Source organism: Netta rufina (assembly GCF_964035555.1).
Source record: "Netta rufina genome assembly, chromosome: 1".
Taxonomy (NCBI): domain Eukaryota; kingdom Metazoa; phylum Chordata; class Aves; order Anseriformes; family Anatidae; genus Netta; species Netta rufina.
Genome location: NC_140123.1, coordinates 199206719 through 199348183, shown reverse-complemented (window position 1 = coordinate 199348183; position 141465 = coordinate 199206719). Strand labels below are relative to the sequence as shown.

Below are 141465 nucleotides of genomic sequence, written 5' to 3'. Positions count from 1 at the left end.
CAAATCCCAGCCAGGAACCATGCTGCCCTTTCACACAAACGCCTGGAGATTAGTAGCTGCCCTCAAAATGTCCACATCCTCCTCCGAGAACTGCCATAATTACTCCTGCTAAGGAGAAAGGACTTTCTGGCTCATCCTGACCAAAACCCCTGAAGACAACACGTGTTCTGCATGTCCTCTGCAAGGCTTCTCTCCTTGGTGGGGCAGGAAGATGCCACTGCAATGGGGATTCTTATTTACAGCATGGACCCTCACAACACTGACATCCAAATAATTCAGAATAGCCTGAGAGTTATTATGCAAACTTGAATTTTCCTCAGAAGAACCACGAAAGAAGTGCCAAAAGCCAAGCTGAGCTCCCTAACCCAGGACCCAGGAGGTGGGGCACAGCACCAACCACAGCAGCTGAATAGTTCTCTGCAAAGAATGAGAGATTCAAAGATGGAGAGATGGACAGGGAGCCAACCTAACCAGATCTGGCTCCTTTCTGGATTTTCTGCATCACTCAGAGTCTGGAGAATACTGTAGTGAAAGCTCAGTGGTGTATCTGGAGCTGGGTTTCATGGCAGCAACAGGAGTGCTGGAACCACCAGATCACCGAAATGCCCCACTGGAGTTCACTGCTGGTTGGTATCACCATAGCTGGGCTTCATGCTTTTCAGGCCAGCACCAAAAAGGGCTTAACCTGCTAATTGAATAGGAAATGACCATAAATCTTTGGGAATGTGCTGCTCAGGGTGCTGCGGATTAATAAAAAGTGTGGGAACAGTCAGACGGTGCCCAACAGAGCTGTGCATTTGGTTGACCAGACACTGGCCTTTGTAGGCTTGAGGGCGGCTAAATCAGATGTTCAGTTTGTTTTGAGGACGGGTTATTAACACAATTATTCTGCATAATATCATACCCACATGGCATGCCCATATCAGAGCTGAATTTTCAGCGGTATGTTATGGGCACCAGTGCACAATAACCACTGTCCGCAGCCTGATGAGCAGTACAGTTGGATTTACTGATCTAGTTATAACTGAGTTTATTTCTACATATTTAAAACTTGATATAAACTGGAAAAAAAAAAAAATCACATCTCTTTCCCTTAATATAAAAGTCTTGATTTTTATTTATTTATTTTTTTTAGGTAATGCTCTCCATTTTGGTCTCTTATCAGGAAAACTAATGAGCCTTGACTAGTGAGTTTGACAAAAACCTAAGATGTGTAGAAACGAGGGAGACAAAAGTAAGTTAAGAAGAGGAGAGACATCATGACTGTCACTTTGCCTGTTAGCTTTATAAGAGGTTAACAGCATCTGTACACCTATACCTTAGGCACCTTTGCAGGGTTTTGCACCCCTATACAGAAATGGGAGACCAGGCTGAAGACTATCCAAAAAGCAACTTGCTATAATTAATAAAGGTCTTTTACCCCAACTTGTCATGATAGCCGTCAGAAGAATGAGCAGTGGTCCACACCATCACCCACCTCCTCCTCTTGGAGGTCTCGGATCCGTTGCGAAGTGGCAGAAGGACCAAAGCATTGTCTGACCTCACCTTTGCTGCAGCAGCAGTTGGTGCCAGCGTGGTCACCTCCTTACACCTCTGGTTTTACAGGATGCTCTTCCCCTTCATCTGGAGCCCACGTGGCCATCTGGATCCTTGCGCTCAGCCTTTGTACGCTGCCAACCCTGCAGTCTCATGGGACAAAGTGTTCTGAAGGAGTAATGGATGTGGTCTGCCACCAGTGTTGTCTCCCATCTGCTGTCCTGTCCAAAGTCCCATCCTCACCTCAAGATCAGAAAGCAGTTCCTGGGCCACACAGCCATCCATCTCTCACCCGGGTCAGCGGTCCTTGAGAAGCAGAGATTCCCCTCATGTTTAATTTAGGGTGCGGGTCTAAGGCAGACACATTTTTCTTCAAACAATGCAAGTCACACAGCCCAAAGCATGTGGAAGCCAGAGGTTGTTCTTGGCTTGGGGTTTTCAGCTCCAGAAGAAGCTTCCAGATGTGTTATGGGTTGTATATACGCTGCCCATTGAGATGGGATCTGAGCTCTTTCTGCATAAAATTGATTGCAAGTCACTGGGGAATTTCCTGGCTTCTTGGTTGCTTCTCTTTCTTTTTAATATACATATGCACATATATAAACATCCAATGTGTCTCAAAATTATACGTGGAGGAAGCTTTTTAATTCTGAGAGGGTTCACTCTTCACCTCGTTTATTTTTTGGCTGGCAGAGTTACGAGGTCAGTGGGAATGCCAGCATTGTAATGTGTCATCTTTACGATAGAAAGGTTTTTTATAAAGGGGGAAGGCATTTTCAGGGGGGTTAGGGCTGGTCAGACTGGGTTTGCCTGATCCCTTCCTGCAGTTTGCTCCCTCGCTGGTTTTCCTCAAGCAAGAATGCTTTGTCACTAGCTCTCCCCAGCCTTGCCCTGGGCTTTGTGATCAAATGCTCAAGCCCGTATAAACAGCTTTTGTACTCTCTGCCTGGAAAACCTCTTTGTCTCCTTACAGACACATTTTCTCACATTTTCTTTGGGCAGAAACCACTTTCCAGTTGAAATAAAAGCCTCACTTTGGCTGCCTCTAAGCCTCTTGATTGTATTAAAATGCACTGAATGCATCAACAAATTTTAATTCCACCTCAAGATAAAAAAGGCTTCTCAAACACTTAGCACTAATGTCTCAGCTTGGGATCATATTCCAGTCTCCATCCTTTGTGTCAGACCAGACATTGAAAGAGCAAATCCTGGGTTTCCACCCTTCGGGTCTCAAAGGTGGCCTTGGGAGTAGGCAGAGTCTGCAATTTGGGGGTATTTCTATATTGAGAAGGGGTTTGTATAAACTGAATGATAGGGAAAGATGTCTGGTTTTATAATGAATGGAGGAAAAATAGATATATATCTGGAAGCAGAACCTCTGTGGACTGGACTTGGTAGTCCTCATACAAGCAGAGAAGTGGTGGGAGGATGGAGACGTGCAGCTGAGCTGCTTTTGGGGAGAAGTCAGAAGAGTTACACCACTTTTGTACCTAAAAAAGCTGTGATGCCACCTCCTGGGAAATGCTCGTAAGGAGGCATTTGTTAAAGCTGAAGGGTTAGAGCAGGGTACCTTGAGGAGGATTTGGCCGATTCACAGGACATTGCTCCAGCTGGAGCTGCCATGGGTGGGAACGGGGAGTCTGGGTTTTGCAGCGTGTCCTGGGGCAGCCTCCAAACCCTTTCACCAAACCTTTGGGGACAACCACAGCAGCCCTGGCCCTCAGCTTCAACCCTTTTCAGCTCCTGGGCACCCCATGGAGCCGGCTGGGGCTTGGCTGGCAGCTCTGCCCCATGGGCAGGGGATCCACAACCACCTCAATGGGGTCCAAGGCGACCACAGAGTGGTGGCTGGATCCACCATTTCGTGTCAGAAGCACTTTTATTTCTTCCCCTAAAGCCAAACTTTCCTGGAGACCTGGAATATTACGGGCTTCTTTCAAAATATTCATGGAAAATTTTGAAAGCTCTTCCTTTTGGACCAGTTTGGAGCAAATTCTCATTTATTTTCATTTTTCAATGAAAAAAAAGTACCCACTAGAAAGGCTGTGATTCTCAGACAGCTCACCTACAACCAACTCACTGCTATGACATGGCACATTCCCTGGTTCAACTCATTGATTTCAGGTTTTTTCTCTCCTAGTTTCTGCCTTTCCTGCAATACTTACTTCAGTGCTTGCAAAAGGACACACACAAACAACTGCCTGAGGGCTGATCCTGTTCCCCAAGGACAGAATTCACTGACAGCCGCCTGGAAGAGCCAAGTTGTTCACGATGATTGAGTGGCCAAAGCCGTGAAGTAGAAGGAGTTGGAGGGATTAAAGCTGTGTGTTGTTAGTTTGGGAAGTTAAGGGGAGAGGAGGCTACAGTAGAAAATCTTGCTTAATTTTTGTGCAAAAAAGAAATCTCTTTGCATCCCTTTTCTAAGCTGTTTACAGTACCACAATGAATTCTTCCCAGATAAGAAAGAGAGAAGAAAGCTCACAAATCTTCTTCCCACTTCCAAGCTCAGAAGTGTAACGCCATTTCAAGCTAGAAACATAAAGATAAATTAATCTTTTTAGGTAACACAGCAGGGGGCATTGGGAAGCATTTGAACATGAACGATCAATTCAAAACCATTATCTTTTCCTCTTCTGTGCTAAAGGAGCACCCCAGTGATGACCAAACCTCATCCTCCTGCTGAACCTTTGTTGGACCTGATAAGCCTCCACAGCCTACGCCAGGCACGAGCCAAAATTAGCAAAGAAAAGCTTTCACAGGACATAGACTGAGGGAAGTGCTCCTCAGCAAGAAATCTTAGAAGCAATAAAACTGTTCAGTGATAAGGTCCGATGTGGTTTAACCACTGTTTGGCCATGAGATAGCAAAGCTGGCCCAGCTGCTAGCCACATGGGTGTCGGTGCTGCTTTAGGAAGCAGACAGCAGAGGAAGGTCATGCTCTCTGCTTCCTAAAGGCCAAGGTGCTCCCTACCTGTGCTGGGATCTTTAATCTCTGAAGAATGATGAATGATCACTGTGGGCTGGCTCTCTGATAGCATTTCTTCGACTCTCAGAATGCAAAATCTAAAATATTACAGTGTTTGTTTTTTTTCTGTTGCATGTTATAAGTACATCTACCTTCCCTATACAACATTTGTGTTGCATTATTCTCTGTTTGTGTCCCAGGATTAAGATTCAGCAAATTTCTCTCCAAATCTTCCTGCTATGTTTGTTTTTTGGGGTATCGTCTCCTTCAACTTCTGTTGCATCCCGCATCACTTCTGGTGATCCCGCCAATGTGTGGCTTTATTTGAGAGATCTGACATTTAGCGTGCACATCCTCTGACATAATTTGCTCAAATAAACATTTTACTGCATCTTCTCACCCCCACTGTGTTTAATGCAGCCTTGGAGCTCGGGGAAGATGCTGCTGGACATGGCCCTGCTCAGCACAGCCATCCCTCCAGCTGAGACCACCCTCGGCTGCCTCCCCCTGTTTGTATCCCTCACATATTTGTAGCTGAGGTAATCTCCACTGGAAGGGCCAAGGCACAAGGAATTGCTCCCACACTGGTGTCCTGCTCATGCCAAGATTTATATCGCCCGTGGATCTGGATTTACTGCAGATACTTGGACACTGACCATGTCGGGAGAGCTCCAGGCAAGAAGCAGCTTCCAGAAATGCTTTAATTTGGTGCTTTAATTAGGCACCAGCAAAAAATGAAATCCAGCCTCGATCACAGCAGAAGATCCTGCTACAGGAGGACAGGTTGTGGCTGTATCAGCGTTAAAGGACACCGCGATTTCCCACAGCTGCCAAAGGCAGGCAAACCAGTTGGCTTAAAGTGAGCGACAGGGTTGAAAGCAAAAGGGGAAGAAGAAGAGGAGGGAAAGAAAGGAAACCCTCATCAAATCCTCTGCTATATATCTGCACTTCATGCAGCAGTGCTGCCAGATGACAGAGCTGCAAGGCCAAGTTGTGCAATCCTGCAAAGGGCTTTGCAATAAAGATTGAGAAAGCAGAAGTTTCTGGTTCCTAGAGCTAAACCCAACTGCCCAACACCCAGGAGTGGGAAGGTCCCACAGCAGGGCCATACCTGCCTAATTTCAGGCACCTTGGCACAGCTCTTCCAAATTTGCAGAGACCTATCCTCCTCTGGGGAGCTTCCCCCTGCCCTGCGGAGCTCTGGGGCCACCCCAGGCCCAGTCCCACCTCTGATTTCCCTACAAAGCCCCTTTTGCTGATTCCCTTTTGCAGGAGGCAGAGTGAAAGTCCTCAGATCCCATAGGAGCTGTGAAACAGAGATTCCAGCATTTTAGGCACATCAAAGAAGTGGAAGAACATGAAAGGTGGAGCAAGAAAGGGATATGGGTTCTGTGTCCAAGCATGACGCTCCCGTGGTTATTAATCAATGCAGGAAGGATGGGGGGTTTCTGGGGAAGAGGTGATGAGAAAGCTGCAGTTCTCTGTCTTATTTATTAATTAGAGTTTATTTTAAGAACAAACGAATGGCTCCCTTCTCCTTCCTGCCCTTCGTGTTGCTATGAAAGGGGAGGAAATGGGTGGAGGGGGAGCAACGTCTCACTTCTCCTTTTGGTGGAGGACTCGGAGCTTTCAGAGGTTTACAGGTGAGTGGAGGGGAACTGTTTCAAAAAATGCTTTTTCTTTAGATAAATCAAACCCGTTGCTTCCCCATACGCAGATTAAGATCTTACAGGACCTCCTGACTACAGCTCACCCATAGACAAGTGGCCACGTGAAGGTGTGGAGGTGGCTGACTTAGCCAAGGGCGTGCAGGTCCTGCGCTTTGGCTCTCCTTCCTAGAGAAACCCCACAGGTAATCAGCTTATAAAAGCAAAGCTTGAAGCCTGCAGCACTGCCCTTCCCCTAACTGCCTCCTGATGGCTTTATAAATGTGGGGGGATGGTTATCATTTCCCATTAAGCCCTTTTCCAGAAGGTTGGAGCTAAACCTGTTTGCAATTGTTATTGTGCTCCCGTGCATCGGGAGAACAGCTGAGAGATTTTCTTTGCATTTTTCCCTTTGTAACACTCAGCTGATCCCCATCAGGTGACAGCAGTGGAAAGAAATAACTCTGCTTGGGGATGGCAGAAGAGAATACGTGCATGTTTCCTGTGAGCTGAGCCACAGAGGGGCAGAGAGGCTTGGGGCATTTGCATCTCTGCACCAGCCCAGCCTCACCTGCCCCTTTGCCTGAGAATCCTCCGTGATAGGATAAGCCAAGAGAGGGGATTAATGTCCCGTTGGGTACACTGTCCCCTCCTGTCAGGCAAGAAGTCACTGCAGCTCCCAGGGAAACCAGAGAAGCCCAAAGGCTCATCCAAACCAGCCTTAATCACATTTGGATGTGAGTGTGGCAGGCACACATCACCTGTGCTGTGTTAGCATCCGTGTTATTGGCCATAAAACCCAAAACACTGTCATCTTTGCCTCCCTCTCGTCGTATCTTTTTTCAATGACCCCTCTCCAGAACAAACCATCCCCCAGCAGATACCTCCCCTTTGGTCAGGGGGACACGCTGGCTCTCTTCTGTGTGTTCCTCAACAGGTTTCTCTACCTACATCCCCTGCCATGGGGACATCTCCAGGTGCTTTGTGTTGGGTTGGATGCATTTGGACCTTCCCAAGGTCCAAAGATGAGCTGCAAGGGATCGCTGCATGTGCCTTCCCCACCAATACACCTCCAAGTTCTTGCAATGCTTGCCCTTGCCCACACTGCTTTGTTTTTGTGTTCGAGGTCTAGAGGCAAGGTATGCATCCAGTGGTGTGTTATTCTGAGAATAATTAAGAAAACAGAGCAAGAGCCGTAGCCACCAGAGTCAACCTTAAAAAGTCTCCGGTTACTTTTGCCTCAGACTCCAGGGATTCAGGTCCTTTCCATCTCACAAATCATCTGTGAGCTAAAAATACGTGACCTCCACTAGGGGAAATACATAAATCTGTCTGGCCTGCACAAGTCACCAAACTCCCAGGGTAAAGAGCGCTCTGCAGTCTCTGGTTATTTTTCAGCTTCACTTCTGCAATCATAAATGTCTAACAGTGCTGAAAAACTGGGGTTGAACCGCACCATGGAAAAAGTGCTGCCATAAACCGGGCTGGGATTAATGTCCAGTTTGGTCTGCTCGAAAGTGCAAATTAGTCATGCAACTTCAAGAGGTTCGGATAAGTGTCGGTGAAAGGCAAATATTTTTCTTCCATGAGTGGTACTTAGCTGTTAATAAATTAATTAGTGTAACAACTTCTTGGCTTTTAATTAGTCACCGAGGTAGAGGTCCCTGTGCTTTTGTCCCCCGGGTGACTTGCTTTAAATCCCTTATGGTCTTCTGCATAGGAGCTTCTCTGATCTGATCTTTTCTCCTTGTGAAAGTTGGGCCACTGTTGAATCAAAAACTCTTCAGTAAGTGTCCCCACGCTCTGCAAAAGTGCAGAAGATGAACTGAGGTCCATGGGTAGCAGAGCCTAAACACATGGGCCAGTGCTCCTGGGCAGAGAAAGCTCCTGGAGACTACCAGAAAAAATGGCAATGAGAAACCAGGGTTTGATGCACTTATTTTTGATTTTATGGTGTAACAAGGCTGCAATGAGGTTTTCTTTTCTTTCCATTTGCTAGGATGGTCTGATTCTGCAGAGCCTGACCCAGCCTCGGTCATGGAAAGGGCAGTGAGATGTCAGCCCTGCAGAAACTTCTTCCCCCAGGTTGGAAGGAGCAGGCCAGTGACCTTGTGCACTCGATCACAGGTGGGCTGAAGATGGACCAAGTCCCTGCACGTGGCAGTGTCCAGCTGGAAGGACCCTCCTGAGCCATGAAGGCATCACCCCAACCTCCTTCTGCGACTATATACCATGGGATGGGCCGGCCAGGAGCAAAATGGCAGCAGTCTTGGTGCTCCTGTGTCTGTGGGAGCTTGGCAGAGCTTCCAGGGGGAGGAGGGGTGAGATATTTATCAGCAGAGCAGTTTTAAGGCTTCGAACAGTAAATGCATTGTCTAGCAGACAAATCCTCTGGGGAGTTCACAGCAGAGCCTTCTGAACAGGATAGGGGAAAACTGACGAGGAGTTTGGGGTTGGGTTTGGACCAATACCAAGAGAGATGTGGGAGAAATCTCCACCTGCTTTCGAGGAACTTGGGCTGCTGCAATTTCACTGCGGAAAAGTGGAGTCTTCAAAGCAGCCCTCGACATAAAAGCTCCGAAACCAGCTGCGGCGCTGTGCCTGCTGCTCAGGCTGTGGCTCACCCCCATGAGCAACCAGAGCTGCGTGGGGAGTGTGGTCGGGCCTCTCAACAGGGCTGCTGTGGTGTGCCAAGAGCAGTGCCAGTGCTGGCCAGGCAGCCCAGCAGGAGGCACGGGCAACATCTGGGTCCTGCGTGACCCACACGTGGGGACTGGGAACCACAGGGCAGTGATCTCACAGCCTGGGGGGGAGTGGGAGGGCCTGGGAAGGCTCAGGGCGGATGCATGCACTCTTTTCCTCCCATACTAAAAGCCACAGGATGAGCTTCAGGGGAGCGAATCGGGTTGGAGTGAAGGATTTCTCTGCTGCTGTTGTTTGCAGCCTTGCAACCCTCTGACAGTGCCAGAAAAGAGTTCCCTGCTCCAGGTCATGGTATAAATGCAATGGTCTTTGTCCCAGCACAGACAATTTTGGGATATGAGGAGAAAACAGAGGGTGGAGAGGGCATGGACTGCCCCTCCTGGTGCTATTTACAAGAGTAAATTTGATCTTGACCTGATTGATGCTGGTGGGAGCCTTGAAGGATGGCTTCTTGGCCTCAAGCACTCTGCCTGCTCCCTTGCTTCGTTGTGGCTCTGTCCCTGCATCTCTGAATGGGGGCTCCCATACTTCCAGCTGGGATTTGCCAAGTGGAAAAGCCCCACTAATGGTTTGGGAACAACATGAGGGCATGTGCACAAGGGAAACATCCTTGAAAAACTCCTTCATCTTTAATCATCAGATGTGTTGGTAGAAATACCATCCAAAAAGATGCAAATGACACGCACAGCCTCACAGCATCTTAGTGCCGGGCTTTGTCATGTCCCCCGTTGGCAGGCAAGTTCCTTCTCAGCAATTTGTTCCCTTTTTTGCTCCTGCCCCCTCCTGTGCAGGTGGCACGCGGGGTGCTGAGCCGTAGGACGCCAGCCGCAGAGCTGGGGGCTGAGCACAGCACGCGTTACGGCACGGGGCGTGCAAAAATGCAGACCACAGAAATGATATCTGGAGAAAGGCATCCCCACACTCAGGGTGTGTGGGGAAAAAAAAAAAAAAAAAAGCCTGGGAGCCAGGAACAGCCCCTGTGGTGTGCGTGGTGGGGGAAGGCACAGCTGCAATGGGAACAGAGTCATTAGCATTGCACGACTCATTAAATGCGTGTTATGCTGGGTAGTAGTAATGGGGAGAGGGGTTGCCACCTCATTTATTTCCCCAGGAAACCCACCTTCGGTGTCTGCGTGCAGAAATAGAGGCAGTTTATGAGAGGAAAGGGGATGGGGCCTCCCTGTGTTCCTTCTTGCACATGCACCACTGGGAGGGAGACACCAACAGCTCTGCCAAGGGGATTTATGACTTTATGGCCACATCAATGAAAAGGGTCGGGGCTTTATCAAGCAGCTCCTGGCCACGACAAGCCTCGGCAGGGCAGAGCTGGTGATGTGATCCCACACTTGGGTGCTGGGTTTGGGTCCCGTCACGCTCAGCCCATGTTCCCCATGGTTGCAGTCAACACCGTCCCTCCTCATGACCTCCGTCAAGAGATGTTCTGGTCTGTTATAAACCCTCTGAGCAAAACAGGACCTCGCTGTCCCGAACCAGGACCAAAATTTGTATGTCCCCTCAGCTCCACCAGTTCACAGCCAGGTTAAGTCAACCGAAGGCCACGTTGTCACCAAAAGGTGTGCTCCTGCCTCCTCCTTGTCCTGGCCACCTCTTCCTGGCCGCTCCCTTGTGTCAACATAACGCTCCCTTGTGCCGTGCAGCTACGCAGCGAGTCGGATCAGCTCGGTGGGTCATTTTTCAGCCAGATTAATGGGCTGCCCTGCCTCACCAGGTGGTGTCGTGAGCGGGGTGGTGACAGGAATGCACAGCCAGGGGTGGGGTGGGGTGGGATGGGGCAGGGGAAGCAGGACTGCCCCTTTTGGCAGCCAGGCAGACTTGGGTTGGCTCGAGCTACTCGTGAAAACCTGCTTTGAATTTTGCCCTTTGGTAAAGATGAATAATTCGCTTTTAATGGGGAAGCTGTGAGGCCTCATTGTGTTTTGGAGGCTCTCTAACCACAGCATCTTTCTGCAGATCATAACCCAGTTAAGTGTGTTGAGCAAATAATATTTCAGCTGCTAACAGTTGAGTCAACAGCAGGGTGATCAAGATTTAATCTTTTATTTCACAGGGGGAGACCGCACTTCTATTTTACAAATCCTTTTTCATCACAATAGGATTCCCTGAATCAAAGGCTTACAGGTGCGATTTTTGGCTGGGAACAAGCGGCTGCATTCCTGTCAAACGTATTCTACTTTCCAAACACAAATAACCTTCAGCTCCTTGCAGTTCAGGAGAATTGTTTTCCAGAAAAGGTGTTACCTTCCCCTGAGTTCAAAGTCCCTTCAGGAATGTGTTGGTTAGGATGCTGCTAAAAATGTATCCGTCATTACCAAGGAACCAATTTCTGAGAGTTAACCAAGCAAAAAATGCCTACAGGAGGCTAAAAAAATGAAAAAATTGGACAAGGAAGAAAATTAAACTCAAGCAGTGAGAAGAAGGCTGCCTCTCCTTTCTTCTCTCTCTTTCTCTCTCTTTTTTTTTTTTTATCGGTACCAGAAGCAAATCCTTAGCTTTAAGCAATGCCCCTTTCAAAACCGATAGAACAAAATGGGCATCTCTTTCAAAACCAAGCTGAAATTATGCTGAATATTCCTGTTGATCTTTGTAGGGTTATCACTATGCAATTGTCAATGGCTTTGCTCTTTGAGAGATTGGATTAGATGAGCGTAAAGATTCCTCCTGCCCTTAAAGGCTGTTCACTTTGTCATATGGATTTCTTTTAGAGTGCCTCTATTTGTTACATCAAGATTCTGGAGAGAGGCAGTGATTTCTAATTCTGCAGAGGATTTCATGTGGCCACACCAGCAGAAATGAACAATTTTACCCCACAGGGATGTGGGATTGCCATACATCAGGGACTCCCGATGTGCGAGATGTAAAGGAAGGCAGTTCCTTCCCCAAGAACATGAAGTGGACAAACCTTTAACAGCCAACAGCGCTCTGATTTCAGGTATCCTATGAGAGATCAAAGGGACTCGCTACAGATTCATTACTTGGCGATTTATTATTGACAGACTTCCTGGCAGAGTTTGTGCAAGCTGTGGACTGAGGCCAACGGGATCATCCGAGTCTGGAGACCATCTGCAGGACCTGCGTATCCTGGATTAAGGCAGGAAGGCAGAAATAAAAGGATGGGCCAGTCCTCCCAGGTGGGTGGGATTCACCCGTATTGCACAAATACTATAAGGCTACTCAGTAGGGAAGCCATTTGCCCCTACGTTGCTTTAGGACATCTTACTGTCCTAGAACCTTATTGTTATAGAACCTGTAGAAACAGTACCGATGACCACAGTGACCCCAGTGTTTGCACAGGGTGGAGCAGAGCTCTGTTGCAACGCCAGCAGTAACTGGTTATGGATTACTGCAGTAAGACTGTGCCCTGCCTCACCAAAACCTGCCCCAGACCTCCTCGGTCCCATGTTGTGCCAGGAAATCTGGGGCATGGGGAGCAGAACAGACAAGAGGACAGAGCAGGACTTTAGAGGCGTGTAAGATTGAGCCATGTGTCCATCTGCAAGCCAAAGATGGGGGAGAAATTGGGCTTTGGAGAAGGGTGAGAAATCTGTCAGTCCCTCCATGAAGAGACACCTCCCCTCCACCTTTCTGTGCCAGCCTGAAAAGGATTATTGGCTAAATATCTCCCTTTGAAATCACAGCTAAACTTTCAGTGCTCCTAGGCCAGCCCTGGAAGCATATGAGGTTGTAGAGCCTCACGCACCCCAGCATCCTGCTTACCTCGGGCATTCCTTCCCAAATATCCCCTCCCTGTTTTCAAGCCAGCTGAAGGACAACGACAAATTAAAAAGGAAAGCAGAGTAGTTCATCTTTAATTTATTCCCGAAAAAAATGTAAATGCCATATTAAATTGCCCATATCCCCAGAAAGATCCAGAACATTAGTTGCACATGTATACCACGCTCTGCTTAGGTGAGAAAGTCTACCTGATGCCAAATTCCTGCACCAGTTCAGGAGCTCTGCAAAGCCTCTCCTCATTGTACCACTTGCAAACTCGATGTGAAAGACACCAGCTTTGGGTACGTGCCCTCCAGTCCCACCTGCACAGAGCAGGCTGGCACTACGAGTGAAGCACAGCAGCAGCAGATACATATCCATTATCTTATTACCCTTTGCCATCTCCAGAAATCCATAATGACTCAGGCCCAAAACACATTAAAAGCTTTTGAACCAATCATTTACAGAAAATCACCAGCATCATTGCAGTTGGGTATTTCTCGAGGTTAGCAGGTGCCACATTGCATTTTACGATACAACCAAGAAATGTAGGCAGGGAGATGAAATATTCATGCTGGTTTCAGGCACCAATACTTTTTGAAGCTGTATTATGAAATTAGAGGATCTGGATGTACTGCCATGGCGAATATTAATAATCTTATCAGAGCTGATCGAAGTTTTCCATCTTGGCTTTTTGTTTGGTTTTGTTTGCCAAAAAGAACAAGCAAACAAGAAATTCTTTATTAAAACCAGAAATCATTTCAGACATGATGTACGCTTGTGCATTGGGGAAATGAATAAAGAACTGAAACTGCAAAGTCCATATTCAGGTCTCCGTGCTGCTCCTGCCCAAACCACATTGTCTTTGGGAGGAGCAGGAGGGGAAGCAGGATCAGGACCAGTTTCAGTAACCTCCCAAACCTTGCCTCATTTCCAGGTTTCAGCACTAAGGGAGTTTCTCTCTCCCTCCCACTGACTTAAGAGGCTCACACCCCCCTGCATTCACCTCTCAGCCCTTCCCTTCCTACCTAAACCCTCCATCCTTGTGTTTGATCCAACTCCACTGGCTCTAAAGCTGTGAGCAAAAAACAGCTCCTGGAGCTCATCAGCCCCAAACCTACTTTGTTTTTTGGTCTCTTCTGGAGGGGATGAGCAGGGCTGGTGGCAGCCCAAGGAGCTGCACCCTGCAGAGCTGGAGGCTTCCAGCACACCAGGAGCCCCAGCCCTCCAGAGACCTTGGTCAGCATTTCTTGTTGGATATTGCACAGCTTTGCCAGGTTAGGGTTTATGACTCTTGTGAAACAAGTGTGCTTAAGGGAGAGATGTGAAGAAATAAATGATGAAAGGCAGGCTGAGAGGAGGGGAAGGCAAGGCGTGTGGGAAAGCACCAAGGGGCCAGATCCACCTACTGCAAGAGATAAGAGAGCAGAGGCAGGATTAAATTAATGACACTATAGATTAGAAAAGAAATTCATTATTTGAGGTTGTATAGACTTCTTTCTTTTAATCTGGTACATCCCAGAACCACAGTCACAGTATGACTGAGGCTGGCAGGGACTGCTGGAGGTCCTCTGCCCCAAGCCCCCTGCTCAAGCAGGGCAACCTTCAGCAGCCTGCCCAGGGAAATTGCCTCATTTCTTTAAATAATCTGCATTATTTCCATGGGTCCTGCAGGTTACGGAGCGTTCAGGACGAGCTAAAACAGCCTGGTCTGAAATATCTCCCTCTCAGCTGGAGCACAGCAAGGGCAGGTAAAGGCTGGGGCACGATCGGGAAATTTAGGGTTTAAGTTTAGGGTGAGGAAATGGAAATCAAACACAGGGATCCCGGCTGCTCCTGCTGCCCCAGCCTCTTGAGGCAGGGTGTCAAGGGGGAATGGGAGCCCAAGGCTACCCCCAAACCCCCCAAATTTCCCTCTGTAACACGGAGGAGCTCCAGCACAGCCCCTTTGGTTACATACCCCTATGGGCAGAGCAAGGCACGGCTTCATAACGTCAGCAGGAACTACATGGCTCTGTCTAGCACCCAGAGTAAGTCTCCTAGGATCAGCGTTAAAGCAAGCTGGGCTCCAGATGCTCCTTTCCATCTGAATTTGTGCATTTCTCCCTCTCGGGGTTTAAGACCTAACCAGGCGGATCTTACTGAGAAATTACGCCCGCGCTGCGTATGTGTGATTCTGCTGATTTTGTTGGAAAATGAAGCTCCTCCCTGCCGCTGGTAACTTTTGTTCTCAGGCTGGGAAATAATGGATGAAAAAAAAAACTGAAACAATGGGATTCAACCAGTGCTTGCATCCGGGGGGTTCTCTCCAATGCAGCTCCACGAGCAGAACTAGTGATGATGAAAAATGACGCAAGTGTTAATATTATCTCTGAGAAAACATTAAATTACGCCAGCCTGGGGAGCTGCAAGCATGGTTTAATTAAAATCTGCTTGTGTCAGCTTTCTTCCCTCACACGTACAAGCAAAGCCCACTGGGAGAATCCTCCTGTGGAGAAGACAAATCCCTCTGGAAACTGGAAAGCCCACCAAAAATTAAAGCTGTAAGAACAGGCTCTTGGTGAGCAGTTGCTGAAGGCCACGAGCTTCAGCTGGAGCCTGGAAAGCTGAGTCTGGCCCGTGCTGTCCCTGGAGAAGCATTAGGATCAGGGCAGCAGGCACCTTTACTCTCTGGGGGTTTTCTCTCCCTTTCCTGAGGGGCTGAGGATGGCAAAATGCAACCTGGGTTCTCTTCCCAGGAGGCCTCCAAACGCTGCTCTCCGCATGTGTGCACATGTGCTTGACTCCAGGGATGCTCAAATGAAAAGCCAGGCATGCTCAGAATAATATTTGCTTTCATACTAAAACAACCTTAATTTTATTTGCTTTCTGCGTCTCTGGGGTGCTCCTGCTTTTCTCAGCATCCACAAGGACTTGAAACATGCTCTTGTGAGCTGGAAGAGTCTGATTTGAGTGGAGAGACGAGAAAGGCCACAGCTGTTTTTGAAGAGTCTGAGAAACGTCCCAACACGTCGTGATGCTGGATGACTTCTGCTGTTGAGTTTGGGCCAGCCACAGCTTGGCAGGGTGAGAACCAAGGGCAGGAGAAGACTTCCAAGGTGAAACTGCTTGGTTTTGTGACACCATTTCTAAGGTAAAGAAAGATGCCCGGAAATACCCATCTCCAGCAAGGAAGAGTCATGTCAAGATGTATGTCAGCACTTATCATGGCTTTTAAGAGATTTTGTGGATACAGAAATGTTCTTCTCCTGCCCTCCTACCTTACCTATGCATCATGTATCACCTTGTGATCATTTTTGGACTTCAAACACTCCCTATTCTGAGTTAAGTGCAAAAAGACACAATCCTGCTTGTGAAACTACCATTAATCTTCTGCCAGTAGATGACGGCTCATTATAAATAATTTTCACTTACAGCTTGAGTTAATTGTTTGACCTTCCCAAGAGATGGGACTGCCACTGTTTCCTTTCTGAAGTTTACATGATTTCAGAGCAGAGGATTTCAAGATCTAGGACTTGATTTCATATGCCTCTCTGCTGAACAAACCAGATGACATGCTGCAGAATTCTTGTGCAAGGGAAGCAGCCTTGTCTTGAAAATTGTGAGACTGAGACACTCCACATGGAGGACATGATTATATTTGCCTGAAACAAGAAACATCTCTTCATTTTGTTTTTTTTCTTTTTGGTGTGTGTTGTTGTTATTGCTGGTTTTGTTGTTGTTTGGTTGGTTTATTGTGTTTTTAATTATTCATTTACAAATGCCACGATGAAGAGAAGCTGCAAAGGGTGGAGGCTGTATACAAGAGGAACTCTGTGGTAACAGTTTAATGAATATTAGAATCGTCTGTCAAAGAGGACATATGTCTGTGGATCATCTCTGATTGAATAATTGCAGACAAATTGGGAAAAAAAATCTTACATACTCCAGAGAGAGGAGTAAAAGGCAACATGAGGGACTGAAGTTCACTTAGGTTTTGCAGTTGTGTAAAGAGAAGCAGAACTGATTTTTTTTTATTATAATATTTTTTTCAGTACAGGACTTTTGATTGATTTTAACTTCTTCGAGGCCACATAACTTTGCAGAAGAGGCAGCTGGTACCAAGAAGTTTTGACATATTAAGAGAGGCGGGTGCACAGAGGAGGCTGGTAGCAGCCAGAAGAGCACACAGGGAGGTTTGTGGAAACAGAGGAAAAGTTGGGGTTGTCACTGGAACAGGAAGAAGAAAGAAAGAAAAAAATCAGCCAGAAAAGCTGAATACTTCCAACTGGGTTATGCAGGTGCACACGTGGCTGTGCTCACTGCTGATGGGGAAGAGGGCAAATTTGTGCTCACACAAGTAAATTCTGGCCTGAAAAATACCCCTCTGTGGTGGGAGATGGGCCTCATTCCATGTGGGTGCCAAAGCCTGTTTGAGTCTGTGCTTCAGCACTTGCTCTTCCCAGTGAAGACATCAGAAAGCAAGAAATTGTATTGGAGCTGCTTGAAATCTCATTGAGACGAAGCCTGGACAGCAGTCACACTGCATTTAACTATTTTTGATTATTCCTTAGAAGTATCTAGATCACTCTTATCAGCCATGATAAGAGACAGGAAGAAGTAAAGCTTGAACTCTGTATTTTATTTTATTTTTTTAGATTTTAGATAAATTAACAGCCAACAAGGTCCTTTACTATGACTAGTTTCAGATGCCCGATTTTGATTACCTGGGGTTGCTTCCTACAGATGTTGAGTGAAGGTCTAATGTTCCTCAACAGCAATAAATATCTGTCCAAGTTTCACTTTAGGTATCTAAAAATGAATTGAATATTTTGGCATCCAACTATGGTTCATAATAAGCCAAGGGACAGGCACAAATTCCATGATTAAACAGTTTAGAAGAAAGCAAGCCTTTTTACCCATTTCCACCATTATTATTTGAAACTGAAGAGCAAAGAATATATGTTTTATGATATGTGGGTATAAATATTATTCAACAACTTTTACCCTCTGAATTATTTGTAGAGTCTGTTACACACCTTTGCTTAGCTTCTCTTCTCAGAGCTGGAAAAACAGCAGGAGTGGAGGCAGCAGTGAACATGTAGAGGTGAAAAGACTGTCTTGTCCCCAGAGAAGGCATCATCTTGTTAGCCAGGGCACGTCTGCTTTGTGTCAGGGCAGCAAAGCTAAGGGTCCCTTCTGCTATTGCTGTGACATTGTCGTGCTTAATTAAAGAGTTACAAAAAAGCACTGGTTTGAACAGAGCAGCTGGAGAGCCGTGACCACCAGTGTATGGAAGAGAAGGTGACAGAGGAAGACTACATTCAAAATGTATGGTTGATCCCAAATTATAGGAACCTACCATTACTCCTGGAGGGGTTTTGGTCTCTCGGTACAATCCTTACCCAAAATAAAGCTCCCTGTGCACATTCTGAGGCTTTCTGAGGCCTGCAAAGTGCAAAGAAACAGCATTTTGTGTCTGCGGCTCAGGCACTGAAGTCAACAATGATGCCTCTTGCAAAGGACCCGCCACATCAAACACCTGGGTCTGTCTGTGCCCAGTTGTTTCATTAGGGGAACTAGTGGCTCAGATGATTTTTATTTTTATTTTTGCCACCATTGGCACACATATTTTCTGGTTTCAATGCTTCCATTAAAAGCAATCAAGAAATCTGAACTTTCTTCTTATGGTTTAAGATATGACTTTTCTAAACATCACTGTGTAGGCACGCTGGCTGGGAAGAGGCCGAATGCTCGCTTCACTGTGCAGCTGGGCTGCTGTCAAGCTACTGCAATCAAAACTGAGCCAGGATCTTGATTGTCTTCTTGCCTTTAGCTGCTCTAAGGACCTGGAGCAGGAGGCTGCTGCAGCTGATAGGGGAAAAAATAGCCTTGTGGTTGGAGCTAGACCCTCAAGCTCCTGTGCAAGCCAAGCACGTCACTAGGCTCCCTGGCTGGGTTTGTCTTACCTGAGGTCTCTGGCTGGGTGAGCAGTCAAGATGTGCACATTCCCAAGCTCTCTGAAGGTCCCTGGGAAGCAATGTGTGCCTTTAGGTATCCTGAGCTCAGCCCTTCTTCTTTACTAAGGAAAGATGCCCCCAAAGCATCAGCCCTTCTCTTTAGCTCTTGCTGCCAGGAAGGGGGTGGCCATGGCTGTATCGGTTGGGAAGGCTGCTCAGCAGCCACGCCTGAATCAGTAAAAAAGCAAAATATTGACAGAGTTTGCTTTATCAGTGACATGAACTGAGCCACAAAACTGCCGAGCAATGATGTGTCAAGTCATAAATAACTCATCGTGAGGAAAGGGTGAGCCACCTGGGCATGGAGCCACGGCACTCATCCTTAGATACGCATTCAGATCAGCTCCATTAGTATCATATTCTTCTGTAATTACTCTGTTGATTCAAACTGCATCTTATCTCCCCTCCGAGAGCCGCTAATACTCTTTCATTTACCAAGAGGCAGGAAGAAAGAGAATGCTGACATGACAGCCATGGTGTGTGCAGAGCAGGGCTATGGAGCACACAAAAGCGGGGAATGAAAGCCTATGAAGGCTAAAAAACACCAATTCTGCAGGTGCTAAACTCTGCAAAAGCAAAACAGATGCTAATGGGATGCCAGTATTTACTTCCACTGCAAAATCCCAAGACCCTCATGCTCACGCGAAGAGTAGGAGGTGTACGAACCCCTCAGTGACCCTGGGTTATCCTGTGCCAGTGATGAAACCCAAAACCTGCCAAGTTTCATGCGGTCTCCAATTTCCACATGGAGGTTTCAAAGAGCTCATGTTGCATTACCTTGTTTTCAGAAGTACTTTTCATGAAACTTTACAAATTCTCCTCCTTAATCCCCTTTAAATGAGGCTCTCATGACTTCCAAGAGCTCCCTGAAAGCTTTACTATTTCTATTATTATTGTTGGCACACGGGAGGCTCATTACTACCCAGAGCTGCTGGAATAGGTTTCAGGGTGAGAGGGGGCATGAAAGAAGCTCTCAGGCTGTCCCTCATCACTCGGGTGTGCAGGAGCTGTCACAGAGCAGCAGCTGAAAGCTGCCTGACCCCTCTGCGAAAATAACACAGCTGATGGGAGCTGAGAAATGAGGGGGTAGGAGCTAGGTGTAGAGAAAGGAAAATGAGAGAGAGAGGGAGAGAGATGGGGAGAGAGTTTCTTGACAAATAGAAGAAACGGCACCATTTTGGTCAGGGTCAGAGCTGGAGTAGTTATGGATCAACTAAAGCAATTTCATGCGAAAGATGAAAGGGGAGATGGCTGGATGGGGAGTCCTGTGGGCAGGAGAGGGGTGGCAGCGCAGAGATGTACCAGCCGAGTGGTAGCAGCCCTGCTGCACACCAGCCCAGGCTCCCTTTGATCAGAACTTGCTTCTTCTATCAGCAGGACGGGTTTTGTCTATGTGCAGGCCACTGAAGTAATCGAGTTGTGCATTGGTCAGGATGAAAGGCTCTGCGCCGTGCAGTGCCATTACCTCTGTATTTATGTGGGAGTGGAAAGCAAAGCAAAAATGTAATGAGGAGGTCTGGTTTCATTTAGGTGTTGTTTATATACAGAGTCAAGACCTCCCAGCCCACACGCACAGCTACAGAATAAAGATTAAGAGGAAGAGGTGCAGGGAAAATTTTACAGTAGCCTGTGCTACGAAGAGAAGTTTTGGTGGTAAAGCACAAAAAAAGCAGAGTCACAAAAACTGAATCCTATCCAAGGACTCTTTCAGGTTCAGTGGAAGCTCTGCCCAACTAACCAAGATCATAAACTCCCAGCTGAATTTGCCAAAGTGTTAAAATATAAACATCGTTTAAATAAATGGCAACATTTTTGAGGTGCTAAGCTACTGGAGAAGTCAAGGGTGTTAATGTTTCTCTGGCAAGCAGAGTGCATAGCCAAGAGCCCAGCCTGAGCACTTTAAAGGGATGGGATCCACCCTCGGCATTTAATTTGCTTAAATCAAAGCTAATTTGCACCAGAGTAAGTTTGGAGAAAATAAAGGTGGAGTTTTTGCTTGTTCCAATGGAGGAAAGGCTGTCCACATGCAACTCCCATGATAAAATTGTGGTAATGCTTCTCTGCTGGAGGGTGGAGGGAAGCCTTCACAGATGTAAGCAAAGGAAACAGCATCAACTAGATCACCAAGTACTGCTGCTCATTTCCTGCTGATCTTTGGCTGTTAACTAGTCATCAAAGCACTTAACCACTCACAAAATCTGGGAGAGTGTACTTGAAATGCACCCTTCAGCAGTTGGACTCAACTTTTGAATCCTCAATGTAGTGCATCACCTGATCCTCTTAGGCATAAACCAAAGCTACAAATTGCCCAGAGGAAGATCCACAGAACAAAACGGGGACGATAACAGAAATTTATCTTCTTCTAAACGGGAAGGTATATTCGTGAGATTTCTTTCCAATTTCCCAGACAGCTGCAATTGTATCTGTGAATTTGGGAGTCTGTCATCATTATCTTGCCTTTCAGATCAGTTCTGATCCAAAACCTGCTCAATGTGAGTCTATATTGCATCAACAACTTCTCTCTTCACTTCCAAGGACTTGAAAATGAGCCTCGTTGGGTTTGAGCCCCTCTCTAGATTCTCTAGCAAACAACTTACCTAGGCAACAAAAAGGGACAGGGGATAAAGAGACATAGCTACATAGTCAAGGCTTGAAATGAACCATAAACATCTCTAATTAAATCTACCTACCCTAGAGCTATGACTGACACTTTATAGGAAATCACAGGTGAGGGCATTTGACCTCAGTGAGGCTCCCCAGGTGCAATGGGAAGCACAGCTTGCTTCGCCAGATGTATTGTTCCCAGGATCTCTCATTTAAGGTCACAAATCCTGAGTTTCTTGGAGTCCCAGAGAGCTTAAGATAGCAGCAATGATGCATTAGAAATTGGGTTTCTTTTGTTTTGGAAGAAAAATAAGCTGAAGTCCAGAGGTCAACAAAGTTCAAGCCAGGTGAATGCCATCACTAGTTATAAAGCAATCACTAATATGCTTTCGTTGACATGAAACATTTATCGGAGTCATACCACAGTTGTTGGTTCAGAACAATGAAGCCTTTCTTCTAAGTTTCCACCCCCGAGTTTATCAGTGGCTAAAATTGGATTAGGAAATAAAAGATAGGAAAATTTTTGATGTTGTAGCAGGGGCTGAAAGACTAAGCAAGCAAGTTTCAGTGTGTAGTTCTGGCAGCTTTGATTTATGGCCTTGCAAAGGCTGATAAAGACCCTCCAGGCAGCACAGAAAACACAAAAGAATTAATTCTTTACATGCCAGAATCGGGACAAAGATGCTCAATGTGAAGAACTTCATTGACATTTAATCAGGCTTTATTACCGAGGCAATCTCTAAATATTAAAATGACGGTCAGGTATTTACAAGCACATTGCTGCCACAGTAATTTGTGATCAAAGGGTCTAACTCAATCTCTTTGGTAATTATATTCAAATCTAATTTTTGTCGGAATCATGTTTATATCGGATTTACGGTTGGCTCCATCTGGAGCAGATGCAGTCTCCTCATAAAAGGAATAATTGATCAAATTCTGGATTTGGTTACATGCGTGCGACTCCATTGCATTCCAAAACGTGTGACCACATGTCCCAGTGGGGAGGGTCAGCTGGAAGAACTCGTTAATTAGTGTATTATGTGCTCAAATTAGAATTTTATGCTGCTATTAGTTAAAACTGGACTGATCTTCTGTCTGAACGGGATTATGCTGACAGGTAGACAGCAGGTCTCTTGGAGGTTCTCACTATTTTTGTCCTTAGCCTTGCTGATGTCATTTTGAAAATGAGATAGAACAATACGTGCATTTTTCTTGATATAACTTCAACTTCTTTTCAAGGATTTCATGCAAGATCGTGAATTAAAAGTCTCCTGAACAGTACGGTGAGATTCCTGTAACGTTTGCTTTTCACCACTTAGCAGTTAGATGTTATTTTCATGCAATGGTTTCAGTCTGGCTGCGTAGGACAGAGAACAGATCTTGTCCCTTTCACAGCTGGAGAAACTGTGATACAAGGGGAAGGTCGGCAGTGCCAAGAGGGACAGAAATTTGTGTCTTCTCCACTGGGCTTCACTGGGTCCTTTAGCCATCCCTGGAGATTATTTATGTGTGTACCAGTCATGCTGAAAATTAAAAATGTGTTCAGTGGCAATATCAGTGCTGAAGCAGTAGGTATTTTCGGTCAGTAAATGCTTGGTGTGGTATTTCACTACACACACACTCCTCAGGCAGCAGGACCTCGGGGGCTGCCCCCACAGCCCATCAGCCACCGATGTGCTTGCTCAGGTTTCCTGGGGTGGGAGGGGAGGAGGTGGGCTGAGGGAACGAGTTTTAGGACAGGCATGAACTCTCCTGCAGGGATCTTCCATCCCCTATTCTCAGGCTGCCCCAGGATTTCTCTTTCCCCTTCCTCTCTGTCCTCCCACCAAGGCCACCCACGCCCTGCTCACGGAGGACCCTGTGCTCCTCTTTCCCACCCCATGGCCCATATTTTCCCTCAGTCCCACGTTCCAGTCCCTTCCCCTAGATGTATACCAGATGTCCTGTGTGCCTCCCACCACCTTTTCTCTACATCTTCTTCCTCCTTCCCATGCCAGCAGCTGTGGGTGGCCTCCGTCCCACCAGGCACCACGACCGTGACCTCTCTGTCCCTTCGTTACAGGGCTCATCCCCCTTCTGTGCTGCAGTGCCACTGCTGGCACCCTCTTCTGCCTCCTAAAATTTACCACTCTTCTTTCCCTTCAGTGGAAGAGTCCAAATCCCCCAGTACCTCCATTGTCCATGCTTTTATTCTCAGCCCATCAGAGGCTGTACACACTCTGCATGCCATCTTCCACCCACTGCACTCCTGCTTCCACCACAGAGCCCCCGTGAATATTTCTGTTTTCTTATTTTGCTTCACTTCTCTTGTCTTTTTGACTGGGAAGGTGATTACTTAAGGTACTAACATTTTAAAACTAGTTGTGTTGATGTGCAGAGATAAGAAATAGGATACTGTTGTGTAGAAAGGCACAGAGATACTGTTGTGCAGAGTTACTGCTGTGCAGAGAGCTGCCACTAAGCAAGTCTCCAACATTTAGACCCCTGCAGAAAAGCTGGAAGCAGGCACTCAGACACTGAGACCTTTGTGGGTCTTGTTTCTCTCCTGCATGCCACCACCACCCATTCCATAGACCCCACAGACCTTAGCAGGAAGATCTCAATTCTAAAGGGCAGCATAAAACCCAGTTCCTAGCTGTGTCAAGGAGTTTCTTCTCCCAAATACAGGAAAACATCAAGGCACATAGAAGAAGAGGTTCAGCAGGACAGCAGGACCTCAGGGCAGGACCACACGTCATCCTGACAGATGTTTTTGTAGCTTGTCCTTCAAAAAAATAAAAGTGATGGACACATCTTTGGTTCAGGACAGCCTCAGCCCTTCAGCACTGCCTGCTCCACCACCACTGACCCATGGAGGTTAGCGATGTCTGCTCCCAACACAGCATATCTCTTCTGCTATAGCAGACAAACATGGGATGAGACAAGTATTGGAGGTGGTACTGACAGCACAGAGAAGAGCAGCAGGTGAGCAAAAGCAATGTGAAGTGGTTGGAAGGGAGCAGGGGCAGAAGGGGAGAAATTATCACCAAAATGTTGTAAAATCCACAGAACCAGCTGTGTTGCTGTCTCAGTGACAGCAAAGAGATTTGTCAGTCTGATCCCGTTTCCTTGTGTGTATAAGCAGCATACAAGCATCAAAATCCATGCATCAGAATCACAGAAATGTTTGTTGGAAGGGGCCTCCTGAGACTTCTTGTTCAGCTTTCTGCTTGTTTCAGCTTTCTGCCCAAAGCAGAACTTCTGCCTACATCAGGTCAGCTCTGGCTCTGCCAGCCAAGCCTTGAAATCCTCCAAGCAGAGCACACCCATCACTTCTGGGTCACCTATTCCTATGCTGCGCTACCCTCTGGATGGGAAAGTCTTTCCTAACACCCAGCATGAATCCCCAAGCCAAAATTTATAACCACTGCCCCTATCGTTATTATTTGGTGCTGCTGAGAAGCGTTGGGGATGATCTGCTTTAGAAATGCCCTTCTACCAGTTTCAGGCTGCTGCTAGGTCACCTTCCACTGCTGAAGCAGTGGACTGAAGCAGCCCAACCACAGGACAGGACAAGTGAAGCTGCAGAAATGGGCTGCTGAAGGAGATCTTGACATCCTCTGGCTTGGCTGACAGCAGCACCGAATGCATTTAGTCCCTCCCCAAAAAACAGCCAGCTAGCTCTTTCCCAAAATCTCCTGTGAGAGAGGGGTCCCAGCACCTCCAAGGCTAGCCCTTCCTTTTACACTGAAGCAAATTATTGCTCTGTCAGACAGAGTTGTTCCTTATATTCTATGTAGGGGCTGCAGTTGATGGTAACAGGACTGAAAGAGTGGTCTACAGAGCCCCCAGTCCTTGTAACAACACCATAAACTACCTGAAAAGCCAGCAGGTCACCTGGTTCTGTTCATTTTCTTCATTCCAGCAGCTCTATTTCATATTAAAAGTATTCCTAAAACTTCTACAAGAAAGATAGGTATCTTTGCCAAGCATGATATTACTTGACAGGGAAGAGGAAACACGGAGAAGCAGTCTGTACATGTCATCTGGCAGGGAACTTGCCAGAGGAATGGGCTATTAAAATAAAAGCTGTGGTATAAAGAAATTGAGTCATGCATGTGGCTTCTATTCCTGTTATCAGGAGGGGAAAAAAAGTACCTGATCTCAAATTACCTAACCAAGAGAAAATGAGAACAGCGCTATTTGCCTATCACTATTCATTATTTCAGTAGTACCAATGGCAAAGTACCCTGCTTTGAGATCTATGTATTTAGTCAAGAACAAATTGAATTCACCAAGTGTCCTCAAAACCTTACTGTTGCCTCCATGCACATGCAAGCTTAAAATAAGATGGAAAAAGGGATTCTGCAACCACTGTTGCTGCAGCTTCAGGACACCTGGCTGAAGTGGCAAACATGCAGTGTTCACTCCAGTCAGTGGAAAAAATGCCTGTTCCTTTCAAGGGATTTGAGATCAGGTCCAAAACAAGTAAGGGTCACCAAAAGATAGGAAGAAGCCTGGGAAAGAAAAGTGCAGTAAAAGTGCCCAGTATTATTACAAACATCCCCCAAGGCTTCTCATAAGAGTGCAGGAAAGCAATAGCTGTCATATTGTATTATTTTGGTAAGAATAGCCATTAGTCCCATCTTGACTGCATTCCAATCAATACAAGATAAATGCTCCTATGGATTTTTTTTCTCCCTTTTTTTTTTACACCTTGTTAAAGTGAGCCAATTCTCTTACCTTGTTACACAGCGACTTCTAGAGCACTCACCTTTGGCACATGGATGATGGATGGTCTGGGGATGTGGGTACAGAGTACAATAGCATCTTGGCTCAGCTCGTTAGCAGCAAACACTGATGACTCTGTGATAGCAGACGCCGACTGAACAGCAGTATGGTTGCTAGAACTGCTGTTTGTGCGGCTGTGTTTTTCGGAGTGTCTAAAAGCCTTGAACATCTCCTCGCTGCCTTTCTCTCCTGCCTGCCTGAGGCTGCTGGCTGCCCTTGGAGCTGGCTGCAGGCACACTGCTGAGGTCGCCTCGGTCTTCTGCTCGTCCATGGCTAGAGGGCTCGTGTTGGGCTGGTCAAACGGGGTGTTTTCGTGTGCATTTCCGAAGCAGGTGAGCAGGGCTGAGCAAGGGAAAGGATGCATCTTGGATGACAGGTTATCGGATCCGCTTAGCCTGCTTTCCACATCAGCATAATCAACAGGCTGCATTCGCATCCAGAAGAGAGCCCCGAATTTACACCCAGGCACAATGTCATTCCAGCCTTCCCAGAGCAAGCACCCCCTTTTCGGCTGTCGGGTGCACCCAGAAGCGGGGTGCTGCGCATCCCCCTCTGCTGCAGTCAGCCTGCTACCTCCTCGCGGCCGTCCGCTCCTATTGTCTGCGAGCCAAAGAAGTGCCGACACAATGAAAATGTTTGCAACAGTTGCATGCTCTTCCTCTGAGCTGTCAGCAGCTAAACAAAGCCCTCACAATAGCCCCATAACCCCGGCGGGCTACGGTTACAGAAGCGGAGGCTACGGCATTAGGCAGTCTTCAGTCAATAGCGCTGCAGCCTCAAGTTACCTGGTGAAGGAGGCAAAAAGATAATGTAGCCCGAGCTCTCCAGCCATAATAGCATCATCATGTGTATCAGTGTCATCATAACAACAGTATAACTGGCTCCAGTTACACCACTCGGATATTTTTAGCCAGAAACACTAAAATTGTTCATCTATCAATGACTTAGCTCAAAAATGTACTTTTCAGGCTGTTGGAGGGGTCATTCGCTGTTGAGAAGGGAAGCTGAGAAGTGGCTCTACCTGGGGAGAAGAAAAGATGCGGGCATCCCATGCTCATGTCCAGCACACAGCCCCTCTCCTTTGGTTTGACAAATGGGAGCTCCTCCATCACCATGCAGCACCGCTGCTCCCAGCTCTTCTCCATCAACACCCACAGCTCTCCTGATCCTCCACTCCATGGGGAAAACCAGGGCAGCATCCTACTGAAACTCAGTGTCGGGTTGGTGTAAGAGGAGATGTTTCCTTTTGCAGCATGCAGTGGCTTGAGGCCGGCTGCTAAAACAAAAATACAAGGGAAGGAAGGAAGGAAGGAGGGAGGAATTGTTCATAGTTAGGGCATCTGCCTCCAGAAAATCCCTGGTCTTTTCCTTTGTGTGCTGCCAGAGGCTTCCTGTGTGATAGAGATGATGTTATTCAATCTCTATCTCCCTTTGTATAAAGGACGAGAGTAATCACTCCTCTTTTTTTCCACATGCTATACAGCTCCTGTCTCTTTGTAAAAGGTTATAAACTCTTGAGGGAAACAGCTCTTATTTGTTTTCAAGCTGCTGGTATACGAGGTCTCCAAATTCCAATGTGGCATCTACCTGCTAATAGCACCTAATGTGAAATCTGGAATTTTGGTTTTTCCCAAGAAAACTGTACTTTTCCATTTACTCCTGATGTGTTGTCAGTGGGTTGTTTGTTGTTTATTTTTGGTGGTGGTGGTGGTTTTTTTTGTTGTTTTTGTCAGAGCCTCCATGTAACTGGGCCTTTGATCGTACTGTAAGGCTTGACATTGAGCAAAAATATGATATATGAAGAGAAACTCATGTTTCCAGTAGATCATGAGGAACTGCACTACAGAAGGTTGAGGGTTAAAATCCCATTTTGTCAATTGTTAGTGCCTGAGGCTCCCAGAGCAACAGAACAATCTCAAGTCCCTCATCCAGCAGCTTGTCTTCACCCATCAGCGTGTCCTGATTTCCTCACTCCTTATCGCACACATTAATTCCAGCTGTCTTAATGAAAAAGATGAGTGCCACTAAAGAGATCTGTCAGACACTCTGATGCTTAACAGAACTCCTGAAAACCCACTGCAATGGAGCCCTACATATAACCGTCACGAGATATAGAGGCAGATGTGAGGCTTGGCATTACGTTTCCATTTGATAATTGTATTTGTATTACTCTCAGAATCACAGAATATCCTTAGTTGGAAGGGACCCATGAGGATCACCACGTCCAACTCCTAGCTCCACACAGGACCACCCAAAAATCAAGCCATGGGTCTGTTTTTTCAAGTACTTCTTGAACTCCAGTTGGCTCGGTGCCTTGACCACTGCCCTGGGGGGCCTGCCCCAGTACCCAACCACACACACAATGAAGAACCTTTCCCTAACCCCCAGCCTGGCCCTCCCCATCCCAGCTCCATGCCATTCCTTCGGGTCCTGTCGCTGTCCCCAGAGAGCAGAGCTCAGCGCCTGCCCCTCCGCTCCCCTCCTGAGGGAGCTGCAGGCCGCCATGAGGCCCCCCCTCGGCCTGCTCTGCTCGGGGCTGAACACACCAAGTGGACCTGAGTCACTCAGGCTTGTCCTCTAGACCCTGCCCCATCTTTGTAGCACTTTGGGCATTCTCTAACAGTTTTATGTCCTTTTTATACTGTGGCACCCAAACCCACACACAGTGCTCGAGGTGAGGCTGCCCCAGTGCAGAGCAGAGCAGGACAATCCCTCCCCTCGCCCAGCTGGCCATGCCATGCCTGAGGCACCCCAGGGTGCTGTTGGCTCTCCTGGCTGCCAGGGCACACTGCTGGCTGTGTTCAACTTGAAGTCAAACAGAACCCCCAGGTCCCATAACTCTTAGGTGGGACCATTCTCTTTACATCAGCTTGTCTAATTGTCCAGAGTTTGGTTTTAGAAAGGCCCAAAGTGCAATCTGAGTGCAATCTGGGGCTCTTGCTGATCTGTGTCACATGCCTTAATTTGTAAATACTGCTGCAAAACTGGAATTTCTTTAAGTGAAGTGTCACATACTGACAGTATTACACGGAATAAAATTACTTTGGCTCAGACCCATCTTGCTTCTCTCATCAGCAGGAGATGGCAGCAGCAGCAATCTCAGTATTCCCCTTCAGTGAGTGCCAGGAGATAAAAAACTGGTTGTGTGATATGAAGCATCTTCCCCTTGTTTTGCATCCCCCAGGAAGGACACGGATCCATCTGGGAGCAGAGCTATTGCAGATGGATCTGTTCAGCACCCATCTGGATGCCCTGTTCTGCATGGCACCATAGGTCCCTGCCTGAAAGTTTTGGGCTTTGCTTTGGGTTGCAGGTAGATGAAAGTTCAGCAGGTTTTTTTCTCCTAACCTTTATCCTTTTATTAGTTCTGGCTTTGGATGCTTCTGTCCCTCAGTTTCTAATTTACCAAAGGTAAATAAATACTGATCTATCTCAGAGGAGTAGGACATTAAGAATTGTGAGTTGTTCAAATATCGCAGAGCTGAAAGCCTGGCAGAATCAATCTCACGTATCAGGGAACTTCAGAAGCTGAGGAAGCACTCAGAAGCCTGGTTATTTATTTGAGTTTTACAGACTTGTTGAGGATGTGAGAGTGGCCCTATGTCTACAAACAAACTTTCTCATGGGATTTCTGGTGCCTCCACTCATTCCTGGGCCCCTGCAGGACAAAGGGCACAGGCAAAATGTTTTCAAGAAATTGCTCAAATATTCAGAACCTCAGAAGAAGTTCAGTTTGAGCTTAAACATAAACAAGTTTAGAGACTGTCTCATTTCTTGTAAAGCAAATACCCTATAAGGACATTTCCCTTTACTAATCCTTAGGCTTCATAAAAATGTCTGAGAGAAATTAGTAAAGTCCTCTAGGAGTTTTTTCTGTGTTATCTTCTAAGCTTAGCTCTACATTTATGAGTGTTTTTTCCTTGATTTTGCTAGATATGGTATTTCTACCAAAGATATGATATTTTCGACCAAAGGAACAGCTCCTTTTATGGGAACAGCATTTGATGTTTAGATATAAACTTTAATTTTGGTGATACTCAAGCAAGACTTCAGGCAATCTGACACATCTTTAATAACACAGTAAGGTGTCCCTGGATTTAAAATAATTATATCAGCAAGTCAGCCAACAACTTACAATTTAGTTCTTTCCAACCCTTTAATTGGCCCTACAAACACCTTTCTTCACCTTTTCTCAGATCCTTGTGAGTTTATAGGGACACTAGGCTCTGTGAAAGCTAGATACAAAAATGAGTCATGATCACCATGCTACATGTATATACACCTTTGTGAAGAGGGGTTGTTTTAAAAATAAGATGTCTGCTTGTATTATCTCTGAGGAGAGAGGATATCAATTGCTTTTTCAGTCATTAAAAAGGACAAAGTACTCCTTTCTCATAGGTGAATACAGAAGTGGTATGTGTAATTAACCTGTGAGTTTTGCCTTGAGTTTAAAGACAATATAAGAAATCACCACAAGTGGAGAGCTTCCAAAATGAAGTGGTAATAGCATCTAACAGAATCATATCATAGAACCATAGAATGGCTTGAGCTGGAAAGGACCTCAAAGATCACCTATTTCCAATCCCCCTGCCATGGGCAGGGATGCCACCCACTGCATCAGGTTGCTCAGGGCCTGGTCTTGAACACCTCAGGGATGGGGCATCCACAGCCTCTCTGGGCAACCTGTTCCAGTGCCTCACCACCCCCTGAGTGAAGAATTTCCTCCTAACCTCTAATCTAAATCTCTCTCTTTCAGTTTAAAATCATCACTCTTTTTCCTGTCATTGTCAGCCCAAGAAAAAAGTTGCTCTCCATCTCTTTTACAAGCTCTATTTAAGAATTGAAAAGATGCAATAGGGTCTCCCTGGAGCCTTCTATTCTCCAGGCTGAATAACCCCAGCTCTCTCACCCTGTCTTTATAGGAGAGGTGCTCCAGCCCTCTGTTCAACTTTGTGGCCCTTCTCTGGACCCACAGATCCACATTCTTCTTGTGCTGGGGGCCCCATACCTGGAAATAGGTGACAGCCATGAGCTCCAGCAGTCACCCCCCTCCCCCCCCACCCCAGTCTTCTCCCAATTTGAGGTTATTTGTTTTTGGCTTGAGCCCATCACTCTAGCTATCTCTGAAGACATGATTCAAGGTTCATTTCATTTGAACAGATCTCCCTGTACCAATCGAGCAGTGTGCTAACCACAGTTTTACGTGTGAGGAGATATTATTAGGGCAAGTGACAAGACTTGCTTTATTTCTCTTGAGTGTGCTCATAAATTACTGATGAGCTAAAATGTACTGGCTTAACGCCTCAGCAAGTTGGACATTTTGAGTAAATGGAGAAGGTGAATTTCAGCCAACTCTTGACCCTTCTTCAGTATCATTCCTTCAACAGAAAATTTTCCTTCCCGTGGTTGATATTATACTCTTAGCAGGAGACATTGGGCTAGATTTGGCTCAGGCATCTCATGCTTCCAGCAAGGATTAAGTTTGTTCAGTTACCTTGGAGGAGCCTGTTTTACAGCACGTCATCCTGTTTGCAGGTTCAAATGCTGTCCTTCTTTCCACACCATTGTGCCCTTACAGTAGCGCTGATTCTCCAGCCATCTCCCACAGCCATGTCTGTCTGCCGGGGGTTGTCCACAGCCTGGTGTTCCCCAGCTGCTCCTCTTCCTCATCCTGCTCTAAGCCCCAGCCTGTATCTTCTCTCACCGTGCTGCTTGGAGAAACAAAATGTTCATTGTGCCAAAGCATGTTTTAGGTTAAATCTGAGCTATTCATGACCAGTACAGATCCACTGTGTTCAAAGCATGGGGGTCAGAAACAATGTTCAGAGGAATTGAATCCAGCCTCCCACTGATCCACTTTTGTAGGCTACCCAAGCTTTAGATGAAAGTCGGTCGAGGTTCTGGCTTCCCCTCCTGAATATATATTTCCTATATATACATTATATTTATGTTTTATAGAAAAAGATGAGTAGGATGTGAAAAGAGTGTATCAAAACCATGAAATACAGCTAGGAACAATCTGGCACTACTTAGCTGGAGCTTAATGGAAGGGAGATCAGAGAAGAGCCATGTGGACGTCAGAGCATCCAGCTCCAAGGGAAGGTTTAAAGAGCTTCACTGGACACGCAACAAAAAAGCAATATGCATTATATTTATCTGAAAAGAGTGAGGATTGAGGTTTTTTAAGCTCATTATGGTAGCCAAAACACTCCCTAAGATCTTCAGAGTTTCTTTCAACTTCTTTTCAACAATAATGCCTGCTATTGGGGATCACTGGGGATAGGTGACTGGGTTAGAGGGACCGTTCATCTCATCCAGTTACAGCACTTCATGTGTTTCTAGACAGGTAAAAATGAGGCCAAGTAGGAAAAAAAAAGAAGAAAAAAAAATTAATAGTAACATAGTTTTTAAAAATTGCAGGAAGCTTTATTAGTTTTCTTGATTATTTTCTGAAATTTCTAATGCTCAAAGACTCCTAATTCTCTACAGGTCAAGGATTCAAGAAAAAATGGTCATTTTTCACCCCTAAAGTGAATACTGATCCATTGAATTCTGAAAGTCTTGAGCAGGTCTGTTTAGTGACCCCCAAAATCTTGCTCCTGGGAAGTTGTGAAAACCTCATATTCCTTGCTGCACTTATAAGTCTCTATAAGACTACATGAGCAGCTGGAGGTAGACACCAAATATACCTCCTCTCTGTCTTCCTGGGATGGGCCATCATGTTGAGGGGCTATGAAAATGCTCATCCTGTTAAAGGATTCATGCTGGACACTGTGTAGCTGGAAGAAAGAAGAAAAAAAAAAAAAAAAAAAAAGCTGCCAAAAGCAGCTGGTGGGATTCCAGCAGGCTGGCAATGAAGGGCTGAACTTAAATCCTTCTCAACAAATTGTGCCATCCTACATTACTGAACAAAAAGCAGGATGACAGCAAAAGTGTGATGGATGCATGCGTATACTTTTAATAACAATAGAGAATCCTTGTTCAGATTTCCAATTTCCAGCCACACAAATAATGTTCATACTCATCCAGATGGAAGTCCTGGGCCCAGAAGCCAGCAGCTCTTGTGACCCAGGTCCTGGCTCTGCTGCTGAAATGGGTCCGAGCGAGATGATAATGTTTCCTTAGCCATCTTCCAGCTGGGCAGCTTGCTCCCATCAGCGAGACCTGAGAAAATCTGAAGGGTGCTTAATATGTGAGTTCTTCTATACCAAGCTTTAGTAGTTTCTGAGGTGGGCTTAGAGCCTCATTCTTGAAGTTATCTGTGTAAATCCAGCTGGTTTAACAGCAAATGAAATAAAACTTCCATCTGAGCGCAGGCTGTCCTTGAGACAGGAGCAGAAACTCTTCTGTCTGTAGTTTAAAGGACTCAAGATTAAAAAACTTATTGTTTTTAAGTGGCCTTTCAGGCACTGTTGACACTTGAAGCTTCTGAGACAGAAGAACATTTTAATATAACTGATGCTTTGTAAAAGATCAGGTTCATTTATGTTCTGCCCTTTCCTCAGCGACACAGCCAGCTTTCACAACTTTATACATCTCTAGTAATTTTCCATGTTTTACTGTCGCCCACTAATGTTAACGTGCTGTGACCATGCAGCAAATCAGCGCATTATGTAAAACAAAAGAGCAATGGCAAAACACTTCCTTAGCTTCAATTGTTTTATATTAAAGCGAGATTCCTCGTGAATTTACAAACAAGCATGCCAGCCTCGGTGCAGCCCTTTTAAAATAACACAGGCCTGCCTGATGACTAATTTTTTATCAGTCTTTATCCAAAAGGCAGCCCACCCTCAAGGAGCAACAGAAAGGTGGTTGTCTTGTTTGCCACTTCCTCAGACTGGAGATGGATCTGGGATGCAGCAGGGGAATTCGGAGGCCCTCGTGGCTGATCCAGCACCCAAGCAGTCCACAAAGCACCTTGCTGTGACTCCTGGATCAGGATCTGTGGAGGCAAATAGTCCCCAGCTGGCTGCGGGGTGATGTGCTGCTTGCACGGCTTGGCATAAGGCTGCAGCAGGTTACCAGAAGCCCTTTTGGAAATACACACACCAATGTCTGCTTTCACAGCAGGGATTTTCCCAAATAGATCTGATTTTCACAGCTTTTGCACAAGTGGCACATGGAAGGGGGTCTCACCCTTCCCTTGGAGAGCATGCTCCTGCTCCCTGCAGCAACAAGCAGGCTCCGGTGTCAGCAGCAACACCCAGCAAGCTGAGTTTGGGGCTTCCTCCTCTGGCTGCCCCTTCCTGCACTGCTGGCTGAGCCAAACCCCTTCCAGCCTCACACCACAGATGGCTAATTAGGGTCATGGGGAGAGGAAAGCTGCTCGGGGCCTTCTGTGCCAGGAGTGGGCTTGTGGTTACGCAGCTGACATCCGTCGGCGGAACGCATTCTGCCCTCGCAGCATGCAAATACAGGCACGGGGGGACTGCAGCTCAGTCCTGTCCTTGAGTTCTGGTGAGCTGGATTTGGGCATGGAGGATGCAGAGAAATTTGGTGTGCAAAAGGAGGGAATGAGGTCCAGGAGCATCTGCCTTTGAGGGCATGGATGAAGGGTCCCGAGGAGGACACCAAGGCAATAGCTGCCCTTGCTGGATGCCCTTTCCATTTTTTTTCACCTTCCTCTCACTCCTCAATCCCCTCAGAGGATTTCCCCTGGCAGGAACATTTGGTTTCCAGCATCTTTTCATCCCCACTGACCTCTTCTTTGAATCCTACCCGTATCCACCTGAAAAATACCATTAGTGCCATCTCAAGGCATCGTCACTGTCTCTGACCCTTCCTTGCCTCTTGCTGCTTGACTATGCTAATTACACTGTGCCAATTAGCTCTTCATGTAAATTCACCCAATTAATTTGACATTGAGATCCCATCTTCAACCAAGTCTCCATGGCCAATAGGTCTGGGATTTAACCAATATGTCTGGGAGCCACCAGGAATCACAGGTGTGCCTCATACAGGGACGAAATCGCCCTCTGAAATTCCTGATGCAGGGAGAAGTGTTTGTATTCCCCTTTTTCCCTCATTTAGGCTTGAAAAGACACCCTCATGTAGGACATCAGCCATATGTTGATCCTTGCATCCTGTACGCTCACTGAACAAATCCTGACCTTCATCTCAACACAGTAACGATTTGTAAGTCATAAAAATAAAATCAAAAGGGCAACGTAATGAGATATTTTTAGAACGTATAATTGCCTTTTGGTTTGTATTTTCCTGTAAACCTTTGGGTGCCTTATAGAAACACTTCAAAAATGTTGATGTTTCATTTATCACAGAATCCCAGAATGGTTTGGGATCGAAGGGACCTTAAAGCCCATCCAGTTCCAACTCTCCTGCCATGGGCAGGGACACCTCCCACCAGCCCAGGCTGCCCAAAGCCCCATTCAACCTTTTCTTCAATATTTAAAGAAAAACACCTTCTCTATTTCCTCTGTATAAAGAAGTCATCTTTCTTGCTAAAAGCATTTTTATGGGGGGAAAAAAAATTAAAAAAAAAAAATGCCAATGGCTTTGACCAGAGCCAGGACTCCAAACAGGGTCCACAACCATTGTGCTTGTGATTTAATTTTGGCTGTACATTGCTTGGTTTTGTTCAGTTTACAACATCCATGATTGATGCTTGGACAACGGAGAGCTGAGCCATTGGCTGGATTCTCTGTTTCATCAAGGCACAGCATCCAGTGCCTGCCCAAAATTCATCTCAAGTAGAAGCAGGAGACTTAACAAACTTCATCCATCAAGTCCAGGACCCACCGCAATCAACCACTGGATGGATGGCCTCATCTTCCAGAGCAAAATTTGGGTCCTGATCACTGGGGCTGCCCTTTGAGGCTGTGCTGGCTGCCTGGGCAATGCAGGCAGTATTGGACCCACGATGTTAAAGACATATTTTTAGGCAATGCACTTGCTTAACATTTGCTAACCATGCTGGAACAAAATGCAGACGGTGGGTTTTGCTCATGCCTCGGCAGGCATTTTGCTGACTCGGTTCTTTTTTTAACCCTCACAGGCAACGATCCAAAGACATCATTGTAATATTCATAAAAAACTAATTATCCAGAACTTCAGGCAGTGGGCACGGTAACCCTTCTACACAAGTTTTAACAGAGGGTTGTTGGTTTTACAGATTTTTTTAGGAAATTTGCCTAAGCACAGATGGCTCCTCACCACGAGACAGAGCTGTTGCTGTTTCACCTCCATGCCACTTCCACCCTCCAGGTTTCATTTGTTTGATCGAGTTCCACTCTTAAAATCTCCTATTTTCTTACACACACAGCTTGCAGGTGCAGCTTTCCAACGCCTGACTTCCCGGGGTGGGTTTTGTTGCCTGCAGTGGGCTGCCCGACTGACCAGGCAGGAACTTCCATGTCAGTGCCCAAATCGCATCAAACAGCTGTCTTCATCTCACAGACTGCTCCGATTTCTATGAAAATGGCTTGAAATAGCTGTTTCCCCCTCACTTTCAACTTCACAGTGGTATAATCAGGTCATGATAAACCACAGCACGGGTGTGTTTTGCTCTACCTTCAGGAACAACTATTTGGCAAGAACAAAAGTCACTGACTGGCACACTCCAGGTGCTTCAGGCTTGGAAAATCTTGGAAAATCCATTTCCTTGCATGCCTCAAATAGGAAAATAACAACCAAAAAAGCAGTAACTCTGTTATTGCAGCAATGTGTTTTCCAAAGATGTGATGTGAGGGCCACCCGGAGTGATTTAGGTGTGGAAGAGCTGAGTCAAGCGGGTGTAGGGCTGTCATCCTGCTGCTGCTGTGCTATGGGGCTGTCCCATGCTGCAAAGAGATGTCACCTGTGCTTTGTGCCCCCCACAGCAGATGCAAAAGCCCCCTCCATCAATGTCCGGCTGGGTCTGTCTGCATTGAGTGAGGGTGACTGGGTGGGAGAGGAGCAGCTGAGCTTCCTGGGCTCCAGAGGGAATTAATGCACCACGTCTCCTACACCCAAACATCCTAAAAGCCACTGCTCTGACCCTCTGGAGCTGCTGGCATGCAGACAGAGAGGGCAGGCACAGACAGGGGCTGTTAAGAAGATGGATTCTAGGAAATAAAACAGATGCCAAACTCAGCTGGCCTGAAAGCTGCCCGGTCCTGCATCCACCCTCTGCTCCAAGCCCCCCCTCCCAGGATATTAGTTATTTTAGGATAGCTACCAATTTCATAGCTGAGGTCCACAATAATTGCCCAAATTGCAAAAACCCCTCAGAGAAACAACTGCAGGGAAGCACTATCAGTGTTTCCAACCCAGACCCAGACCTCTGCAGGGGCACTGACAACAGTTTCACATCCGAGGAGCTCTTGGCTCGGCCCAGCACGCCTCCATCGCTCCCACCAGGAGGCTGCTCCACCTCTGATTTCCACAGCCACGAGCACAGTGGGGAGGGCAGATCCCAGCCTGTGTCCTTTGGACAGAATCCTCCTTCACGGCTCACTTGCCAGCCGCATTAACCAGCACTTCCCAACTCCCCTCCCCGCCGCCAGCCCCTCTGCAGGTGGACAAAAGCCTTGCTCTCGCCACGGGATGCCGGGAGACAGAAGGCATCTCTTTTGCCAGACTCTCCGAAACGGTGGTCTCAGCAGCAGGGGAAAAAAAACATGCGTTTTCGGGCCGCTGAATTTGCTGGCATCAGCAAATGTCGGCTTACAGAGCACGGCTGCCCCGGGGCGCTGCAGGCTGATGGCAGCTCTTTCTGCATCACTTAATTGGGCACGGGAGTCCCACCTGGTACACAAAACATTTCCAGAGCAAACATTTGCTTTCCCCCCCTAATTTTAAAACTGCTATTTAAGCATGTACGTGATGAGTGCCTTTCCCACTGAATCATTTTACATCGGAGCCACGGGACAATGGAAATGTGGGGGCTCTGCTGAGCTCGTTTGACTCGTGGCAGCAGTGATTTTATCCTTGTGTGCACACCTGGCTCCACAATCAGTCCTCAGGCAAATCAAGTCACGGCTGAGCAGACAAGACATCTTGAACTGAGATCTAAATATTTACCCCCAAGTAAATACATGTTCTTGGCCACAAGGAAAACTGGTCCTTTGCAAACTTTAGACAAAGAGTTTCATTCATTGCTTGAAATGCTTTGGCAAGGAAATACACATTTGTGTGTTTTGTACCTAGCTTTACCTCACTGCAAAATGATATTGTCATTTTGGATAGGAAATGAAGAATATCTTACCCAGATGAACCTGGGAGGAGAATGGAGGTAGGCAGGAGGGTTTAAGGTGTGTTTGGCCAGGTCCCCAGAGTAGTATTAACGTAAGAGTATTAACTGCTCTTTTACAAAGTTCTAGGAAGCTTTAACAAGCTGGAAGGATGGGGAACGTGGGTTTAACTTCTGCAACAGAGCATGTCTGAGAGACGAGTAACACCAACAGTAAAGCGGGGCCTTGGCTCGTTACTGATGTGGTAGGAGCAATTCGTCACCAAAGTTATCTTTACCAGCATGAAGATTGCATTACACGGTCTGGCCAATACTGAGTTGCTACCCCGTCCCCTCCAAAACACGACTAATAGGAGTATTATCGTGGGGTTGTGCTGCCACCTCGATGCAGGAGTGCTCACATAGCAGCTGGCTGGCACCATCCCAGCGCCTCCTCTGCTTCAACACCTCAGAGCTGGCCTGGCCACCAGCACGTGGCCTGCTGAGAAACAGAGCCCTCGGCTCTGACACCCCAAAACCTAAGATTTCACACATCAGCCTGTAAATCCTACTCAGTTTCTTGGTATTGTGCTTACTGTGCAGCAGAACCCACCAAGCCCCCCCAAGCCATGTCCCAGACCAGGTGATGTGACTGCTCACCTGCTAAGGTGCAGGCAGATCTCATCAGGAAAGCAGCTTAATTGATAACTGATAATTAATGAGTGAAGAGAAGAAACCTGGTGCTTCTCAGTGCCTCGCTTTGCTTTTCTTCAGCCTACACAGAATGGAAAAATCCATGTTATATTAATGATGTTTCCTTGGTCTCTTTCTCAGAGAGGAGAAATTTGTATTTTTAACCTCTTTTCCAGTTCAGTGCAGTTGTCATCTTCTCTAGGTTACCTTGGGAAATCTGAAAGGAGAGGAGGACAGCAGAAGACCCCTAACTGGGTGAACCATCTTAAGCAGATTTGCAAATGTTGCTATAATTGATTTCAATGAAACCAATGGACAACTATGTTGATGCTGAAGACCACAGAATTATAACAGATCATCATTTCAGGGGGATGGATTTGCTGATGGCCCCTGATAATGTAACCCTTGACATCCACCACCTTCCTCTCCCAGCTGGGAGACCTGAGAGTTGTCCCTGTGAACACAACGCCTCGCTCCTTCGTGCAAGAACAGCACCAGTGGGCAGGTGGGTTTGGCCCTCCGGTTAGGTAAGGATGAGCCAAGTGGTCTGTAATAAAGATATAGGGCATTGTAACATCTACTGAGCATCTTTACCTGCTTCTTGGAGTACTTCAGACACGTTTGAAAGATTAATTTCCGTGCAGTTCTGCACCTCCTTGTTTAGAGCAGATATACCAAAATATCTTACAAATATATACGTATAATTTTCTATCCATCTCTATCAATTTCTCCATCTCTTCCAGACAGTGCAAGGCTGCCAAGGTGCAGATGTGAGATTGCAGGCGTTTCTTAATTTGTAACACATTAGAAGTTTGCTTGTTGTTCCTGGGAATAGAGCCAAGATGCTTTTCTTCCCTTCTGGTTATGCTACAGGGGTGCACCCTGATTCTCTTCTTATTCTTTCCCTGGCCTTTGAAAAATCTTAGTGACTTTGCTTTGGGGTACATGTAAGAAAAAAATAAATAAAAAATAGGAAAAGGATCCTGATGTTTGGCCCAGCCTCTGAGGAGAGCACAGGCATGAAGCCTGCTCGTGGGGCTGCTCCGAGGCCGCATCATTGCCCGATGGAAGTTACAGCAGCACAATGAGCTCTTTAACCCTGATGCACTGAGACAGAAAACATGCCCACAAAGATGGGCACGTTGGGGTAGAGCCCCAATAAAATAAGAGAGATGAGAGCTCAAAATATATTGAAATCCTCTGAAAATTTCAGTTTAGCAGAGTAAAATGAGGTCGCAAAATCCCTGGATATCTATGGATTTGGGGGAAATATAATGCACCAAGGTGGACAGAGATGGACTAAAAGAGTTCTGTGATGGATCAAAAGAGGTTAAATAGTTTCTGGTTTAATTTATGATGGTTTCTAAAGTGCATTAGACTGGGTATTTGTGGCAAGCTGCTGCAAAGACAACACGTAAAATAAAATGCAGGCTTGTTCAAGAAATATTCCCCAACTGGAAAAACCTACAGAGTATGGGATAATCCCCACGAGGTAAATCACAAATACAGATCAGGCAGGAACTGGCAGGAGCAATCCAGTAAATCAAACAGGTCCTCATCTTCAAACTGGTCTGTGCTTCTGCTGCACAGCTGCAGAGCGTATCACATTGTCACCCTGGCACTGGAAACCTTTGTTTTAATTAGAGTGATGCACGTATTTATGCCACATCGATCCTGCTGCCCGTTATAAGATTCCAGGGGCAAAGGGGAACACCTTAGTTCTGTGGTCAGACTTCACAAACACAGTCAGGCTGTTGGTTTCTTTTCCAGGATTCGGCCTCATTCAGTAATATATAATAAAAAAGGTCTCCTGCAGGGTCCCTCTCTCCTTCCTTCCCCACCAAGACGAAAGCCACGAGGCTTCCAGGAAAGCCAAGACAGATTTATGGTGCCACACACCCTGCATGAGATTCCAAGGTGATTTTTGCTCAACTTGCAGCGCACGAGGAAGCAGATACACCTCAGGAGAAGTCACAAACCAACAGCCACCAGCAGACTGGGAGCTCATCACTGTTAAAACCCCTCCAACTCCCAGCCTGGACCGCAGCCGAGCTTGGACGCGGCTCCTGCCCCGTGGCCGCAGTGATTTAAGCCCTGCTCACATCGATGTATCTCCTGCTTGTAAATTACAAACTCTGCCGGTGTCAGCCACGCTGCAAATCAATGGGGAACCTAATCTCCGCTCCGCTTGGGTATTGATCGAGCTCCATTGACTTAAATTCAGGTATGGTAAATCAATGGAGCTCCCCAGCACTGACACAGAAACCCAGGTTAGAGGTACTTTCATCGTGTACCTTGTCCGAAGAAAAATCATTTCAGCAGGATTAATTTTTTGCCCAGGTTTCCTCATAGGCAAGGTTGGACTAGCACAAGCAGGTGAGTTGGTTCCTTAAGATATTTAAGGGAAAACAGTGTTGCTGAAAGGAAGAAACCTCTCCAAAAGGCTGGTAGAGCAGGAGGTGGGACACACCGTCTGCTCCTCCAAAGGTCAGACGTCCCCAGGGGCCTGATCCCAGGGTTTACATCAGCCCATGGACCTGGGGAGGAACAGGTTCACTGACAGCTTCCAGCAGGGATTTCTTACTGGGTCCGAGGCAAAGAAGAAGAAGAAAATCAGGAGAGTATGTGCATGCAAGCAGTGATGAGGCACAGAGTGGGGCAGATGTCTCCTGGAAGCACAGGCTTTATGGGGGCAGTTTTGGGTAGACTTCTCTGGCTAATAGCCGCACCTCTCTGCTGCTCACTTGCCCAACATGCCAAAAAACAACAGAGGACATAGGCTGGGATCTGTCTGTGCTAAAGCAGATGTCTGGAAGAGAGATGTCTGTCTGCGAGGGACTCGGCAGCACTCCTAACACCGCTGGGCTGCCCGCAGTTCTCGAGGTGCTCGCTCCTGCCACGTGTGACGAGCTCAGGTCTGGACCTCGAGCTGCAGGGACTGCAGCTTTCACTTCCTTCTGCTTCCCCTCCCTCCTTCCCACCTCCATCCCACAGCACCGCGTGCTCCAGAAAAACCCCGTGGCTACATCTGCCCTCGGTGTCATCAGTGGGAGACCTTTGACTTTGGCAGTAATAGGGCAGAGCCCTCAAATTTTATTTATTTATGGATTTCTCCTGTGGCTTTATGATGGCAGGACGGCATCAGAAATTAAGGTAGGAAACCAGCCTGTGTGTGTGTGTCCAGGTCATGGCATATTGGGTCCTCTGCTCACCTACTGCAAGGTAAATAATTAATGGCTGCACGTCTGCTAGGGAGCTTTTTGGAAAGTGTTTGAGAAAATGTCATGCACTGCTGGAGTGTCACAAAGGCAATTTGGGATAAATCCCTGAACAATTCCTTTAGACAGGATCTGGGAGTGGTATGGGCTTGGTACGGGCGCCAGCTGAAGGTGTGACCTGGGGTTTCTGCGTGGACACATAGGGGCCGGCTCCCTAACGAGGCTCACGAGATCTGCTTCCTCCTCGCAGGCCCTGCTCCTTCCCAGCCTGCCAGCAACCTCAGCCTCGCTCAGCCTGGAGAGCTCCAAGGATTTCACGTCCAGTTTCCTTTTAGCGAGAGGAAAGAATGTGAGAGATGCCTTGGAGAGCACGTAACTCCTCGTGTTGTCCTTAGCTCCTCCGTGCTGCCAGAGAGGAAAAAGCCACCCCGTTCCTTGCAGCCCTCATCCCTCCAGCCTTCTGTGCTCCAAATATTCAAAGCCTAGACCCAGTGCTTCGTTGGCCCATGGTGTCCCCATGCTGGTGGCACCAATTCCTTTGTCTGCCTTCACTCCCCACGGTTTGGGTTCCCCGCAGCCTTCCTAGCCCCAGGAGGAAGGCTGGAGAGCAAACCCTATCAGCCAGCAGCTGGGAGAAGGGCTCACGCCTGCCCTTGTGCTTTGCTAGGACAAAAGCAGCAGAACCACAGGACACGAAGCCACATGAAATGGGTTTCACCAACTCCCTGCACTGGCTGGTTTTGTCCCACAGCCAGTTTGTCCCACCAAACTGTCCAGGGAAGAGGAAAGCAAGCCAGTTTTTGACACGCAAAGCAAGCAAGGCCTAATTAAATGAAGGGGAAGCAGAGATTGCATTTATCAAGATTATTTAAAACTCCTCAGCCTTTGTTAGCAGCTGCTCAGCTGGAACAGGCAGCCTCTCTTTCAAGGATTCAGCACGTCCCCGGCTTCACTGAAGAGCTGGGAAGGTGCCCGTCAGCACGTTGGGTCCGGACAGAGAGTGGTGAGAATTAAAACCCCAAACTCTGCTTCTCCCGGCGCAGTCTGAACAGAGAGGGAGGGAGAACAGGATTATTGATATAATGAACGTGCAATTAAATGAATTAATGTTTTAAATCGAGGGTGAGAGCCTTCTGCCTTTTCCCCTTTTAACCCGTCCCACTGGACCCGTGGAGAAGGAGCACTTCTCAGGGCAGGAGCTGGAGGCTGAGCCGCTGAGAGCTCTGCACATCCCCTGGCCAGGCTGATTCAGCGCTGCTCTGCTCCCCAGGGACCTTCTGCTGGTTTGGCTCTCTTCTTTGCTTCTCGCCTTTGTTATGGCTGCGAGTTCTTCAAGACCTTGTGTTTTTGCTCTAGCAGCAGAACAGAACTCTGAAGAATAACATCTGGGCAGGAGAACAACCCGGGAAAATCCCCCAATGGTATCTCGGGAAAATCCAGAGCTGAGAACCTCGCGTGTGCATTTCTTGAAAGCGGAGCTCCTTGGGAGGGATGCTGCAGGTGGCGTCTGCTGTGCTGGAAGAGACATCCAAAGACGGGAGGAGTCCCTGCAGAAAGACAGACTAACATCAGAGCACAGAGAGCCTTCACACCATAAACCCCGTGGCTGCACAAAGCTCCTGCAGTAGGACCAGCTGATATGGCCTGTCCCGACGGCACTGACCTCACCTCTGCCCCAAAATTGGAGTCCTAAAGCACGGGGAGCTTCCCACAGATATGACAGCTACTTCTTTATGTGCAGCCCTCTGGACCTGGGTGGGTAATACAAGGACATCACACCATAAAAAAATATCAGGTGCTTGAAATACTTCGGCCCTAAAGTGCTCCCCTCCTCTGCACCCCCTGGTTCAGCCTGGAAAGGCAAAAGGGGATTTTGGTGTATCTGCTCAGTCACCAGCCAGCAGCTATGCTGATTTTCCCCCGCTGCCATGAACCTTTTGGGGTCCCAGGCAACGACTGGGGAAGCTGCTGGAAAGCGTCCCACCGATTTCAGAGGCTGTCCAACACCACGGAGCCATGTACGCCGAAAATTAAACGCAGACCCCTCCAAATTCGTTCCACGCTGGGCCGCAGGACTGTCCTCTGGTACTAGCAATTATCGTTATTATTGTCACTACAGGATTTGAATGAATGCCCCTGAATGCAGATGGACGGAGATTTATATCTATCAGAAATGCTGGCACGCAGGGAGGACTTGCTCAGAACTTGAAACAAAAAAAAAAAAAAAAAAAGAATGGGTCCAGATGCTGCTCTGCTCCTTTGGCAGCCCCACAGCTGCTGACCAGCTACGGCGTCCACAGCAAAATCTGAATTTCTTTTAAGTGAAATGTAAAAATCTGTCCAAAAAATGAATTTACATACTGCACCAGGAAAATAAAAACCTTAAGTCGAACAGCAGAAACTGGAAAAGCTGCCAAAGGAATGTTAGCAAGTTAGCTAAAGACAGGGATCGTTAACACTTACAAACAAAACAAAGCAAATTGAAAATAAGACGGCTCTGTAGCTTAAAAAAAGAACTCTAATTTCATCTTTTACAGATAATGGTGGGTTTGTGGGAAAGGAATTTGTTCTGTGGGCTCTGTATGGATCCCATTAACACTTTTTTTTAATAAAAGGAGCTCAGAATCTATCAACACTTTGATCTCAGCTCAATAAAGCTAATCTCAGAGCCGGTTTTAACATGGACATTTAATTGTGTTTAATCACCGTCTGCAAAAATCAATTTAGGTGACATGATACTGACCAGGACTGGCCAGCAGAGATAAGCAAGAGTGATGTTCCAGCTACCCCATCCTATAACACTCACCTCTAAGCAGGCAACTAATTAACGTCGTTATCCTTAGGTGGAAGGGAAAATGCTACTTTGGGTTTCTTTTTCAGATGCAGGACTCAGGAAACAGTAAAATTAAATGACTTCCTCGAGGTCATGCAGTAAATCTCCGACAGCACACAGAACTAACTTCTTGTTTCCAGCTGGGATCCCCACCCCTAAATCGGTTTTTATGCCCCAAATTGAGGTATCTGTCCTGATACCGACCTGACGCTGAGCATGATCCTTTTTGGTGGTCAGTTCTTAAACTGCCTAATCTTAAGGATTAGACGCTGTTCGGTTTTGTAGGGAAGTGGTGCTACAGAGCACAAAACTCACCCCAGAGCTCAGAGAACACCAGGTTTTCCACCAGAGCACAAATGTGAATGTCATACCTTGGAACGTGCCTGCAGAGCTCTGGGATGGCACCACAGCACCCTTTGTAATTCTTGTTGTCACTTGGGTCTGCATTATTAACCATAACACATGGCACCCTCCAGCAAGGAGCTCAGCACACTTCTGATCTGTTATTAAAGACTTCCAACGTTCCTGTAAAGTGATTTTGGCATCGTTTAGGAGATGGAAAAACTGGGACATGGAGAGGAAAAGGGCCAAAATGTTAAAAGGAAGATGTTAAAAATGTTAAATGTTAAAAAATCTGGAGATTTTCTATTATTTTCCTTGGGGAATTAAAAAGAAAAAAAAAAAAAAAAAAGAATGTATGTTTAAAGTTCTCAGACTCAACGTAAGTGATAAAATCTTTTGGGCAACCATGACCATCATCAATGTGCCTAGAGATGACAGTGCCTAACACAATCTACAGCAATTCCCAAAACAGCAATGAGCATATTGCCCATTTCTGGTTTTATTAGCATAGACTACATGCAGTTATCTGTAGCACGGGCTTATTCTTGCTCTGAAGAAAATCATACGTGTTTGACTTTCATAATCATCAACAAAGCCTTTACAAAGGCGACTTGTGGGAGTTCTCAGTTCTAGCTAGGACGTATATTTGCCGTGTTTAATTAGCCATCGGTGCCTTCTTGTTCCTCGCAAGGATAATCTGCAATTGGATGAATGCTGGCAGAGAACTTGGAAGAGCATCTCTTCCATGAGGAGACACTCTATGTGTGTCAGGGTAACTTGGAAGAGGTTTGTAGAGGACAAGGTTGCTTTCAGACAGCCTGCTGGAGTCACTCACCAAATCCCTCAGGAACTGCAGCGTGTTTTGACCACTCACCGCTTGAACACCGCTCAATGACCCAGGGTTTGGGTGGTTCAGGTCGGAAGGCAACCACATTTTGCCCACTTTGCGATCGAGCTTGTGACGTGGAGTGCAATAAGGGATGGGTTATTTTGCAGGCACCCAAAGCTTTTTCAAGAAGAGGAAGAAAACTGACCTTCTTAACTTACAAGCAAAAACAAATAGTTGTGTAAGATGCTTTATGTCACCTACAATATAAAAATTTTCTCGGGATACTCTCTAACAAGAACTCTGCTGTAAGTAAAAAGAAAAAAAAAAAATCTGGCTTCAACTTTACTCCCAAACTGCCGAGCTGCCAAGCTGGCTCAGCGTTGCAGATGAGTTGTAGCATTGCAATTACATGCTGCGTTGATGCCACCTACAGGCATTAATACCAGCCTTTCAACAGATCGGCCTGCCAAGCTTTCAGTGTACTTTTTCTGCCAAATATGTTCTTTTTTTCTTTTTCTTTTTCTTTTTTTTTTTTTTTTTTTGGACTGCAGTGAATGACTCGAGAGCAGTCAGACCTTCAACCCATAAAAACATTTTGTTCAGCTTGTTAAATATTAAGACAAGTATTTAATTCATCTGATCCACTAACCAAAGTTGCTTTCTCACTTGGCTACTGGGATTATGAAGCAATGAGGACACTGGAATCAACTTTTTTGTGTGCCCTTTGTAGTGGGTGGCAAGTGTTAAAGAAAACCCTGAAGTCATCTGCATCCTCCAGCCCAAAACCCAGCAGTTTGGGGGTGGTAAGCAGTGCAAGGAATAACAATGGTGTAACCACTTCTGGGGATTTAGGCAAGGAGTCTGAGGAGCCCCTCGTTATGCATATATCTATATATAACCTGGATGCTTTCATGAAGGCAAGCGAAGGGGGCAGAAGTTTGCCATCAGCAGAACGTCAACACCTCCAGCGGGACTGCAAAATTTCACGTTTTCTTAGGGAAAAGTAAATTTTTGAAAATCAGGAGGGAAGTGCCACCTGGTGGACTGCTGTCCACGTCTCTCCACAGCCAGGCTCTCCCCAGAGCTTTCCTGGGCATCCACTGACCCCATCCGCGTCCTCAGGCTGGAGAAGATCACAGGTCCCGCAGCTGCCGTCTCCTTGGAGCTTAACTTCCTGATAATTAAGTCAGAACACGCACAAGATAATTAAAAGGAGCTCTCTCATCCTTCTTCCCTCCCCCCCAGGGACATTTTAGAGTATATACTATTAACCAGCCACAAAACAGCCTGTTGTTCGATAGAGACGCTCGGTTCCACTCTAAATACTTCACAGATGTTGCTGCTTTTTTGCCGTAATCTCCATGGTTTCCCTGCAGTCAGCCCGCTGCGGACAGAGTTATTTTTGCTCTCCAGCCTCTCGGGCTGCCTGCCTGGGAGCTCTCGGCACAGGAGTAACTTGGGCGAGCTCACGTCACACCGCTCTGACAGCTGCTCTCCCTGTGGCAGGTCTGGTTTTCAGAGGGCTGACAAATTCCACTCGCTCCCTGAGGCCAGGCTGTGCTGGTGTCAGTGCTCCCCTCCACAATCCCACTTTTAAGAGACAGCAAGCATGTTAAAGCTCTCATTTATTTACAGAACCGCCATAACAAGTGGGGCAGCCTTCATTTTCTTTAGGAGCGGGTTGTTAGCCCCATCTCTCAGCTCACTCAAGCTCAGAGCAACCTCACAGCTCCCCATTAACTACGGATGCCACCAGAAAACACACAAAGAGCAGGCAGAGGAGCTCTTTTCACTCCTCAACATCCACTGCTGGCTGCCACAAACCTCTGCCAAGGCATTTCCAGTTTCCACGCAGGTTCACTTACAACTGGAAGGAGCATTAACTGCTTCAGTAAAGATAAACAGAACTCGTGTGCGTCTGTCCTGTTGTGTCCATGGCATGACATCTGGTCTGGAAAGCAATCATGGATGTGCTTAGGCATGTAGGTGACGTTAGTAGTGCAGCCACAAGCAGTTTTGGACACACAGCTTATACATACATTTCAGGTTCTAATCCCATTACCAATCTGTTGGCATAAATGGTGCAACTGGCATTAGGATCTGAGGGAAGGCCAGGAAAAATCAGGTTTCTGTACTAGAAGCTTCTGTCTTTCGTTATCTTCCTATCTTTAATGTGTCTTCTCCGACTCCCTCCTCCATTACCTGTGCCAAAGATGCCTTTGCATTCATTGCTTTCTTCTGTAATGTCTTTCTCAAGTTCCCACAGGTCCCTCCTGCTCACCTCTACCCTTCTCTTTCCATTCCTCTGTTTACAAGAGGAAACAGAAAGGAGCTACAATTTGGACACACTCTAAAGGTATTATTTTCAGTCATACCAGTTTCCTTTATTGACACTGGGATCATCTCAGGAGCACAGACTGCTGCAAGCTGAGCTCCAGCCAGGGACTTCCAGCCCTTGGTCAGACTTCTCCAAGCTTGGTTATTGCAGAGGGGATAGTCCTGTGACTTAGGAAATCCAGCATTAGTCTGGGGACACAAAATCCCTTTGGAAGTTTTGATAACTCCTTTAACTTCTACATGATAACAGAACTGTAGGGGCTGGAAGGGACCTCCAGAGATCATCGGGTCCAACCCCCCTGCCAAAGCAGGTTCCCTACAGCAGGCTGCCCAGGTAGGCGTCCAGGCGTCCACCCTCCGCATGAAGAAGTTCTTTCGCGTGTTGGTGCTGAACTTCCTGGACTCCATTTTGTGGCCATCGCCCCTTGTCCTGTCCCCACAGAGCACTGAAAAGAGGTTGGCCAAATCCCTCTGTCTCCCACACCTCAGGTATTTGTACACATTGAGGAGGTCCCCTCTCAGTCTTATCTTCTCCAGGCTGAACAGACCCAGGTCTCTCAGCCTTTCCTCATGGGGGAGATGCTCCAGACCCGGTATCAACTTTGTGGCCCTCCGCTGGACTCTTCCCAGGAGATCCCTGTCTTTCTTGTGTCAGGGAGCCCAGAACTGGACCCAGCACTGGATAATCACCCAAACCGCCCACACACACCAGGTTGGGGAAGATACAGACACTCAATCTGCCCCCAGCACCCAGCACCAGGCACAGGGGCTGTGATCCTATAACCCCTTACACCCTTTTCTCCCTTTTCTCCCTATTCCACCTCATTCATCCTGCTCCCCTTCCCCTGCACACCCCCTCCCAGTCCAGAGCCTGAGCTGCTTTTGGCATGGTGGCAGGAGTTGGGCTCTGACCCATGTTCAAGTCCCCCAGCCCGCAAGCTGGGTTAAAAAGCACACTCATTAGACATCATTTTGTTGGTTTTTATTTTATTTTATTTCTTCTGCTTTAACACAGATGGGCTTCTCCATGGCAGCGCAACATCCCCACACGGTGTGATTTACGCTCAGATGTTGGTCACGGCTGGTTAGGTCACGCAGAGGCAGCCCTTCAGCCCTGCCGCCTCATTAACGATATTTGGGTAAAAAATGTATATATTTATACTGCCTCGTGTGCTTCACTGCCTGCAATTACACACTGAGAGAAGCCAACGGCATAAAATACACACACACACCGCCCGCCCCCGGCCTGTACACGCAGGGAATAGCTTCCTGCGCCTTTCTTTGCATTAATCTTTATTTTGGGGTTAAATAAACTCAAGCCCGGCACTGACGAGCTCCCCTCACCCCCACCTCACCCCCACCCCGCCCCCGCCCCCGCCCCCGCCCCCGCCCCTCACGCACAAAATCTGCCGCGTTGCCATGCGCGATGACGCGCACCCCCCCCCTCCGATTTTTCTGATTGGTCACTCCGACGCTGCGAGGACGCGGGGGAGAGGAGAGGGGGGAGCCGCGAGCCGTGTATGAGAGGCGGACGCTGATTGGTGAGCGCGGAGAGACGCGGGGCGGGATTGGCTGGCGGCGGGAGTGCGGGGCATTGTGGGGCGGCGGCGAGCAGGAAGGGGCTGATGGCGGCCATCGGCGTGCACCTGGGGGCGTCCTCGGCATGTGCCGCCGTGTACAAGGTGCGGGGCGGAGGGCGAGGAGAAGTAGTAGTAGTAGTAGTAGTAGTAGAAGGAGGAGGAGGTGGTGGTGGTGGTGGTAGTAGTAGTAGTAGTAGAGGAGGTGGTAGTAGTAGTACTACTAGTAGTAGTGGAGGAGGAGGAGGTGGTGGAGGAGGAGGAGGAGGTAATAGTGATAGAAGGAGGAGGTAGTAGTAAAGGAGGTGGAGGGAGGAGGTGGAGGAGGAAGTAGTAGTGGTAGTAGAAGGAGGAGGTGGGTGGAGGAGGAGGAGGTAGTGGTAGAGGAGGTGGGAAGAGGAGGTGGAGGAGGTAGTAGTGGGAGGAGGAGGTAATGGTAGAGGAGGTAGGAGGAGAAGGAGGTGCTGGGAGGAGGTGGAGGAGGAGGAGGAAGTGGAGATGGAGGAGGTGGGTGGAGGAGGAGGTAGGAATAGTAAAAGGAGGAGATGGTGGTAGTAGCAGAGAGGGTGGGGGAGTAAGAGGTAGTGGTAGGAGAAGGCGGTGGTGGTAGTAGCAGAGGAGGTGGGGGATGAGACTGATAGTAGAGGAGGTGGTAGAGGGGGTAGTAGTGGTAGTAGAAGGAGGAAGTAGTAGTAGTAGAGGTGTGAGGAGGTGAAGGAGGAGGTAATGGTGGTAGTAGTAGAGGAGGTGGTAGTAGTAGAGGAGGTGGTGGGAGGAAGAGGAGGTGGAAGTAGTATAGGATGTAGCATGTGGAGGAGGTGGTGGTAGTAAAAGGAGGAGATGATAGTAGTAGTAGAGGAGGTGGAGGAGGAGGAGGAAGTGGAGATTAAGGAGGAGGAGGTGGTGGGAGAACGAGGTAGTAGTGATAAAAAGAGGAGATGGTAGTAGTGGAGCAGATGGTGGAGGAGGGTGTAGTTGTGATAGAAGGAGATGGTAGTAGTGGTGGAGGAGGTAGTGGGATGAGGAGGAGGAAGTAGTAATAGAAGGAGGAGATAATAGTAGAGGAGGTGGTGGAGGAGGAGGCAGCAGTGGAGGAGGAGGAGGTGGTAGTAGTAGTAGGGGAGGTGGTAGGAGGAGGAGGAAGTGGTGCCGGGGTGACGCTGACAGACATCTGTCCCCACAGGATGGCCGCGCAGACGTGGTGGCCAACGACGCGGGGGACCGGGTGACTCCTGCCGTGGTGGCGTTCACGGAGAGCGAGGAGGTGAGGGGGGCCCGCGGGGTGGTGCCCCGGGGGAGCCGCTCTGCGTGGGGCTCACCGAGCGCCTCTTTGTTGTTCAGGTGGTCGGCTTGGCGGCGAAGCAGAGCAGGATAAGGAACGTGTCCAGCACTGTAGTGAAAGTAAAGCAGATTCTGGGGCGAAGGTAAGCACACAGGAGGGGAAGGGAAGCTGAGAAGCGCAGTTCTCCCCATGAAAGCTGCTCAGTGTCCAAGGCACTGATGTCCAAGGCACTGTACTGTCAAGCAGTAGCAGTAAAATGAATCTGGTGCTAAGAGCGTGGTTCCCCTGGTCTTAAACATCGATTGAATCATTGGAACTCCTTACCCAATATTTAATTTTAAAGTGGAGAGATGCAAAGAATTCTAGGCCTGAATTTATTTAGGTCTGGCACTGGAGATGCCACAAAACATTTTAGTGATAACGTGGCTGCGTGTTCCAGCTCTTCCACTGAAGCAAGTGGAAGAGAACGTGTCCACTCTGCATGTCTTAGTGCTTGGCAGATACTTCGTTTTTTGTCACAAATAGAGGACAGGCAGCTTATTGCTGTCACCTTATCTCAGTCAAGACAATAGAAATGCCACCAGAGTCTTTTATAACTGAATGTTGGGGGTGGTGGGTTACAAACAAATGTGATGGGTTCTTTTTTTTGTCACTTTCCACCAGCTAGCAAGTGTTTCTGCTATTGTTAGCGTGGGGAATGGTGCTTGACAGATAGCAGCAGAACCATTACGTTGTGATCTTTTCTTCCACGTAGATGTATCCGTAGAGTGAAAAGAGGAATCTTGCCTGGAGTGTAGCTTCTTCCTGTACTGTCAACATCACCAAGATGAATTTCTGCAGTTACCCCGGAGCATATGGTTTATCTTGCTGTTCTGTTTTTGTCTTCACAGCTCTGGTGACCCCCAAGCACAGAAATACATTGCAGAAAGCAAATGTTCGGTGAGTATGAGCTATTCTGTTTTGTTTTTATCAGAATAACTTTTCATTTTATACCGTGCTACTTTGCAGTTTGTGCCACGCTGGTTGTGTTCTGCAGCGATCGGCTCTCCCAATATGAAATTTGTTTGCTGTTGTGTGAATGTGTTCCTCTAGAACGTGTTTCTTTCTCTCTTTAGAAAGTAGAGAACTCCTTGTTTGGAGATCTGCTGCCATAATGTAGTCCAGCAGAAAAAAATACATGCATCTCTTGGCCATTCATAAAAGACAATTCTTTTAAAAATGTTGTAGAAGCAGCAAGTAGTTGAGCTGTTGTACTACAGAGAGCTTTTTAATAGCAGAAGGAAGTCGGGAGCTTCTAAGTCTCTACGAACATCACTGTCATGTTGGATAGTACAAGGTTTCCTTGTGCTCTTTGACAGCATTTTGGGAATGTTTTCTTGTCACAGAATCCAAACTATTCTAGATACAACAGAAAATATCTACAACCTTCTCCCTTTTTTTATTACTTTGAACAGAAACTAAATAGGTTATTACCAAACACTAATGTTCAAATTATGCTTCTAACAAGGGTGTGTTGTCTTTGCTTACAGGTAGTTGAGAAGAATGGGAAACTTCAGTATGAGATAGATAATAAGCTTATTAACCCGGAAGATGTGGCAAAGCTAATTTTCAGTAAAATGAAAGGTACTTAATGAGTAAAAGCATTTAATAATAATATTTCTAAGCTTATCCTCACATTTTCAAGATGTGGTCTGTTGGTACTTTGCTTTTAATCAACATGTTTTGCCTGTGTTTATGACAGAAACTGCTCAGTCTGCAATTGGTTCGGATGTAAATGACGTTGTTATCACTGTCCCGTTTGATTTTGGAGAGAATCAGAAAAATGCCCTTGGGTAAGAGGATTCAGATTTTTCTGTTACTTACCGTGCCTAAAGCAGACCTCCTGGCAGGTGAACAACAGGAGTTCTGCTGGACTTTGCTGTCATCGTGGCTGTAGTGTCATCTCAGATGTGGTATTTCTACTGCCTCGTCAGTGTCCCCTTTGAAATGCAAATGATTTTTCAGCCCTCCATAATTTCCCTCTGCATCTCACCAAACTAAATGGTGCTACCTGATTTTATCAAGGACTATTTATTAGAGAGCAGGTACTGAATACACACCACTGTTCTGCTTGGAAGTGCAGCTGAAGAACTTCAGTTCTGTGAAAGCATAAGTAGACTTTTGCCACGACAGAAGTCAAAGCTGTGCATAAATAGCAGCATTTCTCTCTACTTTCAGTATATAGAAGACGTTATGTTGAACTGTCATGAAGAACTTAAAATACACTCAAAGTTAGTCATGAAACGCTCGCTCTGGGTATCTGCGGTATGCGTAATGAAACTTTCTACTGCTTTGGCATCCGAGTTTCAAAATGACTTCAGGATGGAGGAAACTATTGGGGCAGTTTCAGGGCCACTGAGTGCCAAGAAAACATGTAAAGTTAAAAGTGAGCTGTGGTAACTTGATTTGGAATCAAATCAATTTGACATCTGGTGAAATAATGTACTGAGGACACTTAATGCCACAGATGAAGACGTGTACAAGCTTGGGTACAAGCTTGCTTGAGGGTGGCTTTTTAATCTTGATTTTCTTCTGCTGTTTTTATGGGGTATGCATGTCTGATGCATCAGTGTTTTCCTTGACATAAGCACACTACAGATCCAACTCCCTGAAGAAAGCAGTTGCAACTGAACTTCATTATGTTTTTTTTTTCCCAGTCACTTCCCTTTGTTAATAGCATGCTGTAACCAAGTGCTGAGTTGATGTCATATCAAGTTCTGACAAAGTCTTAATAACTACAGTGAAATCACTAAAGTAAAATTCAATGCTGTTATGCCTTATCACAGGGAAGCAGCTGCAGCTGCTGGATTTAATGTTATGAGATTAATCCACGAACCATCTGCAGCTCTCCTGGCCTACGGAATTGGCCAAGATTCACCCACTGGGAAAAGGTAAAATCCTAAGATCTTACTCCTTAAATTTAAGCTGCTGTAGTTTAAATCTGCGTGAGGTTTAGCACAGCACATTCTACACAGAGAAATCATAAACGAGGGAATGATGTGTTCCCCTAACAGCCGATACAAAACTAATGATTTGAAGCCTGCTTTTCTCTTTCTCTCAGAGCCAATGGAAATTCACAAGTTATAAATCTGTGACTTTTAATTAACTCCTTTATTCTATCTTGTAAGAAATTGTCTTAAAGATTTGTCCCCAGTTTGTGTCTTGCTTTTTAATGAGCTGATTGGCTCGAGGAAAAATGTAAACTTCTTAAGCAGACCTTGGTGTAGCTAGTTTCTAATTGTGGGAGATGGGGTTGTTTTGCATATGCTTGAGGAGCTAAAGGTCCTGCCTAGGAGGTGCAGTCAGTTTCCCTCATGAGTACTCAGATAAGTCACAAGGTTTTCAAAATAGCCGAGACTGCTGCTAGTGAGAACAGATGTCTTTTCTTCCTCTTGTTGGTATCTTTTTTTTCTTTTTTTTTTAACCCTTCTCATATAATTGGGGCCCAGAACTGAGAACTCAGCGTTACGTTTTAGGTTATGTTGTGGGATAAACGTGGGCTAACTCTGGCTGTATGACAGTGACTTTTCTTTTAGGCAACATGGTCACTAGTCAGTGATAACAAGACATGCTAAATCTAAACTGCTCAAATCAAATTCACTGGACCAAACTGATAAAACCCTGCAATATATTATTTGGTGATGGTCATCTTAGAAAGCGTGTCAAAGGAAGCATAATTTTAGACGACTTGTTAATACTGCTTTCTTTTTTTTTCCTGTGGCAGCAATGTGTTGGTTTATAAACTTGGTGGCACGTCGCTTTCTATCACGGTGATAGAAGTAAACAGTGGAATATACCGCGTGCTGGCTACTAACACAGACGATAGCATTGGTGGAGTGTGCTTCACAGAAGCTCTAGCACAACACTTAGCATCTGAGTTCCAGAGGTAGGTTCTGAATTCCAAGCATGTTGTTGGGACAAGAACATCACATGTGATGCTTGCTTGTAGAAAAGAATTCACAGAATCACAGAATCGTCTAGGTTGGAAGAGACCTCCAGGATCACCGAGTCCAACCTCTGACCTAACGCTAACCGGTCCTCCACTAAACCATCTCACTCAGCTCTACGTCTCAATGTCTTTAAATTGATGCTAGTTTGGCGGAGCTGGTGGGCTGTCTGAGCAAAACAACTCAGATAAAGATACAAAAGGAACAGTCAGCTGCTGGGGGAGTTGGGGAAATGGTTGGGTTGGGGTGAGCTGTGAGGGCTCAGCTATGAACTGTTTGAAGTGATGTAGGCATGATTATATTGTTTCAGTCACAGATGTGGTTGTGTTTGGAGGGAGGGGAATTCACTTCTGTGGGTTTTGTTTTTTCTTGTTGACATGAAGGACCGTGGACTGGCCAGCTTTATCAGGCTGGAGCCTGTGTGTCCTGTCCTACAACAAACAAAACTGCACTCAAATGTACTAGCGTTAGATCTAGTGCTTTTTTTCCCTGTCATGGTCAGCTGCATGCTAACACAGAAGGAGACTTCGGATGAAATAGACTCTTTCAACATGTCTAGTATTCAGTGTTCTATTTCTTACAGTAATATGATTGAAATTGTTTAACTTGTAGGCCTGTTCTTACTGTTTCTTCCAGTTACTTCCAGGATCCATTCAGCCAAAAACCAGTTCAGAAAGACTTAAATCTTTATAATAAGCATTAATACTTGAGTTCACAGCAGTGCCTCTACTCAGTGTTCTTTAGTTGAAATTGAAACACGTGCTCTTATTCTCTGTCAACTTTCCATAGTGTCATTGTAGGTAACATTAAAATGTCTACAAAAAAATGTTAATATCTTAAACGCTTTCTTAAAGAAAAAAATGAGTTTATGCTCAAATGCCTGCCTTTCTAAATAGACTTTTTTTTTTTAATGTAGGTCTTGTAAGCATGATATTAGAGGAAATCCCAGGGCTATGATGAAGCTAATGAACAGCGCTGACGTTGCAAAGCACTCGTTATCAACCTTGGGAAGTGCAAACTGTTTTGTAGATTCACTGTATGACGGATTGGATTTTGATTGTAATGTGTCCAGGTAAAACAAATCTTGAGGCTACTCATGTTACATAGAAGTAAGCTTTAAGTATTTTTAGTTTGTGTTTAGGATTTTAATAAGCTTTGATTTTTGGTGATGCCGGAAGGCCAACTTGCTTTTTTGAGCTTTCTTTCATGTTATTTCCGTTAATGCATGATCTGTAGGTAGTTGAGAGGAACACTAAAGGTGTTCTTGTAAATGGTTAAGAGAGACACTCTGAAAAGGTCCACAGAGACCCCATCTTTAGAGTCTAGTTGATGAAAGGGAAATAAGCCCTGTAATTAATCAAGGTGCTTTCTCCTGTGCCTCCCATTATTGTTTTTGTTGCTGCATTTTTTCTTACAAAAGAGGGTTTGGGGCTCTTTCATCCAAATGAGCTCCAAAATGATAGTCAGGGATATCTTAGTATCTGTCTTTGACAGGTGGAGTGGAAAAATGTTTTTTTGTCTTTTTGTTTATAGTGCTGTGTCCTACTCTTAAGTCTCTTTTCTCTCTCAGGATTAACTCTTTTTGAAGTGTTTAATTAAACTTCATTTGTTCTTCCTGTCACCAGTAGAATTTAGCAAAATAAAATTGTTTTGTGCTGTTGCTGCAGTTGGATCTGGTGAAGTAAGGCACAGTATGCCTGGAAGCGTGAGAAGCTCTACTGTGGAGGTTGTTTGGTTCAGCTGAGATGAGGAATTTGACTTACTGCAGTTGTGCAGAGTAACTTTTGTCTTCAGGCTTGAAAGAACCTGAAGCAAGCACGTTTTCTTTTGATTTGGTTAAGTAACTATTCCTCCGTGTAAATCAGGAAGCAGCTTGACTTGCCTCTGAAACTTCAAGAGGTGCATTTTGATGTGTCTGTTTTAAAGATGAGGGACTTTTTGCTTCTTTATTGTTTTGACTCAGATGTGAAAACTTTGTGTTTTTCCCAAGAATGCACTAAGAAAAATTGCGTTCCATGGTAGTGATGCAATCAATAGCAGAGATACTTGCACAACATAAATCACTTACTTGAGATTAATGGTTGGGAAATAAATTTTCTTGACTGCTTAAAAAAAATCTCAATATGAGGTATAGTTAGAGAAACAAAGTATGTTCTAAAAATGATTGTTCTTCTGTTCTGGATTTGTTTAGTGGATGACTTTTTTTTTTCCCCCCTTTAGGGCCAGGTTTGAACTTATCTGTTCCTCACTTTTTACTAAGTGTGTAGAAGCAATTAAAAAGCTCTTGCAGCAAGTTGGATTTACAGCTGATGATATTAATAAGGTAATAATAGAAATCACTTGTCTGTGCAATGCTTTATAGCTCTACAAGAACATTTGGGGGGTTGTTTTCCTTGGACTGCGATTATTTCTGAATGCATTTGAGCCAAAAATGCTTAAACACAACAGCGTATGTAGAATCAAGGTCTTCGGAGGTTATTTGGACTAAGGTAAAATTAGTCAATGATGGCGTTTACTGATGTATATTGAGGAAATGGTAGAGGATTTGTCCCATTTGGTGTGTTAGTGTAACTTTTGGTAGAGCTGAGGAGTACTTTCTTTAATATTCAGAAGTTTGTTTGCCCTCACTGAGTTTTGGATTGGGTTGGCTGACACTTGAAGAATTCCTGAGTTTCAGCTCGGTCTTACAAGCTGAACAAGATACTTATTGTCTGCTTGGTGTCTGTGTTCCTCCTCCCTTCATTCCTCCTTGTTAGCTTAAATTTAGGAACACATTAGATGCCAAACTTTAAAGCCAAAAATGGTGATTAAAGTAGTAAATATAACTGGTTGCTTCAAATGTCTCTTTCTGTTTGGTACAAAAGTGACTTCATCTAAATTCCTGTGCACCGGTCTGTGGTAAATACTGCTGTACGTACTGCTTGTGGAATTGGTGCATGAATTCTGCAGCGAAGGTTAACTGGCACTTGTAATGATACTGGATGCATTTCAGACTCCTCATTAGTGTTACCACCAAAGCTGTGTCACATCCGAATTACAGTTGTAGGATAATAAGGCATTCTAAGCCACTGTTCAATGAGTGTCTTCTGTTTTCTGGTGGAAATATTTTTAAAGTTGTTGTCTGCTCAGGCCTTAATGGTGTGGGTTTTGTTTTACATTTTAAATATATTAAAAAGAACCTAATTCTACAACTCTTAAGCTATGCTTTAAGCTAAGAAAAGTGTGAATTAGCTTAGTTTTAAGATCTAGTTTTAACATTTGGAACAAGGAGAAGAATTTTTAGTGTGAGGGTTATCAAACACTGAAAAAAGGGCTGGCAGAGGTTTTGGAAGTTGTATTTTTAGAGCTGCCTGTTGTAACTGCATGTGTTCTGAGCAGGAGGTTGGACTAGGTGACTTACACCTACAGGTGCTAAAATATCCCAGAGGGGTTTACACTTCCATTTTGCAAGTTGTAGCCTTTTCTTATCTTCTGAAGCGAGGTTTGAAATCATTGTCTTGTTTTCCAGGTGGTTCTGTGTGGTGGGTCTGCTAGAATCCCAAAGCTACAGCAACTGATCAAAGACATTTTCCCAAATGTGGAACTCCTGAGTTCAATTCCTCCCGATGAAGTTATTCCTATTGGTGCAGCAATAGAGGCAGGGATTCTGCTAGGGAAAGAGAATCCATCATTAGAAGAAGATGCATTCCTTATTGAGTGTTCTGCCAAAGATATTCTTTATAAGGTAAGGCTAAAAATCTGTTTAGGCTTTGAAAATGCTATAATGAATATGTAGAACCACTTAGGCTTTGATATTAAAGAAATAGTATTGTTTTAATACGCTAATTAGCTTTAAGTGGCCATTTAGATTTATCCAAATCGTTGGAGAAACTCCTATTGACTCAAAGGGGGGATGGATTGCATCTTTGTTATTTCCTTAATTGCCATTTCCTCGTCACTGCTGGATTTTTTTCACTTAGGGAAACTTCAGGGATTTTTCTTGAGTTGCTATTATGGTAAATACAGCAGAAGGAGTGAATCTTGGATTTCTTTGCTCATGGAGCACTGTTACAAAGCATCTAGCTCACTGAAGTACTTAGAAAGGCGTGAATTTGTTCTTTCTTTTTAAAGGGAGTAGACGAGTCAGGGGCTGACAAATTCACAGTGCTATTTCCATCAGGGACACCGCTACCAGCTCGAAGGCAGCATACCCTGCATGCTCCTGGAAACACGTCTTCTGTGTGCCTTGAGCTGTACGAGTCATTAGGAAAAGGTCCTATGAATGAAGAAAACAAATTTGCACAGGTGAGTGTCTGCACGTGCAAGATTTAATGTGAACTACTTGGAAATTAAGTGAATCTGGGAAAAAAAAAAAAAAAAAAAAAGAACCAACCACACTTACCAGAACCTTATGTTAAAAAAAAAAAATCAGAACTGAATGCATCTGTCTAAAAATTGTCCTTAAATGTTATTCTACAAATGTGTTATGAATTACTGAAGCATCTTTAAAGAAATTTCCCTCCTGAGTTTCTAAATACTTGTTTGACTTTGATGTATTGGCACTACTGTGGTGCAGCTCATCTGGGACAAGAGCCCATAACCAGGTGTTCCAGTAGTACATAGATCACCAGCACTTTAGAAATAAAATTGCTCGAGGTAACAGTGTTGCTAGTGCATGTACTAATTATTATGCATATCACTTTTTTCATTAGACTGCTGTGTAAGGATTTAAAAAAAAAAAGATTGTAAAATTTTTCTCTGTTAAACAGATTGTACTCCAGGATTTAGATAAAAAGGAGGATGGCCTACATGACATATTAACTGTTCTCACTATGAAAAGGTACTTACCATATTTCTTGTTCTGACATTTAACTTGCTGCTTCACACTTGTTAGAGAAAGTTTAGTTTTGTGTTAAGAAATTTCAGCATTTCCTTGCTTACTGGGCTCTGCCCTAGCTGGGGCAAATTCTGTAAGAATGTGAGGAATGTGTGGGGTTTTTTTGTTTGTTTTTTTAAGGCAGCACTTTCCGTGCTTGCGTTCTTTGATTGCTATGGAAATAAAACCTAACATGGTTGTATAGATGGCTTCTAGCAACTTGAGAGCTGCTGATCAGTTTAACCATGCTTGAGAGCAGCAGGTAGTCCTGCAGAATGCACACACTTGTGAATAACTAAAGTTAAATCATCCTTTTATTAGTTGCTGATGAATACTAATGAGTCCCTGAAGGACTTATAATGCTGCATTTATGAAAAAGACCTGTGGCCTTTTCATTTTAGAGTCAGGGTTGTTAAGCATGAAAAACAATGCCATAGGAAATCAGGTTTTATAAATCTACTTTTTACAGAACTACCTGTTTTTTACAGGGAAAATACAAAGTGTCATATGGTTGTGGTAGGAGAGGTGGGATGGAACTGACTTAGAAGTGATTTCTCAGACTTCCCTTGGTCTTAATGGTTGACTACTTTGGTTTATGTGAAATAGTCGAAGTAGTTTACAAAGATAACGGTAGAGTTCCAAGTAGTCAAAAGATGTTTGTCTTCTGAGGACTGTACTGGAATTCTTACTGCTTTTCAAACTAATGAGAAAGTTGTCTAGATGTTGCTGAGAAACTAAATCCCTACATGCTATTTGAATACAAAATACTTTTATTTTCTTAAGTTAACTATCAGGTTTATTAATTCTGTATTAATGAACTGAACTTTAAATACCTCCTTAGCCATGCAGAAATTTGCTCTTAGCATTAGTGAGAAAAATCTTTTCGGCTATTTACATGCAACTGTGAGGTACAGAAAGCTTCATTATTTTAAGGGTTTTGGTAATGCACAGAGCAGTGAAAGTTCACTAAAATGCTTCCTATTTCTGTCTGAATCTGAAGTGTGACTTGAATGCATAGGTGAACTAGGATTCAGTGTTATCTTTCTTTAAAGTGAAGGGTTTTCTCTTTAAGAAGATCCTTGGTATTTAAAAAGCAGTACTCTATAAGAGTTCTTGTGATTTGAGAAGATGCACTTATCTCTTGGTTACCATTAGGCTGAGTTCTTAATGTAATTATTTTGAATATTACTACATATTGTATTTCTGATACTGCATTAAATTAACTTAGTTACACTAATAACATAAACATGTTCCTGAGTCTGTTCCATCATATGTGGAGAAGATGCATGCTTTAATGAAGAACAAGAAGTATCTAAGTACTGAACACAGTAATTTCATAAATATGTTATTCTATGGATATTTTGATGCTTATTTGGCTTCCACTGTTCTGCATGAAGACTACTATTTGTTCTCTATAGAACATGTAATAACATACTAAATGAGATGGTCCTAAATATACTTTTTTTTCTTTTTTTTTTTCTTTTTTTTTTTTTTTTTTCTCCCTAGGGATGGATCCTTACATGTTACCTGCACAGATCAAGATACTGGAAAGTGTGAAGTCATCACTGTTGAAGTGGCTTCATAGCCTCATTTGAAAGGCAACGTTACCCTGAGTTGATTTTGTCTCTCCTTGGCTTGTCCACCAAAGTGGTGACTCTGAGGTGTCTTTAATGATTCATAGAGAATTGTAATAAACTGAAGTAAAACATTAATTTTCCACCAAGTCTGTTTGGAGTGGAAGATGTGGTGCAAAATGTTAATCTAAATAGGAAGAAAACAGAGCATTGAATTTATCAGCACCTTTTAATAAAAATTTCAAAGAGCATATCTCAGGTTTTTGGTTTAGCAGCAACATATTATGTAGTCTGAGGACTAATCAGGTCCTGTACCCATTCAAACAGTATACCTGTGGCTTCAACCAGCATAGCACTGAACCAGCCAGAGCTAGATACGTGAAAATCCACTCCCAAATAACTGTACAAATTATACTTAACCTGCGTGGTTTCAATATTGCCCAAAACCAAGGAGGTGATGTCCTTTTGAGCTGGCATCTTGGGCAGGATATTTTTTTTTGTGGCGTTACTGTAAGATGGTTTTGTGATGTTACCTGAAAAACACATGTGAGGGTTATATGTGCTTATTTATGTGTTTATTAATAAATAAAAAAATTTATACAGATGCTGGTATTCTCCATACTGTGGCACTGTTTGAATCTGTATATCGGTATATATCGGTATATATTTGTTTGGCTATAATCTGACATTCTGTTTTTTTTGTTTGTTTGTTTTTGTTTCTAGATCTAGGTAGGGAGGAAAGTAATAGAAAGTGGAACAGGCAGCTGTAGTTACAGGATTTGAGGGTCTTGGTCTTGCATACAGTTGAGACAAGCACCAGTTCAGCCCTTAGGTAGGGCCAGATATAATTTTGTCAGATATTCAGAGTAACCCAGTGGTACCTCAAAGGCATAAACCAAAACTAGAGAGAGGGATGCCAATCTGGATTCGAAGAGACTTGGATTCAACTACTGCTTTCCTACAGCTTTCCCAAGTGTCTTGAGCTCCTCAGTTACCTGTTGCAGGACATGCATTTTCATATTCTTTCTACCTTATAAAATCCTATGTAGATATAAATCTTACTGCATTTCAAACATAATTCTGGCTTACCAGACTAAGCATTTGATTTGAACTTGTAACACTCAGAAAATTTTACCTCACCTAGCACTAGCTCCTTGGTGTCCTGAAGGTAAGTGAATAAATAGTTCATCAGTTCCTGTCTGGAAGCTTTTAAAAGGGGTCTTGGAAAACCCAAAGCCTTACTTGGTGTGGGCAGTGGAGTCCCTTAGCCCCATACTGTTGCACATTAACATCAGATTGGAGTAAGTCCTTGAGAAGAGACTGGAGAGCTAGCTAGTGGCTGGGCATCTCTGGGGTGTGTATTTTGTGCTCAATAGTACAAACTGCTGAGGTTTGGGGCTGACTTGAACAGCAGACCTTGTTTTTAGGAAGTGTATTGTGGTGAGAGGGTATATTTTTGGTTCCAAGTGCCTGAAATATTCCCCTTTGACTCCGGAGGTCAGTATCCAGCAGAGAACCAGCTCGGGGCCTCAGGGCAGCCTTCCTGGGGCCTCCAGTTCCCCCTGCCCCACGAGTGGATGCTGAAAGTGAACAAAGAGGAGCCTGGGCCTTCCTCCACCTGGCATACGATAAGAAAGATGGGGTCTGTAAAAGCCGCTTTTACATACGGTTTAGCTTTAAAACTATGTAAGATCCGTTAAAGCTGCTTTAATATACGGTTCAGGTTTAAAACTTGATGTAAGAGTTTTAGTATTAATGGGGGGGGAGCTGAAGTCTTGCTATACTTATTTGATGGGGGTTAATTTTCCTTATAGCTGTTAATTTTGTAGGTTTGTTTCTGTGGAGGAGTCAGTGTGTGGGGGAGAGAAGTGTTGGGGGGGGGAGGAAAGTGTACGTTAAAGTAAGGTGAAAAACGCTTTATTTTTATTTTTTTAATGTAGTTAGAGAACCTCGCCGCCTTGCCCGCACCCCCGCCCCCTAACCCTCTCCTTTCTCCGTTTACACCCCCAAAAAAAACCCTCCCTAACCGTGACGGGGGTGGAGGGGGAAGAACGGGGCCGCCTCTGAGGCGCCGCCATGGCCCCGCCCCGTGCTGCACGGAGGCGGAGGGGGGGGGGAAGGCGGAGCATGGCGGGCCCCGACCCGCGCCTGGCGCCTGCGGCCCCCTCCAAGATGGAGGGCTGGCCAGGAGGTGAGGCCGCCGGGCACCGAGCCCCTCGCTTCCCCTCCGCCTCGCCGAGAGCTGAGGAGGAGGAGGAGGAGGAAGGCTTAGGGGGTTGAGGGAACCGCCGCCGAGCCCTCCCACCCCCTTTCCTCTTCCTGTAGCTGGAGCCTGGCAACCCGGGCTCGGCGGTGTGGTGCGGTGGGGGGTGGGTTGGGGTTGGGGTTGGGTTTTTTTAGAGGTGTGGGGGGGAGGTTGGAGGCCGGAGGGGTGAGCACCGTGTTGTGGGGGGGGTGCCTGAGGTAACTGTGAGGGGAGAGGGGTTGGGGCTGCTGTAGGGGGGTTGGGGGAAAGGCAACTGCCCCCATTCCCTCCCCTCTTCCTCCTCATTCTCCTCATCCTTTTCATTCTCCACCTTCTCCTCACCCTCCTCTTCCTCCCCTCAGCCCCTCACCGCCTCACCACCTTCCCAAACTTCCCCCCCTTTACCCCTTCAGCCCCCAGCAGCCTCCCTCCAGCTCCGCGATCCTTCTGGAAGAGCCTCGGGGCCAGGACTCCATCGGTCACCCCGGTCCCGTCATAGGGGCTGGGGTCCCCTACAAGCTGCAGGGCTCTTGGGGTCCCTTTGGAGGTCCCGTTGAAGAAGGGAAGCTGGCTCGGAGCTGCGGCTCGGTTACGGGACGCTTTCACCGTAGGGCAACGCTCTCCCTCAGTCTTAAGGCGCTTTCCGCCCCTGGAAGCGCGTTGCCGCAGTGCCTGCCCTCCAGAGCGTTGGTGGTTCCCTGTAAGTATACGGCCAGGCACGCCAAGCCGAGGTTCAGGGAGGGAATCGTCGCCGTGCTTCTGCCTTGAGCCTTAGGGTGAAAGCTGGAGAGACGCCGAAGGCGTGCGAGAGGCCGCTGGCGCAGGTGGTACCGCGGGGACTTCGGGTTGAGGCACGTGGAGTGCATAACGGGTTGAACTCAGCCGAGACATTAAATAGGATTCTCTACCGATTTTCTTATTGTAGCCTGGTATGTGCCATGTCTAGCTTCACTTGAGACCCTCCAAGAATTATGTAGGAAGGAAAATCTCAGATGTAAATCCATTGGAATCACCAACAGGAGTCTAAAGAGTTATGAGGTGGAATATTTGTGTGACTACAAGGTAGAAGAGGTAAGAGAAACACAGACCGATCTGATCACTCTTTCAGATGAAATTTGGAAGCGAGACAAAGGTAGTTTTGCTCCTAATATAAAGAAACAGGCTGCGAGTGCAAAGCCATTGATTACATCGCATGAAATATCGTTTAAACTTTGAACTGTAAACAGAAAGCAGCGTAGCTACTTTTTTCAGTACGTTGACGGAAGTTTTGTCCTGAAATTACAGAGATTTTGGAATACAAAATGCTTCACCTTTACATATCTAGAAGCAAAACCCTGATGCTTTTAGGTTGTAGCTCGGTATGTCTTACGATGCTTCTTTATTTGCAGGTTAACTTTGTTTTTCTCTCGAATGTTGTAGTCTGTCTGATGAAGAGTTAGGGCCATGTGCTGCTGCTGGATTCCTATGCCTTGTTCTTGCCGGTGGAATTCAGTATCAGGATTTGGCTTCGTTACATTTACTACAGTTATTTGGCCCTTGTAAAATCCGTGCAAAGCGTGTGCTTCTCGACTGTAAATACAATATGAAGTGTTTTAAACAGATTGCTTCTTTAGGAGCATGGTTGATACAGGGCAAATAGTGTTTTTTTGGCATCTGCTTGTGAAGTTTAGGATTTTATTTTTTTGTTCTGTGTGTGACATGATTATATTCTGCTTATGCATGAGTCACACAACTAGATAGTTTAATTTGCGTAACTGCTTTAAGAAACTAGCTTCCTGGTTTAAGATTAGTGACCTGAGTTCTTCTCAGCTGTGTATTTCTGTGCCCCAGAGTTTCCAAGTTTCCACTGCCCGTGGAGTATCCAAAGTTGTGCTCTAAGTTAATTTGCCAACAGCAAACTTGCTTTTTCCCTTTCTTCCCAGTTCTAATTGTTTTGGGGCCATCAGGACCTTCTGTACTGTGTGGCATTTCTTAACTGCAGAACTCTACATTTCAGTAAACAGACGTGTGGCTAAATCTGTGTGTTTCTGTATTTCAAGGGCACAGAGTACTATCTTGTGAAATGGAAAGGATGGCCAGAGTCTTCGAATACTTGGGAACCTCAGAAAAATCTGAAGTGTCCGTTGCTTCTTCAAAACTTTCTTAGTGACAAGAACGAATACTTGTCTCGAGTGAAAGAAGGCAAAGCGCTGAAAGTGAGAAACCACGTTAAAGCCTTGAAACCTGCGGTCGCAGATTACATTGTAAGGAAGGCTAAGCAAAGAATAGCTCTGCAGAGATGGAAAGAAGAACTCAACAGGAAAAAGAATCATAGAGGAATGATTCTGGTAGAAAACACTGTGGATCTCGAAGGTCCTCCTTTAGACTTTTACTACATTAACGAGTACAAACCTGCTCCTGGAATAAATGTAATCAATGGAATAACGACTGGCTGTGAATGCTCAGACTGCCCTGCTGAGAAGTGCTGTCCAAAGGAGGCTGGCTTTATTTTGGCTTATAATAAAAAAAAAAAGCTGAAAATCCAGCCTGGCTTGCCCATCTATGAATGCAACTCATTTTGTAGGTGCGGGCCCGACTGCCCTAATAGGATAGTACAGAAGGGCACGCAGTATTCGCTTTGCATCTTCCGAACGAACAACGGACGAGGCTGGGGAGTGAAAACCCTCCAGAAAATTAAAACCAACAGTTTCGTGATGGAGTATGTCGGAGAGGTATGTATTTATCTCATATGGATTGATTGTTTATGGTGAAGGAGGAAGTCTTGATGAGCTTTCTCCTGGTTTTAACACTTCTTGGCTTTTGCTCTATAACAGAAGTTTTTCTGCTTCTGGGCAGAGGAATACACTGAATAGATGTTCAAGCTGGCAGTGAAATTACCTCGTCCAATATATTCTCCATTCCAGAGTATTGTACAAGGCTGAATGTGAAGAGAATACTCGTTACCGAATTCCTGTAGTTATGTGCCCTAGCAGTATTTCTAAAGATGAGTCCTTTTCTTTCCTGGCAGTCGCATTCCTCATTCTTCCCTTATCTTTATTGTAGTTTCTGCTGTTCCCCAGGCACACTTGTTACCACACTCCCTCCCAGGCTCGGTCCCTTTTCTGTTCTGTATGGATAATCTGTCTCATGCTGTTCCAAAGCAGAACTTCAGTGCTGCAAAGTGCAGACTTACGTTGCCTTGTGTTATCTGGTGCAGCTCTGTCTCAGGGCTTTTTACACCAGTAGCTCCTGGCAGCCTCTCTGATCCACTCTGGTGTGCTTCTGCCACGTATCCGCCTTGCTAATAACATGACTCAGAAGAATTAATTCTATCCCCACTTACAAATGTTTGTGGTCTTCATTGTATTTATTCTTGCCTCAAATCTGTGAACTCTGCAGCCTTTTAATAGAACCTTGTCAACTGACAGGAGACTGTTGTGAGTGCAGAATTCTGTTGCTGAAAGCAAAAAAAAGTACATTTATCCTCTCATGTGAATTGGGTGATTCCCTACTGCTGCATAAGTTCTCAAATTTGGTCTGTCAGAAATATTTGAGGTGTTTTTTTCCAATTCTGTTACTACTTTTATGTGTCCTGCTGCCAAATTGTGATATATATATATATATATATATATATATAATTATTTTTTTGCTGATTGTGCACAACAGAATACATTCAAAGTAGCAGGCTGCAGGTGAAGTTTTTAAAGCTTAATTTCATAGATTTAGCTTTGCAAAGTGGTGAGGAGACCTAAGGTACCATGAAACGAGGAATTCCACAGAGGCAACAGCATCTTTCATTACAGACAGAAGTCATAGGAAGAGTTGTAAAGACTGGTAACTGCTGTTCTGCTTCCATACAAATTAGAGAGAGAAAATAATTTTAGTTTTACATGAAGTTAACAAAAGGTTTTGTGGGTGTAATGAAAGAACTGGATGGCTAGAAACTCCAGTGGTTTATTTGGCTTCATCAAGACACTTAATGCAAGTGATGATTTTTTTTTTCCTGAGGTGAAGTAGTGCACCAGGCAAGCTACACCAGACAGCACACGTGCTGTTTTTCCTAAGCAAAGTTTTCCTGACTTGATTGTGATGTGTGTTTTAATTCAGTAATAGTTAATAATATGATGCAGGTTTCTTTTTTCTCTCTCTTTAGGTGATTACAAGTGAGGAAGCAGAGAGACGGGGCCAGCTCTATGACAACCAGGGCAATACGTACTTGTTTGATTTGGACTATGACTCAGACGAATTTACAGTGGATGCGGCTCGCTATGGAAATGTGTCCCACTTTGTGAATCACAGCGTAAGGCCTCATTTCATATCCTAACTGCGGACAAAATCACCCCAGTTGTGCCAGAAATGCTCGCCTACTGCGAATATTTTACTGTCGTGTTCACCGTTTTTCTGAAGTAGTGTGTTTTATTCCAACACATAGAACATAACAAATATAATGGCATACTTAGCTGTACTCAGAGTGAGGCTGCCTACACGAATCTGGGAATGTGAGGCTGCATCAGGTGGACATCTGGTAGTTCCAGGGGAGTCACCGCACTACCAAAATAGGGTTTGTTTTGTTTTCAAATAACCAACTGGCATAACGCAGGAGAAACACTTGATCAAGTCAGTGAGGAGTTAAAGACGACGGAGCTGCTGCATTATTTTGTAGCAGGGCAGGGGAGGGTGTGTCAAATACCCTTCAAATATTAGTAGATGAAGAAAAAATTGCTATTTTCTTTGGCATTTCTCTTGTGTAGATACCTTTTCCCATTCTTAGTATCAAATCTAAATTTGCCAGAGAACCTGAAAGTACATTTTCCATGGGAAACTTCTGTTGTGTTTTATTTGCTATCAATTCAAGTACCTACAACACAAAGGCTGAGCTGCATCTGTAAAAGAATTACATGTTCTAGTTCAGGAATGAGGTATTTGTGAACGATGTGGTGTGTACGAGGTCTGCACTCACTGTTGTACAAATAAAGTAAACTCGTCTTCAGGTCAGTGAGCTGATGACATCATTTGTGTGTCATGCAGGCTTGTTAGGGAGGAGGATGAAGAGTTTTAGAATTGCAATTGCTTGCTTTTGGAAGTGGCAATAAATTATTCCTGCACTTGAGTGCAGAGTTAGAAGTCTAACTTCAGTTCTGCTTTTGTAACGTGAAATATTTTACCGTTGAATAGCAGAAAAGCATGCGTGCAGTTTAACAAACTGTCTTAGAGGCTGCTTAAACTTAATCTAGGAAAACTGAAAAAGTGGTTTCTAGTTCCTGCCTAGTTTATTTGACAGGTTCACCCCTCCCTGCCTGTAGCAGATAATTCAAAAGCCAAGCAGGCTAGCGATTAGAAATAAAAATTTACCTATAGTTTGAGAATGTTATTTCTGTTTTTTTCTGACCTGAAATCAGCCTTTACTCTCATTATTCTATAGTTAGGTTTATGTGGCTTGAAACGCTAGGTTGTTCTTCTCTTCTCAGCTTTAATTATTTTTGTGGGTTCAATAAGTAAATCTTAACCCCAAATATCGGTTGTTTTGTTTGCCATCTTTTTTCCTTGCCATATTTTGAAGGTGCCATTTTTTTAACTAGGCTGTTAGATATTCCTGTAGTCTCAGTACCTTGTAAAGGTTATCTTCTTGAAAGAGCTCTACTCTGAACGTTCTCCTTTAACGCTATTTCAAAACTGGAATTTGTTGATTTCGGAAGATAACTTGATTTCAGACCTCTGTCACTGAAAGAAGAGCCATTCCCTCCACTTCTTTTCAGTGAAACTTCTGTTTTGTTTGGTTTTGTTTGTTTGTTTGTTTGTTTACCAGAAACCACATTATTTTTTTCTTTACAGTGTGATCCAAATCTCCAAGTCTTCAACGTGTTCATTGACAACCTCGACCTGCGTCTTCCTCGAATAGCACTGTTTTCCACGAGAACCATCAAGGCTGGAGAAGAGCTCACCTTCGACTACCAGATGAAAGGTCTGCAGATTTCAAACCTGTTCTCAGGGGAGGTGTGGGGCACTGGCTAACGTTGCAGGCTGAAAAAAAAATGTTTGGATACCTTTAAAAAATTATTTTCTTTATTTAAACTGGCATTTCAGGTACTTTCTGAGGAAACTCCTTGCAAGCACCAGCTAGTGGCAGCCAAGAAGCCAGTTACAACAGCTGAGTGGTCTGAGGCATGTCACTGTTGTGGTGCCTGCAGACATCAGCTGTGGATGTAGGTCCTGTGCTGCAGATGTTTAGGAAGAAGGAAGGCCCAAAAAAACTGTTGTTTTGCTGGGCTGGATACAGTGATTGTTACTGACTTAAGGAAACAGGATTCTTGGTAAATTATTACCAGCTCTTTGACAGTTGATTTTTTCCGTTTGGGAGTTCTTCCTTCCCTCTCTCCCCTCCAATACAATGTAAATATTTTTAGTTTATCTGGCAGTGGAGTTGCGTGTGTCAAGCTCTGTTTGCCTGCAAACCACTAAGCCATAACAAACGTGTCGTTTGCCCAGCTATTTACTTCCCAAAGAAGTATGCTTATGCTCCAGAGCTGCACCTCATTCTTGTCAACGCTCTCTTTCAGAACTGACAAATTGCTTTACTTAAATCTCTTCTAAAAACTCCCCCTTTTTGTGGTGTGTGTGATGCTGATGCTGAAGGCAGGTTGCAGTTTTAGCTGACCAGGATGAAGGGCTCGAGTTTGTTGAGCTTTGGATTCTGCTGCTACATATGTTGTGTCGTGTAGTTGTAAATAGAACTCAGCGTGGCTTCACGCACAACTCTTCTAAGTCCTGAGGTGGTAGGAGACTTTTTGAAGCCATTTGCCTGCCTAGCACGGTTTTGGTCTTTCTTTTCAAACATCCCTATTTGTGTTTGTCTGTGCCGCAGGTTCAATAGATCTGACGTCAGACTCTGCGGATGGCCTCAGCCCCTCCAGAAAGAGGATCAGAACAGTCTGTAAATGTGGAGCTGTGTGTTGCAGGGGTTATCTCAACTGAGTTTGGGTGTACAACGTCACAAATACTTCGTTCTCTTCTAAAAGTGTTTTAAGAAGACTCTTCTTTCACACATACATTATTCTTACAGCTAATGTAAACGAATACAATGAAAAGAAGGCATTCTGTTTGTAACTGAAATGGCATTGGCCAAAGAAAGAGATCTAATGTTTCAGGCTGAAACTGATAACAGAGATTAAAGTTTGATTTCTATAGCACTGTTCTGTAGGAGGGAGAAAGCTGTATGGTAAGAAAACTCTTTAAAATGTACCTTGATTTGAATATTGAGTGTGAGCTTACAAAGTGTAGGCCTTTTAGGAGCTGATTTCAGTGGGATGAAGTCGTGTTGCATATTTTCTGTACCTTGAGAAGTCTGGAGACATCCAATTTGAGTCCTGAATCATAGCGGACAGTTCCTTTGCTTTTTTTCCCATTGGTGGTGTTGAACAAAAGAAAGGCTTGGAGAGATTTGCAATAACACTTCTGGCCCCGCGATGAAGGAGGGCCGTCGGAGCATGGTTTGATGAGCGTTCCCAGGAATGCAGACGGCAAAACGTCCGCTGAACTCCACATGAGTCATCGGTGTTAGCAGAGTCCAGACGGAAGGTCAGGTCTCGAACAGTTTTAGCTGATGTCACGTTACTTAGAAGTTTCACAGGTAGAACTTTTCCACTTGTTAGGTTCTGACTCGCAGTTGAGATTCTGGAGAGGATCTGCAGTTCTGCACAGGATTTGTAAATACCACACTGTTACCGGTTCTGTTACCAGACGCTGTTCTGTTCCTACTGCAGAGAGCTGGAGGTCATTGCTGAAACAAATCTGGTTTGGAAAGAGATAACGAAGAGGGAAAGCAGCCCGTTGTCTAGCAAAGCTGATGCATTCTGGAGATGGTTACCTGTTAGGTGCAGCAATAGCCTGGGAGTTGATTTGTATTAGCAGTTGGTTCTGATTGTTTTTACATACTGTGACTTTTTTTACCTAGTGACAGATTTTTAAGAGACTAGGCCTATTTTTTCTTGTTGCAGAAATGTTAACTTCAGTGAAGTTAGGCTAGGGACGAGCTACCCGTTTGCTGTAGATGTTTGTAAGATGTTCTTGAATGTAAAGGCTGAGAAACACACAGTTCTTCAGCTGCTTGAATCTTTTTTTTTTTTTTTTTTTTTTTTTGATTATCTTCAAGTTGACTTGATCTGTTCGTAATGTATGCTAACTTTTGCTTGGCTTCAAAACACTGAAGAGCAGTCGAGTTAGGTTATGAGTGAAGTTCCAGCCAAGGTCCGGCGATGATCAAAGGGCTTTATTCTCATGGATTAAAATGCTTGTAAAACTTGCTTACAAATGGTGTAAATGTTGGTCGGGTCAGGCAGAATTATGTTGCTCCATAACTGGATGCGAGCTATGTATCATAGGTCAGCTAGTTGCCTTTATAAGGTGCGCTGCTGTTGGCTCAGGTGAATGAAGTCAAGTACCCAGCATATATCAGTTTACTTAATTAGTTAGAAAATGCCTTAAACTTCACGTTAATTCTTAGCACTCCAAGAAGAGTGTTTCAAAGGATAATACAGGTTGGTTGTTGATGAAGAAGCACAGTTGCATTGGCACTGAACATCCGGCTTGTTGGCGGAAAGTGACATTTTTATATGCTACGAGGCATCAAAATCAGTTTGATGGTTGGGGTGAAGAGCGTAGGCCACCGAAAGTGCTCAGTTTTGTAGTCCACAATACAGAGATCCGCTTTGCAATCGATGTTTTATATTGTTCAATGGGGAAAGTTTGCTTAGATTTCAGAGTATCTGCCATTACCAGGCTCACCTGTATTCACACACCTGAATAAACACTGAATCCAGCTGATTTTTAAAATGCCGTTTCTCTCACCTTTTTTATTTCGGTGGAATGTGGAGCTTTAACGTTACCGAACTCTAGATGATCTTTTGTCATCTGGAGCTCTGCTTTCTCTTGCATGTAGCCCAGGTCAGCAGTGCGTTCCATGTGGATGGAATCGGCCATCTCCAGCTGCTCAACCTGCTGCCGCCCACAGCATTTCCTGTCGGTGCAGGAGCGGCCGCGGCAAGAACTCGATTCCTTACCAAATCAGTCCCTCTGGCCTCTCCTGTGCGAGGCGACAGGACGGTCCGACACCCTTTTTGGCTATGTCTATTCCCAGTTGGATTTAAAGAATCACAAGTAAATGGATTTTGAAAGCTGAAGTCTTACTAGTTGTACTTGAGTTCAGTGTCTGCCTTTCTCCCAAGGCAGCGTGTGTTATCACCAGCATTGAAATACCGCTGATGTTCTCTAAGGATGTGTATGTTACCTCTTGTGCGACAAATAAAGGACCTTTAACTTACATCCTGGGAGGTAACAGTAGTTTGTATTTATTTGAAATTAGACCATGGATCCTGTTCCTAATTCAGAAGCTCGAACAGTGTTTATATTTACATATTCAGTGCATTTGGGATTGCAGTTGGTGAGTTAGCTTAGTGTTACACTGTGTCACTTTTAAAACTTGCTGTTCTTAGGAGTTCAGGGGGAAATTGGCCAAATGGGAAGAGAAGAAACTTATTTTCAAATTCCTAAGGAGTCTAAACCAGCCTAGCTTCTGCTTTTGTTTTGCTTTGTGGTCTGGTAGCATCGTCACGGCCACTAGGTCAGTTGTGTACATGCACTTAGAGTCTGGTAACCTGTGCTCTATCCTCTAGCTTTTTGTTCTGTTTTCTTTTGTTTTTGTTTTTGTTTTGTTTTTTTGAGGTAGCAGAACTAATGCTGCAAGATCATCTGTAAGAAAGCTATTGTCTATTTATTTAATCTCAAAGTTAAGTCAATCCTTTGGTCATTTCTAATGTATGTTTTAGGACTGTGTACGTTAGAATATGCAGTTTGTAAGCTCAGGAACATTTTCTTCTCATAATGTGTGATCTCTAGTATTGCTATCTTCCTATAGGTTTTGATAAAAATAAATTAAATTTAGTTTTTCTCTTGTTGTTGTCATTCTTGAAAGAACAAAATAGGTTACCCTCTCAGCATGAGCTGGAACAGAACAGTTTGCTTTTGAGCTGCCCCCTCTCAATTCCCGTCTTTTAGCAGTGAAAGGACTGTAGCTGAGCACGCAGGAGGAAGTCATGTGTTTCCTTTTCGGTTTATGGCTTAGGGGAGCTGGTCTGAATTTGCAATATTGACTGGCCTAAAGCAGATGGGGTTCCTGTATGCTTAAGCACACTGGAAATGTGTTCTGCTGTTAAGGGAACGAGCCAACAGACAAGATTCTGCTCTGTATGACTTTATTCACAGAGGTAGATAGGTACAACAGCACTTTGGTTCCTTTTAACCTTGCTGAAAAGCAAAATAAAAATCTGTGCTTGGAATCTGTTACTAAATCCCAGGAACAGAGTAGGTAAGGGGACAGAGGAAAAACACAGGGATTCAAATAACCTTTAAGTCATACATCAATGATAGCAAATCTTCATAATTTTTTCCTATCCCTGCGCCCAGTAGCAGAATGCTGGCTGGTTTAATGTTCGTGGTTCAATAAAAATAGCAGAAAATTTGATGTACACAAAAGGGAAAGCTGTCACAATGGAAGTCTTTTTGATTCTTCAGGCTTTAAGAGCTCCTAGAACACTCAGGTAACTTCTGGTGTTTAAGCATTTCTTCCTAGACATCGAAATTTAACAACCTGAAGCCACATTTCTGTTGTAGAAGCTAAGAATTTTGGCAAGAAGTTAGTTATGATGGCAAACGTGCATGGAGGACTTGTCTTACTTTAAAAAAAGAAATCTGAACATGACTGAGTTCAGTAACATGAATGGGATGTTGTGGAAAACGTGGAATTTAAGAGCCTTGAGTAACAGAGGTAACAGGTTGGCTTCTGCTGCTGTGATGTAGCTTCCAAAGCAAGCTACTTGTAGTGGCTTTGGAACCAAGCGCCTGGCATTTTATTTTTAGGTAGTTCTGGAAAACAACTGAGAGGGAATGATGACAAAGGGGTTGTAGTGAGTTAGATTTAAACCATAGGCAGTGGTGTGTAGTCCCTGCTCGCTTTAAAGGCAGAGCGGTTTGATATAAAGAAATTACAAGAAAAAAAAAAAAAGCCAAAACTTTGCTCAGTCATTCTCTACTCAGTTCTGCAGTCCTTGAAAATGACTGCAGTGCAAAGTCGGGATTTCCTAAAGCCGCAGTGCAGCTCTTCACAGTATCTGCATGGCCATTCCTGGAAAATGCCACATTCTTCCCCCCCCTCCCAACCTCCCTCCAGTTAAAAATGTAGCATTGTATTAAAACCTGAGATTGCTTGCATAAAAGGCAAACTCTTAGAGCTCATGGTAAAAGTAAACACTAAATTTCATTTAGTGTCCCATCCTTATGTTTCTCTGTTCTATCTACCTACTTGCAGCCCTGCAAAATCAGCTTCAGGAGGTAGAAGGCTTTTATAGTCCCCTCTGGAAGTACTTTTTTAAAATACTTCATGGAAGGAACAACAAAAGTTACAGGGGCTGCAGAATGATATTTATGATAGTAATACTGAAAAATTGCATAAATTAGCATAAGTGCAAGTAGTAATTGGCACTAAAGAAGAATAATTTGGGGCTTAAATAAAAATGCCCCTATTCTCATGATTTAATCTGTTCTACCTGGCTTCAGGAGGGTTTTCTCACTATGCTTTCCCCTGCTGCAAGCTTCTTGTACAGGCAGTACAGCTTGTCTGGTTGAGGTAACTCGGCATCGGGGGTCAAGGGAATTTCAAAGTCTGAGGAGCTCTGGGAGTCCCGCTTCAGTTCCAGATCGGGAGCTCTACAAGTGTCAGGTGTTTCCACCAGCACCTCCTGAACGTGAGCAGCGCCAGCTTCTGCTTCTTTCTCTGAGTCTTTGCTTTTCAAGTCACAGGTGACATCGGAGGCACCAGACCTGTTCTGCCCCGGTGCCTTCCAGCTGCTGTTGTCAGCTTGACTCTCCTTGGCAGCCTCATGTGGCACAGGAACCATCCTGCTCCCGGCTCTGCTGAAGCAGCTGAAGTCAGCGGCGTTCCTCTCCTGGGAGGTGATGAGCACCGTGTCCATCTGGCTGTCCCAGCCCTGGCTGCCCCAGCCCTGGCTGCCCTGCTCCGAGATGTGCGTTGACTGAGAGGAGTTCTGGGAGGAGATGTGCGTGGAGTCGCTCACCCCATCCGAATCGCTGAAAAGGGACTGGGACCCACCAGCACCTGCTGAGGACGGGAAGTTGTCCTCGTTTTCAGAGCTCTCATCCAGCCTGTCACACTTAAAAAACGTATCCCAGCGCGGGACGTCAGTTTTAGGCTCCTGCTGGTCGCCAGGTACGCCATTGCAATTTGCTGTTGAAGTGGCATCTGACACCTGGGGAAGAACTTGAGCTGTATTTTTTTCAGTATCTTCTTTGTCTTCTTCGTCATCATCATCATCATCATCATCGTTTGACTCCTCACAGTCCATGAAGTCCACCTGGAGGGATGTATAAGTTAGGGGTGCTTTGTAGCTGTCTGTGCTCTCCTTCACGTTTCCTTCAGCATTTTCAGGCTGTGTTGTTTCAGATGGCCCGCTCTCTTCTCTCTGCTGCTTGGAAATCTTAGGCCTTGCAGAAGTGAGTTCTGTATCAAAGAGATCATCTTCATCTGTCAAGAGAAGAATTAGCAAAATTTTAGCAGAGGTTTCAATTTCTTTTGTTTTTTTTTTTTTTTTTGAGAGCAAAGTTTCAACGAAAAAAAATAATCATTTAATATAGAGAAAAAGTTCTTTAAGCCAGTTGGAGGCTTTGCAGGACATCAGTGACGTGTTTGCCCTGGCTCGCAGAGTGCCTTACAAACTACAGCAGTTAATTTTACCAGTTTGGTTTGGCATTACTCAAACACCACGTTACTGGGTTCCGTCAGGGCCTTCCTTGTTCATTGGAGGCCTTAATTTCTAGCATTCTACTGGAACTGTCACTACACTGGTAAAGAGGCTCCTATACACTGACCCTCAGAGGCAGTAATTATTTGCCAGGTCAGACACTTAAAAAAAGCAAAAACTAAATCCAATAGCAGCTAAAGAAAGCGGGTTGCATATTAACAAAATTCGTTCTGCTTGTTAGCACTTACAGACAGCACTGTCAGGGGGTTTGTTAGGATGAGGAGACGTTTAGTCTCAGCAGTAAGGGGGCTCTAGAGGTGTCAAACAACTGGAGGTACTGAAGAAGCCAGCGTTTCTTCCATGCTTTGAATAAAGGTTGACTCAAACATCAAGCAGAAGCTGACAGCTGGTGTCCCTGCCCCTGGCTTCCACGTGCATGTTGCAGATCCAACGGAGCCCTGATGGACGCTGATCTACATTCATGTATTCAGCCCCCTGCAGCAGGCCTGAAGCCGTCCTCTAGTTCAGTGGCTTTCCAGAACCTCTACAGAGCACCCACTGCTGAAGCAACCATCATTAGTTAAAAAAGATACCAGGTGCGGAGAAGCCTGGTGCTTAAGATAATGAAGAGGAGCAATTCCTCTGAAATACCTCACTGTTCGTCCACAGCACGGGATGTGATACAGGCAGAGTCAGAAAACAGCTTTATTAGGGATGGTGTAGGGCTGTGGAATGGAATCCTTCTAGAATGTACAAGGCTTTTAAGTACATTTTGAGATCACAAGCAAGCACGCTTTACTATCACCCTCCTGAATACTAAGTTCACTTCATTTACATTTCTCCTTTCTGTGTTTCTCTTGCTTTCTATACAGACTAGTGAATGCCGTGGCTTTTGGCACCTCTGTTTTGTCTTAGGCTTTCCTTTAAGGACAGAACCACCAGCAGAATTTTTTTACCTGTATCAGATGAGTCTCTTTTGTGGACTCTCTTCAGCGTTCCTAAGGGCTTGTACCTAGGTTCCATGTTTCTCCTGTACGATCTGCATAGCGGCTGTAATCTGAGGTGAATTAAGAAAAAATCAGTATTTAGAACTTGGCAGCTATTTTCAGGCACAAAAGTAAATATTTTGACACTGCTTCATGCCTTTCACAGGCACTGCGGCAAAAGCGTTAAAGCAAATGCAGCAACAGCTAGGGAAAATGTTAATACGTTGGTGAGCTTAGGCAGCTTAAAGGGAGAAAATGTGTCATTTCCAGGTATTTACCTTAAAACGTACACCATTTGGAAACTATCTTTTAGCCCCTTGCTTAGAGAAGGAAAGATGACAGGGTTCAAAATCTGACTGCAGGTTTATTCAGTTACTGTAAAGTGTCTCCTTTCCTATTAAGGAAGAAAACAAAAAGGAGCAAAGAAACAAGTCCTCGTTTTGTTCAGCCCGAGTGCCACCACAACTCTCCTACTCCATAAAAGCACTTGCTAAGCTGCCAGCATCTTTAGCAGCACAGGAGTACAGTTGTGCCTGCAAAGAGAGTAGGAGTTCAAGTGCCCAAAGGAATTAATTCTCTTTATAAGAAACTTCCCAGAAATAGCACTGACAAGTAGAAACAGGTGAAGAATGAAGTGAGGTGAACACAGGTGCCACCCAAATACAACGATCAGAAAAGCCTCTCTGCGTAGCTGTGCCTAGTGTGTGGAATGCAAACTCTCAGACTCTGTTTTAGTGGTCAGAAAGAAATCTGCAGGACTGAATGTGGCAGGGAGGGAACTGAATTATCAGAAGAGTGAAGTAGAAGACATTGGCCCGCTTGAGAGGCTGGGATTCAGGAGAGTTGTCCTCAGAACAGGGACTAGGTGACCTCCCTTCACCAGCTGCCACTTACAGTTCCATAACTTTGTCTTCTGTCCCACCCACCGGCAGCACGTTGGGGTACACGTTCACTGGACAGATGTGTCGCAAGAAATCCTTAATCTAATTCGAAGAAGAGAAGCAGTTTCATGAGTTACACCAACAACAGTTTGGGTCATAAGCCAAACACTAAATGTAACAAAACCCTGGGTCTGAGAGTTTCTTGAAAATTGCATCTAAACATGTCAGCACTTCACTCCAGCTGAGGTTCTACCAGTGCTGAGCACTGAACACAACTACGTGACTGCAGATTATGCTCCTATCTACACAGACCAGTACAACCCAACTATTTTTGCACGTCCAAGTCCGTTACAACATACTGCCCCACACATTCTGCCAGCAGAGCTGCTGTGCTTTATGTACTACTTAGCACCTCTACCCAGAGGTTATTCCGAACTCTAGGAAGATGACCCTCTTCTACAAGGCAGGGGAAATTCCAACAATTCACTTGGGTTCTTAAAAATGGGACCACCTTCCTAGAGCTCGAAATAATCTCCACTTTGTACACGCAAGGCTTTGTGACAGGTTGATTGGTGGCACTAATCCAGCTTCAGTTCAGCTTCTTATGAGAAAAGTACTTGAAGGACTGGATCGTCATGTTAAATGAAGGCGTGTGATTCTAGAGAGGATGCTGCCAGGCCCGATTTCATTTTAGCCTTCAGCAAAGAAAGAGGAGTAACAGTGGCAGCTGTGATGGGAGAAAATTCTGCTTGAATGTGTGGACAGGGGAAAGCTGCCCAAAACTGAGTCACAGCAGACAACCAATGCACTGAAAAACCAAAATGCCAAGCTGTAAGCATTTAAGTTCACATTTTTAAGTTACAGAATAATCAAAACAGTTGTAGAGGTGACTGGTGCTTCAAGCAGAGAAAACAAAACTGGGTTTGTAATCCTGCCCTACCTTAACATGTTCTTCTGCAGTTAGATTAAAACATTGCTAGTTTGGGATATCTCTGCCTCCAACATCCAGAACTTCGTATCTCATTAGGTAGTGTTTTGTGGGTTTTGTTTCTTTGTTTGTTTTTTGTTAATCGTCACAGCATCCACTCCAGGTTAATCAGTGTCTACTTAGTACAACACGTATACAAACCTCACTGAATGAAGAGTGAAAAGAGAAACAAGCTCTGTATGTACTCTCCCCAGTCCTACAAAGAAAAAAAAGACAGGAGGTATATAAATTAGCTCGTTTTCAAGCTCAGTCATCAGGCAAGCATAACTTGCTCTTGAACAGCCCATTTTAAGATTCAGTTATACAAACCTCGGGCAAGACACACACCTGAAACAAGTTTCAGCACAGCCCAAACGCTCACCTCACAATTACATTGGTTTTCTTGATCCTTTCTCCAAACCACATAGTGGAGGGTTTGATGCTAATTATGCGCAAGGGAGTTCCGTTTTGGCACGTCATTCCACAGGGCAGTCTGTTCCCTCGAAAGTAGTCATCATCCTGCCAAATGCAACATCAAATTAAGTGTAATCCTGGCTTTTCCCCCCCAGAAATTAAGCAACGCAGTATCTAGCCAGACTGTATTTTTATTGCACTTCCAACTCTTTTGAACACTATATCTTTGCTGTCACCTCTTGCTTCCAGAGCTGACAAAGCAAATCACAAGAGCTGGTTTTGATATATTTGAAGGGATAACACCTGACTGATTTAACCTGCTGTTTATCTTACCTCATTTAACAATTTCTAAGTTTCAAATACAATTAAGCCATATGTAGTATCAGATAATATCTTTTCTAAAAACACACCTTAACCCACCAGCTGAAATTTTCATTCTCCTCTGCATTAAACAACCAGTTGGCCACAGCCTGCTGTAGAACAACAGCACCAGAACAACTGCAACCAGTTATTCCAAGAGGTTAGCAGAGGCTGTCTAAAATGATACGCACCCGAGGATGTCGACAGGCATGAATCTGAGTGTGCCGATCTGTTGTAACATGGCAGAGGATTTCTGGCATGTTTCTGAACATATCCAGCTTGTTCACGTGCACCTAAAAAAAAGGCAGTTTACTCTTGATTAGCTTGATGTATTTAGTGAACTGCAGCTAGAGGAACTATACAGGTGTGGTTCTGCTCTCAAAAAACGCTGATAGGTGTTAAAGAATTACTGGTATGGAAGCATTACCTTGATTCCAAGTTCCTCACTGAGGTTAATGAATAAATACTCATAACCATAAGCAGCTTTGCAATTCAGCCACACCACATGATAGCAACTCAGCGAGGTCCAGCTTCGCACTAACTCTAAGATCCCATTTAGACACTCCTCCTGAAAAGTTCAGAAAATATTGTGATTTGTCTTTGAAGATACTCCCAAAGCACCGTGATTTGATAGGCGAATGCCTAAAATGCCATTTTGTATTTTCAGGATTTACCTAAAGGGATGTTTAAATGATTAATTGCTTTTGGACCTCTCCTCTCACGGCTTGTTTACTTACCCTGCTTGGTATATGATAAAATTTGGGATCACAAAAAGTGGTGTCCAAATACACGCTCTGAATGTCCTTTACGCTAAAAGAGAGAAATGTGACATTGTGAGCAATGCATCACAGTATTAAGATGTATCACTTCCTCTCTTCAAAAGGTACAAGCTTGTCTTAATACACCATTTAAAAAATGAGGGGAAAAAAAATGACATTCACGAATTGTCCGTGACTGTATGATCTTTTGTTCTTTCTAAACCCCATGGATAGCCAAAGACTTTCCAAAAGTTGAATTAAAATGTGGATTCTTTTCCTCATACCTGGTCCCTGAATGCAAAAGCTCCATTCTGGCTGCTTCTCCTTTTGCAAGCCTGAAATCCCCCGTGTACAGCACAGTGCCATTTTCACCTTGAAACAAAAACCTGCAAACAGAAACACTCCAGTCAAACTCAACAACATAAAGCATTAACTGCCAGCTGTCAATTAGTTTCTTTTGCTTAGAGAAATCTGTGTGACTAAAATACGACATAATAGAAACACTGGGCTCAATTTTGTCCTAGACTGACTTCAAATAAAGCCAGTGATTCAGACTCAGCACATCTGGGACATGCCCAGTGTCAGAGCCCACAAAGGACAAAAGCCTCACAGATTCTGCAGGGGAAGCCCAGCTGTCTTCTGCACCCAAAGGAGTTTATTAGGCATCTGTACCAGGAAGTTGGGCAACTTGTTTTTGACATCTAGTAAGTACGGGCTTTATTTTAAACCACAGTTTTGTGCACCATTTTTAAGTGCAGTTGCAGTCAAGAAAGTTGTTTTTCAAGGCACAGGAAGAAGTGCTCTGCCCTAGCATGGTAACAACTGACTTCTGCGTGGACAGAAAAGCCCTGTGCAATCTGGGTTCTAACACTGACTGAAGCTGGTGGACCCTGCGGCTACAGTGCTAGTTAGGAAAGGAAGAAAAATAAATAAATAGACACAACCACAGCATTTATTGAGACTCCACAGGACAAATTTGCCAGCAGAGAATTTTAGAGTACTGGAAGGACGTACATGACCGATCCAGGACAGTGACCAGCTGGTAGAAGCGTCACCTCTATATCTTCTTTCTGGAAGAGAGGGGTTGGCGTTATTTTCACACTGCAGTGAGTATTGCTGGTACCTTCACTGACACGGTGAAAGCCACACATTGCTCTTCACAGGCAATGCAGCACTTGGCACTGCTTTGGAATGAAGAGAGAATGTTTCTTCACATTGCAACAAGCCCTGAGGAGCAACAACCATTCTGTCATGCCAGAAGAGGTGACAGCAGGTTGTAAGGTGCTCATGAGAGCCTGTCAGCCAGGAGACAGCACTGCTTCCTTGCTTCCTGGTGAAAAAACATCTCAGAAAAAAACTTGGGATGCTCTACAAAAGAAAGGAATTGTTTTCATAACTTACCTCACCAGAAGTTTCATCTACTAAAGAAATCTGAGTTGGAGTTTCAACTTCCAGTGCAACCTGTAGCAAAATGAACAAACGCGTTACATGACTTACTGAACATCTGGGTTCATGTTTAGGGCTAAGAATTCACTACACAGACATTTTCAGCATGTACTGCGGCTAATTCTAAGCCTGTAAAATTGAGCTCACTTCTTTCTAGTAAATCATGGATTTCCATTCCCAGTGGAAAAAAAAATTATGTCAAAAAAATGAACTGGAGATATCATGATCAGTGCCTGTATGCTTACAAAAAGGAAAACCTGTTGGCCTATTTCAGAGCAAAAGCACAGTTTTCTCTGGCTGGATCATCTGCCTTGGTTTTGTATAACGTTCAAGACATCCCAGTTCCAGAGCACACCAGTGGATTCACAAGACACCACGTCCCCATTCCAGATTTCTGAGCGGTTCCGAGAGATTCATTGAGCTGGTACTCACACTGAGCTCATAAAATTTGGCTTCTCCATGACAAACCGCAATGCTTATTGAACAGACAACTACCTGGCTTTCTCCAAAACTTGCACATACACATCAAAAGCAATTTACACTAAGAATTCAAGCCATCAGCAAGAGTTGTCTTTTTAAATAATTTTATCATCTGCAATTTCTTTCTGAAGCTGAATAAACTCACGAGGTTGCTCTTAAGCCTGCATACTCAACATTTCTCAGTTATGCCCTAATTTCCTAATTCAGTGAAACAACCGCCAAGGTTTAGATCTAAACCGCCTGACAAATTCTTCACTGACAGTATACACGACAGTGTCTCCAGCAGATCTTCAGTAGTTTAGATTTTAAAGCCAGCAGCAGATTCAGAAAGCCTCTCATGTTACATGAACAAACACAGGTCAGACTGTAAATCGTAAAAACATTTGTCTGGAAGCTGATGTGATTGCTTCTTCAGTCTGAACATCAAATCAAATGGCTGCGGGATGTTCAGAGTCCTTCGTGCAGAGCCCAGAATCACGTTCGCTCCTCCAGAATAATTAAATCTTTCAGTCACTCGAGACTTTCTATAAAGGTAATCACGTTCTCCTCAGCCTCACAATTAAACGTACAGGAATCCCCTTTTTCTCTTTTTCTTCCTACCCGGACTCAGCTCCTAGGTAAGAAACTTGTAGGAGTTTCTTTGAATATGGAGCTTAACACCCACAATGATAAAAACTATAAGGCAACTCTGAGCCATAACTGCCCCAAGGAAAGAAGTTTCAGCTTGCCTGAAGTTCCTGAGCTGTCATTTGACTAGAAGACTCTCCTGTCCTTGCTTGGGGGACATCAAATCCTTACACTATGTGACGATGTACGTACACACAGTAGGACGTGAAAGGAATCGTGCTCAGTTTCAAAGCCTGCATCTGCAAAGGGAAGGAAATAACTAACTACATCCATCTAACTATAGATAAGCCACATCTACACACGACCACTGATAATTGGAAAGTTGGCTCCAAACAACTGAAATCAGGTAATTTGTTTCCTTAGCGATTTTACATCACTACAACATTTTCCTGCTAGAGATAATTTCATCTTCCGAAAAGTAGAAGGAAGATAACGTAACTGAAAGATTACACTCCAAATAATACAAGACTTTAATGAAGCAACAGAGATGTAGAATACAGACAGGAGTAAAGAGACATGAGTAAGGTGAGAGAAAAGGATCAATTTTGTGGAGAGAAAAATAAAATTGAGCAGTAAACAACAATAAAACAATCCGACATAGCAGGCAGCGAGGGAAGTTCCTACTGGTGTAGGAACTTAAGAGCTGAAATAGTGTATCAAAACCAACATTAAGAAACCTTGAGGAAGGGAAGCTTCCTCTTTCCTGGAGCCATTGCTTGAAAACCATTAATCTAAAAATAAAGAATAAAAAAAATACTCACAATGTGATTCTCCCAGAACTTGTATTTCCAGTTAGTCAGCAGCAGTTCCTTAGTTACTGGAGAGCAATATAATTTAACTTTCAGGCTGAAAGGAGACAAGAAAGAAGCGTGCTTATTTGAAGTAGAGACAAGGAGCAACGATGAATTGGTACCTCACACCAAGTACACCAAAACATGCACACAGCTCCCTCTTTCCCCCAAAAAACCTAGAGAACAGCAAGCCTGCAGGAGCTGTTCTGCCCCTGCCTAACGTGGGACCAAGATGAGTTGCTCCACCTTGCAGGGCTTTTCTTCAGCACAGCAGACACAAAATCTTACCCAGATGTGCATTTTTGGTACACCTTTGCTTGTTTCCCAACCTACCAAGGTCTGATCCAGACACGTATGGTCTCCCTGAGACTTGGGGCAGCTAGCAGGCAGCACAACAGTGTGCTTCCTACAAAGCTCCTGCTTTTGCACAGTGCACAGATAGAGCTGATGAGCAAAGAGAGATTACCTGTGTGCACGTGAGGAGATGCAACACCTACTCTAACAAACGTAACAGTGTCTGGGAACATGGCAAGGAACTGAAACTCAATTATCTGCAGGTTCAGATGTTAGACCGCTTTCAAGCCCACTGCTGGTCCCTGCCAACTAACTCATCCATGGAATTCATGGCTTCAGGAGATAGATAATCCCACTGAACAGGCAAAAAAAAACAAAAAAAAAAAATGTCCTCCTCTATACAAGGACATTTATTAAAGCACTGCTCAGCTCCTGGTCCAAAAAGAGCAGTCAGAGCTCAAGAGGACCATGCTGTGATGGACCATCACAAGTGATGGAGCTCTCTGTAGTTTGTGATATCAAGTTTCTGGGGTGCAGACCTCAGTGGGAGTCAAGTGACCTCCAGTCACAGGCGATGTTTGGTTGGAAAACAAATCAAAACCCTTCATAGTTTAGCTTTTGGGAGTTGGTGAAAGAAATATGGGAAAATCTGAAGTTGTGCAAGGTGAATGTTTTCATGACAGTGCTTCAAGTTGAAGGAAGAATTGGGATCCAGAGCTGTGCCCCTTTGGAGCGTTCCCCCAGTGGCAAACGGGCTGCAGGCATTAAGCTGCCTACTTTTGTGTGGCGTAACCCTGAGGACAACGGCATTTAGTGAGCAAAGCGTTGACGTTAGTGCTTAAATCACTGATGTTCCACACATTTTGGTTAAACCGTCGATGTTTTGGCTGAAACATGTGAGAAATTAAGGATTTGAGAGGAGAAGGTCCCAGAACTCAGGAGATCTCCTCCAGCAAAGAGCCAGGCACCTCTTCGTGCCTCAAACTTTACTTTTTCCTCAAATAAAACATAAAATTCTGACAGGCCATGAGCCATCCTGTCAAAAATAATAACAATAATAATAATAATTCTCGCTGCCTTTCTTTCCAACCGCCGCCTCCCAAGCCCTGAGGGGGCCGTTCCCCCCGCGCCGTACCTGCTCTCCAGCCTCCTCTTCAGGGCGGACGCCCTCAGCCCCTTCATGTGATCTGCGGGGAAAGATGGCGGTCACAGGGGGCCGCCACAGGGACGGGCGGGAGTCGCCATGGAGACGGGCGGGAGGCGGGAGTTGCCATGGCGACGGGCGGGAGGCGGGAAAAGGGGTCGCCATGGAAACGGGCGGGAGGGGAAGGGGGGGGGGGGGTGTCCCGTCGCCATGGCGACGGTCGCGGCGGGGGCGCGGCGCTCACCCTTGTGGCAGTGTGACAGGAAATAGGCGCGCGCCCGCAGGTTGTCGCGGTCGAAGCGGTCGATGGACAGCGCCGGGTACTCGCGCAGCCGGCCCCCGAACCGGCTCATGGCGGCCGCTTCTTCTTCCGCCTTCTGGTCGTTAGTCCCGCCTCCTCCCCAGCTCTCGGCCAATAGGAAAGATGGTTCCGCCTCCCTCCGCGTGCTCGGCCAATAGAAAGGCGGTCCCGCCTGCCTGCCGGCCAATCAGATTGAAGCCGGCTGACGGGTTCCTCAAAATGGCGGCGGCGGGAGAGGTTGCCTAGCAACGGGGCGCGGAGGGACCGGTGTGGGGCGGGGAAGGCCCCGGGGCGGGCCGAGAGGTCTCTGAGGGCCGGAACGGGGGGACGGGGGCTGGGGAGGGGTTAAAGGTGTCCTGGGGGGAGGCACCGTGCTGAGTCGGGGTTTGGGGTGGCGGGATGGGGGTTGGAGACACCGGCAGGGCGGTGAGGAGGGGGTTAGGGGTGAGGATGGGGTTGTGGGGGGGGGGTTGGGGTCGCAGATGGGGCCGTGGGGTGGGTTTTGGGGTCTGCAGATCATCTGTGGGCATGGTGAGAGGCTGGGGTCCAGTCAAGATCGTGGGGTAGAGTCTTATGGTCATGGTGTCTGCGCTGGGGTAACTGCCTTCTGCAGCTCCGGCTTATGGGACAGGGGAAATCCCAGCGTCTGCCCTTCATCGCTACCTCTGCACACCCCATGTTTTTTGGTGGAGCAGTTCGGTGGTCGTGGTGACAGTTTTTTAAGTGCAGTCTTACCTTTTAGAAGATGTTTCATTTCCCTTTGTGAACTTTAAGGAAACAGAATTGGAGAAAGAAGATAAAAAGAAGCATTGTGGAGCAGCTGTTTTAGGGAGACACAAATACTACACTGTCTCAAGAACTTGAAAGTAAGTAGTGAGCTGCTCTTTGCTTCTCAGCTTTTAGTGGTGCTTAATACTGCTAAGGGGAACCAAATCCCCAGGACTTCAAACACCAGGGAGTTCTCCTGTTCCAGCCCCACAGAGGCAAGTGTTTCCTTTTCCAGCAAGTAGCCAGGATGATGATAATATTCCTGATAGGTGCACGTGCACACACACTCACAAGCTATACATTCAGCTGGACACACAGACTGAAAACAGGGCATTTACTGGCGCCCACGTAAATACAAACAGCACTCAAATAAACATGAAGTACACAGACCGTTGGTCCTATTCTCCCTTTCCAGCTGATCAGGATTGAGGTTCAGTTGTGACCCCCCCAGCCCAACTTTGCTACAAATATACGTGTTCATGAATCCTTCAAATATTAGCTTTTTACAAAAATACTAGCTTTTTACCAAAAAAAAGGTGCCTCCGGACAAGAGGCACTGGATACTGAAATAAAGAAGGCTTTCTTTGAACATAAGATTAAACTTTAGTGTACAGGTGACTGAGCAATGGAACTGGTTGCCCAGAGAGGTTGTGGCATCTCCCTGCTTGGAGATACTCAGTAGCCATCTGGATATGGTTCTGGACAACCTGCTCAAGGTGTTCCTGCTTGAACAGGGGCTGGATCAGAGGACCTGCAGAGATCGCTTCCAACCTCAGCCCTTCTGTGGTTCTGTTTAGTCAGTGTAACGTCAGGCCAGGGGCCTAGACATCTGCCTCAATACCTTGGCAAATACAAAAAGGTCTCATGAAAAGTCTGTTGAAGCCATTGGAAATATCTGACTGGCTGTTCTGGGACCCAAAATAGATCCTGTGAATGCTGACTTGTATAAACATTAAGTAAACAAACATATGCGGGCCCAGGCTAGCTAGGATTCCTTAGAAATTATGGCGTGATAACATAAAAATCTTTCCCAAAGCCAAAATAGAGACATGAAATGTCACTATTTCCCCTAAAGTAAGAGTAGACAAACATCGTTTTAGCAAAGTTTACTGTTGAACAATACAATTTACATGAAAAGCATTAGTGTTATGCTGAACTATATTTTCTCACTATTGTCTTGCCCTGTGTTCAGTTTTGGGCTCCTCACTACAAGAAGGACATCGAGGTCCTGGAGCTTGTCCAAGGAAGGGCAACGAAACTGGTGAAGGGCCTGGAGCACAAGTCCTGTGATAAGCAGCTGAGGGAGCTGGGGTTGTTTAGCCTGGAGAAGAGGAGGCTCAGGGGCGACCGTCATGGAAATGATGGTTCTGTTCTGTAGGCTGTCTGGAGTACGGCTCATCTCGTGCTCCTGCGCAATGAAACCAGATCTCTGTGCAACTCAGGGGCACTACAATAGATGAAGAGCACAATTTGCAAAGGGCTTAAATAGCATCATAGAAAGGATAGATTTTTTTATTATTATTATTTGAAGCCAGCAAGCTGGCACTTTAACTTTGTGACCTTTGTACCTGTGTTTGAGCAGGAGCACCTGTGGACAGGCCATCAGCAATGGTGAGTCAGGAAGTGCCAGGCTTGTCTAGGTGTCTTGGAGAAGCACACACATCAGATGAATTCAGCACATCCTGTGATGACGTACTTAACCCTAGCAATGTGTAAGTTACCAGAAAAAAAATGAGAAATACTGAACTATTACAAATTGTAGCTCTAATGTCATCGCTAATAATGTTAACTGTGTCGAGTCCCACACTGACAGCAGTTCTCAAACATGGTTGAGCACGCACAGGATAGGAACAGCTCTGTAATGGCTACAAAAGGGCACTTTGCAGCAAGGGATTAATTTATTTTTTTTTTGAGATAAATATTTCCAAGACTACACAAAAATTTATAATGATATATGCTAAGCATGTAATTTGTACGGGTTACCTAATAACTGGGTGGGAAAATCTACTTTGTTTTTGTTTTGTTTTGTTTTGTTTTTTTTCAGTAGTAATTGTCAGCCTGCCATTCCAAAATGCCAGTAAAGAGCTGCAGAGCTCTTATTGCTTAATGCTTGCAGTGCTGAACTGCAAGATGCTTAGTGTTGCCAGAAAAGAGTCCTTGTGCATGGTTTTTATTGATCTTTAATGAAGCATATGTGGTAAGAGATGAAAGGCCCTTTTTTTGCTAATGGCACTTATACGGTCAGATGGCAGAACTGCAGACTTCTGGTTCTACATTATGATAACGATAATTCTTGATATATTCCCAAAGATGTGTATGCTGCAGCCTGACTTTTTTTTTTTTTCCTTTCCTGCTTCTTTTAATGGACTAAAAGCATTTGAAAAGGCATCAGCTTTCCACTTTTCAAGCCCTCAGTTGATACAGGAACTTGCTAAGTAAGGAAATTTTACTTTGTGCAGGATTTGGAGGCAGCGTTCTACCCAAAGGCAGTGAGACTCTTCATCCCCTCTCTACAAAATCCATAAGCTTTTTGTCCTTCCTTTAAAATACGTTCCTAATTGCAAAGCTGAAACCTGGTGACGTTACAAACCTAGGAGAGGACCCATTTCTGGTTATATCTTGTAGATATGGTAGAGTTCTGTATGGTTGCTTGCAGAGACAATATAAAGTTCTGGTTTTAGTAAAAGAATAAGATATACTCAAGAAAGCAAATGCAGTGAAATTCAGATATTAGGTAGAAATCAAATGATTCATATTTTTGAAATATAGTTCAGATCCACCATTGTTAAGTTTTCAGTCCATTTTTTTTTTTAATTGCTTAAATTTTTATTTGTTTGATTTTTACACTCTGAGTTTTACCTCCCAGGTTTAGAGCTGACTGACCTATTCACTATTTCTCACCAGACTTGAACAAATGGGTTTGGTGTGGGGAGAATGTCAGTGGCAGTCAGTGCAGATTTGGGTTGGGCAAGCACAGACCAACATGAAGTTTGGTAGGTTGTGTGCCTTTCCTTTTCCTTACCTCACCCAACTTCTTTCTTAAAATCAACTCCGTTGTCTCCATATGTGTGGCGGTGCATTTCTCCCTTCTCTTCCATCCTGACTGCGTCCTGTTCTTCAGTAACATCCCAGTTTTTCATTTTGTGGTTGCCAGTTTGGTGTCCCTTCAATAGGAAGAAAGAAAAACCTGAAAAGCTGCCTGGCTGAGGGGGCAGTGACTGTGAAAATGTGAAATTAGAAACAACCACAGGGTTTTGTTTGTTTTTTATGCATCAATGGGCACCAGTAAATTTTATGCACCACTGTTCACTCAGGGTGGCAAAAATACCATGATAACGGTTTCCTAGATGTAGAAGTGTAGGTGACTTGGGTTTGTATGAGATCAATGAGTACATTTAATTTAATTCTGATAGTTTATAATGATTTTTTTCTTTTTTAACCTCGGACTTTGAGTTGAAGACATTATTGTATTGTGTATACATTTTTGTTGTTCTACTAATCCATATTCCTCCCTAACAAAATCACTTACTTTGGCCTTCTCTTATTTCATTTTCAAAAATCTAATTTCAGGATAAAGCCTGAAGCTTCTGCAGTCATGGCCAAAGCTGACCTCAAGCCAAAATCTATACGTCATGCCAAAAATTGGTCAGATGAGGTAGAGAACTTATACAGATTTCAGCAAGCTGGATACAGAGATGAGTTTGAATATAAACAAGTAAAACAAGTTGATACGGTAAGATTTAGAACTGTGCAAGGGTTATTGCATTACATTTCTGTCTCCTGTTAAATTATTAAGTAAAAATGAAGGTGCCTCTTATTTCCTCTCATCAGGCTAGCTTCTGGTAGGTTTTTTGTCTCCCAGATCTGACTTGAATTCTTGCACTATTATTAACTGTGCAGAGTAATTTATTTTTCAGAAGTGAAATAGAAACACTCACCAGCCTGTGTTTTTGTTCCACATCTCTTATGCATTTAGAAGTGTTAGAGATTTCTTTGAATAGATGTAGCTGCCATCTGAAAGACTAATTCAGCTTTGAGGAAAAGAATATATCAAAGGTAATTCTCTGTGAAGTTTCCCCATTCCTAACAGGTCTATTAAGAGGGTAAACACATCCATTGCCAGAGGACTCAGTCCTATATCATTGCTACCAGCTTCACTTTTACAGTTGAACTGCATGGTAGGATAGATAATCAAACCGTGCACACCCAAAACTTGGTTTCTACCTATTTCTGAAACTGTCCCAAGCAGAAATGTTTGATGCCAACTGGGGTAAAGGGAGTTGTGGAGGAGGCATTTGTCAGCTGAGCACATCCAGGACTTGGTTGTCCAGTTGCTACAGCTACTGGTAATACTCCTTCGCACATCAGGTGAGGTAATGTAAAATAGCTAGATATTCAGTGGCTACCTGAGATTCAAAAGAGCAACAAAGAATTTAATACAGCAAACAACCTGTTATCTTTATTAGATCTCTGTAATTGCTCTTCCAAAGCACCATAAATCTCATGAAAAATACAGTTTAAAATATGTTAACCTCCAGTGCACATAAGTGTGGAATACTCTTGAGAAAGTCATTCCTCATTCCCATTAACTCAAAACAGCAAAACGTTGATGTGCATAATAAACCACAGTTATTTATTTTGTTGTGGGCTCAGACACCACCGTAAAGGCTGTAGAGTAAATTCCGGTGCAAAAGGAAATCCTGCAACTAGTGCGGTAGGATCAGTCTGCTCAAGATTTATGGCAGGGTGTAAACAATTAAAACCTCATAAAGGTTGAAGAACATCGCTTACTCCGATTGAAAATGATTGTGCATTCCGTTCAGACTTGCCAGGATCTGGTAGAGGTTCTCTTTCAACTGACACGTTTTGAAATGTCTTGTTTACTCTGTATTAGGTTTCCATAATGCAGTTATGGTTAATGATGCAATTAGAATGTAGGTGTCATGAATATTAAGGCTCTTAGCTTCAGACAGAGAATGCAGATAACTGTATGTCTAAGTAATAATGTAAGGAAAGTACCACTTCTGGAACTCTCCAGTTAGAGAATGCTCTACTTAGACATCCTATTGTCAACTCTGCTTGGAAGAGAAATAAGGTTCTTATTACGTGATTTTTAAGGTTCAAATTGATCAGAAACACAGTTCAAGCTGCAGATAGCTGCCTACCCAAGCCATGAAGCTGTTAAACTAAAGGCTTGAGCACTTGTTTGTTCAAAGCTTCACACTGTGAATACCAAACAGCACCAAGATGATGCTGGTTTCCTGCAGAATTGATCCTGCTGTCTGAGACCAGCTTTTACAGTACACGTAGCTCACTTTATCTTTATGAAATCAGTAATGAAATGTGTGATGTACACATTTTTCATGGTCAGAAGAATCCTGAAGAACCACTTAAGTGTGTGTCAGTCGTAGAGAAGTGGAATTTTACAGCGTCTCAGATTACTGAATAAATGAATAGCATCAATGTTTTATTCCTAGATATATTCTAAAAGCTTTGACTGGCCCACTTTCTAAATGACTCTATCAAATATTCTTAGATCCTTATTTCTAGACTTTTCTGATCAACAAAATCGTTATCCCAAACCAGAAAACTGGTTTCTCACATCCTGCTTTTAATCTTCTTTAAAAGTCAAGCAAATTAATAGCAAAGTAGCGGTCAGATGCAGTGAACTTTTCCAGTGAAATGTACCCTATATTTTCTGCAATATAATGCACAGACATTATTCAGTGGATGTCTATATATCCTTTTATTCTATTTGTAGGTGGAGTGTTGGCCAGAAACTGGATTTGTAAAGAAGCTTCAGAGAAGGGACAATACCTACTATTACTACAATAAGCAAAGAGAATGCGAAGACAAAGAAGTTCATAAAGTGAAAGTTTATGTTTATTAATTTTGTTACTTTTCCAATATTTGCATTGTTCTATAAATCTGTTGGTTAGGATCTGTAAGTAAATGGGATTTGTGTAATCTGACTTAAGTACAGATGTCATTCATGGATAGAATGGGGAATGTAGGAAATGTAGAGTGACCTGTAAGTATAGACAGGGGAATTTCTTTTTTTTTTCCTGTTATAATTAAAAGTATTATTATTGCTGGTTAAAAATGATTTGATATCAAAAATAAATTAAAAAAAAAAACATGGCAAAGGGACGTCATGTATTTGGGCTGACTGTGTGCAAAGTCTGTTACAAGATGTCATTAATCTTTATTCTGAACAAGATGCACTTGTTGAGGCTGGCTAATGTCAGCCACGGTCTCTTGATATAGCTAAGGACTGTGATGCTCCTGGGGGCCAGAGTAAAGCCAAAAGGCAAACAAACATTCCCTTGAGAACAGCAGGAATAACAAGCAGAAAACTTTAATAAAGGACGCTGAACAACCAAGCCACGAGGATAGTGCTGAACTGTAGATTTAAACAACTGGTTATTGTGACAGTTACAACAAGAAGTGTCTTTCTGAGCAATAGGTAAGGTACACCCAAAATCTTTTTTTTTTTTTTTTTATTTACCTGAGAAGTATTTAAGTGAAGTGAGAGCACAGCTGCCTCCTCCAGGTGCTCCTAAGCCAGGCCTCTGGAGCCCAGCAGCCTGGTGTCTCTGCACAGCCTGCAGGACATGGTTGCTGCTTTCCTTGTGCAGGGCCAAGCCAGTAGCAAGCTCAGTGCATTTCCCAGAGAAACACAGACACACAGGATGCAGACATAGCCCATCACACAGCCTGCTACAGTGTGATGCCTTCAACAGCACCTACTGCAGGATTCCTATAAAACAAGCACAGCCAGCCGACTCCTTTCTTCCTCTCCAGCTGGCAGAGCCAGGTCACTGGTGCAGGTGCACAGGTGCCACGCTCCAGGTTCACAAGCACATGCACTTCCACAAGTGACCTGAGTACCAGCACAGCTCCTCTGTGTGCTGCTCACCTCATTCACTCAGGTTCCTTGCCAGTAGCTGGTTTTTGGGAACAGACACTGTCCCCATCCCAGTGGGATCCCCACTGGTTCCACTGTCTGGCTCCAGTTTCTACTCTCACACACACACAGGTCTCCCAAGAGGCTGGTACTTAGTCCTCACACCACACATGAGAGGGAAGAGTGCAATTACACAGAGAGAGAGTTAAGATTTAATAATAAAAGATTTGTTAAGAACAGGCTCTGTTGGTCAGGTGCAGGGCACAGCCAGACAAGCATAATGACCAGTGCCATTTTACACGTGACCACCTCCTTTTACACCCTTTTTTGCATATTGTCCCTCTTCAACCTGCCTTACCCTACATGTTTTGCTGTGTAGATCCCACTACTGCCCCTGTCCTGTGTCCCAAAAACCTCCCTGATTTACAGCCTTAGCAGCTGCAGTGTCCTGGTTGGCTTTCCTAGGAGTAGTGGCTCTAACTTGTGGATGGCCCAGCTCTTAGTTTGACAGGCAGGGTTTGTTTCTTGTCAGTGTCTTCGTGATTGTGATTGCTTTGTCGGATCCATGCCCCAGCGTGTTTGCTTATTGCTTCCTGTTTTTTTTTTTTTTTTTTTTTGCCTTTAGCATCCCAATTTAGAAGCTCTTTATCAGCCAGCCCTGCTAGAATAAACATTCTCACACTTAGCAATCACTGGGACTGAGCAGGTTTGTTTCTGGTGTTTGTTTTGTAATTTGGAAGTCCTCGATCAGATAACCCCGCTGGAATAAACACTCCCACATGCCACTTCTTTCCTTATCAATGAGTGCAACCCACCAGGTTTGTTTCTGGTCATTATCTTTGTTAACACCAATTGGTCAGGATTTATCTGTAAGTGCTTGTTCTTTTTGTTTTCCTCCTCATCCCGTTTGCAAGGCCCCTAGGCAGCCAATTTTTAGTCAGACAAATAAACAGTCTCACCTGCTTCGGAAATGCTGATTTTGTAAGAGTTGGCAGATGCTTTGGCACTGAGAGAGTGAACTGCCTAAATTTTATTACTAAAACTTTTAAGTGCAGCGTGGGTGCTGAAAGGTTGAATCTCACTGTCAAATTTAAAAGATTAGCAGAAAAGAAAAAGAAAATAAAAAGCAGGAAAAAAAAGCCTTGTAATTGGTGCTGGAGACCAGCTTACAGGCATACCCTTCAGCAGCCATCATGCTGTATTGAGAGTTCCCTCACTTCATTATAAAACAGATCTTGTGTTGACAGTGACAGTTTGGGTTATCATTGTCCTTTGACATCGTTTGCATTCACATTTCAAGGCAGTTCATGCTAAATTTAAGGTTCCTTACAACCCCTTTCATTTGTTCAATTTATTAATTTTTATCTGGGGCTGTGAAGTCAAAGGGGTTCCTTTTCTGTTTAAAAAGAAGCAACTACAGGGTTCTTGCCCAAATGTGTCTGTGATCTCAAGATAACATTAATCTAGTGTAACAATGGTTGCTGGAGTTACTCTTCCTGACACGGAGCTGGTATTCAGCTCTACTTGCTGAGCGTGAAGTTGATACTCAGGTACTAAGAAGCCTTCTTCTGTTACTGGCATGCTGGATGTATCACTTCTAGTCAAAAAGCTATAAAAAATGCCAATATTTTATCTTCTTTGAAAAATCTTTAACTCAAATGTCTTGTCTGTCACCTTGGGTCTTTCAAGCATATTGAAAGCTGTCAGCTTACTTGTGTCTTAACCTAAGGTCTCTATGTTGTAAAAAAGGGTCAGGCTATCGAGGAAGTTTTCAGGGTGACGCTCCAGTTCATGTGGATTATATAGATAAATAACTCGCACTTCTGAATGCCGTTACAAAAACTCTTCATACTCAATTTTATTAACTTTAAAAAGAGAAAGGAAAACACATTTCTCCCTTTTATTGCCTGGAGATAAAAATATGTGTCATTTTGTTAATTAGACTCCTAAGTAAAAGTAGTTCTGTGGAAGTACTTTCATCGTGCTCACTGCTGGCCCTCGCAGGGCACGCTGCAGTGCTTGCAATGAACAAATGGGTGGCAGGGCTCCCTCTTAGCAAGTATTTAACCAGCTACCCACAGGAGTACGTGGTCTCATTCTAATTCACTCCACGGCTTTGTGCAAGGCAAGGATGAATGTTTTCTGTGCCTGTTGAAGCTCATAAAAGGCGGTAAAACAAACTTTTCCAAGACCTACTTCTCAGGCTTTGTATTCAACAGCTAGTAGAGAAATGGCTAAGCTGCAGCCTCTTTGAATTCATCAGCTACAAGGAGGGAATAAAGGCTGTATTTTTGTGTTCTTGGGTGAATTTCAATGTTTTCAGCCTTTATGTGAATTCATTATGCAACAGTATTGTCTGAAACCGATGCAACAGTTATTTGATTGCTTTACAGTCACGGCAGCACAATTACCACACAGAATGGCAGTATAAACATTTTAGTACTCACTTTGGTACCTGAGTGGACAATTCCAGATCTGAAGACACTGGAACCTCAACTTTTCAATGTTTAGACGTGGTTCCCTTGTTTCAAGATGCTGCAAACGATTGACTGGCTTCGGGCTCACTAAAGATGACTTTAACTCAATGGCTGTTGATGTTGCTGGGCCTCACACTAAAAAAAAAAAAAAAAAAAAAAAAAAGGAGCCTGTCTGAAAGCAGCTTGAATCACATTGCCTTATTTTCTTTGCATTTTTTATTGCCCTTGTTCCACTGACTGTTACTTACATGTGGGAGCTGCTTCTTAGCAGCCCCCCTGTGTTCACCTTGTAATGACTTACACTGCTCTCAATAAAACGTTTTCTTTCTTGTTACAGTTGAGATTTTGCATTTCCTTGAAGCCCAGCACGCTCACAAGAAGCAGGGGAATGCCTGCTGGCAGGAGAGTTCCAGGCTGGCACCAAAAAAAGGTGCAGTGTGACTTTGAACAAGCATAACCTTTTTTTATGGGTACTCCATTCAGCCAGTACATTTACATATCTCACTGCTAGGATACAAAATCTTTGCTGTTTGGTGCTTTTGTGGATTTCTTTTTTCCTCTCTCCCATACTTCAAAGCTTCAATATTCTTCCATACATTATAGATGGAAGACTGGGGGCACCTCCCCAGGCATCTCCACACCCCTAGCAGATGATGGCACTGCCCTTTTCTGCTGGGGTCCAGCCCGTAGCAAGGCTGAGCACATGCTCTAGAGCCTCATCACTGTGTGTGCTCTCGCTCACACACTTTCTGGCTTCGCAGATCTCTGAAAAATCAGCAAGACCTAGCTCTGTGCAATGCCTGTAGCCGGGCTTCCTGACCTCTCCCAGCTCTTGACCACTTCTAGCTGTGGGCTTTCTACTCACCAGCCAGTGCAGCCTGAAGTCTGCAAGCAAATTGCAGGGATGTGGGGCTGAATTCTCTAGAGAAAGAAACACAGCCAGGCTGCTGCAGGTGTTGGTAAACTGGGAGATGATGCAGAAAAAATTGGATTGAATAAGAAGACAGGCCAGACTGTGGGGGTCAGGTGCAAAGTGTGGACAGGTGAGTCTATCCCTCCTCCTTGCTGTCTTCTTGTACTCGCTCCATCCTGATCATGCCTTTTCCATGTCTTTGATTGTTCCCCTGAACAAATTCTGTGCATTGCCCCAAGCCCCCTCAAATAGTACTCCTGCTACTCATATTTCCTCCTTCTTAATGGTCATAAGCCAAGGCTGACCATCTCCACGGCTGGATTTGTTCTTTTAACTTCCCCCCAGCCACTGCCTGAGGTGTCCTGGCCTTCATTACCCTCACTGCTATCACCTGCTCATTGAGTTTGTGTGTAGTTAATTAAGCACTTCCCTTCTGGTTTGCTATTTCTGTGGCACTGAATCCTCCTTCACCAACAGCTCACTGCCCCAGGTGCTCTCATTTCTCACGTCTTCACACCAGGGAAACTCCTCAAAGCATCAGCAGGAGGAGGACAAGGGAGGGAGGGAAACAGAGCACATATGGCGGGAAGGGTGAATGTGTGTGGGCAGTCAACCAGGCAGCGCCTTGGAGAGATTTTGTACCACAGAAACCTCCTCCCTCGCTGGCAGGCACTCAGAGATCCCTGGCTGGGAAGCGGGACGTGGGCCCAGCTCCTTGCCGCAGATGTTCAGCCTTGGCAGGAGCACCCCAACGCCTCAGCCAGAGGAAGGTGTCCTGCCTGGGCGCTGCGCTGCTGGCAGCTGCTGGGCTTGGCAGGGGGACGGAGCGAAAAGCAGGAGGGTTTGATGTGAGCCTGGCTCTTTGGTCCTGCTCAGGGTGCCTGTGAGATCTCATAGAATCACAGAACAGAATCATTAGGGTTGGAAAAGCCCTCCAAGATCATCTGGTACAACCAACGTCACCCACTAAACCATGTCCCCAAGCACCACATCCAACCTTTCCTTGAACACCCCCAGGGACGGTGACTCCACCACCTCCCTGGGCAACCCGTCCCAGTGCCTGACTGCTCTTTCTGAGCAGAAATGGCTCCTCATTGCCAACCTGAACCTCCCCTGGCACAACTTGAGGTCATTCCTTCTGGTCAGCTGCCCCGAGGGCCTGCTTGTCCCAAACATATGGATTTGGCGGAACCCCCCAGTGTTGGGACACGGGTGGGGAGCCGGCAGGCAGGCTGCAGGCACCAGGACATAGGTGCTAGGATGTGCATGGAGAGGCGGGCTGGGGCTACATACACTCACTGTGAAAGATCACAACACTTGCAACTACAAAGGTTTATATAAAAGGTCACCAGATTGAAATTTTGTCATGCTGGAGCACTATTTCTACAGAGTAACTAGATTTATATACCCAAAGGATGAGTTCAGGAGAGGTGTTTAGAACAGATATTAATCAATAAAATGAGTATTGTGAGCAGATTATTGACAATACAAGGTGATGGAAGCAGATGAAACATAAAAGCTTAATAATGCTATTAATATTAAGAAGATATTAAAATGTCATTCAGAACATCAGTTTAGGAATAGCTTCTCTGTTATTTACAATTTTACCACTTGCATCTTTTTATCTTTACAATTTACATCTATCAATCTGTTCTACTATTTGCACCTATCAGATAAAAAACAAACAAAGAACAACCACAAAACCCACCAGCAAATTCTTGTAATTCCCGCTTTTCTATATCAGAGCAAAGTAGGAAGATCCATCCATGCTGGAGGCATTTTCTTCATATTTTCTTTATATTCATGTAAAGGAATATTACATATATATAATATGAAGCTTTTATCTGTTTGAAATCTTTTTATTTTTCTCAAAAAAAAAAAAAAAAAAAGATTTATCTAAATCTATCAAATGCTGTTTCTCTTTCAGTTGAGATTTTCAGGCTTGAACGAGTAGATGGGAAGGCTTCTGTCTATATAGCTATCAAATAAGATAATGTGAGAGAGGAATAATCCAGAGTCCTGATGAAACTCAAACTGCTGGAAAACATAAAGGAGAAATTTGATTTTAATGAATAATTTAGACAGCACATCCCTGACTCTGAACGCCTCAACTCTTTTATTTGTTCAGTCTCTCAGAGATTAAAACATCAATGTGCAAAAAGTAAAATGAATTGCTTTTTGGTGAAACACTTTAAACCTGCCGCATTTGCCAGTTCTGAGGGATGCCACGGGCTGGGGCTGCGTGCTGCATGTGTGAGCCCACATCTCCCTCTGCTGACTGCCCTGCAGCTCCCCCAGACTTTATTGCATATGATAAAACCTGTGATTTTTATTATGACTTTTTTCTCCTGCTGGTGGGCTAATGCCCTCTCTATGTCCGAGCCAGTGCCCACAATGTCCCTGTGCTGGAAGGAGATGGTTGTCTTGGGCTCCTCACATCAATCCCCTTTGGGTCTGACTGCCAGTGGATTCTTCCATTCACCCTAAAATAATGCATAAATTCTTAAAAGAAAGTCTCCCATAACAGTAACAGAGAGACTCAAATAAATTTTCTATAAGCCAAGAGAAGTGAGCAAGGAGCTTTTGCTAGATTTCTAGATTACGGACAGGGCGTGGTAGAAACAGTTTTGATGAACTTGGGGTTTGTTGTTTCCATTTGAAGATGTCTGTAACTCCCCTCGGTGTCAGCTTAGAGATCCTTTGGTCCTTACAGGCAGCTACTAAGTAAACCTGACTGTGGAAACTGCAGTACATAAAGGGTTTGGTTCCTGTTTTCTTCCTACAAGCAACCTTCAGAAACCCCGTGTCTTCTCAGCAGGGCATGTCCCAGTGGGACATGCAAAGGCAAAACCCCAGAATTGCAGGACTTGATGGAAAAAAATATCCCTTTCTATGCAGGATTGCCAGGGTTGTGTGAACCTCTCCATGGATGGAGATGAACACACCTCTTTTGGGAGGTCAGAGAGAGATCCCAGTGTCATGATGGTTTGTCCACTTTTTTCTTCTTCCACAGCGTTTCCTTGGGGTGGCTGTTTGATTATTTGTTAGGACAGAGAGGAGTTTAAAGTCCATTGTAACAAAGCAGGTCTGTTAATCAGGTTTCCTTTGGACTTGAAATCAAAGGGAAAAGTAGCTCCTGGCTCCTCGAGGAATTTTGGTTTGTGGAAGCTTTGCTAGTAAGCTCCAAAGGAGACCACATCTGTTCAAAAAAAGACCATGCCAAATAGAACAGCCCAAAGGCCATCATGCTGGGGGCTGATTTAATGGTGCAAAACCCAATTACCAACCTGTAATCACTAACCGTGATGCTGAGAAGCTGAAATCACTACGGGGAAGGGGATGGCAGAGCAGTGGCTGCTGCTGCTGGGGCCAGGACTGAGATAAATAGCAGCAGAGAGCCAGCACTAACAAAGAGCTATAGAACAAAGTGATGCATCACAAACCCCAGTGCACCAGGCTGCTTGGAAGGACCTGCAGAGCTGAGGACGGTGCTGCCTGCTGGCAGCCAGCTGAGGAGTCACAGGGGCAGCGGCAGCAATGGCAAGGATATATAGTTAGCTTTGGGATATGCTGACGTTTTCACACGTGTGCCGAATTAAATCTTCACCCAGAGAGCAGGAAAAGCCACATGATGGCCTTTAGAATGAATAAAATATTAGAGGAGAGAGTTTGTTTTTCTTTAGGAGTCGGTGGAACTGATGTTCTGAAAAGACTCCAAAGCTCTCTGCAATTTATGTGCCAAATCTGTTTCTTGGAAGCAGTGCCAGGACTATTTTTTGAAAAAGGAGAGCTCCAGCTTGGTGTATAGCCTTGGAACGGCTCTGACACTTAAACACAGCCGGCTGTGGTAAATGTAAAGCATACTAAGCAAGAGTAAGGGAAGGGAAACTGCATGTAGCCTGACCAGAACAAACCATTGCCATGTTAAACCATCTGAGACTTCTTTATATGTTATTTTAGCCATTAAAAACAACAACAAAATAACAGTTAGGCTTTTATTTCTGAGCAGAAAAGCTTACCTGCTTTTCACTGAAGACGGATATTTTAGAAAGAAGTGACTCAGTGCTACAGGGCATCAAAACTGTGGCAGTCAAGTCATGCCTGACAAATGTGTTGGTCTTCTACGGTGATAAGAGGTTTTCCTCAGGTTCAGTACTGGGACTGCCGCTGTTTAACATCTCTGTTGGTGATGTGGACAGTGGGATCAGGTGCACCCTCAGAGAGTTTGCCAACACCAAGCTGTGTGGTGCGGTCGACATGTTGGAGGGAAGGGATGGCATCCAGAGGGACCTGGGCAGGCCTGAGAGGTGGGCCTGTGCGAGCCTCGTGAGGGTCAACAAGGCCAAGGGCAAGGTCCTGCACCTGGGCTGGGGCAATGCCAAGAACAAATCCAGGCTGAGTGGGGAATGGATGGAGAGCAGCCCTGAGGAGAAGGACCTGGGGGTGGTGGTGGATGAGAAGCCCAACACGAGCCAGCAATGTGCGCCTGCAGCCCAGAAAGCCAACCGTGTGCTGGGCTGCACCAACACAGCGTGCACAGCAGGGCAGGGAGGGGATTGTCCCCCTCTGCTCTGCTCTCCTCAGCCCCCACCTGGAGCCTGCGTTCAGCTCTGGGCCCAGCACAAGGACAGGGATGGATCAGAGCGAGTCCAGAGGAGGCCACGAGGATGCTCAGAGGCTGGAGCCCCTCTGCTGTGGAGCCAGGCTGAGGGAGCTGGGGGTGTTCAGCCTGGAGAAGAGAAGGCTCCGGGGACACCTCCCAGTGGGCTGCCAGGGCCTGAAGGGGCTGCAGGAGATGGGGAGGGACTGTGTGTCAGGGGGTGTGGTGGTAGGACAAGGGGGAATGGCTTTAAACTAAAAGAGGAGAGATTTAGGTTAGACATTAGGAATTTCTTCACTCTGAGGGTGGTGAGGCCCTGTCCCAGGCTGCCCAGGGGAGCTGTGGCTGCCCCATCCCTGGCAGTGCCCAAGGCCAGGCTGGATGGGGCTTTGGGCAGCCTGGGCTGCTGCGAGGTGTCCCTGCCATGGCAGGGGGTGGCACTTGGGGGGCTTTGAGGTCCCTTCTAGCCCAAACCAGAGGATTTCCTAAACTTTGAAATGTGGTGGAAAGCTTTAACCACAGCTCTGTTGTATGACCTGTCACATCAGCGAGCATCAGTGCAAACACTGTGCAGCCACCCTGCACACCCTTGCTGCATCGCTGCCCCACAACATAGTATGGAATATCCTCTAAGGACATTTATGGCATTTTCACTGAGGACGAGATGTATTTTGAGTACTAACGTAAATGTTAAGGTAGAGAGGTCTTCAACCACATGTGCCAGGACTGAAGGCACAGTCCCATTTTCTAAGGGAGATTTCAGAAGTTTGACATTGAACATTGAAATATGAGCTCGGTGAATACATGAGAGAAAACCAAAACCATACCAAAGCCTCATCCTGCCCTTGGATTCATGAGCTGTGTATCAGCCTCATGATGTCGGCAGGGTTTGCTGCTGGAGCTCTGGCTGCAGGAGTGGGACCACACCAAATGCATTAAAGTGCAGCAGATGGAATAGGGCTTGCTGCCAAATTGACCATTTTGCTGAGCTTGCACTTGTAGAAAGAGGACTTCAGGTTGAGAAGGACGTCTGGTTTCCAGGCCAATTCCCTTCTCACACCTCATATTGCTTCTCATAAATCAAACTCCATCCTTAAAGCAAGCTGGTTTTCTGCTCCCACAGTTCCACCTAAGAGGCTGTCCTACGCTTCCCTCCAATTGACAGAAATCTCCCAGTCTAAACAGGGTACTACAGGTGCATCATTCATTGCCATTTGTTTCTGTGCCAGCACAAACCATTAGCTTAAACATTTTGTCTCATTCCCTAGCATTTATCCCTTCCTATGCTGTGTAATAAAAACCACAGCATCCCTTCTTGGCCTCTCTGCTGCCAAGCTAACCAAGCTGAGCTTTTTCATCCTCCCATGTAGGACAGACCCTGTCTTGTCATCCATCCTACCACTGAGCTCCTCTCTGACCTGTTGCAGAACGGAGTAGGCTGTCCTGAGCTTGAGTGACAAAAACGATGCCCAGACTCCAGATGGAAGCTCACTGGTGCCTTGTACGGTGGCACAAATCACTCCTTTTTCCTGGGGAAATTCCTCACCTGGGATCAAAGCAGCCTCTGCTTCTGTTATACCACATCAGCTCATGAATATCATATGACTGACACAGAAATCTTTTTCCTCCTTTTCCACTTATGACAGACAAACCTCAGCTTGGGGCAGAAATCCCTGCTAGTCCCTAAACAAATGATGAGTCTTGATACGCCCACGCTGCTCTCGCTGCTGTTATTCCTGTACAGCCCTCAATAAACCATCTCTCAAAGAAACTTTTGAATCTTAGCTTGTGTTTTTCCCTTCCCCGTGGACTCTCACTACAAAGACTCATTCATCTCCAGCCTCCGGAGGAATTCAGCTGCATCGTGCCCTGACAGAGAGAAGGAAACTCGTGAGCAGGACCACGTGCACGAACCAGAGGTCTCGCTGAGATAACTGCTGCCACGGACTAGGATTTCATGGAGAAGCAGACCAGCTCCCACGGGGCATTTGTCACCTAACGATCCAAATTTGTCCTATTGAGGAGGTCCCAGCTCAACAAGATGCAGCATTTGCCAAACAAGTGTCGTCCAGAGACACAGACACAATCCATTGAGCCGTTTGTGCCATGAAACCAGATGCTCGGCTGAGTCTGAATCTGCTGTGTGCTCTTGGATCTGATGCATTAATGGCTCAGTCTGATTTGCACTCATCAGATGAGGGTTGCTGTCTCCTAACGGGACGTGTCCCCTACGTTTTGATACACAAGGCCCAGGTGGGAGATGCAGATGGGTTAAGAAGACACGTATCATTTAAAAGATGAGATATTCCAGCAAACCATGGGCTGCCGGCCAGGTTAAACCACACCACCATCTCATCTATTAATGCCTTGCATGTTCAAGTAATAGTTTGTGTTTTCATCAGGTTATGGCTCTATTTTGCATCTGTTCTTAATTTTGGTGATTAGTCAATAGCTGTTGAAGACGGCTGTGTCCATTTTGAGCTGTAACTCCAAGCATAAATGCAGTACGTGATGCAGGAGACTTCCACGGTCCCTCTCTTCCAGCCAGACCCGACACAAACCTTGATATTTACCTGGGCAGAGTCAGGGGGTGCTCAGGAATACACGGAAGTGCTGAAAAATCAGTGAAAACCCAACTGCGACATTTCTGTAGGTCAAGAGCACTTGCATGTTGGTAGGAAACACGCCTCAGCCCGTGGGATTTTTCTTCTGAGCGGATCAAGGTGACATGAAGAGTCTCTCCATGAGTCCTGGAGACCCTCCGTCACCAAACAGTGAGCGTGGAAGCAAACACCAGAGGGTTACGGGAGGTGTTTCTGACTTTCCATCCAACACTTCAGCTTGGGGAAAAGTCAAACTCAGGACAAAGTGAAGGAGGAAGCTTGGTAATTTTCTGTCCTTGCTTGAATCCAGTATCATTCAGCTTTGATGTTGCGGTGCTTTGGTCTTCAAGCGCGTTGACCACGAGAGGCTGAGTGGAGATCAAGTGGTGCCGGGCCCCTGTGTACACAGCACGAGCCCCGGGGCCAAGCAGCTGGCATCACTTTCAGCTCTGTGGCTGAAATATTTCGCAAGAAAAGCAACTGCTTTCATGGCTTGCTTGCTCCAGATCTCCTCTGAGAAGTGGCCAGTGGTTAAAGGGAGACCTTTAAGGGGTGAGCAGCAACAGGACCCCCAGCCGAATGAGAACAGCATTTGTGGCTTTGTTGCTTCTTTCTGGTCTTTTATTTGGTGGGGTTTGTCTTTCAAAGCCCCTGGGAGGTCTTGGAGATTACAGCAGGTAGTAATGGGGAAGCAATGTCAGGAGGAAACAAAAAAGCCAATTTCAATGAAAAAGTTAAATCTGTGCTGGGAGCCTCAACATTTACTGCATCTTAATTGCTTTCTTTTCATCCCAAAATGCACTTGGGGAAATGTGGCCATGATGGTCCGGGGATATCCAAGAGGAGAGTTGTTTTGTGAGACCAACTGATGTAGTTATAAAAAATAAGTAATAAAAATAATCAGGTTTTTGTGCACACAAACCCATCTTCAGTTGTGAAAAGGCAGCTGCCAGCTAGCAGCCAAGTGGAGGCTGGGGAAGTCTGCACCGGGTGTCACTTGGCAAGCACGGGCAAAAACCTTGGCTAAGGGATCGAGCAAAAATATTCCCTTGTCACAAATCTCAGCTCCAGGAGTAATCGCTGCATTCATCTACCTCATGTGCTTAACACGGGCGAACAGAGAGACCCTGCAAGCTCGTTTTTGAGCTCTGCCAACATCAGATGTCTAAAAAAAAACCACCACAATAGCAATAATAAAAAACGAATCTGTTGAAATCATGGTATCAGCTTCAGTAATGAGATTTGCTAAAATAACGCGACTTTCTTAGAGTCAGCTTGGTGACCTTCACCTGCCTCCTGCCGCTGAGCCGCACAAGTTTCCCTCTGCATCACAAGCCAGAAACTTTTAGGAAAAAAAAAAGAAAAGAAATGGAATAAAGTAGAATAGGGTAAAATAGAATGGAATAGAGTAAAATAGAATAGAACAGAGTAAAGTAGAATAGAGTAAAATAAAATAAAGTAGAATATAATAGAAAATTAATGGAAAAGAAGAAGGAAGGGAAGGGAAGGGAAGGGAAGGGAAGGGAAGGGAAGGGAAGGGAAGGGAAGGGAAGGGAAGGGAAGGGAAGGGAAGGGAAGGGAAGGGAAGGGAAGGGAAGGGAAGGGAAGGGAAGAATAAGATAAAACCACAGAATTCCCAAATGGCCGAGGCTGGAAAAGACCTCTGAAGATCATCGAGTCCAACCACCCCGCTGAGCAGGATCACCTAGAACACGTTGCACAGGATGGCATCCAGGTGGGTTTTGGGTATTTCCAAAGAAGACTCCACAGCCTCTCTGGACAACCTGTCCCAGTGCTACATCACCCTCACAGCAGAGACGTGCCCCCAAATATTGAGCCAGAACCTCCTGTGCTTCAGTTTGTGCCCATTGCCTCTCATCCTGTCACTGGGCATCCCTGAAAAGAGACCAGCCCCACCCTCTTGGCACCCTCCCCTCAGATATTTATACACACTGATGAGGTCTCCCCTCAGTCTTCTCTTTTCCAGGCTAAACAAGCCTGGCTCCCTCAGCCTGTCCTCACACGACAGGTGCTCAGAGTGAAATGAAATGGAATAAGATAATGGAATCATGGAACATCCTGAGCTGGAAGGGACCCAGAAGTATCATCGAGTCCAACTCCTGGCCCCACACAGCTCTACCCAAAAATTCAGACCATGTGACTGAGAGCAAAGTCCAAACGCTTCTGGAACTCCGACAGGCTCAGTGCTGTGACCGCGTCCCTGGGGGGCCTGTCCCAGTGCGCGACATGGTCATAAAATGAAATAGTGAAATGACAGGGATTAATGACATGAAATAATGGAAAGAAATGAAGTAGAATGAAATGAAATACATAAATAAGTGAGTGAATGAAATGAAAAATGAAATGAAAAATGAAATGAAAGAAAATGAAAGAAAATAAAAAGGAAAGGAAAGGAAAGGAAAGGAAAGGAAAGGAAAGGAAAGGAAAGGAAAGGAAAGGAAAGGAAAGGAAAGGAAAGGAAAGGAAAGGAAAGGAAAGGAAAGGAAAGGAAAGGAAAGGAAAGGAAAGGAAAGGAAAGGAATAGGATAGAAATACAAAGAATAAAATGAAATGAAATGAAATGAAATGAAATGAAATGAAATGAAATAATGAAATGAAAAACAATAGAATGAAATGAAATGAAATAAAATGGAATTTGGAATTTTGGAATATTGGAATACGATAAAATAAATAGAGAAATAATGAAACAAAATGAAATAAAATGGGATGAAATAAAATGAAATAAAATGGAATAAAATGAAATGAAATGGAATGGAATGAAATGAAATTAAATGAAATAAAATAAAAAATAAAAGAAATGAAAAGAAATAAAATAAAATAAAATAAAATAAAATAAAATAAAATAAAATAAAATAAAATAAAATAAAATAAAATAAAATAAATAAAACCAAACCCACCACAACCAAACCCCACCGAAGCAGCAGCACCAGCTCCCCTCCCTCTCTCCCCCCCCGGTACCCTCCCCGTGTGCGCGCAGCGGCCGGGCGGGGCCGGGCGGCGCAGCCCCCCCTGCAGAGGGGCCGTACCGTAGCGAGCCTTCCCGTGCCGTATCGAGCCCTATCGCCCCGTATCGTCCCGTATCGAGCCGTGCCGAGCCGTGCCGGGAGCTGCGGGCCCGCCGGTGGCGGTGTCGGCGCGGTGCGGAGCGGGGCGCAGCATGAGGCCGCGGCCCCCCCCGCAGCATGGAGGGCTTCGCCGCCCGCACCTACGGCACCGGCGGCCCGGACAGCCGGCCCCTCTTCGGGGAGACATCGGCCAGGGTAAGGGGGTGGGCTGGGGGGGCAGCCCCAAAACGGAGGAGGGATCCCCCCGGGGTGGGATGCAGCCCCCCCCGGGAGGGGAAGGGCAGAGGGAGGGGTCCCCAGTGATGCGCCCCTGCTGCGCTGTGAGAGATCTGGGGGTTGGACACCCCCCCTCCCCAGGGTCCCTGCCCGATGGAGAGGGGCTGCCCGAGAGCGGAATTAATTAAGCAGGGGAACAAACGAAGAAAATCGGCAAAATAAGAAAGAATCGACACCCCCCCCATCCCCCCCCCGTTCCTCCTGGGACAGCAGCAAAGCTGCCCCCAAAGGAAAAAAAACAAAAAAAAGGAAAAACAACCCCCCAAAAACAAATCCCAAACCTAAGTCATCCCCAAATCCGAAAAGAAAAAAACACCCTTTGAATGACCAGAATTATAAATAAATGAATAATTAAACCCCCGCAGCCCCCCTCCTAATTAGTCCCTGAAATCAAAAATACAGAAATGTCCCGCCCTGTATCCCCCCCCCCCCCAAGAAATAAAAAATGCAGCTCCAGAATAATCCCCCGAAGCCAGATCCCCTCTCCAAATAACAGAGAAGCTCCCCAAATCCCCCCTCAAAAAAAAAAAAAAAAAAAAAACAAACAAAAAACAAACTCCCAAATAACGCCCGCAAAGCACCCTCCAATCCCCCAGCCCCGATGGGGAGCAGCAGCTCCGGGTGTGGGGAGCCCCAAGGTTTAGGGAAGGGGTTTGTCCTGTCTCCCCACCCCTGGGGCTGTGACCCCACTGAGCTGCATTTTGCTGATTTTTTGGGGTGTTTGCTGGGGGACCCCCTTTGGTGCCCCCCCCGTCAATCCGGGGTGCACTGCGGTGGGTGACGTGCGGCGGCGCTGGCTCCGCAGGTGTCAATCCCCTGTAATCCCCCAAAGTCTCCCGGCTTTGGGGTGGGGGCCGGGAGCTGGGGCATGGGGGTGTTTATGGGGTCAGACTCCCTCCTAAATCCCCAAAACTGGGGCTGCAGGTGGTTCCTGGATCCAGAGCCAAAATTATATGGGGTTGTTCCTGGTTTGGGGTGCAGAATGGGACCCTGCTGGGGGCTTGGGACCTACAAGGGGATGGACGAGGGGTGAGGGGGTGTGTGGGGTGGCCAGTTCACAGCTGGGGGATTTGGGGAAGCCACAAATAGGGTTTGGGGAAGCTGCCATAACCGGGCAGGTCCTGGGGTCTCGGTGGCGGCACCGGAGCCTGGCAGCAGGACTAGCCGTGCCGGTCCTCTGCCAAACCCCAAAATCTCCGTCCCCGGTCCAGCCTTTGATCCTGGACTTCTGCGGTTCCCCTTCTTTGATCCCTTTTCTCCCCTTTGATCCCTTTGATCCCCTTCTCTCTGTGGTTGTGGCTCTGCTTGCAACGGGTAGTGGAAAATAAGAAATTCTGCACATCAGCTCACGTGCTCGGACGTGGATCCAGCATCCTGCACGGCACCCCCTGCCCATCTGATAGGGCCCTGAGGATTTTTATTTATGGATTATTTTGGGGAAAGCTGTTGTAGGGGATAGGCAGCGAGTGGTTTCTTGGTGGCAGAGGGACAAAGGCTCCCTGTGCGGGGCTGAATGGTTCCTTCGGGATTTCCCGGAGGTTGCTTAGGAACAAACGTCGGAGAGGTTCGGAGCTGGGAATTGTCTCAAAACCGGTGAACTTTGCCTCAAAACGGGAGCGGGTCTGGAGGGCGAAGTGCACGGGCATGGTGAGGTGCTGGGGCATCGATCTGCTTCTTGGCACAGGGCGGCCTTGGCCATGGGATGGGGCCGGGGGCTTCTCAGCCTGCCTGCAGGGTGGGAAGGACCATGGAGATGAGCAGAAAGGGGTTTGGGACCTCCTCTCACTTCTCGCTCTCCTGGTCCCCAAGCCTGTGGTGTGGGGCTGAAGCCAGCTCGCGGGCAGGCCATGCTTCGGGACATGACCCGGAGGTGAAAGGCTCCGTCATCCCCAATCCCCTTAACCGCCTCGGCCTCCTGCTCGGGTATTTTTAACCTTTTTGCTGCTCTAAGCCGCCCGGAGCTGCAGCCTCTCGCTGCTTTTGCCGAGCCTGGGATTGCGGGGTCAGGGGCTCTAAGCTCCAGCTCCTGAAATACCTCGCTCTGCCGGCGGCGTGTTCAGAAAAAATTTAGCACCCTTGGGTTTCACCGTGGGGAAAACCTGGCCTTAGGTTGGTTACACGGGATGGCCACTTGTTGCTGCTCTGCTTTTGCAAAGCTCTCTCCCCGTGGTGTGACGACCCAGCTGCCAACCTCCTGCCGCCTCTTTTTGGCAGCAGGGAGCTGAGCCCAAGCGTCAACTCCATCCTCCCTCTGTAAAATCAGCTTCGTGGGCTCGGCAGAGGAAAACCATGGGCCTCTCCTAGACCAGAGCTACCTCTGGGGTTTAGCTCCGGTGGAAGAGCCCAGCTGCAGGAGTCAGTGTGCTCGCAGGGAGGTGGTGATGCTGCATTTCATCCTGTTCATTGCTTCTGCTAACCTGGTCTGGATTTATTTCTCACAGCTCCCTTTTTGGACTCTGTGGTGGTTTTCTTGACAGCTCCCGAGGTGTAGGAGCACAAACGGTCTGATTTTACGTGGAGGAACAAACCCCATAGTTTATTGCATTATTTTTTTTTCTCATGTGTGTGTAATTCTCCTCTCTCCTCAGGACAGAATCATCAATCTAGTTGTCGGCGGCTTGACGTCCTTGCTGCTCGTGGTAAGTATCCCGTGTCCCTGCCTGTGTTTCTTGCCTCCCATAGGCGACGAGGTGGACACCAGAGCTCCTGGGGGAAACCGCAGCTCCTCCCAGCAGTGGACAGCAAAACTTCACTGACTGAAGTGGTTTGGGGTCCAGGTGTAACTACGGGGCCTGTCTTTTGAAACTCTGCCAAGATGGGAAGGAGAATGTCTTCCCTCAAGCCATTTGATCTCCTGCCATGATTTAAGATCTGGCTGTTGCCTGTGCAAGGGTCTGAGGAGAGACTGGCAGGCAGCTGTGGTGCCCCAGCAGTCATGAAGGGCCTCTCATCTTCTCAGACCTGAAGGATGGAGAGAGCAAAACATTTATTTGTGTTTTCCCCCATACAGGTCACTCTCATCAGTGCTTTTGTCTTCCCGCAACTACCTCCAAAACCCGTGAACGTATTTTTTGCTTTCTGCATCTCCCTGTGTTGCATTTCTGCCGGCATACTTGTAAGTACCACCCTGCCTACCTGCATGACTGGATGAAATATGAGTAAAATCTGACTTACGGGGTGCCTTTTTTTACACTCCCCTAGAGGAGCCTGCCCATATCAACTCCAGCTCCAGGTCCCTCAGCACCAGATTTCTCCTCCCAGAAAGGGAAGAGGAGCTGCAGTGAGCGGAGCAGGGGCAGGCACTTACAGACTTCACCTTTCCCCTTAAATTTTAAGCTCTTTGCATGGGTCGGAAACTTCAGTAGGCCTCATTTTTTTTTGTAGCTGTACCACTAGTTATCCTTTTACAATCAGCTTATTGTCAGGTTTATTTTAGTGTTTGCACAACAAGCTTACTGCTGCTAATTAGCAGCTGCTCGAGGAAGAGTGCAGGCACAATCTGTAATTAATATTAGGAAACTCTGGTGGCAGTTATCTTGGTGAGACTTTAGGAGTGTCATTGCAACAACAGGAATAATTTATACTCCACAACAACATGCACTGGGGTATTTACCTTGAACCACACGTTCCTTGGCCCTAAATGACCAGCTATATTTACATGGCCTTGAGAGCAGCTTGCAGTTTTTGTTGAGGAGTCCCACTGTGACTCATTTGGTAGGCAAATCCCTAACGGTTCGTATTCTGTGAGGCCACTGCCGGGGAAAGAGGGGAAGGATGCAGAAAAACATGTCAATGACAGAGAGGTGAGCAGTTTTGGCACCGCAGAGCTCAGCGTGCTAAGCCAACTGCTGCTGAGTTTTATTTCTGCTGGATTTTGAAGGAAAAGGAAGGTCACCATACCGAGTGCCTCCTCCCTCTGCTGTAGCTTTTCCTACTCAGAGCTCCTTCTGCCAGCTGTCATCTGGGAAAATTCCTGCACTGAGGCCCTGTCCCTCGCTGCTGGGTAAGCTGGGAAGCTGCTCTGTGACACCTGGTCAGTGCCTCTGGTTCCATGGCTGGTTGTCTCTGCAAGACAGATGGCGTAGGGTGAAATGCTGCATTTGTCCCATTTGTCCTCAAAGAGCTGGCTGTAGCCAGGTCTGAGCGTCAAAAAAACAAACAAGCTCTTCAAGAAAGCTGACGACCCGTGTGTTAGGCAACCTGGCACCCTAATTTCACCGACAGCTATGTTTTGGGGGGAACCACCTTGCCAAATTTTTGTTGGTGTATTCCACAAGTATGGTAAGACATAGATGGTATTTCTCAATGGTTAAGAAAATTTGCTGGACTCTGAGCTTAGTCTTTGTTAGGCAGAGAGCTAGGTTGTTCAAAAAAAATTAAAAAAAATAAAAAAATACAATTCAATTTTAGAAATTGCCAGTTCAGTTACTATAGAAAGTTTCCTAAGAAGAAATATCTGGAACTTTTAAGTAATAAAAACTCATTCATTCTTCTAGATCTACTGGTATCGACAAGGAGACCTGGAACCTAAATTCAGGAACCTGATTTACTATATATTATTTTCTATCGTCATGCTGTGTATATGTGCCAACCTGTACTTCCATGAAGTGGGTAAATGATGGACACGGGGAATGCCCAGCACCGACCAGACTGCTTTCAGCTCAGCTCTCAGCTCTACCTGAGCTGTTGAAGTGAAGACAATCAGCCTGAGAGGAAAGAAATGGGTTGTGCAAGGATCAATCAGTACATGATTTTCATGTAAATGTATATGTAATGTCCCTCTTGGCGGGGAGAATTATTGCCATAAGATGTGACATTCTGCTTTTTTCTGAAGAGCTACTGTTGCACTTAATGAACATTCCAGTTGTACTGACGTTTCAGAATGGCACAAGCTTTTTCATTTTGGAAAAAAAAAAGCATTTTTTATTACTGTACAAATAAACTGCAGCATTGCAAGGATCTGTAGCAGTATAAATAAATGGCATCTTACAGTTACATAAGACAAATACTCTTTATTTTGTTTAAACTGAATATACAATTATTTCTGTTCCCTAGGCAACAATTTGAAACTACAACTTGTTTTTCACATTAACAAAACCACAGACTGAAAAAAACCAACTCCTGATTATGAAGAGCTAATTACAGAAATAAATAAAATAATTTATACACGAGTCTTTAATTTCTATAGCTTCTTCTTTCAATCCCTAGCTAGCAGGCTGCTGCTCAGCCTAGTGTCTGTTTCAGTCCTTGAATGTAGGAATTAATCGGCTTCCTCTGCCTTCAGGCCCTGTGCCCAAATTCTCACAGAGCTCTTTCTCCACGACTTTGCCACCTCCTCACCACCCCCCATCCTGTAACTTGCTGCATAAATCACCTCCGGAGAGGTGGCTGGTAGTGTCATGTAAACAGCGAGAGACAAACGTTCCAGCCTGCTCACAACAACCTGCAAAAAGAAAAAGAGTTTAGGGAGAAGCTGGTGGGTTCCAGCAGCTTCCCTCTTCTACAGGCCTTCCCTTTTTGTTCAGCTTGCTGTAGTGATGAAGGAAAAAAAATAATTACATTTTCCAAAAGTGATCTTTCTGAGCTCTGTCCGTCGCCAGCAACGGACTGCTCAGGAACAAGCAGACCAGGCCAACCCGATAAGCATCAGTCTCGAGTCCTACGCCGCAGATGTACTGATAAGCCAGATGAGATGGGAATGCAGACCATGGCTTTACACTGTTGCCCATGCTCCCTGAAGTCTTAGATGGAATACATTTCTTCCTGAAATGTAACAGTCTTGCTCCATGTATTACAAAAGTCAGTAAGTGCAGAAATTCTCACCCATTCTTCATGAAACGTGTGCAAACCACTTCTTGCTGCGGCACAAAGAGGCTACGGTCCACAACCCTTGACTTCTGTCCAGTTTTCAGGGTGTGTGGTTCAGCACACTACCAGAAAGTCAAATCAGAACTGACCACGTGGATCCCAGCACTGAGCAATCCAACAGGGCTTCTGTCAAAACACTGAAACGCCCTGGCTGAAACGTCGCACATCAGGCTTCGGCTGGCTGCTCTGTAACCCTTTACAAATGAGGTAAAATAGCCTGAGCAGGAAAAGTGCACTGTAGTCATCTCAAACTGTAAGGTTCTGTTTAAAGACACGGACTGACTGCTTTCTTTGGAAACGTGGCACAGGGTTGCAACTAATTCCACAATGTGAACATGGTCGATACAAAATGGACACGATTGCTGCTTCCTTCAGTGACAGCTCACTAAATCTTCAACGTCCTTTGAATCTTCCAAGTCAGGACTGCCCAGTGATGAGCCAATAATGTGTGACCCATCTCCGTGATGCTGTAGGATAGGATCTGGCAGGAGACACAGTACATCAGAACTCATTATTTACTGTTCCATTGTAACAAGACATAAAATACACAGGACAGAAGTGCAATCTGAGCTTTGAAACAATTTTAAGGAATGTTACTCTATTAAACTAGTCAGTTCTCCATTTCAAGTTTCAAGGGAAGCCATGACTAACATGGATGCAACCAGTGTGACTCGTGTTTGGATTCACCAGGTATTACTGTATCAGGCCCAAGGCTGATCCTCAGATGACTTTGCTTGAGATCCTTCCTCCAGAAAGGAGCATTTGTTAGGAGCAGCACTGGGAGAACACATCTAATGCTGCTTCTAAGCCTACGATGACTCTTGGCATGGGGAAGTGGAGCAAAGCTACCAAGCCCCTCCAGATGAGTGCTGTGCAAACACCCCAAAGAGCCCAGCCCCTCACCATGAGAGCTTATCGAGCGGTTTATCAAGAGTAACTGCGTTTCTGATGCCTCTGGTTTTCTCTCAGATGAGAAACCAATTTCATTCCAGCACAGGTATGAAGAAACACACCCCAGAGTTACTCATTAGCCTGTGTGTACTAATTCAAGGCTCAAGGGCAATGGAAACAGCTCAGTGAAGTCATGAAGCAGCTGCTGTTCAGCTTTTCCCACGAGGCCGAGATTTTATTCAACTTCTACTGAAGTAAGTGGGGTAATCAACGTGGTTAAAGTTTCAAAGCAATGCTTTGGAAAATAATTCAAGAGAAGACAAAGATCAGTGTTTAAAAGAACTCAGAAGTGCTATACTGATGTAGTGAACGCTAGCTCCAGCATCAAATACACATACATACCTGTTAAGGTTGTTAGGGGCAACACCGATTCACTGTCTATATCATCTGACGTTTGAATAAAACCATGGGAGGAAGGAACAATAAGCACAGTTTCATCATCTATCGTAGGCTGATCAACTTGTTCTATCGTTGGAGAGCCCAGGTCCTGCACAATACAGAAGGACAGGACATGAGAGTGCATTTTTGGTAGCATGTGCTGAAAAACCTACTTTGGCCAGCCATAATAAGTAGACTCCCTGGATGAATTTTACCTCATTAAATTGAAATGTCAACATCTGAGCTAATTACTTCACATAAGATACGTTTCATCCTAGTGTGCGCATCTAAAATGAGGTAAGAGGAATTCTACCCTGTGAGCAGTACAGGACATGGGGAGAGGAAATGACAGACTGCATGGTGGTAATAAAATGTTCCCATGTAAGTCAGATACTCTGTCTATAAACAGGAATAATCTTTCCCACTACCTGCTGCCTAGATGTTCTGAGAGACTGAAGCAATACCTTTACAGCGTCTCCCAGCTCCACAAATGTGCTAACTTTACCTGAACTTAATAACTTGGTTTCACAACTCCTGCCTCTGTGACAAGTTTTTACAGCTCAGAAGACTGATTTGAATTGCTGTGCCTTGTCCCATAGCTTGCTGGCAGTAGGGTGGCTCCAAACTTTTTTACTTCAAGGCACAGTATGCCTGACCTGCAAAAGCAGCTTTGTGCAGAGAACACAGCTGAACCTGCCCACAATAAGCAGCACGGCTTAGAACTGAGAAAAGGAGGTGTGAAAAAACACACCATTGAGACAAATGGGCACCTTTCCCAGTCAGAAATAACAGAACTCTGCAGCACAGCTGCTTACTTCCCACCACCCATACCCACACTGCCAATATAATACTTGCAAGTGCATAAAAATAACACTGACTTAGAGAAAGCAACATTTAGGCATGTCTTTCTAGAGTAACTTTTCATTTAGAAACTCACAGACAGTCTCTATTTCCTGGAATTTAAGCACACACATCAAACTTGAACGTGACTAGAAGGAGAAAGCAAATTAGAATTATAAACTCAGTTTACTCTTTTGTACAGGAAGTTTAGTACTTCTTGATACTCTGCTAGCTATAAATGATTCCTGCGAAGTTCAATTAGGAACTCTGCTTTTTGCAGAAATTTACCAATTCCAACTTGAGAAGCTGCATTTTTAAACAGAGTAGAAAGTGGATGGGCTGCCTCAACTGCTGAGAATTTTATCACAACCATTTCAATTATGAGATAATAGAAAATCCCCTGCTTTGATGTATTCAGGAGCCAAACACCTGTGTAGCAGCAGACTGTAGAGGTAGTGATCCTCCTCTTGGTAAGAGCATAATGGATAGGCAGTGTCTGTTTACTTTTGCAAAGACAAAGGTTAACTAAGTCCAAACGTATTAACAATGGATTTTTCAACATGGATATAAAGCAGAATTACAGCAACAGTAAAGCGCACTGTTCTGGAGAACAGGAGGTGGTATTCAAATCTAATTCATCTCTTTCCACAGTCTAACCTAATCAGACTTCGAGAGAAAGACGCATTTTCTACCTACTAAGTAGAGTTACATTCATTTTAGTATCTGTTTTCCTTGCCTTATTCATTATGATAGTTTCAGCAAAAGAAAAATGGAGGAATTTAGTATAAACACTCCAAATGCATGAAATCATTTGGATAAATTTGTTTCTGCACCTGAGTTGTTGAAGCTGAATAAAATCAAGGTCAGAGAGATAGATGACTTAAATGCTTCTCAGTCCCATTTAACAGATACTTAACTGGGAGTACACTGTTTAATAGAAGTCCTCAAAGTGGAAACTGTGTGCACCTAGAAATACATTATTAGATTCACAGGACAACAGCTGAATATTCTATCTCACCTCCACTGATCAGCAGACTATCTACCTGTAAAGTGCATGCATCATACACTTATCAGCCTGGCTGAAAGTAACAGCACCAAATGGTAACAAAGACAGCTGTTCTGTGCTACAAATACCACCACTTTCCACTGCCCTCCCTCAGGAGTACCCTGAGTAGAGAAGCAGCTCCACTGCTAGGGAGGGATTCAGTGCCCACAATGAAGTCACATCTAAGCCTGAGTTCCAAATTAAATCCTACCTCTTTCACAGCCATAACATAATAACAAAGCTCAGAGACAGAGGATCTGAAAAAAAATGCTCTTGGAGCTATGATACGCATTAAATCACTGACATTCACATGAATAGCTTAACATAAAGGTCAAAGATGCAATGAAATCCTTCTGAATACAGAGAGGGAAAAGGATCAGGTATCATGCAGTCCCTTACCTCAGTGACGTAGGTGCTGGGTAAATCAGAGTGAGAATCCTCTTCTGGTTTCAGGTTGGCATCCGAAATCTCCTCTTCAGTTTTCACCATAACTCCATCCATCAGCTCACTCCTATTCCTGCTGCTGAATTTTGAGGCATCGCCTTCACTGTAGGCTGCCTGCTCTTCATCGCTGAGCTTGGACTGATGGATGTCGTCTGGGAAGCTGTTTGTTTCTAGGGTGTCAGGAGGATCTGTCAGGTCAGCTGGCTGAATGTCTGAATCAACAGTAAGTTCTGCCTGAGTGACAGAGGAGGAGATGTCTTCAGCAGCAACAGTGCGGATGATGACACCTGGTGTGTGGCACTGTACTGTGACATTGTCACTTGTACTTAACAAGTGCTCTGGCTGTAAGCAGTATGTGCAGAAAAAAAAAAGAAACAAACAAACAAACAAAACACTTAAGAGACTCTTTTCCTCCCAGCATCCTCACATCTTTCAGCAAACAGAAGCAAAAGAATTCAAAGTAATTGCTAAGCATAACTTTGAGGTCTATGTGTATAGAATGTCAACCCAGATCATCCATTATCCTTGTGTTAACTGTTCTGTAATTCACAAATGAAGTACAGACACAGTATGAAACACAGGCAACTATTCAGGTGAGGATTGCTGTGGATTCTGAAGATTATAGAGCTTTTTTTTTCCCCCCCTTTTGCATCACATTTGTTATTCAGTCTTCAGTTTCCTCCCCTTTCCCACCCTCTAACAAAGACTAGCACTGCACTGTAGGTTTTGAGAACATGAGCACAGGCTCGTAAGAATAACTGGAGACATCAGGAAATTTGTATTTTGTTTTGCTGGGACAAGCCACTAGATGGAGACATCCTGTTCTGCCACACTAAGAACTAACCATGCTAAGTTTTCAAGCAACTTGAAGAGTGTTTAAAAACGATTAAAAAAGAAACGCTCATGTTTCAGCAATTTAAGTGAAGTAATGCTGTTATGATTTGACTGCTTTTCAAATTTAACAGGCAAACAGAGGCAGGCCCCTGAACCATTACGTTCCCCTCCCCACCACTGCCCAAACTTCAGTCATTTCACTGCTCAAAATACATACAGATAAGGCATGAACTATGATCTGTTCTGGGGAGGCTGGAGCAGCAGCAGCTGTCAGGGTCAAGTTAGGACTAGCGGTCAGCGTTAAAGGCAGGCCTTGGCTTGAGCTCGTTTGTAGTAAGTAGGTGCCTGGCGTTCCAGTAGGCTGGAGGTGGAAAGACTGCAGAAGACAACACAAGTTTAATACCCAAACACGCTGATTTCCTGCGCCGCACTCAGAGCATGCTTATTTACAGCAGCTAGCCCCACTGTAATTCCCCTGGAATAAAACAAACAGAAGCCCAGTGCCTACTGCTCTGATTCCTGTACTGCACTCCAGAAGGAGAAACAAACTTGGCTACAGCTTTAGGCTACTGAAACATCTACTAAGGCTAACAGACTGTATGTGTTATGCTGTACAACAGCAGGTAAGAAATAAATTAAATTTACTCTTAACATCGAGATGGAAGACAAAAAATGCTGTAAGTTGTAGTACAACAGAACTAAGAATCTTTACGTGCTGGGAATTGTCTCATGTCAGATTTCAACAGAACACAAGCACAAAAGAAAACTTTATAGCACTAATGCACTGAGACAGATTTAAAGCATTTAACTATAACTCACATTTTATTTCACATCCCTAGTATGTCACATTATTTTGGAAATACACTTTGCTTTGAACTTCTCAGTTTTAGATCTGTTAAATTCCTCTTTCCATTTTTTTTTTTTTAATGCCCAGTTCCACAGACTATGATGTATCTGTGCTTAACACAAAAACTACAGTGACAGATACCAGTTCTCTCTTACTTACTGGAAGAATCTCAAAGGTCTGTAGTGTTCCACTGTTTAATGTTATGGTCTCGGAGTCAACAGTGGCAGCAGGGGAATCTGTTGAGGCTGCAAAAGGAAGAAAAAAAGAAAGGTTAAGTGTGTAAACCAAAGTGCTTCAGCCCTGCAGAGAGCATAGCACTGTAATTGCTACACAGCAAGGTATTGTTAATTCCAGTAATATAAAAAAGAAAACCACGGCGATCCTAACGACAAGTTATTCTAATTGGTACTTAAGATACAATACTATGTAAAGGTTCCAAGGGAGAAAAGGCAAACAATAAAGTTACCTGACATCATCTAATTACTTAAGATGTATAATGAAGTTTGTACGGGGTTCTGGTGCAACAATATCCTTCGGATTATTATTATTATTTTTTACATGGTGTCAGGTCTAATACTGCTATGACTCCCACAGACTACTTGTTCTCTCTCTTTTTTTTTTTTTTTTTTAAATAAAAAAACCTTTTCTGCCTTCTGCAGTATGTCCATCACTGCAGAAACATCAGATGTTCCTTCCCCAAGGTATTTGCTTATCTTGTGTGTTGTGGTTGAAGGGTATAAAAGTTGTAAGTATTCCTATCACAGGTAATTATTTAATTATTCTCATTAATATTAAAAGGAGCTACGAGAACCACTAAAGGTAGTTTATGTATCAGACATTTCAAGATCTCCAGGTAAAAACAGGTCACACATAAGGCTTTAAAAAGCATTGAAAACGCTGTTCAGAATCATAATGATGATTTTTAATTCCTGAAAAACTCACAAGTTCCAGAAGGCAGGAGGCAAATTAATTCTTTATATCAGTACCAGTAATGCCATAAATACTAGAAGGGCAAAATACCTACTTAATAAAGACAGCAATGCTACAAGCACTGGAAATTTTTCCATCTCACAATCTGTGGCTTCAAAGTAGACTAATTTTGGTCTCTAAGAGGACAGGAGCTCCAATTTTGATTAATGTAGTGGCATGTTCAAAGTTTCCTGCTGCAGATTTCCTGACATCCAGTAGCAGACAGCTGTAAAATGCAGCCTGTCTGTTACCTAGCCAATCATGTTCATAAAGCTTATAGGAATTACCCCTTTGAAATGCTGAGCCTTCTCTCATATGCAGCTGAAATTGGCTAATTAACAGGTTCAGCTCTCAAGGGATTGAGAAAAAGGCAGACAAGACACAACATTCACTTTGATTAGACAAACACAAATTCTTCAGGAAAGCACACTAACACGGGGAAGAGACTTGTTAGGCAGATGCAAAGGCAAGTGAGATCACAAAACTCCCACTACAGGATTACAGAAAAGACTAAGGGTTACAGAATACCAGCTGGCTCATCAAAAACCAGTAGCTTTGACCAAAATTGGCTGAGAGTATGAGACTACAGATCTGTTACTGCAGGTAAAAAGTTCTTGGGTTGACGTTGCATGGAATTCTAATTAAGAAATAAATGAGACAAAATGAAGATGGCACTTAAATTCATTAAGACTGGCTAATCGAATGAAATTATAAACAGAAAATTAGTTACCAAATGCCTTTCTACTCACATGCTGAAGCCCTATTAGCTAACATTTTAATCAGCAAGACTGAAGCAACAAATATTCTTAATAAAATTCACAAATGACACACTTAAGAACAGCAGACAATGGAAAAGACAGGCTGCATATGGGGTGACTGGCTTGGAGTAACTTAATAAGATTAGCTACAAAACCAAACAATAAGCACTACAGTCAGGGTAGAGCTGGTAACAAATGTTTGCTAATGAGCAAAGCTCATCCTTAAGAGGATGGGAAGTAACAATTTAAAAAAAGTGGTTAGAGCAGATTGGTTAGGGCAGATCATCAGCTAAACTCATCTGTGTGACACAGCGACTAATGCCTTCCAGACTCTCTGTGCTTAGAAGTAACTGAATAATGCAGAACAAGACTGGAAAAAAATATTATATTCCTTCTTGCTTCAATGCCCCTCCATCAGATGTTAGGCATAGAGGTGTCTGCATTTTACAAAAGGAGATCTGGTACATTATATTCCTTGCTACGGACAAGAGTTATCGGAAGAAACTGGTAGATTACACTTATATTCTGCATCTTCATTAACAGACTTCAGTATGTTCTCAAGAAGCCTTTTCAGAAGAGGCTTTTGGAAAGAACACGTTATGTGGCAGGCTCTTCTGTCCATGTAGAGAGATGTAACCCCTGGGTGCAGCTGCTCCAATTGCAGCTTCTAGGGCCTACTGTCACAGAAGTGCCTAAATTTGCCTAACGAATTTAGAAATGGGGAAACGGAATCCAGGAATCCTTATCTGAAGTTGATCACAGCAGAATTAACTCCTCCTTCACCTTTTTAACAAAAGAATGCTTTAGGTTTCATTAGAGGACAATGAGCCATGCATTTCAGCTACTTACAGACATGTGTTATCTGGACTGGGATCTGCAAAGCTGTCATTGGGCTTGAAGCATTGCCAGCATTCTCCTCTAAACGAGCCACCCGAATCTGCACGTGCTGAACCCCCGAAGTGGAGTTAGTGTTTGGTAATCCACCTCCAGATCTGTTCTCAGAAAGCTGTTGTCCTGGATTTTGGTTCTCATGCAGTTGCTTAAGGCCCTTTATAAGTACTGAGAGAAAGAACACTGATGCTAAAGTACGTTGAAGAAGGACATTTGAAATTGTGCATGTGAGATTTAACCAAGATGAGAAAAACAGCAAAATCTTCCTGAATTTGGAACCTAAACAATTCAGACATTTTTCCAACTACACATTTAGCACATATATACAAGACCTTTACAGTTAACCACTGGAGTGAACCTGGCTTTCTCAAGGAACCTAGACATTTTAAAATTCTTGGAAAATACAGAAAAGCTCCTAACCTTTTGGACCTCTTCAAGAACAAGCATAATATCCTCCCAAGTTGTAATTAAATGCCGTACCACTGGCTGTGTAATGCTGCTATCACAAATAAAACCTCCAATTTTACAAAAGATGGAATTAGATTTGAGAGACTGACAGACTTGTCAGTGGAAAAGGGGACCGAGAAACAGAATTCATCTCAGCAGCTACACTGCAATTCTTCATCTGCACACACACTGGCCCACTGCTCAAACAAAAGCACCCACCTACCTTCCCTACTATTACTTTGGTCCCACTGAGGGAGCAGTTGAAATATACAAGGTAACAAAAATTGAGTCCTGTTTTTCTAGCATTCAGTATAAGGGAACTGCTACACACCTCATTTCTGTGTCTCTGACTTTTTTCCCCTCTCTCCAACACAGAGAAAAGGAGGACTGAATGAAAGTTCATGTCAACTGAAATATCCTGTGTCAGGCACTGGTTTCTCTAACCACGAATGAAAGCTATGAATTACACATACTAAAGGGAGCTTTATAATCTCAATTCTTCCCCTCTTACTCACCATACAGCTAGTAACAGATCTGCCTTCTGTTACAATTAACATAAAATAAAAACTGTGTGAGGTGGTTAAACATTTTGAAGGTAACAGATCTAACCTGAAGCGATACTGCCAGACTCTCCCACCTGAAGAGGCCCCTGTGCTCCACTCCATACCAAAGATCATCACCATGAGATCTGCCAGCTGAGCTGCTTAGATATGTGCTCCCACTTCAGCCAAAGTGAGGGCGGTTGGCAAAATCTACTGTTTAGTTGTACAAATCAGCTTGGCTTGTTTCAACCGAAACATATAAGGGACTGGATGTTGGTGCAACTTAGCCAGCAGATATAAGGGGCCAGTAACTTCCAGTATAGGAGCAACGTGCTCTTGGGCCATCAATGCTTAAGCAGACAACAAAATGCAGCCCTATTCCTCTGACATTTGTGAAAGGAGCTTTCAGAAGATAAGCGTGCAACTAGTACATTACCAGGGAATGAAACATCTTTGTGGTTTGCAATCTGCCTTTTAATGGTCCACCATTTACTCCGAAGCCACTGCGGTGAGCGGACACTACTCCATCCTTCAGCTAGTAAATCCCAATTGATGTCATTTTCATCAGAAACTTCAAGTTCCGCTATCCTGACAAGACAGAGAACAGATTTACCTGTTAGAAACTACCCTCCAGACTGGAAGGGCTGTTGCACATCTCTGGTCTCGTCAGATGTAACAGAGGCCAAACGGCATGCTAGTGAATGGTCCGCCTGAGCTCAGCAACCGACAGGCTCCCAAGGCTCCACGCTGCCAGAGGTCAAGCAGAATCATCAACAACAGACGATGGACTAGATCTCTCAGGTGATCCAGTCCATCCCCTTGCCATGCAAGGTTATTCTCCTTATTACACGTACATTAGGGCTCTGATCAGATTATTGTTAAGCATTCCAAACAATGGCGCTTGCATCTTTTTTCTTTAGAAAACCATTCCCCAAACACATCTCCAAGGCAGGAAATGTTTCCTGAGATTCACCCTGAGCTTTCAATTAATTAATTTCATGTTATAATTACTTCTGTTTTCTCCTAAGTAACACTCATCCATCCTTAAAATGAATTTTTGCCTCCTCTCAGATGCTTCTTAGCCAAAGTAGATGAAGTTAGCTACAATACTAAACAGTTCCTCATAAATTAAACCCATCGAGCTCTCCAGATAAGGGACAATCTTCACAGTTCTGGCAGATGTTATGCACACACTGGGTTCTACCAGAATTTGTCTGAATACTATAAATCTCTCTGAACTGCCTCCAGCTCATCCGTACCTGGAGCACATGAAAGAGAGGTGAACAGGGAGAGGGGAAAGGATTTTTGTGAAAATTTAAGAAAAGTTCTCTTCATAAACCAAGTAATAGTACCAAATACTCTCACTAGTTAAAAAAAAAAAAAAAAAAGAAATAAAAGGATAAAAAAGCTACCAAAACCAACTCTGAAGGATGAGTTAAGGATATCTGAACTAAGACTAAACAGATACCATTTGTACAGAAATATTAAGAATTATATCCGGCACATACTAAAATGCAGAATCAGGGTACTCATTATGAACTCAACTCAAACAGCTTCAGGAAGTTAGTGAATAGTGCTCTGTAAGTAATGCTTAGATTCCCTATATGCCTTGGATTTTTATTCCCACCCAATCAACCCATAAAAATCCCCTGGCTAAAAAGCCTGAGTTAAAGCCATTTGAAATGGGAGGAGGACTGGAGAGAGCAAAAGATTTCCAAAGTTACTGAGATTTTCACTACCAGGTTGCTAATTCAAGTGTAACCATCTGAAGTGCTAATCAGCACTGATCCCATCAGTGTTTGGCGGCCTACATGAAATTCACTTGCAGTCTCAGCTTAGTTCTTTGTAGACGAGATGTCCACATCACAGAAACCACCACCACACTTGCCCCTTGTTGGTCATCTCAGCTGAGAGGCCAAGGACTGAACGGGCAGGGAGACTGAACTACCCTCCAGTTAAGGGTTAAAGCGCATCGGTGGGGCAATGTGTGGGAAGCTTGCACGGTCGCTGCCTGTGCTGTACCTGTTCTGTGGAATAAAGAAGACTGCAGTCTCCAGGGTTTTCAATCTGACACCTTTCCCGAGCACTAAAATTCACTAAAAAAACAAAAAACAAAAAATACGTTCAATAATAAATCTCTGGGAACTGTAAATGCAGCAGTGACTTCTGGAGGGTTCTAGTTTTTAGAGTTTAAGAAACCAGCAAAAGGGACCCCAACGGAATCCTGCTAGCATCACTTATTCTGAACCTTCAAAAGCAACTAAAACAACAAACCTCAAGATCAGATTTATTTCATCTTCCTTGGTCCATTCAGTTCCCCCGCTTTGTTTCCAGTTGAGATAGTTGAGCCATTTAGAGCGGCACTGCTTTTCAGAGCGCGTTCCGACCCGTTCTGCTACGGCAGCCCAAGATACACCTTGCGTGACAATGTCACCTGGTACCGTGCTGGTTAGCTCATGAACTACTTCTGCTAGCCTCTTTTCTTCTTCCTCTGTCCACTTTCCTGAAAGAGACAAGTCCTCCAAGTTAGCCAGCAGCAGATACTGTCTGTTCTGTTCTGTAACATGTCAACTGATATTTATCTTTATTGCCTAATCCAGACAAGTATTAACACTCATACTTTCTTACTTTCTCTCATACTGACAATTTATAATATATCCATTCTTGCTTAATAGGTGCATAATTCCAGTTTTCCATTCTGCTGTCAAGTTTTAGTCTCTTCTCCTCTTGCATATGAACAGAACACCCCGCAGAACTGATCGAAGTATTCACCAAAGCAAACCGGTCCAAGCTACCTGAGTTACATGAGTTGAAGTAAATTAATCACGTAACAGCTTAATTTACGAATTAACTACCTTAACTACTAACTTACTTAACTACCTAAGGTCTGAATAAGTTTTCCTTGCATTTGAATATATACACTGCACATAATATTTTACTCCTTAAGTGCAGCCGTCTCTTCTCTGCATGTCTGTGAACACTCAACACAAGGGGAAATACTTCTTAATCCACCTCTGTAAAATATGCTCCAGTGGCATAAACATCTGATGGATAATGGGCTACAAAACTGATTTTTAAGAGAAACAGCAGACATCTCTACTAAATGCATTCTAAAAGTGTCACCAGATTTCACATTATAAAGTCACCCAGTCCAGAGTTACACATCTCTGAAGGCATCACTGACAAAGGCAACAGGGTTTTAATTAGACACTTTAATTAGACATTTAAGGTGTTTACCTTACCTGTGTTGCAAGTATCCTTCATCAGTCTACACCGATCTTTCACAGACGAAGCACTTCTCCCCAGTGCAGCTCCTATCGTGGCCCAATCATTACCGTGCTTTATTCTCAGCCTGAATAGAAACACGCTCATTAACACCATATCCAGTTATGAGATTACAACATTATTCTCTACAAAAACAGGATAAATGTGCAGATCACAGGCTTAAAGAGAGAACGGGGAAGCACTTTGATATTGCAGTATAGTTTTCTTAATGTATTTTTCTGCCATCACTGCAAATTTTTCTGTGTGTTTCTAGAAGCCTTCTTCTAGAATGGTGGAGCTAAGCCTCAGGACACTTGCTTATAAAACATTTAGCATCTGTCTTACAGGTGTGTTGTGAAGCTTAATTACTGTGTTAAACACAATATGAACGTTTAGATAGACATACAAAATCCATTCCACTCAATTTCCTCAAGGAGTTTCAGGTGGTACAGAGACCGCTTGAGAAATCTAAGTAATGGCTGATGAAAACCCAGGCATCCTAAAATTTAAATTAGGCAAAACACTGCAAAATCACGTCCATAATTTTAACGTTTCCTCCCCCACACAATACAGGGATGCTTAACATGCTGAGTCACAACTACTTATGGCACAACTGGAGCCACAAGAACCTTGTGAATGACACAAACCAGCTAAATTGATCCAAACAAATCCACCAACACAATGTAATAAAATTACATTTTATTACTCTGCCCTCCTTCAGTCCAAAAGGGTTTCTTCAATCTGGTCAACCCAGTAAAGCTGCAAAAGCAGGTAACATCTGCAGCTCCTACCCCTTGACCTAATAGGCAAAAATCAAAGAGCCTTATTGACAATTTCTGCCTCTCCACCATATTTTATTGGTCAAGAGTAGTATTGTAGTATTTCCCCTATAATTTTCTTTAGAAATAACCATTCATCAGGTTTCCTAAGAAATGGGAAAGGATGTTTATCACAACCACAACTGAGCTCGACCAGGCTTGTAAAAATCTGCAATGCTGTTTTCAACGGAAGGCTTATTTTAGAACTTAGTTGCATGTTGCGTAACTCTTGAATAGACACTAGAAAATATGCAAAATAATCAAAACATATATTTCATTTCTCCTCAGATTAATTTACTGACCACACTTTTCTGATAGAGTTGGAGCACTCAAATTCACTTGCAACTTTTCAGTTATTTCACATAACAAATCCCAGTAAAACTATTCAAGCTACTAAATATAAAAAAGATAGCATGAACTTTTTATTAAAAAGACTTACTCTTTAAGCTTTTCAATTTCCTGAGGTGTATACCTAGGTGACAGGTAAATAAAAATACATTATTTTTAATAAAAATCACATAGAACAGATATTTTTGTTTCACTAACCACATATTAAAATTTTAATTACCTCAAGAGATTAAGGAATTTCAATGCTAAGGAACAATTTCAATGCTAAGGATGCTTGGAAAGAACGTGAAGAACAAATGCCATTTTTCATGCTACTGCATTTCTAAGATTCCTCATTTGCCACTAAAAATCACCATTCTTATTGAACTAATTTCTAAAAACAATTAAAATTTCATGTATTAGTCTCTCAAATAAACAGCTATTTTTTTCCTTCCTCAGTTTACAGCCACCATAAGGCAGAATTCCGTTAAAAAAATCACCATTGAGATGATGTTTTCATTTTCAACCACGTTTAAAAGCTAAAACCTAATGCCCTCTAGCAGCACTTCCAGATCACACCATACCCACTGCTTTACAGGTAGGGGAAACTAAGGGCATAGGGATTAGGAGCAATTAGCTCAAGGTCACAGTTCTAGAAGGAAACTATACCTCAGCAGATCCATGCTTGTGTCAAAGTCTTCTAATTGCATCAGAATCCCCTCTGCAGCCTGCCTTTTAAGTTGTGGATACCATCAACTTAACTATTATCAAGGTTGATCAAGCAGAATTCAGCAGAGGTCACATAGGAAGAGCTGGGTCTGTTTGGCTAGTATCTTCTGGCTCGTGTATAACATGTCAAACATTAAACACATGGCCCTACTCATACCAATAAAACCATGCAGCATTAGAGATTTTCATACTTTCCAACATGGTTTCTGTCATCATACATGCGAAGAACTCTTCTATAAACAGCAAAGAGAGGCCGATTCAGACCCCAAGCTATTGTCCTGTAGAAATCTTTTCTTTCATCTTTTGACATTTCAAATATAATTTCAGTGGCATCTTTTATTCCACGGGCCTAGAGGAAAGTATTTAAAAAAAACCTTAGATAAAGTCTCCTACAGATCAAGAAGCAGAACATTTATGAACTGAAGCTTAGCATGCTATTATGAAACTTTCTATGTATTCCAAATAAGACAGTCCAGAATTGAAAGTATTTATGAAATAGCTACTTTAAAAACAAATCTTTGAACATTAGGTGTTTTTTTTTTTTTTTTAAACACTGAAGTTCAAGTAGACATGGGAGATTTTTCATCCACATACCATCTTTCCAGCGTTGTTTTATTATCAAAAGCTGAAGTGTCATTTATAACATTATAGAAAAGACAACTGGATGGAATTAGCCTGGATCATGTAAGTGGAAGTTGTTGAATGGTTTTGTATCCATTTATTACCTAATTTTGGATATTCTTCATCTGAAAGCAATTTTTCCAATTAAACTACTCTTCTTGTTCAGATGGAAACTTAAAGTAGATTTTTATACAAAAACACTGGAGTTAAGCATAAAAGCAAAGCTTTAGTTTGATTTCAGCTTAAACTACAATTCCAAAAGACAAGAAACAAGATAAATGGGGTAGTATGAATCAAGTATGAATCAAATGATTCAGCAGTAACTCAAGGAAGTCATCTAGATAGCTTAACAACGCTCACCTAGATTTAGAAAATAATACTTGAATGATTTTGTGGGAGAAACTGTAATACAGGTGTGGGCAGACAACAGATTTCTACAACTAGTCCTGAGGGATTTGTATACCAATGATGACTCATTTCAGGGCTTTTTTGGATCCCCAAATGAAGGATGGTGAACCTGTAATATCCAGGCTATATATTCTCAGCTACAAGCACTCAGCTCAAATATTCTCAGCTGTAAGCCTACCACAAATATGACTTATTGGCAATTATCACTGTCAGCATTATAACTGCATGCCTACTTCTACACTGAACTCTGACACCGATATATTAATGGCAAGAAAGCAGATACATGCATCCGATCAGTGTACTAAAAGCAAATACAAATATGGCATTGAAGGAATCTGGAAGTTGTATTCAACACTTTGTAAAGAAAATGAGCTTTACAAGGTTACATTTGGTAGTCTTTGTTCCTGTGTACTATTATCTTATGTATTTCAAACAAGTAATGACCATTTCTATGTACTGATCAGAAGTGTGTATAACACATTCCGGGAAGTGCTGAAGAAAGTTGATTTCTAGCAGGAGCAGCATTACTACACCAACTGGCAGATAACATACTCTAACACATACCTTTAAATAACGTTCAATGTTACTCATCAAAATGTCGATTTCTTCTTTTGACCACATTCCCTGCTTCCACTTATGGCCTTAAAACAGAAATGAAACTAAAGTGAAAGTCAGCAAAACAATGTATCAGAAAAAACATGCTTCAGTATTGCAATTAAGGAAGAAAATGGAATATTAAGTTTAGCTACTTAACATCTGTTTAATTTTAGTTAGTTTATTTCAGAACAGCTAAAGCATCCTCAGTAATAGTCAACTGCCAAAAAATGTTTAAATAAAGCATGTCAGACCCCTTCTCAAAACCATAAATTTTTAAAACACAGAGCACAGACTCCTCTGTGTGCTGTCAAGTCATGTTTTCAGGCTCTCTCTTCAACCACAACTTGAAAATTTCTCTTTAAACTGACAGCTGAAATTTCCATGCACTCGAATGATTCCAGAAGCTGGGACCTGATATGTGACTCACAGTACTACTCAAGAAATTAGCAGCATTGTGGGGTTCTCTTATATGCCTTACTGCTTCCCAAGATGTGTGCAGTGCTACCCACTGGAGTACTGTCCATAGGGGTGTCTTTTCACAAGCTGCATCCTCTCTTTTTTGCATTGGGAATAGCGTTCAGTGGTCACAGACGGAAGAAAGACTCAAGGTGTTTTATTTCCCAAAATAAAAGTGTAAAGTGAATAGAAACAAACCTTTTATTTACTCTGTCTGTGCCCTTAGTAACTTCAATGCCAGCTAAGCTTTAAAAGTAAAAACAATTGACATTATGCAAGGAAAAAAAAATCAAATTTGGGGTTTCTCAATAAAACATTAAAACACTCCTCCCTCAAATTTACATACAAATTTTTCTTTTTTTCCCCTCAAGCTTATAACATACTTAATAGCAACGATCGCTTATAATTAAGATTAGGCTGGTGACCCAGTTTAAGTACTGGTGAGTGCTGGCTACTTGCCCATCTCTGCTCAGAAAAATCAGGGTACTTCCTTCTCAGCCTCCTAATTACCGGAGCTGAGAGGCAGATCGCACCAGAGAGACTGTTTACTTAAATCCAATTATAATGAAAAGTACAGGCGTTATTACTAATTATGTTCTAACTGATCAGAGAAAACTCTTCCCTTGTGCCTGATGGTTTCAGTATCTTCTTCCACAGCTACAGAGGCAGAACAATAACCTATTGCTATAGCTGAGAATCACACCTCTATCGAAGTACCTGAACTGACCTCTACAGGGACACAGCTACCCTTTACATGAAATTCCAGCTATTTTAGGAAAGGAAGTCTGTTTTGCACTTCACGTGTTTGCATATTCAGAGCCAGGGTTATTATCCCCACAGTTCTTGAAGAAAAAAGCATTCTTATCAGGTGGAGATTGCTACAAAATGAGAAGCTCAGGCAACACCTGTCAGACTCCGAGATACTCTAAAAGGAGATGCACAGTGGGATTCCTTCACAGCTTATTTCTGTGACAGAGCATGGAAACCCCACAAAAGGCTCAGCTAGTATGGTTTCACAGATGTTTTTCTGAGCATATTTTATTGGAAATGTCTTCCCAAAATTACTTCTCTTAATTGCAATCACTAGATTTAGTGCCCTCATTCATTCACAACTGTAAATGCCACTTGATATGCCTGTGAAAACAGCTACAAAAGGAACAAATGCAGAAACTTTCTAACATGTGCAACAGGACACTCATCACACATAAGGTCACCAAGCCACATGCAGTCAGTCATTTCTCTGCCAAATCACCAGTACTTGCTCCTTCAGTCACAGGTGAAAATGCGCTGCTCTCAAAGTCCTTCACCACTAGCTACTGAAAAGATGGCACACTCTGCACTTCCTCTCACCCCAAAACGCAAAAAGCGTGGCACACGGTTTCTACCAGGCTGCCTCTGTACTGTGATCTAAAAGGATGTATCTTTGCTATCCTACCTCTCACATAATCCCTGCACAAAACACTAAAAAATTTAGAAGCTCTGTACATCTAATAAATACCAAGGATGTAGAAATCTGTTACAAGCAACTGCACATTTGGGACCAGTTAATGTAATGGACACAGACCGCACTGCTCAGCTCCCTTCTTCTGAATTTTCCATATACAACACCCAGATTCTGCATGCCTTGCCCACATTTTTTTTCACTGGCTCAACAGCCCTCTGGAGTAGAAATCACGGGGTAAGAGATCATTTGATTCAGTGAGAGAAAACCATTTTTCCCCTCAAGTTTTCTAATAAAAAAAGATCTTGCTTTGGACTGACTGAAAGAGATGTTTTCCTGTGAAGCATTAAGGTCAGGACAAGAAAAACAGCAGAGAGACGGAGGAAACTGCAGAGACATGTCTTCATTTGACATTATAGAAACTGTTTCCCAGCCTTTAGAAAGGAGGCATGCCTCCTGGGGGAAAGAGGCAGGACCCAGAAAAAAAAAATCTCTAAAGTTCAGCAACTCTTAAATTACATGATCATTTTGAAAGGGAAATATGCCAGTGGGGTGGCAGTTTCAGCAGTAGGAACAGTTACTTCAGTAGGTCTTGGTCTGCATAATCCCCATTCCATTCCAGAAACTGTTTAATACGAATCACAACTGAGCAGTCAGACCAATAAGCCCTACTCAGAGGAAGATGTGTTGACCTGAGCACAAATTCATTTTTTCACATTGTACCTCCCCTGTGATTGGAGCTTCCCAACTTTCAAACAGGCCGAAGTGCAAACGGAACAAACACACAGCTGTCTGCCCCACCTGCGCTGGGACACTTTACCTACAGCAGTTCTCTATTATGGCCACTACTCAACTGTGGCCACTCTTCCACTCCAAGAGCATTTGGGGTTCCAGCTTTCTTCTTGCATACGAAGTCTAAGAGGGATGGTGAAAACTTAATGTATTAGATCTCTCTGCAGTTTTAAAATCAGTCTTCTCAAATATCTTCAGCAAAAATGCCAGAGATTTATTTATGCAAACTGCAAAATGTTCCTAAGAGGCACTTGGAACAGCTTACCTTCTTACAGTGTGGGAGAATCTTATTCTAGATATCCTACCTTTATTTGTTAGGGAATCCTTATCCTCTTTGGTTGTGAACCAGGCTTGACTAACAGCTGACACTTCTTCATTGCCCATTGGGGAGATTTCATCCAGCTGTTCATTCTGAAGAATCTTGAAAAGACAAGTATGGAATCACCCAGTTATATCTTCGGATCTTTCTATCACCTTCTTCCATCTAACATGGAAGCATAACTTAAAGGAAAGGAAACCGTCACACCTAGTTCATCTTGCTGACTACTCAGGAAGTGCCACTTTTAGATTTGCTATTAGAAGTACATTCATCTTTCTTAAAACACATGAGTAAGATATAGCATCTTAACACACAGATGCTGTGGGAATTAATTAAATAATTGTCTTCATCCTGTTTAAGTTCTAGTGACTTGGATTCTCACTGGCTTTGGTGGAAAGAGGACTGCGACCAACATCTCCAATACAGAACTTTTAAACATGGTACACCCGCAATGAGAACAGAATGCAACTATGAGGACTGCGTGACAAGATAGAGCAGATTTAGGCCTGTTGTGAAGATTAATTTATAATAAAATAGCAGCAGAAATAATAGATAAACTTGTCCTACTTCTGTGCTGACTCCCACAGAGCAAATAATTAGCATTGGAGGGCTACACCTACCACTGTTTACTGTATCACTCCTTGGGCAGTTAGATTCAAATCATCACTTTTATAAATAAAACGATTAAACTGCATTTTTACGGAACACTTATAAACAAGATCTGTGCTCAAATACAGCAGTTTCATACTAAAAATAACCTTATTCATTTAATAAGCCTTTTCTGCTCTGTTTCTCTTTTCATTGCCATTTACATAACAATGTACATAAAAATTAGGTCAATTGTGAAGTTTTACTGTACCTGAATCTGAGTAACAGTCCCTTCATTAATCTCATCTTCAGCTACCTCAGTGGTAGCAGTCATGGTCACCTCAAAGCTCTGATCATTTTCTGAAACTTCAGAATGGATAAGTTAGCTATATACCTTACTCTTGTAACAATTTTTTTTTATGAATGCTATAGTTTTTTTTTTTTTTTTTTTTTTTTTTTTTTTTTACAAATTTCCACCTTTGCTCTGAAAATTTTAAAGGAGCCTTATTTAGTATGATTTTGTTGGCATTGTAAAAGCATCAAGATGATTACAAATTATTCCTCTTCAAAAAAATATATATATAGTTTTGAAACCTTCAGTTCTACATGTGACTATAGCCAGGAGCTAATATGAAGCATGTAAATAAAAGATGTCTGATTTGGTACTGTATCAGTGCTTTCTTTCTGGTGCTATCTTCAGGATTTTCCATTTGCTAACGGACTTTCAAATCTTTTGGCTGCATTCTTTTCTCCTAGTTTTCCTACAACTTGGCAATACCTTTAATTTTAAGGGTTTTTGTAAAGTTCCACCAAATAAATAGACACTCGAGGTATCGTAAATTGGTACTTTAACTTGCTACATCTGGTTTTGTCTCTGCTAGGGAAATTGTATTAACTATTGTACTACCTAATAGTCAGTACTCTTAAGACTCAAATTCAGCATGCAGCCTACTCTTTGTATGTCTAGATTAAGATTACCATATATTTTGCAACAAACATGACTTTTCTCAATATTACAAAGCACAGAAATGTTAACTATACTGTCTGATACTGTTTTGCAAACTCTTAGAAAGAAAATTGCATTTACTTTGTTGTTCATTCACTTATCCTTGCACTTAATTCAATACACCTGTACCTGCAGTCCTCTAGCTTTAAGGCAGGTTTATTTTGCCAGTACTGCGTAGATACAAGTTGCTGCAAAAACATCCAAGACTGAGAGGTAAAGATGATATTAGTAACATTTGTAAATAAAACATACAAAACATTCTGGTTTGTATGCAAATAATTTTAATTCTTACTAATAGAAACACTTGCTTCAGGAGCACACAAACTTAAAACAACTTACTTGGAACTGCAACAACAGAAATGCACGGAGTGGAGTCATCAAGGCTTTGATCATCCTCTGATAAGCAAAGCCGCTTGTGGGGAGGCTCAGTGCTGTCTTCAGAGTCTACTTCATCAGTTTCTAACAACAAAACAAAGCAGGTCACTTTCTGTTTACAAAGTGGAGCTCCTGAGAAAAACCTGGCAGACAAAGACCAAAACAGAAGTAGAAGCAAATGGGACAGGTTGGTTCAGAGCTTTAGTGCTGCCCAGGACCTTAGCATAAGTTATAGGCAGTAACAGGTCATATATGTTTTCTGTGTGGTTTTATTTGTGAATTCCATCCACAGCCCATTATCCCTCCTAAATTATCTCTCTGCTGCATAAAGAAAACCTTAAGTCTACAGAAATTTATATATGTGCTCGGTTATAAGAACACATCTGCACAGAAATAAAACAGAACAGCTATAACCTTGTCAGGTATACATACATACTTTTCAGATTTACACCTCCTGTAACACTTTATCCTTACTTAAACTGAAACAGAAAGCATCTTCAGCAGGGTAAACACAATCAAAACAGCTTGTATAATTTAGAGGTGGGTAAGAGTCAGATCAATAAAAAAATAAGACAAAAACCCTACGTAAAACAATTCCATACCATTTTGAGGGCAATGAAGTATAAGGTTTCCTTCAGTGTCTTGAGTCAGAGTCACGGAGTTCACGGTGTCTATCGTCACTGTGTCAGACTCTTCTTTAACTGTGCTCATACTCAACCCTGAAAAAGCAATACACAGATTAGCTTTCTTCAGACCGCCACTTAGTCCATAATGCTGCCTTCTTTTCCTCAAATAACCCATTTAAACTCAACAGACAATGCCAAATCTCTATCTGTTCTTTCCCATGAACAATTCCAGAGTTAGAGATTTACCTGCCATTGCTTTTTCTGCACACTTATACATCACAAAGAGTAATAGCAGGTAGTTTCAAAACTGCCTGTCTAGTTAAAAATATGTAATACTAACTCCCCTATTCAGAAACATTTACAATCTTTTATTATATAATAAATATTTACAAATAAAATAGATAGAAAGCTATGACATTGCTTTTTCAGCATTTCTAAATTCTCCACAACTCATATTATTTGTCTCTCTCGTATTTGTTACATTTCTCATTGAATAATTTTACTATTATGTAACCTTCTACAGCCAGTCAGGAGCGAGGAATATTTCTGGAGTCATACTATTCATAGCTGGGCTATTTATAGACTGCTAAGCTGCAAAGTTTTCTTCTCCTTCCACACGTATAAGTAACTTGTGAATACTGGTGGTTTTGCTCTACCAGTGAAACAACACAAGCAACAGAAAAGCTGGGTGTATCACCATTATAAAAAAAATTACTCAGCTACTAAGTTGCCTAGGGTAAGCAATACAGACTGAAGCAAGCAAACCGGGGCAATACTAAGTGCTTCTGATAATCTCATTCCCACCTTAAAAATACCACGCAGAAACCCACAGCCTGTAAGAATTTCCAGGTAAACTAGTAGTGCTACTGATTTTGAAAAAAATAAATAAAAAGTTCTAATCACTCATATACAAAGAAATGTATTTTTTTCCCCTGGAGAAGCTAAATGAAATGCTTCTGCAGGGAAAATGCTTAACATCTAAAATATCTAGAAGTTTTGCAATGATTTCATCAGTTTGGAGCACCTTGGTTTGGTGACTGCTTTTGGCAGAGCTTTATAGAAAGTAACTATCACCTATTTCTCTTTGAAGTCCTTTCAATCCTTTTAATGGGTTTTCTCACATTTTACCACCAACAAAAATAATTACATTCAACTTCAACGTCAAAGACAAATGTTACCAAGAATTTTAACCTCCATTAACTACAGCTCTTACCAATTGTAATTATATTACAGAGATTCCACAATATCACTATATTCATACATATGTAGAATTTACAACATGGATTTTAAGTCACCCATGTGATGTTCCTGATACTGTTTCATCAGGAAAGCTTGATGAAAATTTGGCACATCTTTAAGCTTGTGTAGGGACTGATTCCAGACTGAAGTGCTATTACCCTTCTGAACAGGTGAAACATTTCAAATGTTGTTGATGCCTGAAGTCAGAAGGTTCTCAGATTTACTTTCGTGCACCATCAGCAGCAGCTCCTTGCCACATGCAGGTGTAGGAAGCAATAACCTCCCTGGCATTCATCTGCTTCTACATTTTAAAGCTTCTGCCCTACCTTCACTAGAAGTGATGCTTGCTGCACGGCCATGGCACTGATTTATAAGAACCAAACGAGGTATCCTTCACTCTAAAAGGTGAAGAAAGAAATCCTAAGTTGTGTTGCTGGTTAAGTAGACCGTAACTTTTCAACCCATTTCTGAGTTGTCCATCGATCTGCTGAACAGTGAAAAAATTAGACAATTTTGGAGGGCAAAAAGAAATCAATTTTCTTTTTCATGTTCATATATATTTTCTGGGTAACTTTTACTCTGGAGAATGCTGTAGTAAAAATTCCCAGCAAAGTTACTTCAAATGCTACAGATTACTCCTTAATTATGTATGTGAACAGATAACACTAACAGGCTTTTTTTTCCTATAGTAAGTTGAAGGAATCTATTTTTCTTCTCACCACTACAAAGACTTTGATTTTTTTTAACCACATTAGTCTGCTATCTTTATGTCAATCACGTACTTCAGCTAAAGTTATTTTCACACATCTAGAAGCAGAGGAAACTACAGCACCACCCGCAGCAAAAGATTCAGAAGAGCACTCCTTCCTTTTAATTAACACTGCAAGTTGAATACCTATCAGAGCTGCGCTGTTCTTTCTTCAGTTACTCAGGACTTTTATAACCTTCTGCCAACCTCCCAAGAATAGTTTATCCCAACAGTAGGCGCAAGCTCTCTAAAAATGACTCGCGTTGTGTCAGATAGTTGAGATTTAGCACAACTCAAGTTATCTGGCTAAAGGCAATAACCATAACCAAGCTGTGATGAACCAGGGAGAGCCAAATCCTTCACTAGAATGAAAGAATTCCCATTAACTTCAATGGATCAAGCAGAATCACAACTGAAAACTGACTGCGAAGAACGTGAAGAATAAAATCAAAGCAAAATGGGTATTTTGGATGTTATTTTTTATTAGTTAAACTGCACAACTACAAAAATTGGTTCTTTCAGGCTGCATTTCCACCAGGACACGATCACTAACCTATGAAGATATCAATTGGTGACTGAAAGGTGAGGACAAAAACGTCGTGGGTCACTGCAGTGATTCCTCCTGTGTGAATATGAAATAGTCTGCAGATCTCCAGACCTTACAAAAATCACAACTTTACAATAGAATGAGCACATATGCTGGAGTTTCATCACATGTAACGTACAGTGGGACCACTCAAAGCGTACGGGGAATGCAGTGGAGAAATCACGCTTGCTGCTGCAGGCACCAACACCCTCTGATGCAGGTTTCCTTGATGCTGGTTGCAGGGACACTGTACTCACCCCACGTCCTAATGTTTCACCAGATGACAGCCAAAGTCATACTAAACATTACCCTAACACCACACAGATCTTTTAGGATGTGCCATACCACTTCCGTTTAGCAGAATTTAGAACTTTTCATAACTTCACTTAGCGAATACATGCTTTTGAAAATGCAGTGCTTTCTATTAAAACTAAAAAGCTCACTTGCATTTTAAACTCACGACCCAAGTATTTTTTAATGCTACATTCCAACACGCTCCTTACAGATAAAAATCTGCCACCAATTTTATGTTCTGAAGGAGGGTGTTAGCTTGCAGGGAAGGGAACAGTCTTGGACGCACACACACTCACTGTGTGGATGCGTATTATGAAACACAGCGAAGACAATAATCACCAATTTCTAAGCTAACAGCTCAGAAATAGATGCAAATTTAATAAGCACTTTTTGAATTTTTAGATTTTTGTGTGTTTACCAAAACCAAAAATTCTTAAGAGCTCATGATAATTTTAAATGGGTTTCAACACACAACCAATGAGATGCAAAAAATATTTTGCCTACAAGAACCATTTAATATAGAATTCCATTATAAATTTTCCACTCTAGCCATAAAATACAGCTGTTATTTGTTTGGGAAAACACAGAGCAAATTTAGGCAGAAAATAGCAAAGCTGATTTTATTCTGAATTACAAAAAGAGGAATGTTTTAATACAAAACTCCTATAATTCGTAATCATCTTCATCAGACAGATGGGCTGAACTGTTCCGTGGGCTGTAAAAATTAAGCATGTCTAAGAAATCATATTTCTCCCTTACAGACAGAATTCTGTCACTGTGCCTAGTTATCAGCTCAATCTTATGTCTAGGCTGTGGACTGAGAAATTTTAAAAGATTTACAACGATGTAATTGTACTAAAGGTTGTGTTCTTAACACTGGGCAAAAGGAGTATTTCACTAAACTTGTTGTGAAGCAAAAAACGAAGTCTGCTAAGGGACTACTGAGGTTTTAACAGGAATGCTCACATTGGATGCACTGGGATTTCAATGCATTCATTCACGAGTAATGCAACTGAAGAAGTCATTCCTGGTTTAACAAAACCTGGATGTTTAGTGTATCCAATATCACGGCTTTTCTGATGTCAACACTCCTACACACAGTTGCGAGTTTTTTCTATTTGACTAGTGCCAATGCTCTAATGCAGTATTTGATGAAAAAAATCCCTTTTTTCCCCACACCAAAGTGGTTACACTCAAATCTACAAAGGCATCACAGAGGAACTGACTTCAACAGCTGCAGCAGCACAGGCAAGAAGGGGACCAAAATGGGCAGATATCAAACAGGAGCCGAAGACCTGAGTTCAACATGCACAGATTTATTAAATTGTATCAGCAAGAGATTGCAGTCCTATAAAAACAATCACATTCTACTTATCTGTGGTATTTAGAGAAGCAGACCATCACAAGAAGAAATATATGGTAGACAATGGGACAAGCTGTTCTCATTTACATCGACGCACAGTTGGCAGAACTCCAGGAGATCCAGCCTATCCATTGATATTTACATAAAAAGCACTGAGTACGCTCTAAATGTCACATACATACACACAGCAAAGTTACGGCTGTTGAAAAAAAAAAAACAACAATTTTTTTTTTCCCCTCTTCTCAGTAATAGAAAATGGCTCAGGCACAAGTACATTAACACGGATAAGAATCTTTGTAAGACTGATATGTACTCAAATTTATTTTTTCTTTCATGTTAATCCAGTTTCATGTGTAGCATTAAGCAGTAACATCTTCACCTTTGTAAGCAGGCAGAAAATTAGCATCCAAAATATGATTGTTATCCTAACTGTAGAAGGCATAAGACTGATAAACAAAACCACAACTCTCTTGCTTTTCTGATGGACAGATGAGCACAGAATTAACTCTTGTAAATAATAGAGTATTCAAAACTGTAAGGTACAGCATAGAAACATGGGAAGTGTTTGGGAGGTCACTGTCTCTTCTACATTCACGTTTTACAATTTTGAACATTTAAGACAAAAATAAGCATTTTTAGAGGTTTTACATTTAAGAAGCTTTTATTAATGTTCAGTCTTCCGGATAAGTCAATGTCACATAGAAAAAATTATTAAGTGCCCAGAAAGCAAGCATTAAGTTGTTGCCTTTTCTGCACTGATGGAAACCTGTCTGTAAAGACTGTATCTTCTGCTCTCGTAAAGGGATTTTAACCATGCTGTCAAGAAAACAACTTAAATCTCCTGCCAGAGCAGTGCTGGCAAACGGAAAGGATTTTCTTGATTACCTCAACACATTTCAGAATGGCCAGGTGTGTCTGAACAATGTTAATTCTTTGTGAATGGGGGCGTACAAACACGATCTGTGAGCCAAGGAGTAGAAGTACGATACGCTTCACCATGCCCAAGTGCACAACCAAGAATAAAGAAACCTCAAAAAGGGCAAAAAAAAGAAGAAAAAGCAAAAGCTTCTCCCAGGACAGCTCCTTCGCTGTGGCAAAACGGAGTATAATTGCAATGTAGTGAAGGTTGGCACTGCTCTTAGATGAAACCCCTTGTCTCGGGGATTACACACTGCAGAACCCAGTGAAAAACAGAGCCCCGAGGAACCTCAAATCACAACCCTGACTGAATAAATAATAATAATGCAACAAAACAGATGGAAGCCAAAACTTTTGGATACCACAGTCCCAGAGTGGGGAAATCAAGGGATCTAAGTGCATTCACACAGGTAGCCTTTTATTACAGACATCCAAGTAAGGGAGGAAAAGAGTTTAAAACGAAAACAGTAAGAACAAAAATATCAACACCACACAAAAACGGGTCGCCCTCCCCAAGCGAGCCGCTTTTGGGTAGTTTTTCCATCTTTCCCCCAATTTCTCACCTCCCCACCCCTTAAATCCCTTCCAGAGAAGGGAAGTGAGGAGAGAACAAGGAGAACGAGGGGTCTGGGAAATGGAAAAGGGGAGAAAAATGGTCGGGGAAGGAACGACCCCAGGGCGGCGCCTCAGCGCCCCGCTGCCCCCCGGCCGCCAGCGCCGCCATTTGGTCGCGGGGCGCCGCCGCCATTTTGCCGCCCTCACAGCGAGCGGCGGTGCGGGCCGAGCCCGCCGCCAGCCCGGCCCGGCCCTAACCCAACCCGGCCCGGTTGCTGCTGAGGAAGGGAGCGGCCATGAGCGCCTCCATCTCCCGGTCCCCTCAGCTCGGCTCGGTTGGGCTCGGTTCAGCCCAGCCCGGCCCCGCCCGGCCGCTGCCGGCCCTGTCAGCCCGCAGGCCCCCGCGCACTTACTTCCTGTTTTGGGTCCGGGCACTTGAGAAACCAGGATGGAGGCTCCGAAGTACCAGGATGGAGGCGCCGAGCGGCGGCGAGGGAGGAGGAGGAGGAGGGAGGCGGAGGAGGAGGAGGCAGCGGTGGGGCGAGGCGCAGGCAGCCCGCCGGAAGGGCCCCGCCGCCCGCCCTGCCGCCGCTTCCGTCAGAGCCGGGCGCCACAAAGCGCACGGTGCGCGGCCGCCCGAGGGGGCAGCGCCAAAAAGCGCACGGAGCCTTTCCTAGCCCCGGGCACGGCTCCTGTCATAGAATCACAGCATCGTTAGGGTTGGAAAAGCCCTCCAAAATCATCTGGTCCGACCGATGTCACCCACCAAACCATGTCCCCAAGCACCACGTCCAACCTCTCCTTGAACACCCCCAGGGACGG

The 141465-nt window shown here is 44.2% G+C and overlaps 6 protein-coding genes across 12 annotated transcripts; 4 read left to right on the top strand and 2 right to left on the bottom strand.

Annotated features, from left to right (window-relative positions):
- The first annotated feature begins 49981 nt into the window (after positions 1-49981).
- HSPA14 (heat shock protein family A (Hsp70) member 14) lies at positions 49982-62266 on the top strand. 2 transcript variants are annotated; one of them, XR_014619343.1, is made up of 14 exons: positions 49982-50055; positions 51134-51214; positions 51292-51374; positions 52123-52171; positions 52762-52855; positions 52974-53064; positions 54058-54162; positions 54996-55157; positions 56135-56290; positions 57439-57541; positions 58727-58942; positions 59378-59502; positions 59967-60037; positions 61580-61645. XR_014619343.1 is itself a non-coding variant. In XM_084306379.1 (14 exons), the coding sequence occupies exons 1-14, from the start codon at positions 49999-50001 to the stop codon at positions 61656-61658; spliced, it is 1521 nt and encodes a 506-aa protein (XP_084162505.1). In that variant the 5' UTR covers positions 49982-49998; the 3' UTR covers positions 61659-62266. The 2 variants fall into 2 exon arrangements, 1 of the variants encoding a protein (XP_084162505.1); XM_084306379.1 differs by having other exon boundaries at positions 59329-59502; positions 61580-62266.
- Positions 62267-63767: 1501 nt separating this feature from the next.
- Positions 63768-73813, top strand: SUV39H2 (SUV39H2 histone lysine methyltransferase). Of its 3 annotated transcripts, XR_014618460.1 has the most exons (7): positions 63768-63838; positions 64818-64963; positions 65932-66603; positions 68025-68171; positions 69704-69833; positions 69956-70182; positions 70734-70811. XR_014618460.1 is itself a non-coding variant. In XM_084287377.1 (6 exons), exons 1-6 carry the CDS (start codon positions 63775-63777, stop codon positions 70841-70843), a joined length of 1269 nt encoding a protein of 422 aa, XP_084143503.1. In that variant the 5' UTR covers positions 63768-63774; the 3' UTR covers positions 70844-73813. The 3 variants fall into 3 exon arrangements, 2 of the variants coding, with proteins under 2 accessions (XP_084143503.1, XP_084143504.1); XM_084287377.1 differs by lacking the exon at positions 69956-70182 and having other exon boundaries at positions 70734-73813; XM_084287378.1 differs by lacking the exon at positions 70734-70811 and having other exon boundaries at positions 69956-70244.
- A 1262-nt stretch (positions 73814-75075) lies between these two features.
- On the bottom strand, positions 75076-86181 carry DCLRE1C (DNA cross-link repair 1C; the record flags this gene model as incomplete). The annotated part of the gene is made up of 14 exons (XM_084299489.1): positions 75076-76463; positions 77637-77737; positions 78561-78649; positions 79677-79731; positions 79897-80033; positions 80480-80581; positions 80716-80856; positions 81026-81098; positions 81331-81432; positions 82061-82116; positions 82448-82507; positions 84361-84445; positions 85820-85871; positions 86073-86181. 14 exons carry the CDS (start codon positions 86179-86181, stop codon positions 75475-75477), a joined length of 2151 nt encoding a protein of 716 aa, XP_084155615.1. The 3' UTR covers positions 75076-75474.
- A 739-nt stretch (positions 86182-86920) lies between these two features.
- On the top strand, positions 86921-92862 carry MEIG1 (meiosis/spermiogenesis associated 1). Its single transcript, XM_084299499.1, has 4 exons — positions 86921-86995; positions 88480-88609; positions 90468-90630; positions 92659-92862. The coding sequence occupies exons 2-4, from the start codon at positions 88506-88508 to the stop codon at positions 92785-92787; spliced, it is 396 nt and encodes a 131-aa protein (XP_084155625.1). The 5' UTR covers positions 86921-86995; positions 88480-88505; the 3' UTR covers positions 92788-92862.
- Positions 92863-107597: 14735 nt separating this feature from the next.
- On the top strand, positions 107598-112378 carry TMEM243 (transmembrane protein 243; the record flags this gene model as incomplete). The annotated part of the gene is made up of 4 exons (XM_084299512.1): positions 107598-107678; positions 110348-110398; positions 110770-110874; positions 112256-112378. The coding sequence occupies exons 1-4, from the start codon at positions 107601-107603 to the stop codon at positions 112376-112378; spliced, it is 357 nt and encodes a 118-aa protein (XP_084155638.1). The 5' UTR covers positions 107598-107600.
- A 414-nt stretch (positions 112379-112792) lies between these two features.
- On the bottom strand, positions 112793-141183 carry DMTF1 (cyclin D binding myb like transcription factor 1). Of its 4 annotated transcripts, XR_014619028.1 has the most exons (18): positions 141057-141183; positions 134917-135033; positions 134279-134398; positions 133205-133299; positions 132332-132446; positions 129305-129381; positions 127903-128060; positions 127095-127127; positions 125816-125925; positions 124848-125076; positions 123010-123161; positions 121543-121752; positions 119126-119211; positions 118337-118495; positions 117241-117627; positions 114921-115065; positions 113319-114108; positions 112793-113202 (listed from the first exon to the last, which is right to left on the bottom strand). XR_014619028.1 is itself a non-coding variant. In XM_084299454.1 (17 exons), the coding sequence occupies exons 2-17, from the start codon at positions 135023-135025 to the stop codon at positions 113999-114001; spliced, it is 2295 nt and encodes a 764-aa protein (XP_084155580.1). In that variant the 5' UTR covers positions 135026-135033; positions 141057-141183; the 3' UTR covers positions 112793-113998. The 4 variants fall into 4 exon arrangements, 3 of the variants coding, with proteins under 3 accessions (XP_084155580.1, XP_084155582.1, XP_084155581.1); XM_084299454.1 differs by having other exon boundaries at positions 112793-114108; XM_084299456.1 differs by having other exon boundaries at positions 112793-114108; positions 132332-132437.
- Between the last annotated feature and the right edge of the window lie 282 nt (positions 141184-141465).

Excerpts from the sequence above, each read along its gene's own strand:
- SUV39H2 (XM_084287377.1), top strand. The coding sequence starts at position 63,775 with ATGGCGGGCCCCGACCCGCGCCTGGCGCCTGCGGCCCCCTCCAAGATG. Across the intron at positions 66,604-68,024 it reads TGATGGAGTATGTCGGAGAG|GTGATTACAAGTGAGGAAGC; the intron begins GTATGTATTTAT and ends CTCTCTCTTTAG. Across the intron at positions 69,834-70,733 it reads CTTCGACTACCAGATGAAAG|GTTCAATAGATCTGACGTCA; the intron begins GTCTGCAGATTT and ends TCTGTGCCGCAG.
- MEIG1 (XM_084299499.1), top strand. The coding sequence starts at position 88,506 with ATGGTGAGTCAGGAAGTGCCAGGCTTGTCTAGGTGTCTTGGAGAAGCA. Across the intron at positions 88,610-90,467 it reads GTACTTAACCCTAGCAATGT|GATAAAGCCTGAAGCTTCTG; the intron begins GTAAGTTACCAG and ends ATCTAATTTCAG. Across the intron at positions 90,631-92,658 it reads AAGTAAAACAAGTTGATACG|GTGGAGTGTTGGCCAGAAAC; the intron begins GTAAGATTTAGA and ends TTCTATTTGTAG.
- HSPA14 (XM_084306379.1), top strand. The coding sequence starts at position 49,999 with ATGGCGGCCATCGGCGTGCACCTGGGGGCGTCCTCGGCATGTGCCGCC. Across the intron at positions 51,375-52,122 it reads AAGCAGATTCTGGGGCGAAG|CTCTGGTGACCCCCAAGCAC; the intron begins GTAAGCACACAG and ends TTGTCTTCACAG. Across the intron at positions 57,542-58,726 it reads CAGCTGATGATATTAATAAG|GTGGTTCTGTGTGGTGGGTC; the intron begins GTAATAATAGAA and ends CTTGTTTTCCAG.
- DMTF1 (XM_084299454.1), bottom strand. The coding sequence starts at position 135,025 with ATGAGCACAGTTAAAGAAGAGTCTGACACAGTGACGATAGACACCGTG. Across the intron at positions 118,496-119,125 it reads AGACCTTTGAGATTCTTCCA|TCTTTCCACCTCCAGCCTAC; the intron begins GTAAGTAAGAGA and ends TGTCTTCTGCAG. Across the intron at positions 117,628-118,336 it reads TCATAGTTCATGCCTTATCT|CCAGAGCACTTGTTAAGTAC; the intron begins GTATGTATTTTG and ends TACTGCTTACAG.